This window comes from Pseudophryne corroboree, chromosome 7, assembly GCF_028390025.1.
Source record: "Pseudophryne corroboree isolate aPseCor3 chromosome 7, aPseCor3.hap2, whole genome shotgun sequence".
NCBI lineage: Eukaryota > Metazoa > Chordata > Amphibia > Anura > Myobatrachidae > Pseudophryne > Pseudophryne corroboree.
The window spans coordinates 318,823,811-318,967,989 of NC_086450.1; the positions used below are offsets into that span (position 1 = coordinate 318,823,811).

At 45.2% G+C, this 144,179-nt stretch overlaps 1 protein-coding gene and 1 long non-coding RNA gene across 3 annotated transcripts; one reads left to right on the forward strand and one right to left on the reverse strand.

Annotated features, from left to right (window-relative positions):
• Positions 1-39,754: 39,754 nt before the first annotated feature.
• SOCS1 (suppressor of cytokine signaling 1) lies at positions 39,755-43,099 on the reverse strand. Of its 2 annotated transcripts, none has more exons than XM_063934296.1 (2): positions 42,833-43,099; positions 39,755-40,744 (listed from the first exon to the last, which is right to left on the reverse strand). In XM_063934296.1, the coding sequence occupies exon 2, from the start codon at positions 40,675-40,677 to the stop codon at positions 40,042-40,044; it is 636 nt and encodes a 211-aa protein (XP_063790366.1). In that variant the 5' UTR covers positions 40,678-40,744; positions 42,833-43,099; the 3' UTR covers positions 39,755-40,041. The 2 variants fall into 2 exon arrangements, with proteins under 2 accessions (XP_063790366.1, XP_063790367.1); XM_063934297.1 differs by having other exon boundaries at positions 42,993-43,083.
• A 113-nt stretch (positions 43,100-43,212) lies between these two features.
• Positions 43,213-104,758, forward strand: LOC134945171 (uncharacterized). Its single transcript, XR_010182060.1, has 3 exons — positions 43,213-43,837; positions 43,928-43,988; positions 104,264-104,758. It is a non-coding gene; the product is annotated as an uncharacterized LOC134945171 (long non-coding RNA).
• Positions 104,759-144,179: the final 39,421 nt, after the last annotated feature.

The following is a 144,179-nucleotide window of genomic DNA, read 5'->3' on the forward strand; positions in this document are numbered from 1 at the left end:
ACATGTGATAGGGAATATAGAGTGTAAGCTCCACTGGGGCAGGGACTGATGTGAATGGCCAAATATATATCTGTAAAGCGCTGCGGAATATGTGTGCGCTATATAAGTAACTGGTAATAAATAAATAAATAATAGCGCCTGACGTCCGGTCAGCTGATGCGCTCCACGGGCAGGAAGTGGGGAGGCCTGTGGAACGCACGCCGGAGCGCTCACTTCATCGATGTGTCTTTTATGATACACACAACATTGTGGTTTTTTAACCTGACTGGATCTAGGTAGGGTGATGACTGGCATTTTATTCATTGTCTTTTATAAGCATTATGCACATTTGGGTTACGTCTATTGTTTATTGTTGTTTCTATATGGGGTGTGGGGGTGTTGCTTTGATTAATTGGTGGGTGGGTCTATATAGGGTATATAAGGGTGATCTTTTCAGTCTGTAACCATCTTGACAAAGGTCTACATACAGACCGAAACGTTGATCTGATTTCTGCACTAATGATCTGAATAAAAGTTCTTTTGCTACCTTGAAGACTGGTGAGTGCTCCTGCTTTTCTATTGGATTTATATATATATATAAAAGGTCCCACGCTTGACAATACATGTCTGAGCACAAACCAAGCATGAAGTCAAAGGAATTATCTGTAGACCTCCGAGACAGGATTGTATCGGGGCACAAATCTGGGGAAGGGTACAGAAAAATATTTGCTGCTTTGAAGGTCCCAATGAGCACAGTGGCCTCCATCATCTGTAAATGGAAGAAGTTCGGACTACCAGGACTCTTCCTAAAGCTGGCCGGCCGTCTAAACTGAGCGATCGGGGGAGAAGAGCCCTAGTCAGAGAAGTGACCAAGAACCCGATGGTCGCTCTGTCAGAGCTACAGCATTCCTCTGTGGAGAGAGGAGAACCTTCCAGAAGGACAGCCTCTCCCTGCAGCAATCCACCAATCAGGCCTGTATGGTAGAGTGGCCAGACGGAAGCCACTTCTTAGTAAAAAGCACATGGCAGCCCGCCTGGAGTTTGCAAAATGCACCTGAAGGACTCTCAGACCATGTGAAACAAAATTCTCTGGTCTGATGAGACAAAGTTTGAATGTTAGGATCTCCTGCTCTGTGCTGCCACGTCGCCATGGCAACCGGGAGGCAAGTGTTAGCGAAGTAACCTGAGCGCAGCTGATACTCCGGTCCGGGTTTTTACTGTGTAGTGGTTACAGGCTCTGTGCACGGCAGGGAATCCAGCGCTGGTTTTGTGCTCACAGTCTGTGAGGTCTGAGTGGGGCGTGGACAGCACCTGCTATATAAACCATCCTCTCAGGCTAGGCAAATGCTGCTGAATCTTTGTTTGTTAGTCAGTTCCAGAGAGTTAGCTAGTACTGTGTGACTTTGTATTTACTTGTTGCTTACTGCGAATAGGCCATTGGGATTCGGTACTTAATTCTGCCAATCCGGACCTAGCAGTAAGACTGGAGTCAGTTGTTTGACCTGCTGGGGTTCTTTTGCTATTCTGTGAACCCAGCAGGTTTGCGGCTGTACTCTCAGACCTGCTTGCTTAATCCTCCCTCACTGTGCAGGGCATCCAGGTGTCAGTTTAGTGGCAGTAAGCTGAACCTGTGCCCTGCAAGTGGGGGTTAGGATTGTGGATACTCTCCTTGTGTCTATATTTCTATCTCTGACCAAGGAGTTTATTCCCCCACTCGTTGGTAACCCTTTGGGGTTTTTTCTGTTGCTCTTAGCAACATCATTTCAGGTGCTCCACATACATGTTAAATCACTACACATCGCTTCATTGTCCGCTCTATTCCATCTGAGCATTCCTGACACTAGGGAGACACCCAATTCCTGAGCCTTTGGGCTTCTCCGTTCACTTTGTGTTTATTAGTTATTCCATCACCTCCTGTGTATGTTATGTTATACTGTCTGTGAGTTCGTTTGCTTCGCTTCCCTCTCTGTTCATACACCGGTATACTCCTGTTAGCACTGGTGTGCGTAACATATTCAGCAGCCCTACTCCTGTTGAAATTTTGTGGGAATATGGAGCATACCCCTCAAAATACTTTGCAACAGGAGGTCGATCAGGTGCAGGTCCTGACTCGACAATTTAATGAGATGTCCATTAAAATGAACACCCCGCAGGCCGCTAGCGGAGCTCCTGCAGCAGCAGCGGCAAGTTCAGGGGTTAAGGAGCCGAAAGTAAATCTCCCGGATCGTTTTTCTGGAGATCGCTCGCAGTTCTTTTGTTTCAAGGAGAGCTGTAAGCTATATTTCAGGCTTAGGCCCCAGTCTTCTGGGTCGGAGATTCAGCGGGTGGGCATGGTGATTTCCTTGCTACAAGGAGACCCACAGGTCTGGGCATATGGGTTACAGCCTGACTGTCCGTCGCTTAAAAGTGTTGATGCTTTTTTTACGGCACTGGGCATTTTGTATGATGACCCTGACAACATGGCTTCAGCCGAGGCTCAGATTACGGTTCTTAAGCAAGGGCGACGGCCAGCTGAGGTTTATAGTACGGAGTTTCGGAGGTTGGCTCATGATACCCAGTGGAATGACCCAGCCCTGAGAAACCAGTACCGAAGGGGCCTTTCTGACCAGATAAAGGACCAACTGGTACAATATCCCTCGCCTGATAGCTTAGATCAGCTCATGCAGTTATCCATCCGGGTGGATAGACGGCTGAGAGAGCGTAGGCTTGAAAGGGAGACCGCAGTTTCCTTTTTTCCCAAGGGAACCTCAGACTCTGAGGAATATTCCGAGGAGCCTATGCAGATTGGGGCTACCCGCCTCTCCTCGCGTGAGAAGACGCGGAGGAGACAACAGGGATTGTGTTTGTACTGTGGGAATAAAGGTCATGTTGTAGTATCATGGCCAGAAAAACCGGAAAACTTCAGGGCCTGAGGGTGATGGGAAATATCCTGTCAGGCCAGAAGTCAGAATTTCCTAAAAATACTTTTCTCATTCCGGTGACTTTGGAGATCCTCGGTCAAACTGTCAAGACTAAGGCCTTTGTTGACAGTGGGGCCGATGGGGTTTTCATGGACCGTCAATTCGCCCTGGAACACTCTGTTCCCTCAGTACCTTTGGCATCAGAGATTGAGATCTGTGGGTTAAACGGGGAACCATTGTCCCAGGGTAAAATTACCTCCTGCACCAGCCAAATTCCTTTGTTTATTGGAGCCACACACTCTGAAAAATTGTCTTTTTATGTGACTGTCTGTTCTTTTGCCCCATTGGTTTTGGGGTTACCCTGGTTAAGGGCCCATAACCCTCAATTTGACTGGGTCTCTGGGGAGATTCTTAGTTGGGGTAGTGATTGTTTCAGGAGTTGCTTGAGCCTTCCAGTCAGGCTCTCGCAGCTAAGTTTGCCAGGATTGCCAGGATGTTATGCAGATTGTGCGGATGTGTTCTCCAAAAAAGTTGCGGGGGTACTACCTCCCCATCGCCCCTATGACTGTGCCATTGATTTGTTGCCGGATGCTAAGCTTCCCAAGAGCAGGTTGTACTCCCTGTCACGTCCTGAGACTCAGGCTATGGCAGAGTACATTCAGGAGAACTTGGATAAGGGATTTATCAGACTCTCACAGTCCCCAGTTGGGTCGGGGTTCTTTTTCGTGGGTAAAAAGGACGGTTCGTTGCGACCCTGCATCGACTTCAGGGAATTGAACCGTATCACGATTAAAAACTCGTACCCACTGCCTCTCATTTCGGTTTTGTTTGACCAGCTTCGTACTGCCACCATTTTTTCTAAGTTTGACCTACGCGGTGCTTACAATCTAATCCGAATAAGAGAGGGGGATGAATGGAAGACTGCCTTTAATACCTACTCAGGGCATTATGAATATTTGGTGATGCCTTTTGGGCTCTCTAATGCCCCGGCAGTCTTCCAGGAATTCATGAACGATGTGTTCAGGGAATATTTGGATAGATTCTTAGTTGTTTATCTAGATGATATCCTAATCTTCTCTCATTCCCTGGAGGAACATCGGAAGCATGTACGCTTAGTCCTCCAGAAACTCAGAGACCACCAGCTTGGGGCGAAGCTGGAGAAGTGCGAGTTTGAAGTCCAGCAAATCGCATTTCTAGGGTATATTATCTCCTCAGAAGGTTTCCAAATGGAGGGTTCTAAGGTACAGGCAGTCCTGGATTGGGTGCAGCCCACTAGTTTGAAGGCGCTTCAGCGTTTTCTGGGCTTTGCAAATTTTTATAGACGGTTTATCGCTGGATTTTCGTCTATAGTGGCCCCCTTGGTGGCACTCACTAAGAAAGGGGCGGATGTTGCTCACTGGTCTTGTGAGGCCAAAGCGGCCTTTGCCCGTCTCAAAAGGGCATTTGTCTCGGCCAAGGTGCTGCGACACCCAGATCCAGAGCGTCCTTTTGTGGTAGAAGTGGATGCCTCTGAGATAGGTATTGGGGCAGTGCTCTCTCAGATGGGGGTGTCTGATAATCGCCTTCATCCCTGTGCTTACTTTTCCCGTAAATTTTCGTCTGCCGAGATGAATTATGATGTGGGTAACCGGGAATTGTTGGCTATAAAGGATGCACTCGGGGAGTGGAGACACTGGCTTGAGGGGGCTAAGTTTGTGGTCTCAATTCTCACCGACCATAAGAATCTGGCATATTTAGAGTCAGCGAAGCGGCTCAATGCCAGGCAGGCATGATGGGCTTTGTTTTTTGCTCGCTTTAATTTTTTGATAACATATCGCCCTGGGTCAAAAAACATCAAGGCTGAGGCGCTCTCGCGGAGTTTTGCTCCAGTTCAAGAGACCACCGAGGAGCCATTGCCCATTGTGTCCCCATCATGTATTAAAGTGGGCATTACCCAGGACCTCTTGTCATTAGTCCTTAGAGCACAGGAGCAGGCTCCTCCAGACCTTCCGGTAGGTCTCTTGTTTGTGCCTCCTAGGTTAAAACAGCGAGTGTTCCTGGAATTCCATGCCAAGAGGTCGGCAGGGCATCCGGGTATTGCCAGAACTCGGGAGTTGCTGTCTAGGGCGGTGTGGTGGCCCTCGGTGGCTAGGGATGTGGATCAGTGGGTTCGGGCATGTGACGTTTGTGCCCGAAATAAAACTCCTAGAGGGGTTCCTGTCGGCCCATTACATCCACTCTTTATTCCGTCTAAGCCATGGACCCACATTTCCATGGATTTTGTGGTGGACCTGCCCAAATCCTCGGGGATGACAGCCATTTGGGTTGTCGTTGACAGGTTTTCGAAGATGGCGCATTTCATTCCTCTGGTTGGGTTGCCATCGGCCAGACGCCTGTCTGAGTTATTTATGCAGCATGTTGTGCGCCTCCACGGGTTGCCACTTGATGTGGTCTCTGACCGTGGATCCCAGTTTGTGGCCAAATTCTGGAGGGCATTTTGTTCTGATCTCCAGATTTCTGTGAGCTTGTCGTCAGGCTACCATCCACAGTCTAATGGGCAGACTGAGAGGGTGAACCAGTCCTTGGAGCAGTTCCTCAGGTGTTATGTCTCCAAGTGTCATACTGACTGGGTTGCTCATCTGTCCATGGCGGAGTTTGCCTATAACAACGCGGCTCACTCTGCTACAGGGATCTCTCCCTTCCTTTGTGTGTATGGGCATCATCCTAAGGCCAATTCTTTTGACCCCCTGGATTCCACGTCTGGTGGTTCCTCTGTTGTTTCGGTCCTTAGAGGTATTTGGAGGAAAGTGAAGAAAGCCCTTGTGTCTGTGTCATTAGTGACCAAAAGGGTTTTTGATAAGCGGAGAAGACCCTGCAGCTTCAAATTAGGAGACTTCGTCTGGTTGTCCACCAAGAATTTGAAGTTGAGACAGCCATCTCATAAGTTTGGCCCCCGGTTCATCGGCCCTTATAAGATCACCAGGGTTATCAATCCGGTGGCATTTCAGTTAGATCTGCCCCGTTCATTGGGTATCAATAAAACATTTCATTGTTCCCTTTTAAAACTGGCGTTTAGTAATCCTTCTTCCAGTGGAAGACCTTCTCCTCTTCTGATACGGGGTCAGAGGGAGTTTGTGGTTGAAAGGGTTCTTGACTCCAAGATGGTTCGGGGTCGGCTGTAATTTTTGGTGCACTGGAAGGGGTATGGCCCGGAGGAGCGGTCGTGTGTGCGCAGTTGTGATCTTCATGCCCCCAGACTGATACGCTCTTTCTTCTCGCAGTTCCCCGATAAACCCGGTGGTAGGGGTTCTTTGACCCCTTGTCAGAGGGGGGGTACTGTTAGGATCTCCTGCTCTGTGCTGCCACGTCGCCATGACAACCGGGAGGCAAGTGTTAGCGAAGTAACCTGAGCGCAGCTGATACTCCGGTCCGGGTTTTTACTGTGTAGTGGTTACGGGCTCTGTGCACGGCAGGGAATCCGGCGCTGGTTTTGTGCTCACAGTCTGTGAGGTCTGAGTGGGGCGTGGACAGCACCTGCTATATAAACCATCCTCTCAGGCTAGGCAAATGCTGCTGAATCTTTGTTTGTTAGTCAGTTCCAGAGAGTTAGCTAGTACTGTGTGACTTTGTATTTACTTGTTGCATACTGCGAATAGGCCTTGGGATTCGGTACCTCATTCTGCCAATCCGGACCTAGCAGTAAGACTGGAGTCAGTTGTTTGACCTGCTGGGGTTCTTTTGCTATTCTGTGAACCCAGCAGGTTTGCGGCTGTACTCTCAGACCTGCTTGCTTAATCCTCCCTCACTGTGCAGGGCGTCCAGGTGTCAGTTTAGTGGCAGTAAGCTGAACCTGTGCCCTGCAAGTGGGGGTTAGGATTGTGGATACTCTCCATGTGTCTATATTTCTATCTCTGACCAAGGAGTTTATTCCCACACCCGTTGGTAACCCTTTGGGGTTTTTTCTGTTGCTCTTAGCAACATCATTTCAGGTGCTCCACATGTTAAATCACTACACATCGCTTCATTGTCCGCTCTATTCCATCTGAGCTTTCCTGACACTAGGGAGACACCCAATTCCTGAGCCTTTGGGCTTCTCCGTTCACTTTGTGTTTATTAGTTATTCCATCACCTCCTGTGTATGTTATGTTATACTGTCTGTGAGTTCGTTTGCTTCGCTTCCCTCTCTGTTCATACACCGGTATACTCCTGTTAGCACTGGTGTGCGTAACATTGAATTCTTTGATGTGAATGCCAGGCATCATGTTTGGAGGAAACCAGGCACCGCTCATCACCAGGCCAATACCATCCCTACAGTGAAGCATGGTGGTGACAGCATCATGCAGTGGAGATGTTTTTTGCGGCATGAACTGGGAAACTAGTCAGGATAGAGGGAAAGATGAATGCAGCAATGTACAGAGATATCATGGATGAAAACCTGCTCTAGAGCACTCTTACCCTCAGACTGGGGCAACGGTTCATCTTTCAGCAGGACAACGACCCTAAGCACACACCAAGATATCAAAGGAATGGCTTCAGGACAACTCTGTGAATGTCCTTGAGTGGCCCAGCCCAGAGCCCAGACTTGAATCCGATTGAACATCTCTGGAGAGATCTGAAAATGGCTGTGCACCGACACTTTCCATCCAAACTGATGGAACTTGAGAGATGCTGCAAAGAGCAATGGACGAAACTGCCCAAAGATAGGTGTGCCAAGCTTGTGGCATCATATTCAAAAATACTTGAGTCTGTAATTGCTGCTAAAGGTGCATCAACAAAGTATTGAACAAAGGCTGTGAATACTTATGTACATGTGATTTCTTCATTTTTTTTATTTTTAATACATTTGCAAAAAATCTCAAAAAAACTTTTTCACATTGTCATTATGGGGTATTGTGTGTAGATTTTTGAGGGAAAAAATTAATTTATTCCATTTTGGAATAAGGCTGTAACATAACATAATGTGGAAAAAGTGAAGCGCAGTTAATACTTTCCAGATGTTCTCTATGTATGAATAGATAAGTGTAAATTTTTCTACATGAAATATAATTTATTGTGAAGATTTTTTCAATGAAAAGTCTGTCAGGATAGCTAATAATAGGTGTATAGAATTGATAGAGTAACAGTATTAAACAAATTCCATTATATAAGTGGATAACAGAACAAAATGTAAGTTGCTCAAATCAATTAGGAAATACAATTCAGGTGCATGAAAGGGAGGGGGTAGTCTAAGCTAGACATTGGGGATTAACCTCTGTTGTCCCCCAGCACACTGAGCTGTACCTGTACCAAGACATGAAAGACTATATACATATAATAGAAATCCAGAGGTCTTAGTTACATACAGTTTGCAAACGTATGATAAGCCTCCAGGCCCCGACAAGGCTCCTCTGATGCTGGTGGTCCCTAACTCTAGGTCTGGGCCCGGGGTGCAGAACCCCACAAACCAGCAAAGGCCAGCTATCCCAGGGCAGCACAATGCAAGAAAGTAAAGTGTTAGTATGTGTTAATGAAAGGAAAACAAAATCTACATACAAAAATTAATATACTAGTGAAAGTGTAATTAAAAGACAAGAAGGATTAATAAATGTGTTAAGGGGGTGCTAACAGAGTAACATAGTAACATAGTATCTAAGGTTGAAAAAAGACAATTGTCCATCGAGTTCAACTTATTTGTGGTCTCCTATGCACGATTATTTTGTAGAAAATTTTGACTGAAGTTGATGACTGCCGTTACGTTTTACCCCTCTTTTTTATAATAACCATAGTGCGTGACTATGCCCCGTAACCCTGGATATCCTTATCTATTAGGAATTTATCTAACCCATTCTTAAAGGTGTTGACTGAGTCTGCCATTACAACTCCCTCAGGCAGGGAATTCCAAACACGTATCGTCCTTACCGTAAAAAAAGCCTTTACGTCGTATTGTGCGGAATCTCCTCTCCTCTAACCTGAGTGAGTGTCCACGAGTTCTCTGTGTTGATCAAACCAAAAACAGGTCCTGCGCAAGATCTGTATAATGTCCCCTTATATATTTGTAAATGTTGATCATGTCCCCTCTTAATCTCCTCTTTTCCAGTATAAACATGCCTAGTCTTGCAAGCCTTTCCTCGTATTCCAGCGTCTCCATACCCTTAATTAGTTTGGTCGCCCGCCTTTGAACCTTTTCTAGCTCCAGGATATCCTTTTTGTAGTAAGGTGCCCAGAATTGTACACAGTATTCAAGGTGTGGCCTCATAAGTGATTTATGTAACGGGAGTATAATACTCTCGTCCCTAGCATCAATTCCCCGTTTTATGCATGCTAATATCTTATTAGCCTTCTTTGCTGCAGTCCTACTTTGGGTACTACTGCTTAGTTTGCTATCTCTGAGGACAACTAAGTCCTTTTCCAGAACAGAATCCCCTAATTTTACCCCATTTAGTAGGTAGGTGTTATTCTTGTTACCACAGTGCATTACCTTACACTGCTAAACTAGAAATACATTGGGGATTAACCCCTGGTGTCCCCCAGCACATACTAACACATACTAACACTTTACTTTCTCGCATTGTGCTGCCCTGGGATAGCTGGCCTTTGCTGGTTTGTGGGGTTCTGCACCCCGGGCCCAGACCTAGAGTTAGGGACCACCAGTATCAGAGGAGCCTTATCGGGGCCTGGTGGCTTATCATACATTTGCAAACCGTATGTAACTAAGACCTCTGGATTTCTCTTATATGTATACAGTCTTTCATGTCTTGGTACAGGTACAGCTCAGTGTGCTGGAGGACACCAGGGGTTAATCCCCAATGTATTTCTAGATTATATAAGGTCCAAGGTCAAAGTGCTCGCACACATCCAACAATTTCTACTGTCACAGGGCCTAATTCAGCCTGGATCGTTATTCTGAGAAATTGCAGTTGTCTTCGAGTAGAAAGGAGCCACCCTGATAGGAAGAAAAAACGCCCCGTGCAAGTTTGCGAATGCATCGCAGATCACTATCCATTTACAGATGCATACACAAATCCTGGAACATAGAAGAATCTTTGCCATCTGAGCAAATGTGAGTACGTCTGAGGCTGCCACTAAATTGTGATTGATACGGCCTGAAAGTGGTCTGCGCTGATGTCAGAGACCCTCCTAAAACGCCTGGGTACGCCTGTATTTTTTTTGTTACACCCAGAAACGGCAGGTTTCTGCCAAGAAATGCTGGCTACCTGTCAAACAGCGGCTACATTGGGATTACGATCTGTACACAATTCCTGTTGCTATTACCCCTCGCACGTGCGCAATGCAAACGCTACACATGCACAGTCATTCGATAACCGCTCAATTTGACAATTCTCTGAATAGCGATCCATGCTGAATTAGCCCCTCAGTGCCATATAACTTGAGAGTATAGATTATGTGGTTGGAAAGACGTTAAATAGTGTTATTGAACATAAAGTAAAGTAGTATTTTTACTGGCTGATACATTTGTGAACTGATAGTGTAACACTTCTAGCTTTTACTTTTACTTTTCCTTTCTTACCTGTTCATATTCTCCTTGATGATAACAGTTAATGAATGACTTCTTGTAAGTTACTCAGTCATAGCAGAAATGTGACCACAATTCCATGCTTGGTTAATAATGCTCTGTTTAAATATTTCCACTTGCTGCTTTTATGGTCATTTTTGTCTTAAAATGCACCTGTCAGGTTTTTGAAATAGGTCCTAATGATGAAATAGGTCTGAATGATTACAAATAGCTAATAAATAACCTAACCCCAGGTAAGGGATTAACTCTCCATGTTGATATTTAAAATGCTGACACTAGAATGGCAACTATTATGTTGTTGACTTTGTTGAAATTTCAAAATGGAACATGCCGACATCTGCAGATGCATTGACATGAGTAGGCTTTGGGGGGGAAGGGTTAGACTTCAGGGGAGGGGAGGGGGGGGATAGGGATTAGCATTCTCAGTGCAGGAACTCGGCATCACCTGATACCACAGAACCCGGAGGACGGGTTCCAATGTATAGATGGACAGTGGCTGTATGTTTCTGACGGCGGCAGCGGGCCTCTGTTCATCTTCCACCTCAGTAGCCACGGTGATCGGCGTCCCGCATAGAGCCGGCGCCAGGCGCCGCCATCTTGATCCTTTTCACATGTCCACAGGAGCACCAATGGAGTAAGGCAGGAAGCTGCATCACTGGTGATCGGCCAATCATCTAAGACCCAGGAGTATAAAGATTCTTCTGAGGCACTTCCTGGTGGTCAGTGCTTTGTTGTCTGTAGACCTACTGAGACCTCTGTTGAGCATGTCTCTGGCTAGCATTCTGCCTATTGACTGCAGTGCAATTGTCATATATAGCACTCACTGACTACCACCAGCAATCCTGCAATAGCTGTACTGAATATCCCAGTGTTCCTGCAATGGGTGTAGTATTGTATGCCGATGGCTGGGCTCCCGGCGACCAGCATACCGGCGCCGGAATCCCGACCGCTGGCATACCGACAGTGTGGCGAGCGCAAATGAGCCCCTTGCGGGCTGTCTGTGGGCGCGGTGGCGCGCTACGCGCACCACGCTATTTATTCTCCCTCCAGGGCGGTCGTGGACCCCCAAGAGGGAGATAAAGTGTCGGTATGCTGGCTGTCGGGATTCCGGCGCTGGTATACTGTGCGCCGGGATCCCAACAGCCGGCAAACTGAAGACCACCCCCTGCAATAGATGGTACTGCAACATCCCAGTGTTCCTGCAATAGCTAGTACGGTAACATCCCAGTGTTCCTGCATTAGCTGGTACTGCAACATCGCAGTGTTCCTGCAATAGCTGGTACTGCTCCGCATCCCAGCAATCCTGACATAGCTGGTACTGCTCCACATTCCAGCACCATAGTAACCACAGAGCTGCTCCTCCTCTTTTTGTTCATCCATCCTGCATGAAGAAGGGTTATATTAAGCTGCATAGTTTCCAACCCAGTCTTCCACGCGCCACTCCCGTGGCAGCTTCTAGACCAAACCCACAAACTAACCCAAGCCTAACAAAAGGTTCTTTAACCACTTAACTGGAATGGTCAGATCACATGCGACCGCGCTGCCCAAGTGTGTCCCCTAGTTTCTGATGAGGAGATCCATTCTACAGATGTGCATAATATAATATTTTAATATTTTTAAAAATACTTTTCAAACTACATTAATTTAAAAAAAAAAATCTTATAGACGGTTTTGAAGGGAAAAATTGTCAGCTAAGTGGTCAATTAAATAGCCTTTTTCCCCATGCCTAAATCATGATTCAGTCGTGGAAACCCATTGATTCCACGTAATCTGTGGAATCAATGGGTCTTACCTGTGCATGAACACCCAATTTTCCATTGTTACGTGGACTTTACCTTGCAGCTCATGTAGCTGTGAGGTTCAGTCTGACATCAGGCATTCACGAACTGGGTAATACCCGCTAATTGAATTGCTCTGGTGCGGCAGTTATTCACAGGGTTTAATTGAATACCCCCTGGGTCTGTTAAATCAGCCCAATTGTGGATTTTCATAAATGCATACATTGCTGTCACACTTGCAATAATTTATAACGCTCTAATATTTAACTTTACATTGATTAGATAATTTAATTTACATTTGGTATTAAAACAATTCAGTTTCAATTACAATACAGCACGAAAACAAATAATAATACAGCGCTAATGGTCACCAATGAAATGAGTAGGTCACTGCAATCCACACATCAAATGAACACATATATTTATATATACGTGTTCATTTGATGTGTGGATTGCAGTGACCTACTCATTTCATTGGTGACCATTAGCGCTGTATTTTTATTTGTTTTTCGTGCTGTAATTTTGAGGTCTGACCAACCTCTTTTTATATAGCCGCTGTGTTGAACCACCCCACCTAGCGCCAGGAGCTGATTACCCTCGGGTAATTTTTCCTTATTTTTGCATCTCAATTACAATACAGTATGCTGTACTGTTTTCAATCTCTTGCATTGTGAATATTAGATGACTATTTGAGTACAATATAAATGTTAAGCCAACATCCCCATCATTTTAATAAAAAAATAAGAGATGTTTAAAAGTCAGGGTGAGGTGAAAGGGGAAAATGTATTATAATTTCTGATGCCCCTCACACTCCCACCCTACAGCCAAACCCTAATGTCAACATTCTGACAATGTCAACGTTTTACATAACGACATTCTGACAATGTCAACATGTTGCATGCATAGGCGTTTTGACAATGGGTGCAGTGTATGCGGTGCACATGAGTCCAGAGGCGTCACTTACCTCCTGGACACCCGGTGCGGCTGCAAGGGAAAGAGGGCGGAGCTTAGCTGGAAGGAGCGGGGCTTCGCGGCCCAGCACCCGTTTTTGACACTTGAAGATTCGGAAAAGGGGTGCGGCTTTGCGGAGGGGGCGGGGCTTCAGGTCACGACTGACACCCATTTTTTTAGTCACTGGTGGGGTTCGGGAAGTGCGGGCTGCTTGCCGGGGAGTGCTGTGCCTGCAGCGCTGGCTCCTACACAGTGACAGGAGCCGCGTGCTTCATATAATGTAACAGTGCAGCACTTGGCTCCTGCCACTGAGCAGGAGCTGGCATTTTGGTGTCACCCCTCGGCGGGTGACACCCGGGAGCGGGCCACCCCCCCCCCCCCCCTTGTGACGCCACTGCATGAGTCTACTAACTGCCAAAGAGGAATGGGCTCACAACGGAGGCTGCACGCGGGCCCTTCCTCTCTTGAAACACCCCTAGTTGCATGTCATCATAACCGTCGACAATATGGTGTCAACATTAACTACATCCCAATGAGAGATAGGTGAAGTCTTTATATTAAGCAATTTTTCATTTATAGAAAGTTTTACAATACTTTTTGTGCTATTTTAAGAATACTATTTAAAAAGAACTCATCACACATTATACAATATTGTGTATTTGAGTGAATGCAGTTTTCAAGTCCAGCCTATCTGGCACTTGCACCAGATACAAATGTGTCCTCCTGGCATGTTTTCACCTTATGGTGCGAGAAGCTTGTCGTCAATGGTAGCAAATCATACTGTTCCTAAATGTTGTGTCTCAGTGACATCGTAGCCTCAGGGAAAACCGCTTGTAGATTACTGGGGACACTGGGTTATTACTTTTATTGCAGAGGAATTGGTACACAATTTGCAAAAAGTGGCAGTTTAAGCATAACAAAACGTAATGGGTGGAATGGCCGCAGACCTCCATATCAGTAACTTTGTTACACAGAAACACACAGAAGTACAAGTAATGCCAGTCCCAGTGTGCACATGCAATGTAGTTTTGTCGCTTTAGTGGTACAAATAAGACACAAATTTTAAGAAATAAGATGCTTGCTGCTGCTAAATCACAAAGTTCATGGAGCACCATTTGGAGATATATGCTGCAATTACAGCAAAGGCTGAGTACACATCTGTAGGCTGGCTTTGTGCACTCACCCGAATATACAGGAAATTAGGAAAATGTATAGTGACGCAAATAAATTATTTTTAAATAATTTATTTTTCTTTTCTATACAGAACAGACTATTTTTTGGTATCCGGTCTATAGAGCTACAGTAAAAAGGTCTACAGTCAACAGGTCGATCACTAATGGTAGACATGCATTAGGTCGACAGGGTTAAAAGGTCGACAGGGTCAAAAGGTATACAGTTCAAAACATCAACAGGGTCAGAAGGTTGACATGACAATGGTCGACACACATATGGTCAACATACATTTTTTTATATATGGTCGACATAAGTTTTTTTAAATATATATATATTTTTTTCAACTTTTTCATACTTTATCATTCACGTGGACTACGACTGGGAAATGTAACCTGTGCTGATTGCATTGGTAGCAGAGCGAGGCACCTTGCCTGAAGCATGGCAACCAAAGCGACAGGGTCTGGCTGGCAACGTTTAGCCTGGGGGGCAAGTCCAGAGCACTGACCCATAAGTAATGGCGCCATCTTAAATGGAGTTTTTTTTGTTGAAAAAATATTTATTAAAAAAAAAAATTAGGCCTGGTGTAAATTATCCCAAAGATACTTTATTATAACTTTGTCAGTGTGGCCGTGGCTTCAGCAGAGCTGTGTAGTGCAGGGGTGGCCAACCAGTCAGTGGGCAAAGAGCCAGAAAAGATCTGTAGTCAAGGGCAAGAGCCATATCATGCGCGCAAGCAAAATGGGGTGTGGCATAGTTGTCATAAAGCCACACCCCATTTTTATGCACACACCTTTCGGTTTGACGTTTGTAGGAGTATGACCTTCTGTCATAACCCCATTTTTAGTCATGTTGTACAGTGCAACATACAAATAAATGCCCTGTACAGTGCCACATACATAAAACACCAAAAAATGAGTGCCTCCACAGTGCAAAATACATATATGCCCTCCCAGTGCCAGATACATATATGTCCCCACAGTGCCAGATACATATATGTCCCCACAGTGCCAGATACATATATTTCTCCAGAGTGCCAGATACATATATTCCTCCATAGTGCCAGATACATATATGCCCCCACAGTGCCAGATACATATATGTCCCCACAGTGCCAGATACATATATGTCCCCACATTGCCAGATACATATATTTCTCCAGAGTGCCAGATACATATATTCCTCCATAGTGCCAGATACATATATGCCCCCACAGTGCCAGATACATATATGTCCCCACAGTGCCAGATACATATATTTCTCCAGAGTGCCAGATACATATATTCCTCCATAGTGCCAGATACATATATGCCCCCACAGTGCCAGATACATATATGTCCCCACAGTGCCAGATACATATATGTCCGCACATTGCCAGATACATATATTTCTCCAGAGTGCCAGATACATATATTCCTCCATAGTGCCAGATACATATATGCCCCCACAGTGCCAGATACATATATGTCCCCATAGTGTCAGATATGCCCCCACTGCCAGATACACATCTACCCAGTGCCAGATATGCCCCCAGTGTAAGATGCACATCTCCCCAGTGCCAGATATGCCCCAAGTGTAAGATACACATGTCCCCTCAGTCCCAGATATGCCACCAGTGCCAGATACACATGTCCCCCCAGTGCCAGATATGCCCCCAGTGCCAAATATGCCCCCACTGTCAGCTACACATCTCCCCAGTGCCAGATATGTTCCCACTGCCAGCTACACATCTCCCCAGTGCCAGATATGCTCCCAGTGCCAGATACATGTCCCCCCATTGCCAGATATGCCCCTAGTGCCAGAAACACATGTCCCCCCAGTGCCAGATATGCCCCCAGTGCCAGATACATGTCCCCCCAGTGCCATATACGCCCCCAGTGACAGAAACACATGTCCCCCCAGTGCCAGATATGCCCCCAGTGCCAGATATGCCCCCATTGCCAGATACACATCCCCCCAGTGCCAGATATGCCCCCAGTGTAAGATACACATCTACCCAGTGCCAGATATGCCCCCAGTGTAAGATACACATCTCCCCAGTGCCAGATATGCCCCAAGTGTAAGATACACATGTCCTCTCAGTCCCAGATATGCCCCCAGTGCCAGATACACATGTCCCCCCAGTGCCAGATATGCCCCCAGTGCCAAATATGCCCCCACTGTCAGCTACACATCCCCCCAGTGCCAGATATGTCCCCATTGCCAGCTACACGTCTCCCAAGTGCCAGATATGCCCCCAGTGCCAGATACATGTCCCCCCATTGCCAGATATGCCCCTAGTGCCAGAAACACATGTCCCCCCAGTGCCAGATATGCCCCCAGTGCCAGATACACGTCCCCCCAGTGCCAGAAACAAATATCCCCCCAGTGCCAGATATGCCCCCAGTGCCAAATATGCCCCCACTGTCAGCTACACATCTCCCCAGTGCCAGATATGTCCCCACTGCCAGCTACACGTCTCCCCAGTGCCAGATATGCCCCCAGTGCCAGATACATGTCCCCCCATTGCCAGATGTGCCCCTAGTGCCAGAAACACATGTCCCCCCAGTGCCAGATATGCCCCCAGTGCCAGATACATGTCCCCCCAGTGCCATATACTCCCCCAGTGCCAGAAACACATGTCCACCCAGTGCCAGATATGCCCCCAGTGCCAGATACACGTCCCCCCAGTGCCAGATATGCCCCCAGTGTAAGATACACATGTCCCCACACTGCGCCCCAAGTGCTGCTCATTACCGTGCTGCTGCTCTGCTCAGTCTGCTGCTTGTGAGGGGAGGAGAGTGCAGCGTGCGCCTCTCCTGCCCCTCAGTCTCCACTCTCCAGTGGCGTTGATTCTCTGTAATTAGCCGCATGCGGAGATAGAAAGAGCCGCATGCAGCTCGAGAGCCATAGGTTGGCCACCGCTTGTGTAGTGGAAGGTGGCAGCCGGCCCGTGACCCTTCGCAGTAGCGTGGCCCGGGGGAGCACATGGCAGCCTGCCCCCCGGGCCAGCCCGCCTCTGCAAAGTGAGCCATGCGAGGTGACGTGGTACACTAATGGGGCTTGTTTGTGGTAGAAAATTGACAAAACACCCCCCCAAAATAATAATAATAATAATTGTGTTGACCTTTTGACCCTGTCGACCGTCTCTCATGTCTGCCTATTCTATGTTGTCCTTTTGACCCTGCTGGCCTTTTGACCCTGTTGACCTAATGCATGTCTACCATTAGTGGCCGACCTATTGACTGTAGACCTTTTAGTGTAGATCTTATAATCCACACCTCTAATTTTTTTAAGGTATGCAGTCAATAGATCTACAGTATCTAAAGAGATAGTCAATTGGGCGACACCATATGGTCGACATGCATTAAGGTCAACATGGTCAAAAGGTCAACATGGTCATTAGGTTGACTTATTAAAGGTCAGCAGTGCTAATAGTCAACAGGATCAAATGGTCAACATGCCAATAGTCGACACATATATGGGTTTTTTTCTCTCCACTTTTCATACTTTTCCATCCACGTGGTACTACCAGAAAGCAGGGGAGAAACTGTTCCGTTTTCTAGGGGGTTTCGAAGCCGGTGGTTGAGTCCTTGGATGCAGCTTCACTAACCCCAGCTGCATGAAAACAGCGGCAATCCTGAGTAACCTGACGGCTAATCAAGTGGCTATTGTTCAAATTACCGCAGCTAATTGATCCCCGGGGGGTAATTCAGATACCCCCAATAGCCAACACTATCAGGGATTTTGTGTCACCTGACGTTTTTCCGCTGCCACGATTGCAATAAACATATGGATCCAGGAAGTTCCCGGAACCCCGTGTTTTCATGCAAAAACGTATGCGAAATAAACTGGGTTATTGAATATTACCGCAAAAACAGGATAGCGGGCAATTGAATTCCCCAAATATCTGCTGTGTTTGAGGGAATATATTTATATATACTGTACATTAGTATTTCAGGTTCTTTGCAGGATAGATATTTTATTGAAGCCAAGCTCAAACTGTTCTACTTCCTAAGCTCAAAAGTAACACATTTTACTTTTGTTTAATGGGGATATGGTCATTAGGTCGACCACACTTAGATCGACAGTCATTAGGTCGACCACTATTGGTCGACATGCACTAGGTTGACATGGTCACTAGGTCGACATGGAAAAGGTCGACATGCGTTTTTCATATTTTATTAATTTTTTAAAACTTTTTCATACTTTATGATCCACATGGACTTCGACTGGGAATAGTAACCTGTGCTGTGCACAGTGGTAGCGGAGCGAGGCACCTTTCCCGAAGCATGGAGAGCGAAGCGAGCCATGCGAGGGGACACGGTGCACTAATTGGGGTTCCCCGTCACTTTACGACGAAAACGACACCAAAAAAAGTAAATAAACTCAGGTCGACCTTTTTCCATGTCGACCTTGTTCATGTCGACCTAATGACCATGTCGACCTAGTGACCACATCGACCTAATGCATGTCGACCAATAGTGGTTGACTTAATAACTGTCGACCTAATAACCCATACCCGTTTAATGAAACCTGTCAATCTTTTTGTTACTTTTCTATTCAATGTCAGTTTTAACATTTCAAAAAACATCATGTACGGTAATTTGTAATTCTTATTTGATATTAAGTAGACTTCAAATAAATGGAAGCTATAGACACAACATACAGTGCTCAACTTTCAGCAGCTATTCCCCTGCCCACGCTGATTACACCCTGAAAGTTCTTTCAGAATGTGGAGGCGGTGAAGATACGTGGACTTCCCCTGTCTGCGTTTTAATGGATGCTGAAAGAGAAAGTCTTGTACAAGTACAGGCCAATAATATATGAGAGATGGGGAGAAGGTGCTTAAGTTGAAAGCCTCTCATAACACTAAAGTATGTGAACACATTGTTTCCAGATATTATCTAGACACACTGTAAGTGGCTATTCAGATCAGTACAGTTCACCTTTACCTAAACTCACTTCATTTTGACAAATATCCTGTAACTAGGTGATTCATTGTGCCCCCTTAACCCTTGCATGCCCTTGTGGCGTGCAATATTTTTTATTATATGGAGTATTACCTCCAATCATAATTGTGTGAGTGGTCAAATATTTCACGGACAAAGGGCGTGCGATGGTTAAGGAGTCGTAGCGCCTTGCAATGGCATGAACAGCATATGCAGGGCCTGATGAATCACCTATTAGGTGCTGTGGTTGGGGGAGTGGCGGGTGCGGGGGAGATGCGGATGGGGTCCAGGGGAGATGCGGGTGGGGGATGGGTGGTTTGCAGGGGTGCCGCGGGTGGTGGAGGGGTTGGTGCGGTGGTGCCGCGGGTGGGGGAGGTGCGGTTGCAGGGGTGCCATGGGTGGGAAAGGGGCAATGGTGCTGCAGGTGGGGGAGGGAGTTTGGAGCCACCGCGGGTGGTGGAAGGGGGTGCTGCAGATGGGGCCCGGCGGTACTGCGACTGAGGGAGGGGCGGGTAATGCTTCTCCTCCTGGAAGCAGCTAAGCTGCTGTCCTCCCTTTGGCAGTGGCTCTCCCGGTGACTCGCACAGCAGCCAAGCAGCCAGTCACTATTGTTAGCACCGGTGTCCTAACGCGCCGCACTACAGGAAAGAGGATGCACTCAATAAACTACAGCTCCCAGCAGCCCTTAGCACTGTGATATCACCCACTCTATCCGTTACATTAGCCATCTCGGGGCTTCCAGGCTGGCAGCCCAGGTGCTGTATTGCGGAGTCAGGGCCTCTGTGGACAGAAGGTTTGGACGAAGCTCAGGAGAAACAAACATCTTGCCTGGAGGTGGAACTTGAGACACCCCCGCAGCTGCAAATACCACAGGATTTAGTACTGGTCCAGCAGTTTGTTCTGATGATTCCTCACTTGAGCTCATAGAGCGAGACAATGCATCTGCCTTAACATTTTGTGAACCAGGTCTAAACATTAACTTAAAGTCAAAACGAGAGAAGAATAGAGCCCACCTTGCTTGCCGAGGATTCAGACACTGCGCTGCCTTTAAGTAGAGAGGGTTCTTGTGATCCGTGTAGATGGTAATAGGGAATCTCGCACCCTCCAGCAGATACCTCCATTCTTCAAGGGCCAATTTGATTGCCAACAGCTCCTGGTCACCAATGGTATAGTTCATTTCAGCGGGCAAGAATCTACGAGAGAAAAACCCACAAGAGTGAGTCTTACCATCAACGCCCACCTGGGACAGGACTGCGCCCACACCAACCGTTGAGGCGTCTACTTCCAAAATGAAAGCCTTGTTGACATCTGGCTGTAGTAACACAGGAGCTGAAATAAAAGCCTGTTTAATTTTATGAAAAGCAGACAGTGCTTCGTCAGACCATTGGGAAGGATTTCCCCCTTTCCGAGTAAGGCAGGTAATTGGAGCTATTAATGTGGAAAAGCCTATACTTTCTGTAGTAATTAGCGAAGCCAATAAAACGCTGAACTGACTTGAGTGTTGTTGGAAGAGACCAGTTCTCTATAGCTTCTAATTTAGCTGGGTCCATTTGAAGGTCTGTTCCGGAAATTATGTATCCCAGAAAAGATATTGAAGAAGCTTGAAGAAACGTGCATTTAGATAATTTGCCATACAGATGATTCTGTCGAAGACGTCGAAGTACCTCTTTTACCTGTTGGCGATGAGAAACGAAATCACTGGAAAATATCAAGATGTCATCGAGGTAAACTACCACACACTTATACAGGAGATCTCTGAACACTTCGTTGACAAAGTTTTGGAACACAGCCGGGGCGTTACTTAAACCGAGGGACATCACTAGATATTCATAGTGGCCATCACGAGTATTGAAGACGGTTTTCCACTCATCACCACTTCGAATCCTGATGAGATTATAAGCCCCGCAAAGATCCAGTTTTCGTGAAGATGGAGGCACCTCTGACTCTGTCGAACAACTCTGTAATAAGAGGTAACGGGTAGCTATTTTTAATCGTGATGTCATTTAAACCCCGATAATCGATACAGGGGCGTAGTCCTCCATCTTTCTTCTTAACGAAGAAGAATCCCGCACCGGCCGGGGAAGAGGATGGACGGATAAACCCCTTCTGTAAATTCTCCTTTATATATTCACTCATTGCTTGGGTCTCTGCAACTGAAAGAGGGTATGTACGCCCTCTAGGTGGCTTGCTCCCTGGAACCAAATCGATGGGGCAATCCCATTCTCGATGGGGAGGCAAGATATCAGCAATTTTCTCACTGAAGACGTCAGTGAATTCCTGATAGGCCTCTGGAAGGCCAGACTGAGGTTTTACACTTGCAGATTTTATTGGAAATACTTGAGCTAGACATGAATGAAGACAGGAGGAACTCCATGCCGTTAACTGTAATATAGACCAGTCAAATTGTGGATTGTGCAATTGGAGCCAAGGCATACCCAGTACAATCTCATAGGTAGCTTTTGGTATGACCAGGAATTCTATGACCTCGGAATGCAGGAAGCCTACTCCCAGAACTACCGGCTTGGTTTGCTGAGTGATGGAACCTTCAGCAATACAGCTTCCATCCACGGCAGTGAGATAAACTGGACCTGACAGCTTTAACACTGGAAGATGAAGTCTATCCACAGCAGCTTGTGTGATAAAATTCCCAGCAGCACCACAATCCACTAAAGCAGACAGAGACTGGAGTCCGTTTTGAATTTCCAAAGTGACGGGCAATATAAGGTCTTGAGATGAAGGAGCTTTATTTAAGGTCCCTAACTTGACTCCTCCTTTACAAGTTAGGACCTGGCGTTTCCCGACCGAGCAGGGCAGGAACCAATCAGATGACCAGCAGCAGCACAATAGAGACACAGTCTTTCCCTTAACCTTCTGGACCGCTCCTCAGGTGTTAAACGAAACTTGATTACCTGCATGGGTTCATCAGCAGTAATAGGTAGAGACTGTACAGGAGGCATAACTCGGTGCTTGCGAAGATCACCTCGGGAGCGTTCACAGGCTCGCTCGCGTAAACGTAAATCCAACTTGACACATAGGGAAATTAGGGCTTCCAGTTGCTCTGGTAGGTCTCGGGTAGTCAACTCATCTTTTATGCGGTCGGAAAAACCATGCCAGAAGGCGGCAACCAATGCCTGGTTGTTCCACTTCACCTCTGATGCCAATGTCTGGAACTGGATAAAATGTGTTCGCTGGCGGATCTGAAGGAGGTCTGAAGAAGCAGAGGTCGTACGCTCAGGTTCGTCAAAGATGCGTCGGAATGCGGTAACAAACTCCGTATAGTTATTCAGCAATGCGTCTGCTCGCTCCCACAGCGGAGAGACCCAGTTCAGAGCAGAGCCAGACAAAAGGGAAACAATATATGCAACCTTTGCTCTGGGTGTTGGAAAGTACTGTGGCAGCAATTCAAAGTGGACTTCGCATTGATTCAGAAATCCACGACACATTTTAGGATTACCATCAAATTTACTTGGTGTAGGAAGATGAATGCGAGACATTGGAACAGAAGCAACTGGAGAGGTAGAAACTGAGGAACTAGGAACAGGAGCAGAAACTGAAGATGACACTGGAGGAGCTGAAGTTGGAAATGATTGTTGCAGAGTATCTAAACGAGAAGACATTTCTTGCAGGAATTGTATAATCTGCTGCTGTGCAGCCTCTTGACCATCCAGTCGTGACACTAAACCTTGGAGTGCCCATGACCCCACACTCTGACCACCGTCCGGGTCCATGGGCCTCGGACAAACTGTCAGGTCTCTGGTTTTGTCTGTCCCCAGCGGGGGCACTAGTGGGTCAGTGTTGGTGCGATGTACAAAGCGTGGAGGCAAGATAAAAGTCCTGCGCATATGCACTGATGTTTATTAGCACAGAGCAGATGGTATAATAATGAATAATAACTGAAAACCGGCAATGCAGAAAACAATGATTGATAACTGAATCCAAACAACTGAAAGCCTCTTGTAACAAAATATGAAATAACTTGATACTGAATGCAGATGAAATAAACAGAACTCCAGTAGTACTTGAAAGCACACAGTCTCTGTATAACACAAGATGAGATGAACTGATAACTGAATGGATTTGAAAAGCAGAACTCCGGTATATTTAGAAACACACAGTCTCTATATAGCACAAGTCCATATGGCCACACTAGGCACAAGCAGGAGACAGTCTCTAAGCAATAAGTTGGTATAACTGCTGAGATGCACAGATGATATGCTGATAACGAAGTGCACAGGTAAGGTAATGAAATGAACACCTGAGGAGAGTCTCTTACTGCTGATGAGTTTGTGGCTGGCTGTGGCTGGAGTCCAGAGTAAACAGGAGAGCTGTAGAAATGGTAACTGGAACAGTGAAGATAACCACGGGGGAACGCTGGAAACAGGAACACAGGAACCAGGAGAACTAGGCACACCGTATGTGACTCGTTGTCCGAGGCAATGTGAGTGAGCCACGGACTGGAACTTATACCCCTTGCTCTGCGGTGATTGGTCACTAAACTTTGGCTGGAAGCACAGCGCTGGATTGGATGCCTGGATCAGCTGAGTGCAGGTGTCATGGCAGCGTCCATACAGGCCGGATGCCGGCACACAGCAGAATACACACACAGGACTAGACTCAGGGGTACTCAGCGACACGGGTGATGACGCTCGCGGTCAGCGCATCCATGTAGCCGCAACTGGGGCCATGACCTCCGGAGGCCTGCACTCCAGCGCGCTGGTAAGTGAGACGCAGCCGAACGCCGATTCCTGACACCCTCCAACTGTACCTGTTTGGCAGGTACAGTACCTTTTTTTTATGGTCTGTACCGATTTTTGACTCTCTAAACTTCCATTGAAAATATAGTAAAAGGGGAGTGGCAATGCTACTTTACCTGTGGCCACGCCCCCTTTTGGGTTTCAGATTCCACGTGGGTTCTGTTTGAAAAATTGGTGAGGTTTGTCTTGTAGTCCACTGACCAATGAGGGGGAAAACATCTGACGCGTTTCGCTGCCTATAGGCAGCTTTATCAAAGTTGGTTAAACCTGTTTGTTTTAAACAGTTTCTCTGAACGACCGGTTTTTTAGTCCATATTCCAGCGAGATGGAAGTACTAAGGGACAGTTATTGTGATAATAAAATGCGGGCTAGCAATTAAATCGTATGTAAATAGGATAGTGTGGATTGTGGATATACATGAGGCATGGCTCCTACATAGGTGTGCGCAGGGGGGGTGCCTGGTCCGCACAGGCACCCCCTAATGTCTGGCACCCCGATCTCACATGCCTGATGCAGTGATCGCCGAGCAGGCTGATTACTGTCCCCTCTGTGCTGCACCCTGTCAGGAATGCATTACTGACTGGACGCCTGGGTTAATCAAGGGTGCCACTGACACCGGCTTTCAAATTCCCAGCTCCACCTCCATGTACAAAAACAGTGTGATGTGACATGATTACGTCATGTTGCTCACATCCCCACCCGTCACACCCGCCACACCCGCCACATACACACCTCTCTCCTTCTATGCTATGCCAACACCAGCCACTGATGAGGAGCAGCATGCAGCCAGCGTTCCTCTTAGTAAGACAAATTCAATACTAGCAGACGGCCGGCAGGAGCATTGACACGTCACTTATTTTTCCAGCAGCATCAGTACTAGTCTGCGACTGTCAGCGTCAGTGAGTGACTGACTTGTAAGTAAGCTGCTGCAGCTTGCAGGGGAAAAAGAGGGGCAGCAAGACCAGGCTGAGGAGGAGCAGTGTAATTGCAGTGAGTGCCATCAGGGGTGTTTGTTTGGTGCACACCACAACATCTGACAATGTATCTGCTTTATTAGGATTGGTACAAAGATGGATATTTTCTATGTGTTGACCATCAATAGATGGTACTAAACATGCCCAAAAGGCGGTGCTAGACACACCCCTCTGACAGTTCATCCACTAATAAAATGTGCTGCGCACGCCAGTGGGCTCCTATGCAGGGCCGTCTTAACGGCAGTGTAGGCCCCTGGGCACAGCAATGCATTGGGCCCCCTACCCATCCTCCAGCGGTAGGGGTGGGGTGTGCTATCAGCGGCAGCTTTGATGTCCCGCGGCCGGTAGAGGGTGTTCTATCTTCCACTCAGCATGTTGGACCTGAAGCAGTAATTTCTACTAATTGCTCCTTTACTGCACAGATGGGGTGGGAGGGAGAACACTTAACTGTAGAAGAGGGCATTGGGCTGAATGAAGGCGCCCTGGTACATGACTTCCAGGGTGGTAGCGGGTGTTTAATACGCAGGGGAGGGGTGGATAGTGGAGTGGGCTTAATATTCATCATTTTCTGGTGGGAGGGCAGCTTGCTTGATTGCAGGTATCTCAAGTTCCTGAAAATATATTTTTTTTAGCTTTGAATGGGATAAAAAACTAGAGAGTGCTACCTTTCAGAAGGTTCTAGGGACTTGGGGATCAGAGGTCAGGAGCCAGAGCAATCCTCCAATGAATATATAAAACTGTATACCAGGCGTGTGGAGCTGGAGCAGGGACCAGCTGCTGGAAGGCTGATATCTCTGGTTCTGGGCACAGTAGAGACAAGCTGCCAGTGTCTAGCAAAAGGGGAGAGTCCTAGCTTTTGGATTATACACTCAGAAAAACTCTGTGTCAGACAGAACCTGAGATATCTGGCTGGGAAAAGCAATTAACAGGCTCGGATGGGGACCACTGCTTTCACGCTGGATATCTCCGGTTCCCCAAGGCCGATTTTCAAAAATCTGGTACCCCTGGAAAGAGGGGACCCTCAGCTATCAGTCTAGGGCCCTTATACTCCTGGGGCCCTTGGGAAAGAGCCCAATGAGCCCATACGAAAAGACGGCCCTGCTCCTATGAATGCACACAATAGACTAGCGTCGGCCAAACCAGGGATCTTTGAACCTGGACATGTTGCTCTCAAGTCCCAGCTTTAGGCGCACCAGCCCCCATCACAGTTTGAGTGGTCCCCACTAAGCTGTTCCCAATCTGACCTATTCTCGGTTTGATGTGAATCAGAGAATACGACTGATTGGAAACATTCTGTGTCATGTGACATCCTCTGCACATTACAGTACATGCAGTGTGATCAGAGTCTTTCTTTTCTGTGGGCTCCAGCTGTAAAAGTAAGTGGGGGAGGTGTGAGGCACATGTGAGGAGATGATCTGTTGGGCATGTATGGTGCATATAGGGAGGTCTGATGGTAAGTTTGGGAGGTCAGGGAGCATGTGGAGTGGTTTGATAACATGTAAGGAGGTCTAATAGTATGTGTGGAGGTCTGATGGACATTTAAGGGGCATGTAGGAGGGGTCTGATGGTATGTGGGGAGATCTGATGGGCTTGTAACGTGCATGTCAGGAGGTATTGGGGCATTGTGAAGTTCTGATGAACATTAAATTAATAGTGTTTATTGCTTGATAAAATTATTACTTTTCCCCAACCAGCACTAATGGTAATAGCATTCAAAATGAATAAAGATGCCTATTTACCCCAAACCAGTCTAGTACTAATTGAATACAGGCCACACTTGTAATCATCACACATTTAATATGCCAAATTTCAGATTAAACAAAAAATTTGGAGCGCCACTGATATACTTAGAGACAAACCTCAATATTATATAAATAATACTCCATTAGCGGTATTTATCATAAAGAAAAAAGAATTATTCTAGTTATAATTAAAACACAGACATTTTAGCCCCACTTAAAAACATTAATGAAAAGTGTCCTTATACATATATATCTCAAAAATAACTTACTTAACTCAAGCTAAATAGTCCACAATCATTTCATTTTCTGATTTGCATGTATATAATTACTAAAATGCCCCAGATAATCTGATATAATGGCAGATGTTCAGTTCATAGAGGATTTCTTCCTCATAAAGTGCAGTTGCCCTTATTTGCTCAGTCTTTTATGGATACTACTCTGTAAATCCACAAACAGTTTAATTGGATCACCGCTCATTCAAGTACCGTGGTCTCCAAACGAAACACAGTCCTCAATGCCACTGATAGAACCTGGTCCCCACATCATAGTCTTTTTCCTCCTTACCCACTTCTACTGGTCCTGTGTCTTACAGCATTGGTGGAAGTGGAGGTAATGATGATCTCCGTGGTCCCGTTTTTTTTACGTGGTCAGCAGTGCAGCTTTACCGCCACAGTAGCTTTCCATTATGCCCCTTGCGTAACGCGTTTCCTCACCTCTCATATACATCAGTCCGACAACCCCTATTGAATCCCATCTAAATTCGACTTTTTCAAGTCGAATTGAGATGGGACGCAGAGAAGGAGAAGGGGTCAAGCCGCGGGGAGACCAGCGGGGGGACAGCCGGCGGGCATACAGGGAAGACCAGCGCTACAGTAGCGCTGCAGCAGGATGTCACTCAACCGCCCGACCTCACGGCAGCTTCCACCAGGCTCCAGCAGTGTGCTGGAGCCGGGTAGAAGCTACCGTGAGGTCGGGCGGATGAGTGACATCCTGCTGCAGCGCTACTGTAGCGCTGATCGTGCTGGAGCTGGGTGGAAGCTGCCGTTAGGTCGGGCGGCTGAATGACATCCTGCTGCAGCGCTACTGTAGCGCTGATCTCCCCTGTATGCCCGCCGGCTGTCCCCCCGTCTCCCTGCGGCTCTCCTCCTCTGCGTCCGCATCCCAGTCCGACATCTTTTGATGTAGTACTGAGATGGTCGAAAAGGGGGCCAAAACCGATAAGCACGTGGATCGGCAGCTATTCCGCCGATCCACGTGCTTTTCGACAAGTCTAATTCATCGACTTGCCGAAAAATTTAGGGATATATTGAATAGGTTGAATCAGGATTCGACCTTAAAAAGTTGAAAACTGCCGTCTTTTCGACAGACGGCAGTTTTCGACTTCAATTGACTATACCTATGTGCCTCTACCCAATGCTTTCAGCAGTTTGCTTACCTAAGGGTCTGCGGTACTGGCTCTCTGTCTGGGAGCTGGTCTTATACTTGAATATGAGCTATGTACTGAAGAGTAAAATGTGGACTCCTGGGTCAATGACTCTCTCACGGTCCCAAGACATTGATATTTTACATTTACTAATGATTTCATTTGATTTTACTAATTTATTTGGTGTTGAGGCCACAGGGATAGATCTGTCTAAAGTGCTATGGAGCTAACATTTCAATATCTCCCTTTTTAACTGAATAAATTTGATATAGTTTAGTGATGAAACATTGGTTATTGCTTGAAGCATATACTGTACATTTACTATATGGCATATTTGGTCATTTAGATACTATAAAACTAGTAAAGGGACCCCATCATATGCTAGATAACCTCGGGCCGCTGACCACTCTGGCCTCCCGACCCTGGTTTGCCTCTTCCCCTTCTCATCCCTGCTGCATTGTTACTCACCCCATGCCAGGTACACATTGAGTGCCATCATCTCATGCTAGTCTGTCCCATTGCTGCTATGGGAGCTCCCACTGCTCATATGGAAGATAGAACAGATCATAGCTGATTATTATATAGATCCCATATAAAATAAGAAAACACAATTCTTGATCTGGATGGGAACCAATCATATAAATTTATAATGGCCTCTTTTTTTTTTGCTTTCAGATCAAATTTGTTTCATACAGTACAGTATGTTCGGGTAGGCCTAAGACTGGAGCTCATGATAGGGGTTTTATATAAAGTGGAGCTCTAGAGAAAGTCAAGTCACCCTTATGTAGTTTCAGAGAGACAAAATGCTAGGGGCTGATTTACAGTAAGGGGTAATGCCTTCACTGAAGTGCAAAATACTTTTCTATACAACTGAGTACCCACTCTGCTCTCAGAAGCTGGGGCCTCTTCTTAGCATGTGCAAGTGCCTGTTTATGAGCATTGAATCCCCAACTGGTGGAAGAAGAATCTAGTGGCATTGACGGCTATAATCCAAATTTGCTATGGAGCAGGCAAGGCTGTGTTCTGCCCATACTTGGCTACTCTACCAGAATTTCTGGGAGATCACGAATCTCAGGGAGAATAGCATGTGCTGCTACAGTGACGTGGGTGGGGCTAGGGTCATAATGAGGTGATTGACTATTAATTGTGGCCTTGCCTTACACTGCAAAGTGCCACAAACCATTTCACAGCATTGGCCAAACTGTGATGATGCGATTCACCTTGCCATGTTCCCCGTAGTTACCCTTGGGTTTTACCACTTCAGGATCTCTGACAGCAGAGTCACTCCAAGTGGGCAAGTATGGTTCTGCCACTGAATAAATGGAAAGCTGCCCTTAGTCTGTGTACGAGGAGTTACTGATATTGGTATAGCTGCACTGCTACACTTGGTTCTGATTCTGAGTTGGAAACGCCTCTTTTCATGGATGCAGCCAGTTAGTTTAGGATACAGCACATTCGCAGAAGCTAATTTATGCATTTTTTTTTATGTATCGCCAGCCGATTATTTGTGTGAAATGGGTGTTACTGGGCCACAATCATGCAATCATACAGAACTGTTCCGTCTTGTGTAAATGTCATGGGACTGTGGTGGGAGTGTCATGGGTGTGTAGCAAACTTCTGTGCTATTCCGAGGCGTACACAAGGAAGCGGGAAGTCTGTTTTTTTCACCCAACATAGGGCAGGTGCAAGTGCCAATACTAATCGTGGTGGTTGTAGATAAGGATGGAATAACAGTGGTCAACTAGAAGCCACGTGGATACTCGCATTAGTTCTACAGAAACTCGCATTAGCATAAGGCAGTAAATATTGCTTTCATGGCAAAAACACTTTATGAGGAAAATGTGGGCAAGATTTTCTAAGCATCGTGGTGGTACATCCGCATTTTATGGGGTGCATACCGGCGTTAATAACGCCAGTTTATACCTAGAAATGTGCAAAGGACAGCTCTCCCAACAAGAGCTGTCCTTTGTGTGATGTTAGTGTATTAGAATGCTTAATATTTGTAGACACTCCCTTACTAATCTGTGTAAGCCTGAATCTTCAGTGATGGTCCTTGGGACCAGGGGGATGCTGGGAAGTCGGTGGTCCAGTGTGTAGTGTGTCTGGAGTTGGTGATGGAATAAACCGCACAGCAGTGAACTCACATGTCTCTGTGTCCTGATGAATGGATTTACAAACATATGAACAAAACATGGTGTCAAAAGAATTTTAACTTGGACTGCTAGTGCTCTCAGAGTGTGAAAGAATCCTGCAGAAGTCTGTAAGGCTGTGATAATCAGTGTCTGCAAAGCCTGCTGTGTGCTCCTCTCTTCAAACAGTGAGTAACCATGGATAAACTAGCTCCTCCAACAGGCATGCTGATGTCTGGTAACTTGTCTGAAAACTGGAAAAGATTTAAGCAAAGGTTTAATATATATCTTGCTGCATGTGGAGCTGATACAGAGGCTGACAAAATGAAGGCATCCATTTTCCTCCATGTGATAGGAGAGGATGTGCTGGACATTTATAATAGTTTTCAGTTTGATGAGGGGCAGAATATGGTGCTATCTTCTATAATGCAAAAGTTTGAAGATTACTTTGTGCCAAGGAAAAATGTGACATATGAAAGATATAAGTTTTTCACATGTGATCAGAAGTCTGGAGATGGATTTGATCAGTATGTTACAGAGCTGCAATCACTCAGTAAAACCTGTGAGTTTGGTGATTTAAAGGATTCACTGATTAGAGATCGTATTGTCTGTGGAATACCTGATAATGGACTCAGAGAGAGATTGCTAAGAGAGCAAGACCTAACACTAGAAAAGGCAGTGACTATGTGCAGATCTGCAGAAATAACTAGATTTCAAGCCAAAAAGTTACACAAGGAAGTTGATGCTGCTGTACATGTAGTGCAGGAAACAGAGCCAAGCAAACCTCCATTCTCAAGAATGAAGCAGTCTAAGCCACAGTCTAACAAGGAAATGTGTAGTAGATGTGGAAATGCTCACAATCCTAAAATGTGCCCTGCTTATGGTCAAACATTTACAGTGGAAACTGACCACAAGCCATTGGTAGCTATCATGACTAAATCATTACATGACTGTCCCATGAGAATTCAACGAATGCTTATCATACTACAGAAATATGATGTACACTTGCTGTACTGTCCCGGCAAATACATGTACATTGCTGATACACTTTCTCGTGTTGTGGACAAAAGTGAAGGTTCCAAAAGTCTGATGGATGAAGAGATAGAAGCCTATGTTAATTTGATCGTAGCTTCTCTACCAGTGTCTTTTGCAAGACAAGAACAGATTAGGAAAGAAACTGAGACAGATGACACAATGAAAGTGTTGAAAGATATCATTCTGAAAGGTTGGCCAGCAGAAAAACATGCGTGCCCGCTGTCTATCCATGATTATTGGATGTACCGCAGTGACCTTACAGTTATCGATGGTATTATTTACAAAGGCAATAGGTTTGTAATACCTGCACGACTAAGAAAAACTATGCTGTGCAAGATACATGAAGGCCACTTAGGAGAAGAAAAATGTAAGCGGAGAGCACGTGAAGTTATGTATTGGCCAAGAATGAACCAAGACATAGCACAGACTACATCTACATGTGAATTATGTCTTACGTATAAACCGAAACAACAAGTCGAGCCACTGAGTCCTCACGCAGTGCCAGAGAGACCATATCCAGAAAGTTGGCGCAGATTTGTTTGATTGTAATGGGAAAACATACGTTGTCGTGACTGATTATTACTCTAACTACCCTGAGGTGAAGACACTACATACAACTACTAGTATAGCCGTAATCAATTGCATGAAGTCAATCTTTGCAAGTCCTGGCGTTCCCATGGAAGTGTTCACTGACAATGGCCCTCAGTTTTCCAGTGCTGAATTTAGACAATTTGCTGATGAGTGAGAATTTGTCCATACTATGTCAAGTCCCCACTATCCACGCTCAAATGGGTTGGCGCAAAGTTCAGTAAAAACTGTAAAGAGTCTCATGAAAAAAGCTCAAGAAGGTAAAGAAGATTTCTACAAAAGTCTTTTAATCTACCGCAGTACACCTTTACAGAATGGACTTTCTCCTGCACAAATGCTGATGGGAAGGAGGATTAGAGCAAATCTCCCGATACATGATGAACTGCTTAATACACATAACTCAGCGTTGGTCAGACTGAGTAAGGAACGTCAACAGGCGAAACAGAAACTGTTTCATGACAGGCGAGCAAAAAGCTTATCTGATCTAAAATTGGGTGACCAAGTCCGTCTCAGAGATCACGAGAAAGGTATTTGGGGGCAGAAAGGTATTGTGCAAGCACAAGTAGCACCAAGATCTTATACTATACGTACAGAGCGTGGAACGGAAGTAAGAAGAAATCGGGTGGATTTAAGATCTCAACCTAACCATAATGAAAACAACATAACTGAAGAATATCCTTCATCTGACATGTATGATGATCCTCATAATGGTGAGCAAACCACGATTCTAGAAAGGTCCAACATGGTAGATGAAACACAGACTGTGTATGAAAGAACCAAAAGGGAAATACGCAGACCTGAGAGACTCATTGAAACGTGTTAGATGATGTTCTTAATATGATGTTGCCAATTGTTGCATTAAAGCGTACAGGGCTTATCTTTAAAGAAAAGAGGATGTGATGTTAGTGTATTAGAATGCTTAATATTTGTAGACACTCCCTTACTAATCTGTGTAAGCCTGAATCTTCAGTGATGGTCCTTGGGACCAAGGGGATGCTGGGAAGTGGGTGGTCCAGTGTGTAGTGTGTCTGGAGTTGGTGATGGAATAAAAAGCACAGCAGTGAACTCACATGTCTCTGTGTCCTGATGACTGGATTTACAAACATATGAACAAAACACTTTGCAGTTTAGGACCATGGCCATCTTAACATATGGGCTCACTGGGCAGCTGCCCAAGGGTCCACGATTCTAGGGGCCTACTAGGCCTGTTGCTTCCGGAGCTTCTTAGGAAGCAGGTAGAGAATTACACACAATCAGAGCAGCCTATCATAATTCTCTACTTGCCTCCCAGCCTGCAGCCAGACAGTGGATGGTTTTCACAATGCTGGTTGATGCATGGCTGGAGCTATTCACCAATCAAGAGTGCAACATTCTCTAAATGCCTCCAAGCCTGCATCCAGACAGTGACTAGCTTTCAGTATGCTGATTGATGGATGGCTGGAACTATGCTTACAGTCATTTACTATTTGGAAGCATGTTGAGAGTCCGCAGGGGCACACTATGAATTTTATTTATTTATTCCCGTGAATGGGTGGATAGGGGCCCCAGTGCATTTTTTTGCCCACGGCCTACAATGCTGTTAAGTCGGCCCTGTTTAGGACCTGGGAGTCACACTGTGACGCAGCTGCTGCTGGGGGTGCTGGGAAGTATCCAAAAAAATGGGTTCTATATGGTCTCCAAATTCTATTCTTTTTAAAAAATGTATCATGTACTTAGAATGTATGTCTAAAGCTGGCCACACACCTAAAGATTATCTTTCCAGCCAGACAACTAGACCATTTTTGTCCAATTTACGGTGTTTGGAATGATTGCCATTTGCTCCCATAAACTGGCAGATTTTCATTCAAACCAGATAAATACTGCAATTGGCTGGTTGGAAAGATTATCTTTAGGTGTATTCACTCTTTTCCCATACAACCTGAGTAGTGTAGATTTTTGTACATAGCAGGAAGTCGTCTACATCTAGTATAGATTTCAGTTCCAGTGTCAATATTTGTAAATGACAATGCCTATATTTTATATTGAAATATTCAGTTTAGATTTTAATAAATTCTATGGTGAAGATTCCTACTACGGAGGAGCGGTTCTTGGTGCGGGCAAACAGTGCCTGCGCCCGGGGCGCTGCGGCATGGGGGCCGCGGCCGCAGACACCCCGCAGGCACCGCCGCCTGCCCGCACCCTGCTCCCCCGGCTGCAGCAGACGCCGTGGGCTGTGTGGGCGTCCGCTGCAGCCGGCTCCAGCGACAGCCACTAGAGGTCAGTTTTGACCTCTAGTGTCTGTGTGGCGCTGCTATGGGAGAGACGTCATCACGTCTCTCCCATAGAGAGGAGCGGCGGCGGCCAGACGGAGCAGCAGCAGCGGTCGGGAAGCAGGAGCGGGGCAGTGGTAAGTATTATTTTTTTTATTTTTGTGTGTGTTTGACTGGGGGCACAGCAACAGGAGGCACAGCAGCAGAGGGCACAACTATTGGGGGCACAGCAGCAGAGGGCACAACTATTGGGGGCACAGCGACAGGGGGCACAACAGGGGGCACAGCAGCAGAGGGCACAACTATTGGGGGCACAGTAGCAGAGGGCACAACAATTGGGGGCACAGCGACAGGGGGCACAGCAGCAGAGGGCACAACAGGGGGCACAGCAGCAGAGGGCACAACTATTGGGGGCACAGCAACAGGAGGCACAACTACTGGGGCAAATCTACTGGGGGCAAAGCAACAGGGGGCACAGCAACAGAGGGCACAACTACTGGGGCAAAGCAACAGAGGGCACATCTACTGGGGCAAAGCAACAGGGGGCACAACTACTGGGGGCATAGCTACAGGGGGCACAGCTACAGGGGGCAAATCTACTGGGGGCAAATCAACTGGGGGCAAATCAACTGGGGGGCATAACTGTGGCCACGGCCCTCCCCTATGAAGCCACGCCCCTATTTTTTGACACGCGCCTCAGGCGCGCACTAATTGTTTTGCCGCGCGGGGGGGGGGGGGGGGGCGCCCCAGTGGAAACCTTCGCACTGGGCGCCACAGGGTGTAGAACCGGCCCTGCTACTACGCTTAGTATAGTTTCATTTTGCTAAGCTTTTTATTTTTTTTTAGAAATGTTGATTCATAATGTAGTGCATAGACCTGTTTGCTCACGTGCTGTAGTGGATACACAGGGTGAGTAATGTTTCCTTTCAACTGTTAAGAAATAAATATGTGAAAGGTCTATGCGTTTAAATAGAGATTAAATTATGAATGATTATTCATGGGAATACCTACAAGCTAAGGTGTGTTAGAAATGCAAACATTGTAGCTGAAGCAAGATATCCATTGTTTAATGATTCAGTTATGTGTCAGTGCATACTGTCTTACTATTGTCAGTGATACAGTACATTACATCACATTTTACTGAGTATCATGGTACATACAGTAAAGTGGTGCGGTATGTCGACAGTCATAGGGGGGTATTCAATAAGGGCCGTTTTTTCTCTATTTTATAGGGCGAATGGGGATTTGCCCTATTCAATTGCAAGGTCGTTTTTTCGCCTATACGAAAAATTCAGCAGAAGTGAAAAACATGTGAATTGGTAAACCCACTCATTTTCGCACCTGCGCCGTCAAAAATGCGGGATGTTTTAGCCGATTTTGATGTATTTTTTGCCAATGCCTTTTCACTAAAAAGAAAAGTGAAAAGGCATTGGCAAAAATGCCTTTAAAACAGGTGAAACCGACCAGCAATTGAATACGCAGGGGGGTGAATTTGATAGCTCCGAAATTGTCGGAGCTAATTTAATACCCACCATGATGTTGACATTTATTAAGTTCCCGACGTTCATGTTACTGTGATTTACAGGACAGACTTATGGCATTCGGGTAATTCTCACCTATCCCTAAATCTTTACCCCAAACCCTCCCTCTTGTTCCTAACCCAAACCACTCCCCGCAGCCTAACCCTAACCATTCTGCCCACAGCTCTAATGTTGACCCAAAAAGTATCTGACCCAAAAAGTATCAGAATCGGCGAGTCAGGAATTTCTAACATATAGGGTGAGATGTAAATGATATATCACGCCCAATTTCCTTTCTAAAATGATCTCCGTTATCGCGCATATTGCACCCATAGTAATCAGGTTTAGCTGTGAAAAGGTTGGGTGCCTCGCTACTCCAGGGGTAGCGAGCTGAAATAATGATACAACATCCCTGAGGGCAGAAATAGAATGGGTGTGTAAAGGGGTGAAAAGAATTGAATCCCACCCATTGGATTTTGTTGATCGCTGGAGAACCAGAGATCAGGGAATCGGGGGAATCACCTGATTGCTGTATGGGCCCCTTAAGCCGAACTCCACAATTTTTCATTCACAAAGAGGATATCCTTTGTGACAACACTTTATCCACGTTCTCATAAATTTTAGTGTGCTAGAACTCAGTATAGCAATATTACAAAACTAGTCCTAAAAGAATTGCAAATATATCATAATCATGCACACTTTGTTATAAAATATACATCTAGCAGGACAGATAAATTGCAATAAATGGAAAAAAATGAAACATTGCAGTATATGTAAATTACAAAGCCATAATGGGGTGGCGGACAGATTACATATGAGAGAACCCGCTACATGGCACACCTTGGACGTCTGTTAAGGGTGCAGGGTTGTGTGGTGTGGGTCCCCCTTAACCTAGGGACTGTGTGCATTGCACACCCTGGGCTCATTATAGATGTATTGCTGGTTCTGATATCTTCTCATGATTAGGCCATAAATCATGATAAACCAAGACGTATTTTAAGTAAAAATATGAAAAGTAATTTTTTGATTTTTTTTTTTTACAATGTTGGACATGTGACGTTTACACTTTTGTACAGTGCATCTTTTTGGAACCTTTCTCCTCCCTGTATAACTAGGTGACATATAGCATACTTCCTAACCATCACAGTCCTTACTGTCCCATTTCGAGGTTACAGACTCTTTGTCCCATGATCGGCACATTTGCATGTGTATGGCAGATATATACCCTGAAGGATGGAGTGGAAGAAAGTGCCTCCACTGCATATCCCGTATGATGCGGTCATGCCCTCAGCCATGATGTCCATCCCTTTTCACCGCCTCCAAAATTTGGGAGTATGCTTTTAGGTTTGACAAGAGAAGGGAGTAGTCGTACACTTTGATGTGCACTAGGCAGAGAAGCAGGTGCACTGAGGTGTCTGCGGCTCATACATGAATTCCAATTGCTTGTTATTATGCTGTAGCCTGCAGCCAAGAAAGGAGAAAAACCTACACTATCCATGTATATATTATATCCCACTGTGTACCACCCCTGTACTATGAATGTTATCATGTAGCCAACTCCATTGTATGTTTTAAATGTTCCAAATCTAGATAAACACAAGTGGGACTGCACATAAGAAAGAAAATGCTAAACTGTAGTGCCTTTAGAAATAGGAAAACAGATCTGATCTATGGAAAGCTGTTAGGCGTACATGCTTGATTATTGTAACCAAAATGGTGCTGCTTGACGATGTCATAGTACCAGTCATCGTATTACCCACGAAGGGTGCAATGTGCCGTTGTCGTGGTGTTTAAATGCCGGCTACGGCACCCAATCTCGCACCCTTCACTGGTTTCTGCCTGAACTTGCACAAAAGTGCTCAGAGCCCTATGGGGCAGTGAGCACTTTTGTGCAAATTCGGACCGCTCTAAAGTGTGGCCTCTGCCACGATGCTTCGCACCCGTGATTTCATCATGGCTAATAGGATCGATCCTCATGTATGAAGCACAGAAAAAAAAGCTCCCACAGTACCCCCTCATCAAAACTTGTCTAACAGTTCTCGCGAAATCAGGAATAAAACCTATAACTCCCTAATGACTCAGTACTTTAGTAACAAGATGGCTAAATACACTTACTTATAGAAAAGCATACATCACCAGTCACCGTTTAATAATCAGAATTAAAGGTGAAATATACAGTACATTATAATGATCTCTTGTAGTTTTTATATATTTTAACGAGGACTTCCACCTTAGAAGCCACCAGCGGTTGCAAAAAATTTCCACAGGTCACCGTTTAGGAGTTTAGAAGTCAGAGCCTCACTTAATGTATTTCAGATCTATTTGGTCCTTCTTCAGTATGCTGCTGGTGGCTCCTATGGTGGAAGCAGTGGCCGGAATTGAGGTCTGCCTGTTCCTATACCACATTACAGAGGGACGTGAGCTGGATAATCCAGCATTCCAACAGTACCACTGTTGAATATATGCTTATATGTTTTTATATATTGTGAGTGCATTTGGTTTTTAAACTATTTGTACCTTTTAAAGGGTCTCTGCACTACTGTTTTCTTGTGTTCTGTGTTCCACTTGCCCATTATGCTATAAGCACATGGAAATATAGGGGGCACATATCTCGTTTTCAAATTACTAAGGTGTGGGCATGAAGCAGTGGGTTGTAGTGGACTGGAAATAATTCTATTATGGTTCTTTATTATTTAGTAGACTGCACCTTGCATGTAATTTGAATTCAACAGAGTGCATTTGAGGACAGCACTTACATAAGGACGCTTTACAAGGGTGATTATCCATCTGCTACTATAAGTTCAGAAGGTGCGAAGGCACATTTGCATTTTATAAGTAAAACCCTAATGGTGCATACACACTTGCCGAAAAAATTATCAACGTCGCTCATTTTCCCCCTTCCCGAGCGACGTCGCTCATTTTCCTGGCAAGTGTGTATGCCGCCAGCAACGATCGATGCGCGGCCCCACGGGTCGGCAACGATTGTCGCTGTTGGCAGTTCACGTAAGCTCGATCTGGACTGTCATCCAGGAGCTGCATGCACGGTCGCCCGCTGCGCGACGTCACTGAGCAATATTAATGGTCACATCGCTCAGCGTGTACGGGCGGCCGCCGACCGCCCAGCCCGGGAGGGGAAACACTAGACGTCACTCATAGAGCGACGTTGTCTAGTGTGTATGGACCTTAAAGGTTGCTTACAAATATTTTCAGTGTTCTATCTTTTCTTACATGTAATATTTCCATTTATTTTTACCCCAGATTTTTTCTCTTTAAGCTCCATTTATTTAGGTTTTACTGTTATTATGAAAACTTTTTACATTACTGGTTTAAAGGTTTAAACCATTAATTCACTTGGGTTACAGATTAACATTTGGCCGAGTAGAGAAGTTATTATTCCATGGAAGTTGCTATAATTAAAAACAATATTAATCACAGGAAACTACAATAACCTGGAAAATTGTTATACAAATAGTTTAAACGCTGTTTCTGTTCTAACTTGCAATTGTGCATCCACATGAGATAATAACTCTCCAATGCCATATAGAACAAACAGGAGTGCAGCATTGGTCCTACAGTAAATATAAATTTGCAAATTACAAGGGAATGTTAAAAGAGAGAAACCAGAGTGTCTTTATGTTGTTTATGTTTCAGAAACCACTCCCTGAATAGGAATTTATTTTCTAATTAACATCAATTGTCACTGTTTTTAGAGAAAAGCACAGTATTCTATAGCCTGGGGTCCCACAGTGATAGATTACTGACTATCCAGGTCCCAGTTTAAAAGAGACCATTATGCACAACAAATATTTCAGCACCATATGCAGCCAAGCAGTGGATAGCATTCCCTAATGTGAATAATTAGATATCATCTTTAAAGTGCTGTAGGCGCTAAACAAAAATAACGCACTCATTTAGAAAAATAAATGAATTAATAACCTCTGTAATCGGATAATCTGTATAGGACTCCATTTAATCATTCACGGCTTTTACCATGTAAACCACATAAACATATTTTAAGCACTATTTATTCTTCCTTATTGGTTAATTTAAATCAATTAATTGTTAATACTTTACCACAATTATCTTATTTTAGACCAGAAACACTACATATGTAAAGAAATAACCAGATACAAATTACGTTGTTTTTGTAAATATTATAATAAATTTTATTACTTGGAAAATGTAATAATAAGACAAATCTGCACAGCAGAAATAATTTTTTAAAAAGGGGGTGACCCCTTTTGGTTTGTGCAAATACTTTGGTTTTGTAAACATTAAAAGGCAAATGTTCAAGTTTCATCTCAAAATACAGTTAAATTGCTACAAAAATAAACTTGACCACTGTTAAATTAGATATTTAAAAAATAATCCCAGGAAGCTGAATTTGTAACACTGTTTTGCTCCTTATTGTTAATGCCCTGTTTTACTATATCTGAAACGGGAAAGACTTTAAATAGTCCTTTAAAACCCGGTTGACAGGAATTTTATCCAAGTTTTGTCTCCCGAATGTTGCCAATATGCTTTTTCGACAGAGATCTTGTAGAGGTCTTAATCGGACCTTCCTTAATGGAGAAACCAGCATCTTTTTAGGAGACAATAAATAATGTTCCACAAGCTGGAAAATGCAGTTAAATGACTCTTTGCTGCCATCTAGGCTGAATCTCCCAGCCTGAAAGTGGATTCTGATGCTGATAGGTCCTTTGGCTGTTGTGACACTGATGGCGAAAAAGCAATTCTTCTGTCTGCTGTCCCTAATGAGGAAAGTACCAACTGGCTCCAGCCTTAGCTTATCATGGGCCACATTGACTGTCATAGGTCCCCAGTAAAAGCCACAGCTATCCAGCATGCTGCTGGTCTTAGTGATGACAGTGAAATCCGACTGAGAGCGGAAGGTACGAAAGTGTGTGTCACTAAGCAGTGTTGCAGGGATGGGACGTCCTGGGCTGTTATGAATGGCTCGGGCAGGCTGCAGCTGGGAACGATCAGAGTTTGAGGCATCCAGGTGTTGAGATCTCCGGTCTGAAATTGCATTATCTGCTTCCACTTTGCTGTGTGCTACCATCCTATAGACTTGACCAACCTATGTGGTCTTCCATAGCGTCCCTCCTTGTGGCAGTGCAGTCGTTCTTCTGAAGAAAAATAAATAAATGAATATGGTTACACTCTAGGCATCAATCTCACACATATAAAAAGCAATGGTTATCAAATGCATTCAAACATGCAGAATAAAATTCTCTAAGTGCACAAGAGCTGTTCATGTAGATAGTCGACAAGTCTAACAACAACTGAACTCACATCCAGAAATACGGGATCTGCAATAAACATCAGGAAGCGACAGACACTTTTTCAATAGGGCGATTAATGCAGCGATCTAACACACTGCATCACCAAGCTGCAACTAGCGACAGCCTCCATTCAGCCTTTGTGCTACACTGCATCTCAAACCTGCATTTCCCATCACCGACTTGTGAAAAGCAGATTTCTATTTTTACCCTGTTTGCAGTAAGTGACGAGTTCTTGGTAAAGCCAAACACTCAGCCTCTGATACACAATGCAAGTCTGTATTACCCCTCTTTCCTGTTACTCAGCCTTTATGGTCTAGGACTTGGTTGGTGCTAAATTGCTTCCTATCAAATAATATGTTTTAAAGTCATGTACAGACAGCGTGGTTCAATAAATCTTTGCTGATTGACTTGACCTTATCTCTGCCTGGGATTTTAGAATTCAGCTCTTTCTAGAAGTAGTAGTATCCACTTATTGACTGCATCAGTAAATGGTCGAGAACCAAGCAGGTATTCTCAGAAAACAATTCCCTACAGCCATTTTTTACAGCTACTCTAGCACACAGGCATTGATTTCAAAACAAGCATTTAGGTTGATTGCTCTTTCTCTGAATGGTCAATGGCAGCTCTGGTTGTGTATTGGAAGCCACTTTCTGTTGGATATAAATCCCACCTCCACTACTTAACCCTTCCAGGAGGTATGTTTTCCTGGCACTATTCACACAGCTGCACAAATCCTATGTACTTGTATGACCTTAAGAGACACATTCAAGTTATAGGGTTTTCAGAAAATGAGCCAGCTATGCATGATTATTGAAAAACTCCAGGATAATAGATCTTGGTTAGATCTGTAATGCTGAAATGTTAGAAACCTCACAATCAGGTATCAGTGTTAGCCACCACTATTAATTATGGACATGATACTATACAGAACTGTGCAGAATATAAGGATATGTCATAGCATTAGAATTACTGTATGTTCCAAACAGGCCTTCCTAATTTGTATACAGCTCTAAGGAAATGTCACATAATTCATGTTGCATCAATGTCTAATGCTAGATACACAATTGTGGTGACCTGGTGGCACCCCAGTCTAATTTAGGTACCGATTACAAACAAAGTATTTTGGCCCCTTGGTGACTGAATTGTTCATATGGTACAAGGCCTTTTTATCGGCAAACACCCAGTCTTCTTGTTTAACCAGTATAGCAATACTGTACTTTACTAGTAATAAAACTATTATGAAATATCTGGCAATGGAACTGACAGTGCAGCTCCTACTGGTAAAGCCAGTGATCGGAGATAGTAATGCAGATCAGCTCCAGCACACAAGCAGAGCTCCGACTCCTCATGTCAGCACTGCAGCGCTGGGCACAAATAATCTGCTCACATACATGGAACATGGACTCATGCTGCTACTGTACCTGGGCTACATCAGAACAGGACGCAGCCCCTTACCGGATACAGTACACCTTCATCTGTACTCTGTGCTAGCTACATCTCCACCAAAGCCACATTCCCAATATGGAAAATGTCTATTCCGACAACAGCTGAATTATGTATACACTGCTTCCCCCATGGCAGATATGTTATTCTCTGTATAATTATACATGGTGACAGCATTAGTAATACAGGTGTGAGCAGTGATAGTGTCAGTGTAGCCTCTGCTGCTCTGGAGCACAATCACGACTATGGATAGATGCACCATGTAATGCCACCAGATGTGCGTATAAGCCAGCCATCAATGGACAGCACAGCAGGCCGTGTAAAAGTGCTGTTTTTTCTATGCAGCCTCACACAACACATAACCATATAGTAAAAGATGCTACATATCTATGTATGTATCTGTCTAGCTCTATATATCCGTCTCCATAGACAGAGTGTATACATCAAGCGAGCAACCAGTGCTGCAAACAGTAGATTTTTGTCCCTCACCTGCTGTTTGTATGACTGCAGATCCTCTCCAATACCCAAATAGTCCCCAGTATACGCGGTGATGAGGATGATGATGGGGGAGGCCACCACTGTATTCCAGAGGAAGAGCTACAGGAGTATTAGTCCTTGGGAGGCCAGCAGTAATATAAACCATAATAACCTGCAATAATCCAGGCGTGCGGATAAATGCTCTGCAGTGTGAGCGCACCAGTGCTGCGGCCGGCTGTCATTGCCTCTAGCTCCCAAGCTAGGACACGTTCGCTTATGTACGGAGCCTCCCCCCTCCAGCCCCCCCTCGCCTCCTCCTCCACACGGGCCGCCGCTCTCTGCTGCTTTCTGTGAAACCACGTGAGTAGCTCGCAGCTGGGGACAGGCTGCGCTACTTTCACTTTCTATTTCTCCGCCTGCTTCTGGGAAACAGTCAGAAAAGGGACAGAGCGAATTAGCGGCAGACAGAGGGACTCCTCCTCGGGCAGCGGGAAACGATACTCCGGATGCTGCTCAGCCAGGAATGAGGAGCACAATGAGCGGGGAGGGAGCGCGTTACGTTTCTGTTCTAAGGAATAGGGAATGAGGCATTGGCCGCCAGTGCTGCTGTAGTACATACATTATATACAGTATATGTCACTGTGTGGCCGGCTGCAGGAATTCTCCGCATTGCTCTAAAGAGAATCCCAGGGGTTTGCTCAGAATCTCCTGCTCTTACAAAGAAGCCGCTGTTTCATTAACTACATCTGGAATTCCAATAAGAAAGTCAGCTCTGTACTGTGTTCTGGGTTGAGTTTGTGTGATCTGATTTTACTTCATCATATTTTACATATTTCTGTATGTGTAAACCACATTATTTTTTGAAACATTTTATTCAGGGAATCCAACTCTTTGTGACGTGCCACCGCAATGTTCGGCTATGCGATTCTTGGAAGGACAGAGGAGCTCACACGTCTGTAGTGCTGCGAACCAAACCTTAGGCAGGCACGTTGCGGCCAACGCTTAGAATTTAATCTTGTAAGTGATAAGTCATAAAAAATTAATTATAAATAACAACTAGCATATAAAGTATTGCATTATGTTCAAAAGTACAACTATTTTTTATAGGTTAATAGAACGTCCGTGAGGCTCCTGAAAATTGTGTGGCACTCCCGACCCAGATGAATACGTAAGTCTCTCAATACCAGCTGCACCCTGCAACTTGTCCGCCCACTTAGCAAGTAAAGTGGACAGTTCGTACTGCCAATGATGCAATTTGTTCTGAACTGCGTCATTGTTGCCATGCCCCTTGCTCTGTAATGCCGATAGTCTGCCTCTTTTGCAGTGCCCTGCCCAGTCATGCGTCACACCCACTGCCCCCCACACACTGTGCCGACTTAGCTACCAGGAAGACAGCAACTATTATATATATATATATATATATATATATATATATAAAAACACAACCTCCCTTGTTGCGCCAAGTGTGATAGATAGATGGTAGTGTTCTTTGTGGGCTGCCTTATTACATTGAGTTCTCGGTTAGAACCAGAATGAACACCATGTACAACAATAGTGGAGTTGGCGCCCTAAGGGGAGTGCAAATATACCTTGCTACAGGCATAAAAATAAACAGTGAGTACCAATACACAGGATTTTTCAATAAAAATTATTAAAATGACAACTGTGTCCTTAATCACAAAGAAACATTCGAAGACAACAGCCTCCTATACAATATTGGAGGTTAAGTTCCTCATGGATGTACAGATTGTTCCTTTTCGTGATATCCTCCTTCCAGTAATGTAGATAGATAACATCAAAACATAATAGAGTAACCAACGCGTTACCATCAGGTGGAATGAGGAGTGTGTCCTAGTATCACTTACTAGGACACACTCCTCATTCCACCTGATGGTTGAATGATTCAGAGTATTTCCTGGTGAATTTGTCTACAATGTCAACATCCTAAGTATCATACGCCTATTTTAAATTTAATCAGGCACAAATTCTTATCCTCTTATTCAAGCGAGGCCTGTTTAGTAAATAACGGTGTCTAGAAATATTGTTTTAAGAACGTGCTTCCAAATAGAGACACACCCCTGATGAAGTCTCTTTGTGAGACAAAGCGCGTTGGGTACTCTATTATGTTTTGATGTCATCTCCTATCTACATTACTGGAAGGAGGATATCACGAAAGGAACAATCTGTACATCCATGAGGAACTAACCTCCAATATTGTATAGGAGGCTGTTGTCTTCGAATGTTTCTTTGTGATTAAGGACACAGTTGTCATTTTAATAATTTTTATTAAAAAATCCTGTGTATTAGAACTCACTGTTTATTTTTATGCCTGTAGCAAGGTATATTTAAAGTGTCATTAAAAAATAGGGGTTAGAATTGCACTCCCCTTAGGGCGCCAATTCCACTATTGTTGTACATATATATATATATATATATATATATACATACATCAACGTAATAAACAGCACTCAGAGACAGCAAAATGTTGTAAAATAGTATAATGCAATGATCAACGTTTCGGAGAGTTGAACCCCGTCGTCAGGATCAGTGCAAGAATAGTGAACAACAGTGATACAAACATTTATCCATATAAATACACAGAGGATCAGTTGCCGCTGCTGGCATCCACCGGTCAGTGTCCCGCTCCTGGGCTCACTTCCGCCACCGTAGTTCCGGTCCCTGCACCTCCTATTACCATGGGAACATCAGCATGCGGTTCACATAACCCACGCTGTGCGTTCCAGGACCTCTCAGCGCGATCACTGCCACAGGAGGGGTGCTGTAAGGGGGGAACAAAACCCAAAGAAATACAGCAATATTAAACAATAGTACAGAGAATAACACAATGTGTCAATATATACCAACACATACATATAAAATACTCAAATACATATACACAAATTAAGCCTGCTGTAAAGGCAGAGAGACAGGTCAAAATGCAGAGTTTCTACTCAGAGGCAGTAAATCTGATAGAACCCAACACAAAGTACAGAAAGAGTATGACTAATAAATCTATTACCAGTAAAACTATTACCAGGAACCTCATCAGAAGACCTCCATTAACGAGTTCCAATTAATTTTTTCGTTCAGACCACCCGCACTGGTAGTCCCAAATCTGGTAATCCAACGTGTTTCATTGATAAATAGAGCCTTAGCTCTGTCACCTCCCCGTAGAGACAAGGGCACGTGATCAATCATAAAATAACGCAGGGACTCTAATGTATGTTTGGCTTGTTTGAAATGCTTTGCAACTGGTTGGTCTACTGCTTTACTTTCCAGAATCATTTTGATGGCTGATCTATGTGCAGCCATTCTCTCAGAAAATTTACGAATAGTCTGACATAGTATAGTCCACAAGGACATACAATAATGTATACCACAAAAGTAATAGAGCACGTTAGAACAAATCTAATATCATACTTTTTTTGACAATGTGGATGTTGAAAAGATGTACAATTGTTCATGTGACGACATGTAGCACACCCACTGCATCGAAACCCCCCCGGGGGTTTATAGTAAACATTAGGGGTTCTAGGAATACCCATCCCAGTGATGTCGGTACGAGCCATACGATCGCTGATGTTTCTACCCCGTCGAAATGCTATCATTGGTGTGGTATGTTTAAATGTCTTCAGATCAGGACCTGAACACAATGGGCCACAGTGTCTTAGATGCCCTACTTACAATGGGACTAGATGTGGTATAGTCACAAGGTAATGGGATCCTCTTTTTAAGATCATTGTTCACCAGTTCCAATAAAGATTGTCTGGACATATTCAAAACTTCCTGTTTCTGGAGTAGTAGTAGTGAGTAGTATTATAAGAACACTTGTGCAAGGATGACTCACACCGCTTGTTTTGTTTTCCTATTATAGTGAAATGTAATTGAAGAACATGCAATTATTGGTGTCTAACGCACATATTCTTAGTAAAGCTTGGTCTGTATCCTGGCACAAGCAGCATTCTCAGTTACTTGTTAGATTGCCACTGACCAGCTCCTTGCCGTTAGTGGAGTCCCAGGAACTGTACACTGAAATAGTTTTTCCCGGTTCTTCTTCGTTTCTGGAGCATTGCACTGGTAAAAAAAACTGTTTGCTTCACCAATCTAAAATGGCGAGTGAGACTGCTGTTAGCCGGAGAACCAATAGGAAGCTTTCAAATTCCAGGCTTGTGGCTTCTTTTTGGTACACCTCCATAGGTATGCAAATATCTGGTATTGACTAAGTAAACAGGTAAGCTGCTTTCTCTATCGTCCTAGTGGATGCTGGGGTTCCTGAAAGGACCATGGGGAATAGCGGCTCCGCAGGAGACAGGGCACAAAAAGTAAAGCTTTAGGATCAGGTGGTGTGCACTGGCTCCTCCCCCTATGACCCTCCTCCAAGCCTCAGTTAGATTTTTGTGCCCGGCCGAGAAGGGTGCAATCTAGGTGGCTCTCCTAAAGAGCTGCTTAGAAAAGTTTAGCTTAGGTTTTTTATTTTACAGTGAGTCCTGCTGGCAACAGGATCACTGCAACGAGGGACTTAGGGGAGAAGAAGTGAACTCACCTGCGTGCAGGATGGATTGGCTTCTTTGGCTACTGGACATTAGCTCCAGAGGGACGATCACAGGTACAGCCTGGATGGTCACCGGAGCCTCGCCGCCGGCCCCCTTGCAGATGCTGAAAAGAGAAGAAGGTCCAGAATCGGCGGCAGAAGACTCCTCAGTCTTCTTAAGGTAGCGCACAGCACTGCAGCTGTGCGCCATTGCTCTCAGCACACTTCACACGGCAGTCACTGAGGGTGCAGGGCGCTGGGAGGGGGGCGCCCTGGGAGGCAATGTAAACCTATTTTTTGGCAAAAAATACCTCACATATAGCCTCCGGGGGCTATATGGAGATATTTAACCCCTGCCAGAATCCGTTGAAGAGCGGGAGACGAGCCCGCCGAAAAAGGGGCGGGGCCTATCTCCTCAGCACACAGCGCCATTTTCCCTCACAGAAAGGCTGGAGGGAAGGCTCCCAGGCTCTCCCCTGCACTGCACTACAGAAACAGGGTTAAAACAGAGAGGGGGGGCACTAATTTGGCGTTAGAAATATATAAAAAGATGCTATAAGGGAAAACACTTATATAAGGTTGTCCCTATATAATTATAGCGTTTTTTGGTGTGTGCTGGCAAAACTCTCCCTCTGTCTCTCCAAAGGGCTAGTGGGTCCTGTCCTCTATCAGAGCATTCCCTGTGTGTGTGCTGTGTGTCGGTACGTGTGTGTCGACATGTATGAGGACGATGTTGGTGAGGAGGCGGAGCAATTGCCTGTAATGGTGATGTCACTCTCTAGGGAGTCGACACCGGAATGGATGGCTTATTTAGGGAATTACGTGATAATGTCAACACGCTGCAAGGTCGGTTGACGACATGAGACGGCCGACAAACAATTAGTACCGGTCCAGACGTCTCAAAAACACCGTCAGGGGTTTTTAAAACGCCCGTTTACCTTAGTCGGTCGACACAGACACAGACACGGACACTGAATCCAGTGTCGACGGTGAATAAACAAACGTATTCCTTATTAGGGCCACACGTTAAGGGCAATGAAGGAGGTGTTACATATTTCTGATACTACAAGTACCACAAAAGAGGGTATTATGTGGGATGTGAAAAAACTACCTGTAGTTTTTCCTGAATCAGATAAATTAAATGAAGTGTGTGATGATGCGTGGGTTCCCCCCGATAGAAAATTATTGGCGGTATACCCTTTCCCGCCAGAAGTTAGGGCACGTTGGGAAACACCCCTTAGGGTGGATAAGGCGCTCACACGCTTATCAAAACAAGTGGCGGTACCGTCTATAGATAGGGCCGTCCTCAAGGAGCCAGCTGACAGGAGGCTGGAAAATATCATATAAAAGTATATACACACATACGGGTGTTATACTGCGACCAGCGATCGCCTCAGCCTGGATGTGCAGAGCTGGGGTGGCTTGGTCGGATTCCCTGACTAAAAATATTGATACCCTTGACAGGGACAGTATTTTATTGACTATAGAGCATTTAAAGGATGCATTTCTATATATGCGAGATGCACAGAGGGATATTTGCACTCTGGCATCAAGAGTAAGTGCGATGTCCATATCTGCCAGAAGATGTTTATGGACACGACAGTGGTCAGGTGATGCAGATTCCAAACGGCACAAAGGTGTATTGCCGTATAAAGGAAGAGGAGTTATTTGGGGTCGGTCCATCGGAGCTGGTGGCCACGGCAACTGCTGGAAAATCCACCGTTTTTACCCTAAGTCACATCTCTGCAGAAAAAGACACCGTCTTTTCAGCCTCAGTCCTTTCGTCCCTATAAGAGTCATATTTGCCCAGGGATAGAGGAAAGGGAAGAAGACTGCAGCAGGCAGCCCATTCCCAGGAACAGAAGCCTTCCACCGCTTCTGCCAAGCTCTCAGCATGACGCTGGGACCGTACAGGACCCCTGGATCCTACAAGTAGTATCCCAGGGGTACAGATTGGAATGTCGAAACGTTTCCCCCTCGCAGGCTCCTGAAGTCTGCTTTACCAAGGTATCCCTCCGACAAGGAGGCAGTATGGGAAAAAAATCACAAGCTGTATTCCCAGCAGGTGATAATCAAATTACCCCTCCTACAACAAGGAAAGGGGTATTATTCCACACTATATTGTGGTACTGAAGCCAGAAGGCTAGGTGAGACCTATTCTAAATCTAAAAAAATTTGAACACTTACAAAGGTTCAAATCAAGATGGAGTCACTCAGAGCAGTGATAACGAACAGGAAGAAGGGGACTATATAGTGTCCCGGGACATCAGGGATGCTTACCTCCATGTCCCAAATTTGCCCTTCTCACTAAGGGTACCTCAGGTTCGTGGTATAGAACTGTCACTGTCAGTTTCAGACGCTGCCGTTTGGATTGTCCACGGCACCCCGGGTCTTTACCAAGGTAATGGCCGAAATGATGATTCTTCTTAGAAGAAAAGGCGTCTTAATTACCCCTTACTTGGACGATCTCCTGATAAGGGCAAAGTCCAGGGAACAGTTGGAGGTCGGAGTAGCACTATCTCGGATACTGCTACAACAGCACGGATGGATTCTAAATATTCCAAAATCGCAGCTGATCCTGACGACACGTCTGCTGTGCCTAGGGATGATTCTGGACACAGTCCAGAAAAAGGTGTTTCTCCCGGATGAGAAAGCCAGGGAGTTATCCGAGCTAGTCAAGAACCTCCTAAAACCAGGAAAAGTGTCAGTGCATCATTGCACAAGGGTCCTGGTAAAAATGGTGGCTTCCTACGAAGCAATTCCATTCGGCAGATTTCACGCAAGAACTTTTCAGTGGGATCTGCTGGACAAATGGTCCGGATCGCATCTTCAGATGCATCAGCGGATAACCCTATATCCAAGGACAAGGGTGTCTCTCCTGTGGTGGTTACAGAGTGCTCATCTTCTAGAGGGCCGCAGATTCGGCATTCAGGATTGGATGCTGGTGACCACGGAGGCCAGCCCGAGAGGCTGGGGAGCAGTCACACAAGGAAAAAATTTCCAGGGAGTGTGATCAAGTCTGGAGACTTTTCTCCACATAAATATACTGGAGCTAAGGGTAAATTTATAATGCTCTAAGCTTAGCAAGACCTCTGCTTCAAGGTCAGCCGGTATTGATCCAGTGGGAAAAACATCACGGCAGTCGCCCACGTAAACAGACAGGGCGGCACAAGAAGCAGGAGGGCAATGGCAAAAACTGCAAGGACTTTTCGCTGGGCGGAAAATCATGTGATAGCACTGTCAGCAGTGTTTCATTCCGGGAGTGGAAACTGGGAAGCAGACTTCCTCAGCAGGCACGACCTCCACCCGGGAGAGTGGAAACTTCATCGGGAAGTTTTTCCACATGATGGTGAACCGTTGGGAAATACCAAAGGTGGACATGATGGCGTCCCGTCTGAACAAAAAACGGGACAGGTATTGCGCCAGGTCAAGAGACCCTCAGGCAATAGCTGTGGACGTTCTGGTAACACCGTGGGTGTACCAGTCGGTGTATGTGTTCCCTCCTCTGCTTCTCATACCTAAGGTACTGAGAATTATAAGACGTAGAGGAGTAAGAACTATACTCATGGCTCCGGATTGGCCAAGAAGGACTTGGTACCCGGAACTTCAAGAGATGCTCACAGAGGACTTATGGCCTCTGCCGCTAAGAAGGGACTTGCTTCAGCAAGTACCATGTCTGTTCCAAGACTTACCGCAGCTGCGTTTGACGGCATGGCGGTGGAACGCCGGATCCTAAGGGAAAAAGGCATTCCGGAAGAGGTCATTCCTACCCTGGTCAAAGCCAGGAAGGAGATGACCGCACAACATTATCACCACATGTGGCGAAAATATGTTGCGTGGTGTGAGGCCAGGAAGGCCCCACGAAGAAATTTCAACTCGGTCGATTCCTGCATTTCCTGCAAACAGGAGTGTCTATGGGCCTCAAATTGGGGCCCATTAAGGTTCAAATTTCGGCCCTGTCGATTTTCTTCCAGAAAGAATTGGCTTCAGTTCCTGAAGTCCAGAAGTTTGTCAAGGGAGTATTGCATATACAACCCCCTTTTGTGCCTCCAGTGGCACTGTGGGATCTCAACGTAGTTCTGGGATTCCTCAAATCACATTGGTTTAAAACCAGTCAAATCTGTGGATTTGAAGCATCTCACATGAAAAGTGACCATGCTCTTGGCCCTGGCCTGGGCCAGGCGAGTGTCAAATTGGTGGGGTTTTTCTCAAAAAAGCCCATATCTGTTTGTCCATTCGGACAGGGCAGAGCTGCGGACTCGTCCCCAGTTCTCTCCCTAAGGTGGTGTCAGTGTTTCACCTGAACCAGCTTATTGTGGTGCCTTGCGCCTACTAGGGACTTGGAGGACTCCAAGTTGCTGGATGTTGTCAGGGCCCTGAAAGTATAGGTTCCAGGACGGCTGGAGTCAGGAAAACTGACTTGCTGTTATCCTGTATGCACCCAACAAACTGGGTGCTCTTGCTTCTAAGCAGACTATTGCTAGTTGGATGTGTAATACAATTCAGCTTGCACATTCTGTGGCAGGCCTGCCACAGCCAAAATATGTAAATGCCCATTCCACAAGGAAGGTGGGCTCATCTTGGGCGGCTGCCCGAGGGGTCTCGGCTTTACAACTTTGCCGAGCGGCTATTTAGTCAGGGGCAAACACGTTTGTAAAATCCTACAAATTTGATACCCTGGCTAAGGAGGACCTGGAGTTCTCTCATTCGGTGCTGCAGAGTCATCCGCACTCTCCCGCCCGTTTGGGAGCTTTGGTATAATCCCCATGGTCCTTTCAGGAACCCCAGCATCCACTAGGACGATAGAGAAAATAAGAATTTACTTACCGATAATTCTATTTCTCGGAGTCCGTAGTGGATGCTGGGCGCCCATCCCAAGTGCGGATTATCTGCATTACTTGTACATAGTTACAAAAATCGGGTTATTATTGTTGTGAGCCATCTTTTCAGAGGCTCCGCTGTTATCATACTGTTAACTGGGTTCAGATCACAGGTTGTACAGTGTGATTGGTGTGGCTGGTATGAGTCTTACCCGGGATTCAAAATCCTTCCTTATTGTGTACGCTCGTCCGGGCACAGTGTCCTAACTGAGGCTTGGAGGAGGGTCATAGGGGGAGGAGCCAGTGCACACCACCTGATCCTAAAGCTTTACTTTTTGTGCCCTGTCTCCTGCGGAGCCGCTATTCCCCATGGTCCTTTCAGGAACCCCAGCATCCACTACGGACTCCGAGAAATAGAATTATCGGTAAGTAAATTCTTATTTTAATATCCCTAATAATGTACAGATCATACTGACGATTATCCTAGAGAAAATTTAAGGTACTTAACATTATTATAGTGCAAGAAATAACAGCATTCAGCAGTTATTTTCGTTTAATAAAAGAAACACCGCTACATTCTGTGCAAGGGAGGATTACAGGTGGACCTAATTTGCCTTTAAGACCCAATTTACTATGTAAAACTTGGAGAAAAGTGAGTCATTCCATGCCAGTTCACCCAGGCCATGACACCCACTGACTCAGATTTTCATGAAACGTTGTACACTTGATACTACCACATAGCTACAGATCCACGTAAAAATTTTCTCTGGGTCTAATAGTTAGATATGTAGGGGGTCAGTTTTGAAAAATTGCTCGTAAATGCCACTCCTGATGCTCCATTTTTATTTGAGATGATTGCAGAAAAAAAATCCTATGTCAGACCGTAATCACTTTGAAATTTTGACCCTTTGTCAACCCAAATATGGAGATTCCATTAAAAAAATGTTTTATCAATGTTGCCTGACTCTGAGGGGTATATTTACTAAGCTCCCGATTTTGACCGAGATGCCGTTTTTTCTTCAAAGTGTCATCTCGGTTAATCTCGGTCATTTACTAAACACTAATCACGGCAGTGATGAGGGCATTCGTAATTTTTTGCAAGTTCAGGTAAAAAATTACGAATGAATACACCATCGGTCAAAACGCGGCTGTTTAAGTATGAATCTCGGTCATTTACTAAGAAGTGCAAAGCAAAAAAAGAACAAACACTGCCGTGAAAAATTACAACTCGTAAAAAAGTGCTAAAAAAAAACAGAACTTTTTTTTTTATTCGTGTTTGGATAGGCATGCACGGATCCATGAGATCCGTGCATGTATATCAGTGGGAAGGGGTGGGAAAGTGCTTATTTTTTAAAAAAAAATTGCGTGGGGTCCCCCCTCCTAAGCATAACCAGCCTCGGGCTCTTTGAGCCGATCCTGGTTGCAGAAATACGGTGAAAAAAATGACAGGGGTTCCCCCATATTTAAGCAACCAGCATCGGGCTCTGCGCCTGGTCCTGGTCCCAAAAATACGGGGGACAAAAAGAGTAGGGATCCCCCGTATTTTTAAAACCAGCACCGGGCTCCACTAGCTGGACAGATAATGCCACAGCCGGGGGTCACTTTTATACAGCGCCCTGCGGCCGTGGCATCAAAAATCCAACTAGTCACCCCTGGCCGGGGTACCCTGGGGGAGTGGGAACCCCTTCAATCAAGGGGTCCCCCCCCCCCAGCCACCCAAGGGCCAGGGGTGAAGCCCGAGGCTGTCCCCCCCCATCCAATGGGCTGCGGATGGGAGGGCTGATAGCCTTTGTTGTAAAATAAAAGATATTGTTTTTAGTAGCAGTACTACAAGTCCCAGCAAGCCTCCCCCGCATGCTGGTACTTGGAGAACCACAAGTACCAGCATGCGGCGGAAAAACGGGCCCGCTGGTACCTGTAGTACTACCACTAAAAAAATACCCAAAAAAACACAAGACACACACACCGTGAAAGTATAATTTTATTACATACATACACACATACATACATACATACTTACCTTATGTTCCCACGCAGGTCGGTCCTCTTCTCCAGTAGAATCCAAGGGGTACCTGTTGAATAAATTCTACTCACGAGATCCAGGGGTCCAGGCTCCTCGGCAAATCCAGGGATAATCCACGTACTTGAATAAAACAAAAAAACGGTTGCCCGACCACGAACTGAAAGGTGACCCATGTTTGCACATGGGTCACCTTCCCACGAATGCCAGAAACCCACTTTGCCTTCTGGCTAAGTGGGTTTCTTCAGCCAATCAGGGAGTGCCACGTTGTAGCACTCTCCTGATCAGCTGTGTGCTCCTGTCCTCACTGACAGGCAGCACACGGCAGTGTTACAATGTAGCGCCTATGCGCTACATTGTAACCAATGATGGGAACTTTCTGCCCTGCGGTTGACCTAAAGTGACGTCACCGCTGAGCAGAAAGTTCCCATCATTGGTTACAATGTAGCGCATAGGCGCTACATTGTAACACTGCCGCGTGCTGCCTGTCAGTGAGGACAGCAGCACACAGCCGATCAGGAGAGTGCTACAACGTGGCACTCCCTGATTGGCTGAAGAAACCCACTTAGCCAGAAGGCAAAGTGGGTTTCTGGCATTCGTGGGAAGGTGACCCATGTGCAAACATGGGTCACCTTTCAGTTCGTGGTCGGGCAACCGTTTTTTTGTTTTATTCAAGTACGTGGATTATCCCTGGATTTGCCGAGGAGCCTGGACCCCTGGATCTCGTGAGTAGAATTTATTCAACAGGTAGCCCTTGGATTCTACTGGAGAAGAGGACCGACCTGCGTGAGAACATAAGGTAAGTATGTATGTATGTGTGTATGTATGTAATAAAATTATACTTTCACGGTGTGTGTGTCTTGTGTTTTTTTGGGTATTTTTTTAGTGGTAGTACTACAGGTACCAGCGGGCCCGTTTTTCCGCCGCATGCTGGTACTTGTGGTTCTCCAAGTACCAGCATGCGGGGGAGGCTTGCTGGGACTTGTAGTACTGCTACTAAAAACAATATCTTTTATTTTACAACAAAGGCTATCAGCCCTCCCATCCGCAGCCCATTGGATGGGGGGGGACAGCCTCGGGCTTCACCCCTGGCCCTTGGGTGGCTGGGGGGGGGGGACCCCTTGATTGAAGGGGTTCCCACTCCCCCAGGGTACCCCGGCCAGGGGTGACTAGTTGGATTTTTGATGCCACGGCCGCAGGGCACTATATAAAAGTGACCCCCGGCTGTGGCATTATCTGTCCAGCTAGTGGAGCCCGGTGCTGGTTTTAAAAATACGGGGGACCCCTACTCTTTTTGTCCCCCGTATTTTTGGGACCAGGACCAGGCGCAGAGCCCGATGCTGGTTGCTTAAATATGGGGGAACCCCTGTCATTTTTTCCCCCATATTTCTGCAACCAGGATCGGCTCAAAGAGCCCGAGGCTGGTTATGCTTAGGAGGGGGGACCCCACGCATTTTTTTGGGGGATTTTACATTGTTTAATTAAAAATAAAAAAATAAAAGAACCCCAGCACGGATCACACAGATCCGGCCGAGATTGATTGTAAAAAAAAAAAGGCAGTTTTTTGCTAATCACTGCCGTAAAATTAGGTAAAAAAAAACGAATGACATCGACATCGGAAGAAAAGAAAAACACGAATACGACAGCTTAGTAAATCCATCGTAATAAATTCAAAAAGTTGCAGTTTTACACTGTCGATGTCATTCGTGATTGAACTTTGACCTATTTTCGGGAATTACGAATGTTAGTAAATGTACCCCTGAGACTTCTTATACATTCCTTTAAGTCATACTTAGTTTCAAAGCATTATCAACCTAAGGCAGATGAGTTATCATGTCCCTTTTTTGTTTAAATTGAACCATAAAGTATACTTTTAAAAGCTATGAAAGTTAAATAATGGGATTTTGATTGCCCGTGTGAGTATTTTAATGTTTAATTATAATCCTCTCTTTAAACATTAAAAAGTTAAAATTAGGTATAATTTTGCCCACCAACACCAAGTGAGTATTTTAATTTGTGTGTATATATATATATATATATCTGTACAATGGCCCCGGCACTCACGTAATCCACCGTAGGATATGTCTCGCTCCTGTGCCCTCCCCCTCCGGGGGTCTCCCTCTGGTACAGACAGCAGTGCCGCCTCTTTTTTCCACTGCTATATATATATATATATATATATATATATATACACACACACTGGGGTATATTTACTAAGCTCCCGATTTTGACCGAGATGGTGTTTTTTCTTCGAAGTGTCATCTCGGGAATTTACTAAACTCAAATCACGGCAGTGATGAGGGCATTCGTATTTTTGTTGAAGTCAAAGAAAAAAATTACGAATTAATACACCATCGGTCAAATACGCCTGTTATTTGGTAGAACTCGGTAATTTACTAAAATTTGTATTTCACAAACACTGGCGGCAATAGCCAAACACTGCCGTGAATAAATACAAATCGTAAAAAAAAGCCGTTTTCAAATAGATCTGCTTTTTTTTACCGTGTTCTGATAGGCATGCACAGATCCGTGAGATCCGTGCATGTTTATCAGTGGGAAGGGGTGGGAAAGTGTTAAATGTAAGAAAAAAAAATGCGTGGGGTCCCCCCTCCTAAGCAAAACCAGCCTCGGGCTCTTTGAGCCGGTCCTGGTTGTCAAAATATGGGGGGAAAAATACAGGGGTTCCCCCATATTTCATCAACCAGCACCGGGCTCTGCGCCTGGTCCTGGTGCAAAAAATACGGGGGACAAAAAGCGTAGGGGTCCCCCGTATTTTTTGAACCAGCACCGGGCTCCACTAGCCAGGTACATAATGCCAGAGCCGGGGGACACTTTTATTGTGGTCCTGGCGGCCCTGGCATTACATCCCCAACTAGTCACCCCTGGCCGGGGTACCCTGGAGGAGTGGGAACCCCTTAAATCAAGGGGTCCCCCCTCCAGCCACCCAAGGGCCAGGGGTGAAGCCCGAGGCTGTCCCCCCCATCCAAGGGCGGCGGATGGGGGGCTGATAGCCAAGTGTAAAAAAATCAGAATATTGTTTTTAGTAGCAGTACTACAAGTCCCAGCAAGCCTCCCCCGCAAGCTGGTACTTGGAGAACCACAAGTACCAGCATGCGGTGGAAAACCGGGCCCGCTGGTACCTGTAGTACTACTACTAAAAAAATACCCAACAAAAAAGAGGACACACACACCGTGACAGTAAAAGTTTATTACATACATGCACACCTACATACATACATACTTCACACAAGGCTCGGTCCTCTTCTCCATGTAGAATCCTCGGGGTACCTGTTGAAAAAATTATACTCACATAAGCCAGTGTATCTTCTGTTCTTTGTATAATCCACGTACTTGGCAAAAAAACAAGCTGGAAACCCGACCACGCACTGAAAGGGGTCCCATGTTTACACATGGGACCCCTTTCCCCCCGACTGCCAGGACCCCCCCCTGACTCCTGTCAAAGAGGGTCCTTTCAGCCAATCAGGGAGCGCCACGTCGTGGCACTCTCCTGATTGGCTGTGTGCTCTTGTAGTGTGATTGAGGCTGCACACTGAAAATACAATGTAGCGCATAGGCGCTCCATTGTATCCAATGGTGGGAACTTTGCGGTCAGCGGTTGACCGAAAGTAACCTCACCCGACACCTGATTGGATGGATATGTGGAAGGTCTTAAACGACAATGTAAGCTCCTTACATAAAAGGTTTGATGACGCTGCAGCCTTGGGACAGCCGGGGTCTCAGCCCGCGCCTGCCCAGGCGACTCAGAAACCGTCAGGGGCTCATAAACGCCCTCTATCTCAGATGGTTGACACAGATGTCGACACGGAGTCCGACTCAAGTGTCGACGATGATGAGGCACATTTACAGTCTAAAATGACCATGGCCATCCGATACATGATTATTGCAATGAAAGATGTATTACACATTTCTGAGATTAACCCTGTTAATACCGAGAGGGTTTATATGTTTGGGGAGAAAAAGCAGCCAGTGACTTTTCCCCCATCTGATGAATTAAATGAACTGTGTGAAGAAGCGTGGAGTTCCCCTGATAAGAAACTAGTGATTTCTAAGAGGTTACTGATGGCGTACCCTTTCCCGCCAACGGACATGTTACGTTGGGAAACATCCCCTAGGGTGGACAAGGCGCTGACACGCTTATCTAAAAAGGTGGCCCTGCCGTCTCAGGATACGGCCGCCCTAAAGGAGCCTGCGGATAGAAAGCAGGAAGCTATCCTGAAGTCAGTGTATACACACTCTGGTACTCTACTGAGACCTGCTATTGCTTCAGCCTGGATGTGTAGTGCTGTAGCAACATGGACAGATACTCTGTCAGACGACATAGATTCCCTCGACAGGGATACTGTTTTGCTAACCCTGGGCCATATAAAAGACGTCGTCTTATATATGCGGGATGCTCAGAGGGACATTTGCCTGCTGGGCTCTAGAATTAATGCTATGTCCATTTCTGCCAGGAGGGTCTTATGGACTCGGCAATGGACAGGAGATGCTGATTCTAAAAAACACATGGAGGTATTGCCTTATAAGGGTGAGGAATTGTTTGGGGACGGTCTATCGGACCTCGTGTCCACAGCGACAGCTGGAAAGTCGACTTTCTTGCCTCAGGTTTCCTCACAGCCTAAGAAAGCACCGTATTATCAAATGCAGTCCTTTCGTTCTCAGAAAGGCAAGAGGGTCAGGGGCGCATCCTTTCTTGCCAGAGGCAGGGGTAGAGGTAAGAAGCTGCACCATGCAGCCAGTTCCCAGGAACAAAAGTCCTCCCCTGCTTCCACTAAGTCCACCGCATGACGTTGGGGCTCCACAGGCGGAGCCAGGTGCGGTGGGGGCGCGTCTCAGAAACTTCAGCAACCAGTGGGTTCGCTCACAGGTGGATCTCTGGGCTGTACAAATTGTATCTCAGGGATACAAGCTGGAATTCGAATCGACTCCCCCCCGCCGTTACCTCAAATCAGCCTTGCCAGCGTCCCCCATGGAAAGGGAGGTAGTACTGGCGGCAATTCACAAGCTGTACCTCCAGCAAGTGATTATCAGGGTCCCCCTCCTTCAACAGGGAAGGGGTTGCTATTCCACAATGTTTGTGGTACCGAAACCGGACGGTTCGGTGAGACCCATTCTGAATTTAAAATCCTTGAACACTTATATAAAGAAATTCAAGTTCAAAATGGAATCGCTCATAGCGGTTATTGCAAGCCTGGAAGAGGGGGATTTTATGGTGTCGCTGGACATCAAGGATGCTTACGTGCATGTCCCCATTTACCCACTTCACCAGGAGTACCTCAGGTTTGTGGTACAGGACTGTCATTACCAGTTCCAGACGTTGCCGTTTGGCCTGTCCACGGCACCGAGGATATTTACCAAGGTAATGGCCGTAATGATGATACTCCTTCGGAAGAAGGGAGTTATAGTTATCCCGTACTTGGACGATCTCCTCATAAAGGCGAGGTCCAGAGAGCAGTTGTTGATCAGCGTAGCACTCTCTCAGGAAGTGTTGCAACAGCACGGCTGGATTCTGAATGTTCCAAAGTCGCAGCTGATTCCTACGACGCGTCTACTTTTCCTGGGCATGATTCTGGACACAGAACAGAAGAAGGTGTTTCTCCCGGTGGAGAAGGCCCAGGAATTAGCATCTCTGGTCAGGGACCTCCTGAAACCAAAACAGGTATCGGTGCATCACTGCACGCGAGTCCTGGGAAAGATGGTGGCTTCATACGAAGCCATTCCCTTCGGCAGGTTCCATGCAAGGATCTTTCAGGGAGATCTGTTGGACAAGTGGTCCGGATCGCATCTTCAGATGCATCGGCTGATCACCCTGTCCCCAAGGGCCAGGGTGTCTCTGCTGTGGTGGCTGCAGAGTGCTCACCTTCTTGAGGGCCGCAGGTTCGGCATACAGGACTGGGTCCTGGTGACCACGGATGCAAGCCTCCGAGGATAGGGGGCAGTCACTCAGGGAAGAAACTTCCAAGGGCTGTGGTCAAGTCTGGAGACTTCTCTACACATAAATATACTGGAACTAAGGGCCATTTACAACGCCCTGAGTCAAGCAGAGCCCCTGCTTTGAAACCGGCCAGTGCTGATTCAGTCAGACAACATCACGGCGGTCGCCCATGTAAACCGCCAGGGCGGCACAAGAAGCAGGATGGCAATGGTGGAAGCCACAAAGATTCTTCGGTGGGCGGAGAATCACGTGCAAGCACTGTCAGCAGTGTTCATTCCGGGAGTGGACAACTGGGAAGCAGACTTCCTCAGCAGACACGACCTCCACCCGGGAGAGTGGGGACTTCATCAAGAAGTCTTCACACAGATTGCAAAGCGATGGGAACTGCCACAGGTGGACATGATGGCGTCCCGGCTCAACAAAAAGCTAAAAAGATATTGCGCCAGGTCAAGGGACCCTCAGGCGATAGCTGTGGACGCCCTAGTGACACCGTGGGTGTACCAGTCGGTATATGTGTTTCCTCCTCTTCCTCTCATACCCAAGGTACTGAGAATAGTAAGAAAGAGAGGAATAAGAACAATACTCATTGTTCCGGATTGGCCAAGAAGGACTTGGTACCCGAAACTGCAAGAAATGCGCACAGAGGACCCATGGCCTCTGCCTCTCAGACAGGACCTGCTGCAACAAGGGCCCTGTCTGTTCCAAGACTTACCGCGGCTGCATTTGACGGCATGGCGGTTGAACGCCGGATCCTAGCGGAAAAAGGCATTCCGGATGAAGTTATTCTTACGCTGATAAAGGCTAGGAAGGACGTGACAGCAAAGCATTATCACCGTATATGGCGAAAATATGTTGCTTGGTGTGAGGCCAGGACGGCCCCTACAGAGGAATTCCAGCTGGGTCGATTCCTGCACTTCCTACAGTCAGGGGTGACTATGGGCCTAAAATTGGGGTCCATAAAGGTCCAGATTTCGGCCCTATCCATTTTCTTTCAAAAAGAACTGGCTTCACTGCCTGAGGTTCAGACGTTTGTTAAGGGAGTGCTGCATATTCAGCCCCCTTTTGTGCCACCAGTGGCACCCTGGGATCTTAACGTTGTGTTGGATTTCCTGAAATCCCACTGGTTTGAGCCACTTGAGACCGTGGAACTAAAGTATCTCACGTGGAAAGTGGTCATGCTGTTGGCCTTAGCATCGGCTAGGCGTGTGTCGGAATTTGGCGGCTTTGTCATGTAAAAGCCCATATCTGATCTTCCATATGGACAGGGCAGAATTGAGGACTCGTCCCCAATTTCTCCCAAAGGTGGTATCATCGTTTCATTTGAACCAACCTATTGTGGTGCCTGCGGCTACTCGGGACTTGGAGGACTCCAAGTTGCTGGACGTAGTCAGGGCTTTGAAAATATATGTTTCCAGAACGGCTGGAGTCAGGAAGACTGACTCGCTGTTTATCCTGCATGCACCCACCAAGCTGGGTGCTCCTGTTACAAAGCAAACTATTGCTCGCTGGATCTGTAGCATGATTCAGCTGGCTCATTCTGCGGCTGGATTGCCGCATCCAAAATCAGTAAAAGCCCATTCCACAAGGAAGGTGGGCTCTTCTTGGGCGGCTGCCCGAGGGGTCTCGGCTTTACAGCTTTGCCGAGCGGCTACTTGGTCGGGTTCAAACACCTTTGCAAAGTTCTACAAGTTTGATACCCTGGCTGAGGAGGACCTTGTGTTTGCTCATTCGGTGCTGCAGAGTCATCCGCACTCTCCCGCCCGTTTGGGAGCTTTGGTATAATCCCCATGGTCCTTACGGAGTTCCCAGCATCCACTAGGACGTCAGAGAAAATAAGAATTTACTCACCAGTAATTCTATTTCTCGTAGTCCGTAGTGGATGCTGGGCGCCCATCCCAAGTGCGGACTTTCTGCAATACGTGTATATAGTTATTGCTTAAATAAGGGTTATTGTTATGAGCCATCCGTTGAGTGAGGCTCAGTTGTTGTTCATACTGTTAACTGGGTAAGGTTATCACAAGTTGTACGGTGTGATTGGTGTGGCTGGTATGAGTCTTACCCTGGATTCCAAAAATCCTTTCCTTGTAATGTCAGCTCTTCCGGGCACAGTTTCCCTAACTGAGGTCTGGAGGAGGGGCATAGAGGGAGGAGCCAGTACACACCAGATAGTACCTAATCTTTTCTTTAGAGTGCCCAGTCTCCTGCGGAGCCCGTCTATTCCCATGGTCCTTACGGAGTTCCCAGCATCCACTACGGACTACGAGAAATAGAATTACCGGTGAGTAAATTCTTATTTTCTGTACATTTTGATTTAGGCTAATATAAAAGGCCTATTTCATAAAGTAGTTCAAGTTTTAAAGACATCAATTTACTAATCTTACTTTTAAAAAAGATATGCCTGATGTCTAACTGAAGCTGAGAGTGTGCTGTTGTTGTACATAATCAACTTCCGTCTCAGGGAAGTAATACATCCTTCCAGTACCCTTCGTGATAGGAGGGCAGACAGAGGAAATTATATTGCACACAGGAACTTTACAGATGTCTTCTTTCTTCTGTAGAGGTCAGTGAAATGATCAAGCAGGTCCATAGAGGTGCATGACTTAACTTCAACATCACATTCCTCCTCATCTTTTGAAAGTAACTATCCAAAAAACCAATGAATATCGCAAACACATACGTTGGGGTCAATTTACTAAGATGGGAGTTCTACTTAAGATGGGATGTTGCCCATAGCAACCAATCAGATTCTACTTCTCATTTATCTAGCACCTTCTGGAAAATAATACCTGAAATTAGAGATGTGCGGCTGGCACTTTTCGTGTTTTGTGTTTTGGTTTTGGTTCTAATTCCATTTTTGTGTTTTGATTTTGGCTTGGTTTTGCCAAAACCACCCTTTCGTGTTTTGGTTTTGGATCTGGATGATTTTTGGAAAAAACATAAAAACAGCTAAAATCACAGAATTTGGGGGTAATTTTGCTCCTACGGTATTATTAACCTCAATAACAATCATTTCCACTAATTTCCAGTCTATTCTGAACACCTCACAATATGTTTTTAGGCCTAAAAGTTGCACTGAGGTGGCTGTATGACTAAGCTAAGCGACACAAGTGTGCGGCACAAACACCTGGCTCATCTAGGAGTGGCACTGCAGTTGCAGACAAGATGGCACTATTCAAAAACTAGTCCCCAAACAGCACATGATGCAAAGAAGAAAAAGAGGTGCAATTAGGTAGCTGGATGGCCAAGCTAAGCGACACATGTGTGCGACACAAACACCTGGCCCATCTAGGAGTGGCACTGCAGTGGCAGACAGGATGGCAGATTTAAAAAATAAACCCCAAACAGCACATGATGCAAAGAAGAAAAAGAGGTGCAATGAGGTAGCTGGACGGCCAAGCTGAGCGACACAAACACCTGGCCCATCTAGGAGTGGCACTGCAGTTACAGACAGTATGGTACAAAAAGAAAATTGTCCCCAAACAGCACATGATGCAAAGAAAAAAAAGAGGTTGGAATTGTTCTTATTTTGTATAAACAGGACATGCACACTTTAACAAACCAATCATTTCAGTGACAGGGTCTGCTACACGACTGTGGCTGAAATTACTGGTTTGTTTGAGCCCCCACCATAAAAGAAGCAATCAATCTCTCCTTGCACAAACTGGCTCTACAGAGGCAAGATGTCCACCTCATCATCATCCTCTGATTCCTCACCCCTTTCACCGTTTACATCCTCCTCACTGAGTATTAATTCGTCCCCACTGGAATCCACCATCACAGGTTCCTGTGTACTTCCTGGAGGCAATTGCTGGTAAACGTCTTCCCGGAAGACTTTATAATTAATTTTGATGAACATCATCTTCTCCACATTTTGTGGAATTAACCTCCTACACCGATCGCTGACAAGGTTACCGGCTGCACTAAACACTCTTTCGGAGTACACACTGGAGGGGGAACCTGGGATCGAGCACGGTGGCCAAAATGTAGTGCTCTGATTTCAACAGATTGACCACCCTAGAATACTGGCAAAGCGAATTAATGGCTCCATCCACAAGTCCCACATACTTTGCGGAATCACTCCGTCTTAGCTCCTCCTTCAATTTATCCCGCTGCATCTGCAAAAGCCTGATGTGGGGAATGACCTGACTCAAGCTGGCAGTGCCTGAACTAACTTCACGTGTGGCAAGTTCGAAGGGTTGGAGAACCTTGCACAAGACGGAAATCATTCTCCACTGCGCTTGAGTCAGGTGCATTACCCCTCCTTTGCCTATATCGTAGGTGGATGTATAGGCTTGAATGGCCTTTTGCTGCTCCTCCATCCTCTGAAGCATATAGAGTGTTGAATTCCACCTCGTTACCACCTCTTGCTTCAGTTGATGGCGGGGCAGGTTCAGGAGTGTTTGCTGGCGCTCCAGTCTTCGGCATGCAGTGGCAGAATGCCGAAAGTGTCCTGAAATTTTTCGGGCCACCGATAGCATCTCCTGCACACCCCTCTCATTTTTTTAAAAATTCGGCACCGCCAAATTAATTGTATGTGCAAAACATGGGACGTGATGGAATTTGCCCAGTTGTAATGCACGCACAATATTGGTTGCGTTGTCCGATATCACAAATCCCCAGGAGAGTCCAATTGGGGTAAGCCATTCTGCGTTGATGTTCCTCAGTTTCTGTAAGAGGTTGTCAGCTGTGTGCCTCTTATGGAAAGCGGTGATACATAGCGTAGCCTGCCTAGGAATGAGTTGGCGTTTGCAAGATGCTGCTACTGGTGCAGCTGCGGGAGGCCATACATCTACCCAGTGGGCTGTTACAGTCATATAGTCCTTAGACTACCCTGTTCCACTTGTCCACATGTCCGTGGTTAAGTGGACACTGGATACAACCGCATTTTTTAGGACACTGGTGACTCTTTTTCTGACGTCTGTGTACATTTTCGGAATCGCCTGCCTAGAGAAGTGGAACCTAGATCGGATTTGATACCGGGGACACAGTACCTCAAACAAACCTTTAAGTGACTCTGAACTAATGGTGGATACCGGACGCACCTCTAACACCAACATAGCTGTCAAGGCCTCAGTTATCTGCTTTGCAAAAGGATGACTGCTGTCATATTTTATCTTCCTCACAAAGGATTGTTGGATAGTCAATTGCTTACTGGAAGTAGTACAAGTGGTCTTCCGACTTCCCCTCTGGGATGACGATCGACTCCCAGCAGCAACAACAGCAGCGGCAACAACAGCAGGCGTACCACTCAAGGATCCTACGGAGGAATCCCGGTTAGGAGAGGACTCCTCAGTCTTAACAGTGACATGGCCTGCAGGACTACGGACGTTCCTGACTGAGGAGGAAGTTGACGTTGAGGGAGTTGGTGGTGTGTCTTGCAGGAGCTTGGGTACAGGAGGAAGAAGGGATTTAGGTGTCAGTGGACTGCTTACGCTCTTACTCAAAGTTTCTGAACTTGACAGTGACTTCTGATGAATGCGCAGCAGGTGACGTATAAAGGAGGATGTTCCTAGGTGGTTAACATCCTTACCCCTACTTATTACAGATTGACAGAGGCAACAGATGGCTTGACACCTGTTTTCCGGATTTGAGGAGAAATAATTCCACACTGAAGAGGTGGCTTTTTTGGTAGTTTGCCCAGGCATCACAATGGGCTTCTTCGTTCCGAGGACAACAGGTGTCTCCCCCGGTGCCTGACTTAAACAAACCACATCACAATCAAAATCCTCATCGTCAACTTCCTCCTCAGCGCCAGCAACACCCATATCCTCATCCTGGTGTACTTCAACAGTGACATCTTCAATTTGAATATCAGGAACTGGACTGTGGGTGCTCCTTCCAGCACTTGCAGGGGGCGTGCAAATGGTAAATGGAGCCACCTCTTCCCGTCCAGTGTAGGTCAGGCATCGCAACCGCCAACACAATTGGTCTCTCCTTGGGGATTTGTGATACCATCTCAGAGCACACAGTTCTTTTCTGTTCTCTTTCCAGCTTAACTCTTTTAATTTTTCTAGCGGGAGGATGAGGGCTTCCATAGTCATGTGAAACTGAACCACTAGCCATAAACATAGGCCAGGGCCTCAGCCGTTCCTTGCCACTACGTGTCGTAAATGCCATATTGGCAAGTTTACGTTTCTCCTCAGATGATTTAAATTTCTTTTTATGGTTCATTTTACTGAACTTTGGCTTTTTGGATTTTACACGCCCTCTACTATCACATTGGGCATCGGCCTTGGCAGACGACGTTGATGGTATTTCATCGTCTATGTCATGGCTAGTGGCAGCAGCTTCAGCACTAGGAGGAAGTGGTTCTTCTTGATCTTTCCCTATTTTCTCCTCAAAGTTTTTGTTCTTTATTATTTTTTGGGAGTTATAAGAGACAATATGCGTCACAGGATGACTGGAATTACTGATGACACAGGACACTACCAATGGTCTGATGCAGCCTAACAGGTTTTTATAGTTATACTGCGGCAGTGGATATATAGCAGCAGCGTATATCGCCACTGGAATTACTGATGACACAGGACACTACCACTGCTCTGATGCAGCCCAACAGGTTGTTATAAATAATTGTTATACTGCAGCAGTGGATATATAGCAGCAGTGTATATCATCACTGGAATTACTGATGACACAGGACACTTACTACCACTGGTCTGATGCAGCCCAACAGCTTTTTAATAATAATATAATTGTAATTTTTTTATACTACAGCAGTGAATATATATATAGCAGCAGTGTATATCGTCACTGGAATTACTGATGACACAGGACACACACTACCACTGGTCTGATGCAGCCCACCAGCTTTTTAATAATAATATAATTGAAATTTGTTATACTGCAGCAGTGGATATATATAGCAGCAGCGTATATCGTCACTGGAATTACTGATGACACAGGACACACACTACCACTGGTCTGATGCAGCCCAACAGCTTTTTAATAATAATATAATTGTAATTTGTCATACTGCAGCAGTGGATATATATAGCAGCAGCGTATTTCTCATACGTCCTAGAGTATGCTGGGGATGCTTCAAGAACCATGGGGTATAGACAGGATCCGCAGGAAACATGGGCACACTATAAGACTTTGAATGGGTGTGAACTGGCTCCTCCCGCTATGCCCCTCCCCCAGACTCCAGTTAGATTCTGTGCCCAATGAGACTGGATGCACACTGAGGAGCTCTCCTGAGTTTCTCAGAAAAATACTTTAGTTTTGTTATTTTCAAGGAGACCTGCTGGCTACAGGCTCCCTGCATCGTGGGACTGAGAGGAGAGAAGCAGACCTACTTCTGCTTAGTTTAAGGGCTCTGCTTCTCGGCTACTGGACACCATTAGCTCCAGAGGGTTCGATCACTACGGTACGCCTAGCTGCTTGTTCCCAGAGCCACGCCGTCACCCCCTCACAAAAGCCAGAAGATAGAAGCCGGGTAAGTATGAGAAGGCAGAAGACTTCAGTGATGGCAAAAGAGGTACCGCGCTGCGCGCCATGCTCCCACGCTTATCACGGCACTGCAGGGTGCAGGGCACGGGGGGGGGGGGGCGCCCTGGGCAGCATGAGACCTCAGATCAGACTGGCATGTATAGTAACAGTGCTCCGGGCACTAGTTCAGGGACCCCCGCCTGTATAATCAGTATTTTGAGCGGGACTGAAGGGGGCGTGGCTTAGCCGCACAGCTCTGACCAGCGCCATCTTCTCTCTCCTCAGAAGCTGCAGAGATACTGACCCTGTCCTCTGCACTGCTGTACAAGTAACAGGGTGAAAAATGGGGGGGGGGGGGCACAGGCAATTTGGTGCTGATTGATTATATTAAAAGCGCTAACAGGGCTGGGCAGTCACCTTACTGGCCTCAGTACCGGGATAGGTGCTGAGTGTGACCTACTGGCCTCAGTACCGGGATAGGTGCTGAGTGTGAGCTGGCAGATCTCTCTCTGTGTCCCTCTTGCAGGCTTTATTGTAGGTCTGTCTCCTATAGCCCCAGTGTGCCTGAGGCTGTCGGTACGTGTGTGTCGACATGTCTGTGGCGGAATGCTCTTCCCAGGAGGAGGCTGGAGTGGGGACAGAAAATACTGTGAGAGTGACTGTGTCAGCACCGCCGACGGATGATTTGGTGAATATGTTGAGTGTTTTAAATGAAAATGTGACAAAATTGACTAAGAGATTTGATAAATCTAAGTTTAAGAACCAAACATGGAGAAAATCCATGGAAGATGCTTTGTCACAGACCCAGACCCCTTCGGGGTCGCAGAAACGTGCATTTGCCGAGATAGTAGATACAGACACCGACACGGACTCTGATTCCAGTGTCGACTATAGTGATGCCCGATTACATCCAAAACTGGCCAAGAGTATTCGGTACATGATTGTGGTGATAAAGGACGTACTACATATTACTGAGGACCCTGCTGTCCCTGATACAAGGGTCTGTATGTTTAAAGGAAAGAAACCTGAGGTAACGTTTCCTCCCTCTCATGAACTGAACGCACTTTTTGAAAAGGCTTGGGAAAATCCTGACAAAAAGATACAGGTTCCCAAAAGAATTCCAGTGGCATATCCGTTCCCCTCTGGGGACAGGGAAAGGTGGGAGTCAATCCCCACGGTAGACAAAGCTTTATCGCGTCTATCCAAAAAGGTGGCGCTTCCGTCCCCTGACACGGCAGCCTAAAGGATCCTGCGGATCGTAAGCAGGAAAATACACTAAAATCCATTTATGTCACTACAGGGTCGCTACTCAGGCCTGCCGTTGCCGCGGCATGGGTGAGTAGCGCTATTGAAAAGTGGGCAGATAACTTGTCATCTGAGGTAGATTCCCTAGACAGGGATAGTGTACTTTTGACTCTGGGTCACATCAGGGACGCTGCAGCATATTTAAAAGAAGCTGTAAGGGATATTGGCCTTTTGGGTTCAAGGGCCAATGCCATGGCGGTCTCTGCAAGGAGAGCGTTGTGGTTACATCAATGGAATGCTGATGTTGACTCTAAGATGGAGGCTCTACCGTTTAACGGTAGGGTTTTGTTTGGCGACGGCCTCACTGACCTGGTGTCTGCGGCTACCGCGGGTAAGTCTTCCTTTTTACCTTATGTCCCTGCGCAGCAGAAGAAATCGCTTCACTATCAGATGCAGTCCTTTCGGCCCAATAGATTCAAAAAAGGACGTGGGTCCTCCTTCCTTGCTGCAAGGGGGAGAGGTTGGGGAAAAAGGTCACAGGCTGTGGCAAGTTCCCAGGAGCAGAAGTCCTCTCCGGCTTCTACCAAATCCACCACATGACGCTGGGGCTCCTCTGCGGGAGTCCACACCAGTGGGGGCACGTCTCAAGCTCTTCAGCCACGTCTGGGTACACTCGGACCAGGATCCCTGGATAGTAGACATTGTAACTCAGGGGTACAAGTTAGAGTTTCAAGACGTGCCCCCTCACCGATTTTTCAAATTGGCCTTGCCAGCTTCTCTTCCAGAAAGAGATAGTAAGCGCTGCGATACTAAAGTTGTGTCAAAATCAAGTGATTGTCACGGTACCCCGTCTCAACAGGAAGGTTTTTATTCGAGCCTGTTTCGAGCCTGTTTGTGGTCCCGAAGCCGGATGGCTCAGTCAGACCGATTCTAAACCTAAAATCCCTCAATTTCTTTCTGAAAAGATTCAAGTTCAAGATGGAGTCTCTACGAGCAGTGATCTCCAGTCTGGAGGAGGGGGATTTTATGGTGTCGGTCGACATAAAAGATGCCTACTTACATGTCCCCATATATCCTCCACATCAGGCTTACCTGAGATTTGCTGTGCAGGATTGTCATTACCAATTTCAGACGTTGCTGTTTGGTCTGTCCATGGCTCCGTGGATTTTCACCAAAGTAATGGCGGAAATGATGGTTCTCCTGCGCAAGCAGGATACCACAATTATCCCATACTTGGATGATCTCCTCATAAAGGCGAGGTCCAAGGAGCAATTGTTGAAGAATGTTGCCATTTCACTGACGATTCTGCAACAACACGGTTGGCTCCTAAATTTGCCAAAATCACAGTTGGATCCGACGACACGGCTGTCGTTCCTGGGTATGATTCTGGATACGGAATTGCAGAGAGTTTTTCTTCCAGTGGAAAAAGCTCTGAAAATACAGAACATGGTAAAACAGATTCTGAAACCGGTAAAGGTGTCAGTTCTTCACTGCACTCGGTTGCTGGGGAAGATGGTGGCGGCCTACGCGGCCATTCTGTATGGCAGGTTCCATGCCAGGGTGTTTCAGTGGAACCTGCTGGACAAGTGGTCCGGGTCTCACCTGGACATGCACCGGAAAATAATTCTATCTCCCAGGACCAGAATTTCCCTTCTGTGGTGGCTGCACAGTTCTCACCTTCTGGAGGGATGCAGGTTCGGGATTCAGGATTGGATCCTGGTGACCACAGATGCAAGTCTCCGAGGCTGGGGAGCAGTCACACAGGGAAGAAATTTTCAGGGAAAGTGGTCAGGCCAGGAAGCTTGTCTACACATAAACATTCTGGAATTAAGAGCCATCTACAACGGCATACTGCAAGCAGAACATCTTTTTCGGGGTCTGCCGGTCTTGATTCAGTCAGACAATGTGACAGCAGTGACGTACATAAACCGCCAAGGCGGTACAAAGAGCAGAGCGGCGATGGCTGAGGCCACGAAGATTCTTCGCTGGGCGGAAAGTCATGCCAGCGCTCTGTCGGCGGTCTTCATTCCAGGAGTGGACAACTGGGAAGCAGACTTCCTCAGCAGACACGATCTCTATCCAGGAGAGTGGGGTCTTCATCAAGAGGTCTTTGCAGAAGTGACAAGTCGTTGGGGAGTTCCTCAAGTGGACATGATGGCGTCCCGCCTCAACAAGAAACTTCAGAGATATTGTTCCAGGTCGAGGGACCCTCAAGCGATAGCGGTGGACGCCCTAGTGACACCGTGGGTGTTTCAGTCGGTCTATGTGTTCCCTCCACTTCCACTCATTCCAAAGGTGATAAAAATGATAAGAAGAACAAGGGTTCAGGCGATCCTCATTGTTCCAGATTGGCCAAAAAGGCCCTGGTATCCAGATCTTCAGGAGTTGCTCATAGAAGATCCCTGGCCTCTTCCTCTTCGGGAGGACCTGTTACAACAGGGTCCGTGCGTGTATCAGGACTTACCGCTGCTGCGTTTGACGTTGTGGCAGTTGAACGCCAAATCCTAGCCCGAAAGGGTATTCCCAGTGAAGTCATTCCTATACTTCTTCAGGTTAGAAAAGAAGTAACGGCAAAGTATTACCACCGTATTTGGAGAAAATATGTGTCTTGGTGTGAATCCAAGAAGGCTCCTACGGAAGAATTTCACCTGGGACGTTTGCTCCACTTCCTACAAGCAGGTGTGGATGCGGGCCTAAAGTTAGGCTCTATTAAAGTACAGATTTCGGCCTTGTCGATCTTTTTTCAATAAGAATTGGCCTCCCTTCCAGAAGTTCAGACCTTCATAAAAGGCGTGCTGCACATCCAACCTCCCTTTGTTCCCCCAGTGGCACCATGGGACCTTAATGTGGTGTTGCAATTCTTGCAATCACATTGGTTTGAATCTTTGCGCAAGGTTGAGTTAAAATTCCTTACTTGGAAAGTGGTCATGTTGTTGGCCTTGGCGTCTGCAAGGCAAGTGTCTGTGTTGGCGGCTTTGTCTCACAAAAAGCCTTTTTTGATTTTTCATGCTGATAGAGCGGAGTTGAGAACTAACTCATCAGCAATTTCTGCCAAAAGTGGTTTCATCATTTCATGTTAACCAGCCAATTGTGGTGCCAGTGGCTACTGACGCCTTGGCGGAGTCAAAGTCTCTCGATGTGGTCAGAGCTTTGAAGATCTATGTCGCCAGAACGGCGCAGATTAGGAAAACAGAGGCTCTGTTTGTCCTGTGGGCTCCCAACAAGATTGGGGCTCCTGCTTTTAAGCTGACTATTGCGCGCTGGATTTGTAATACAATTCAGCAGGCTCATTCTACGGCAGAAAGAAAAAATGGTACAAAGAAAAAAATGAGAATATGACGGAAGACATCCCCAAGAGAAAATGGAATATGACCAAGGAGGAAAGAAAGGCATTGGTGAAATTAAGTAAAAATAACACCATAACGATTAAACCAGCTGACAAGGGAGGAGGAGTCGTGATCATGAACAGATCAGCATATGAAGAAGAAGCGCTATCACAATTAGGAGACAGTACCACCTACCAGAAATTGAAAACCAATCCTGCTACAAGGTACATGGAGAAACTGACGATACTTATGAAAAAAGGGATGGACATGGGGATTTTGAATAAAAAAGAATTTGAATATTTAAATCAAAAAAATCCAATTACCCCAAATTTTTACCATCTACCAAAGATCCATAAGGATCAGAAGAAACCACCAGGAAGACCTATTATTGCGGGTATTGGATCCCTGACTGCTAATTTGTCAGGATATGTGGACACATTTCTCCAACCGGCAGTGGTAAAACAACGGAGTTACATCAAAGATACCACACATGTGATAAACATGATCAACAACATAGAATACGAAGAGGACCTCCTATTAGCAACCTGTGACATCAAATCATTGTACACCTGCATACACCACGAGATAGGATGTGAATATGTGGAGAAACGACTATCTGAAGATGCAAGCCTCAAGAAAGAACAAATACAGTTCTTAGTGGAATCCATGATGTTCATTCTGCAACATAATTATTTTCAATTTAAAGAAGAGTTTTTTGTCCAAACTAAGGGGACCGCTATGGGCAGTAAATTTGCGGCATCTTACGCTAATCTCTTTTTGGCAGAATGGGAAAATAAGAGAATATGGAATAACCTACCCCAACTGAACAACTTGAAACTTTGGGCAAGATTTATAGATGACATCATCATTGTATGGAAAGGCAAGAGAGAAGACTTAGAGACGTTCCTTAAACAACTGAATAATAATACAGAAAATCTAGAGTTTACATTTACCATCAGTGAGGAATCCATTAATTTTTTAGATCTAACTATTTTCAAAAAATATAACAGATTGGAAACAAAGACATTCATCAAACCGACAGACTGTAATAGTTATCTCAATGCAACCAGCAACCATCATAAAAAATGGATTAGGAACATTCCTGGAGGACAATTCAGGAGAATTAGAAGAAATTGTTCCAGAAAAACTGATTTTGAACTACAAGCGAACAATATGATGGACAACTTTATAGAGAAGAAATATAGTCCAGGATATTTGATGGATGAAAGAAAAAGAATCGGAGAAGTAGACAGAAAAGATCTGCTGAAATATAAGAGTAAGAAAATAGAAGACCGGAAAGAAATCCTTTTCATATCAGACTATTCCGCCCAGAGTAAACTACTCGAAAAAAGTATTAAACAGCATTGGCACGTACTCAAAACAGATGAGGACCTGAAGGAAATATTGCCAGAACACCCACGGATAATTTATAGAAGGGCCCCCACCATCAAGACAGCATTGGTCAAAAGTCATCAGAGCTTGACCGTAGGAGGCCAGAAAAAGAATATTAACGGCTTTTCACGATGCGGAGTCTGTACAGCCTGTAGAAAGACAAGATGCAACTCTACAAAAATAATTAAAGAGGTAGAGTCCTTCACAAATAAAAAAACGATCACTATAAAAGGAAGAATAAGTTGTCATACCACAGGAGTGATCTATATGCTATGGTGCCCATGTGGCCTACAATATGTGGGTAGAACAAAAAGAAAACTCCATGTACGGGTACAGGAACATTTATGTAACATAAAGAATGGAAAAGATAACCATAGCATACCCGTACATTTTAAAGAAAAACATAATTCAAACCCAAGTCTTCTACAATTTGTTGGATTAAAGCAAATTACAAAACCATGGAGAGGAGGAAATACTGAAGACCTCTTGTCCAGAGAAGAAACAAAGATGATCTATGAATTAGGTACCCTGGTTCCAAGGGGCCTCAATATAGATATAGAATTAACATCATTTTTGAAATAAAGAATATACCTTGTTATTATATGAGATATCTGATATAAGCTTTATTTTAGCATTACTCATCCAATATAAGGAAGAATAGAGGATAGAAGACCCGCATATAACACCATAACACGGAATTCCCAGACTTTAATAAAACACTTTTTAACAGACTTTAAATCTCCTAACATAAACTTTCAAATTTTTTGTTTTGTTTTATGTTGTTGTATGTTGTTTTGTTGCCCCTCCCTATGTCCATCAATGTCTCTATGAGGGGTCCTCATGTCTATGTGATCAAATCCAAACGGCAGTAACCAATAGCAACCAATGTGGAGATCACAATAAGGATTAAAAATCACTATGGATTTAGTTCTTTTCACTAAACCGCCATTGATTATGAGTATTCCAACACAGAGATAATGAAAAGAATCACTGTATATGATCATTTCTTGTGTATGGGCAAAAAATACACCTTAATCAAGGAAAAGAACTCAGTGCGGCCATCTTAAGTAAGGGCGGAAGAGAACGGCGCTCAGCAGCAGCTATAAAGACGGAGGGGATCCGTGAAATCGATTATCCAGCCAACCTGACAAAGCCTATACCAAGGCGAAACACGTCAATTGCGGAACAATCGATCCCTGCACGGAGTCCGGAGACAGAGAGACACGGAGCAGCGGGTGTCTGCCGGCAGACCACGAGAACCTCATCACTCCACCAACGGATTAAGGTACTAACAGGACTTATTCATGCAAGGAATTTAGTACCTTCCAGGAGCCCTTGATTGTTTTTAAAGATCCAAGTGAATCCTATCACGCTACAACCACAGACTGCCCATAGGTGAAACTCAGACTGTACCCTATAGAGACTTTACAAGCATATGCACCTAATGGGGTAAAACGCTAAAAAGTGTACCCACAGGTGAAAATACTGCAGCCCCCACTTGTGTTCACATCTGTGTTGCATGTCTGTTTTTGTATACCGGTATTAGGTTTGTAATATATTTATTTATACATGTCTATTTACTTTAACAAAGTTTCATTTTTAATTGGTTCATTATCAGTTTTATCTGACATCAACTTGGTATTAGGCTTGGTAAACTGCATTTTATAGCCTTATAGGTCCGTTTTACACTTCATAAATTTAATTGTATCTTAATTAATTAATTGATCAATTATCTGAACAATTCATTTTTACATACGATTTTTAAAATAACCTTATATACTATTTTTTGAATTCTATTGATTGTGAATATTATTTAACAGCTAATATATATATATATATATATATATATAGGGACTACTCTGCTGCTGAAACTCCTCTAATGGACAGATAAGCGATTGAACTTTTAAACTCCTGTACGCATGTATTCTGGCTATTTTATATGTATCGGGACAGTCTGCTGCTGAGTCCTTTTTAGATGGACAGATAAGCCTCAATATACTTTTTTATCTTGTACGTTTTTAGTGTAGCCATTTGTATGTCTTTTATATTAAATTGTCATTTTGTTTACCTTTAAAAATGTCTGGGCTATCAAATTGATATAATTGGGAATAAGCACGTTCCCTAATTCATTGCCCTTTACTGCTAAATGACATTTATTTGTGAAAACAGTACACACTATGCTTTGCTATGTTTTTTTCTTTACATGTGAATCTCAAATGATCAACAATCGTTGGAAATTCTTGTAAAACCAGATAAGTGCTCTTGGTTTTAATTACACCCACCTGATTTTGTTTCCCCTTTTAAAACTCGTTATTGCACTCCCAAGCGCTTATTTTCTCCACTACTTATCTTTGTTTTTAAGTGTACACCTTACATTTCTCTAACGTCCTAGTGGATGCTGGGAACTCCGTAAGGACCATGGGGAATAGCGGGCTCCGAAGGAGGCTGGGCACTCTAGAAAGATTTAGGACTACCTGGTGTGCACTGGCTCCTCCCACTATGACCCTCCTCCAAGCCTCAGTTAGATTTCGTGCGCGGCCGAGGTTGGATGCACACTAGGGGCTCTCCTGAGCCCTTAGAAAGAAAGTATAGTTTTAGGTTTTTTATTTTCAGTGAGACCTGCTGGCAACAGGCTCACTGCAGCGAGGGACTAAGGGGAGAAGAAGCGAACTCGCCTGCTTGCAGCCGGATTGGGCTTCTTAGGCTACTGGACACCATTAGCTCCAGAGGGATCGACCGCAGGCCCAGTCCTTGGTGTTCGGTCCCGGAGCCGCGCCGCCGTCCCCCTTACAGAGCCAGAAGCAAGAAGAGGTCCGGAAAAACGGCGGCAGAAGACATCAGTCTTCACCAAGGTAGCGCACAGCACTGCAGCTGTGCGCCATTGCTCCTCATGCACACTTCACACTCCGGTCACTGAGGGTGCAGGGCGCTTGGGGGAGGGCGCCCTGAGCTGCAATAAAAACACCTTGGCTGGCAAAAATACCACAATATATAGCCCTAGAGGCTATATATGTGGTAAATTTCCCTGCCAGAATCCAGAAAAAAAGCGGGAGAATAGGCTGCGGAAAAGGGGCGGAGCTATCTCCCTCAGACACACTGGCGCCATTTCTCCTTCACAGATCCGCTGGAAGGAAGCTCCCTGGCTCTCCCCTGCAGTCTACACGTCAGAACAGGGTAAAAACAGAGAGGGGGGGCACTAAATTTGGGCGCAATACATATATAATATAAAAAGCAGCTATAGGGGACATAACTCAGTTAGTCCATGCATTATATAGCGCTCTGGTGTGTGCTGGCATACTCTCACTCTGTCCCCCCAAAGGGCTTTTGTGGGTCCTGTCCTCATTCGGAGCATTCCTTGTGTGGGTGCGGTGTGTCGGTACGGCTGTGTCGAAATGTTTGATGAGGATAATGATGTGGAGGCGGAGCAGATGCCTTTAGAAGGGATGTCACCCCCTGCGGGGCAGACACCTGAGTGGATGGGCTTATGGAAAGTAATGAGTGCACGTATAGACTCCTTATATAAGAAAATCGACGACATGCCAAATGTGGGACAGCCGACTTCTCAGCTCGTGCCTGCCCAGGCGTCGCATGGGTCGTCAGGGGCTCTAAAACGCCCGCTACCTCAAGCAGACCCAGATGTCGACACTGATACTGACACCAGTGTCGACGACGATGAGTCAAACCTGATGCCCACTAAGGCCATTCACAATGAAAGAGGTGTTAAACATTTCTGATATAACTACTGGTACCACTAAAAAGGGTATTATGTTTGGAGAGAAAAAACTACCCGTAGTTTTCCCCCCATCAGATGAATTAAATGAAGTGTGTGAAGAAGCGTGGGCTTTCCCTGATAAAAAATTGGTAATTCCTAAGAAGGTACTAATGGCGTTCCCTTTCCCGCCAGAGGATAGGTCACGTTGGGAAACACCCCCTAGAGTGGATAAAGCGCTCACACGTTTGTCTAAAAAGGTGGCACTACCGTCTCCGGATACGGCCGCCCTCAAGGAACCTGCTGATAGAAAGCAGGAGGCGATCCTGAAGTCTGTATATACACACACAGGCATTATACTTAGGCCAGCTATTGCGTCAGCTTGGATGTGCAGTGCTGCCGCTGCTTGGTCAGATAACCTGTCAGAAAATATTGACACATTAGACAGAGACACGATCCTGTTAACCATAGACCATATAAAAGACTCAGTCTTATATATGAGAGATGCACAGAGGGAAATCTGCCGACTGGCATCTAAAGTAAGTGCATTGTCCATTTCTGCTAGGAGAGGCTTATGGACTCGCCAGTGGACAGGAGATGCAGATTCTAAAAAGCACATGGAAGTGTTGCCATATAAGGGTGAGGAATTATTTGGGGATGGTCTCTCGGACCTAGTTTCCACAGCAACGTCTGGGAAGTCAGCATTTTTACCCCATGTCCCCTCACAGCCTAAGATGGCGCCGTTTTATCAGGTTCAGTCCTTTCGGACCCAGAAAAACAGGCGTGGAAAAGGCGGGTCTTTTCTGTCCAGAGGCAGAGGTAGGGGAAAAAGGCTGCAACAAACAGCAGGTTCCCAGGAGCAAAAGTCCTCCCCCGCTTCCTCTTCCAAGTCCGCCGCATGACGGTGGGGCTCCACAGGCGGAGCCAGGTACGGTGGGGGGTCGCTTCAAAAATTTCAGCGATCAGTGGGTTCGCTCACAGGTGGATCCCTGGATCCTGCAAATAGTATCTCAGGGGTACAAGCTGGAATTCGAGGCGTCCCCACCCCACCGGTTCCTAAAATCTGCCTTGCCAATTGCTCCCTCAGACAGGAAGGCGGTGCTAACGGCAATTCACAAGCTGTATTCTCAGCAGGTGATAATCAAGGTACCCCTACTTCAACAAGGCCGGGGTTATTATTCCACACTATTTGTGGTACCGAAACCGGACGGTTCGGTGAGACCCATTCTAAATTTAAAATCCTTGAACACATACATAAAGAAATTCAAGTTCAAGATGGAATCGCTCAGGGCGGTTATTGCAAGCCTGGACGAGGGGGATTACATGGTATCCCTGGACATCAAGGATGCTTACTTGCATGTCCCCATTTACCATCCTCACCAGGAGTACCTCAGATTTGTGGTACAGGATTGCCATTACCAATTCCAGACACTGCCGTTTGGACTGTCCACGGCACCGAGGGTATTTACCAAGGTTATGGCGGAAATGATGATACTCCTTCGAAGAAAGGGAGTTTTAATTATCCCGTACTTGGGCGATCTCCTAATAAAAGCGAGGTCCAAGGAACAGTTGTTGGTGGGAGTAGCACTATCCCAGGAAGTGCTGCACCAGCACGGCTGGATTCTGAATATCCCAAAGTCACAGCTGGTTCCGACGACACGGCTACTGTTCCTGGGTATGATTCTGGATACAGTCCAGAGAAAAGTGTTTCTCCCGGAGCAGAAAGCCAGGGAGTTGTCATCTCTAGTCAGAGACCTCCTGAAACCAAAACAGGTATCAGTGCATCACTGCACGCGGGTCCTGGGAAAGATAGTGGCTTCTTACGAAGCAATTCCCTTCGGCAGGTTCCATGCCAGAATCTTTCAGTGGGACCTGTTGGACCAGTGGTCCGGATCGCATCTTCAGATGCATCGCTTAATAACCCTGTCTCCAAGAACCAGGGTGTCTCTACTGTGGTGGCTGCAGAGTGCTCATCTTCTAGAGGGCCGCAGGTTCGGCATACAGGACTGGGTCCTGGTGACCACGGATGCCAGCCTTCGAGGCTGGGGGGCAGTCACACAGGGAAGAAACTTCCAAGGACTATGGTCGAGTCAGGAGACTTCCCTTCACATAAATATTCTGGAACTAAGGGCCATCTACAATGCCCTAAGTCAAGCAAAATCCCTGCTCCTACACCAGCCGGTGCTGATCCAGTCAGACAACATCACGGCAGTCGCCCATGTAAATCGACAGGGCGGCACAAGAAGCAGGATGGCGATGGCAGAAGCCACAAAAATTCTCCGATGGGCGGAGAATCATGTACTAGCACTGTCAGCAGTGTTCATTCCGGGAGTGGACAACTGGGAAGCAGACTTCCTCAGCAGACACGACCTCCACCCGGGGGAGTGGGGACTTCACCCAGAAGTCTTCCAGATGCTGGTAAACCGTTGGGAAAAACCACAGGTGGACATGATGGCGTCCCATCTCAACAAAAAGTAAAAAAAATATTGCGCCAGGTCAAGGGACCCTCAGGCGATAGCTGTGGACGCTCTAGTAACACCGTGGGTGTACCAGTCGGTTTATGTGTTCCCTCCTCTGCCTCTCATTCCAAAGGTATTGAGAATAATAAGAAAGCGAGGAGTAAACACAATTCTCGTGGTTCCGGATTGGCCAAGACGAGCGTGGTACCCGGAACTTCAAGAGATGCTCTCAGAGGACCCGTGGCCTCTACCGCTCAGACAGGACCTGCTACAGCAGGGGCCCTGTCTGTTCCAAGACTTACCGCGGCTGCGTTTGACGGCATGGCGGTTGAACACCGGATCCTAAAGGAAAAGGGTATTCCGGAAGAAGTCATTCCTACGCTTATTAAGGCCAGGAAAGATGTTACGGCAACGCATTATCACCGCATATGGCGAAAATATGTTGCATGGTGCGAGGCCAATAAGGCCCCAACAGAGGAATTTCAACTAGGTCGATTTCTGCATTTCCTGCAAGCAGGAGTGGATATGGGCCTAAAACTAGGCTCCATTAAAGTACAGATCTCGGCTCTGTCGTTTTTTCTTTCAAAAAGAACTAGCTTCAGTACCTGAAGTTCAGACTTTTGTAAAAGGAGTGCTGCATATTCAGCCCCCGTTTGTGCCTCCAGTGGCACCTTGGGATCTCAACATGATGTTGAGTTTCTTAAAATCACATTGGTTTGAGCCACTAAAAACCGTGGATCTGAAATATCTCACGTGGAAAGTGGTCATGTTATTAGCCTTGGCTTCAGCCAGGCGAGTGTCAGAATTGGCGGCTTTATCATGTAAAAGCCCTTATCTGATTTTCCATATGGATAGGGCAGAGTTGAAGACTCGTCCCCAATTTCTCCCTAAGGTGGTGTCAGCGTTTCACCTGAACCAGCCTATTGTGGTGCCGGCGGCTACTAGTGAATTGGAGGACTCCAAGTTGCTAGACGTTGTCAGGGCCCTGAAAATATATGTTTCCAGGACGGCTGGAGTCAGAAAATCTGACTCGCTGTTTATCCTGTATGCACCCAACAAGTTGGGTGCTCCTGCTTCTAAGCAGTCTATTGCTCGCTGGATTTGTAGTACAATTCAGCTTGCACATTCTGTGGCAGGCATGCCACAGCCAAAATCTGTAAAGGCCCATTCCACAAGGAAGGTGGGCTCATCTTGGGCGGCTGCCCGAGGGGTCTCGGCTTTACAACTTTGCCGAGCAGCTACTTGGTCAGGGGCAAATACGTTTGCAAAATTCTACAAATTTGATACCCTGGCTGAGGAGGACCTGGAGTTCTCTCATTCGGTGCTACAGAGTCATCCGCACTCTCCCGCCCGTTTGGGAGCTTTGGTATAATCCCCATGGTCCTTACGGAGTTCCCAGCATCCACTAGGACGTTAGAGAAAATAAGAATTTACTCACCGGTAATTCTATTTCTCGTAGTCCGTAGTGGATGCTGGGCGCCCATCCCAAGTGCGGATTGTCTGCAATACTTGTAAATAGTTATTGTTAACAAAAGGGTTATTGTTGAGCCATCTGTTGAGAGGCTCAGTTGTTTTCATACTGTCAAACTGGATATTGTATCACGAGTTGTACGGTGTGATTGGTGTGGCTGGTAAGAGTCTTACCCGGGATTCTAAATCCTTCCTTATTATGTCTGCTCGTCCGGGCACGGTGTCCTAACTGAGGCTTGGAGGAGGGTCATAGTGGGAGGAGCCAGTGCACACCAGGTAGTCCTAAATCTTTCTAGAGTGCCCAGCCTCCTTCGGAGCCCGCTATTCCCCATGGTCCTTACGGAGTTCCCAGCATCCACTACGGACTACGAGAAATAGAATTACCGGTGAGTAAATTCTTATTTTATTCTGTATTATGAGCAGCTACTCTTAAAAGAGCTAAGGAGTGTCACTCACAACAATTTAACACTGCACATCTGTACTGAAGCGCCTAGGTCTCTGCTATTCTATATATATATATATATATATATATATATATATATATATATATATATATATATATAAACTCTCAGGAAGGGGGAAGGGGGAGCGCTGAACATTTTTTCTTTGTACCATATATAACTCTAGGGGGTGCTTATAGTACACTCACCATTTGTTCTACAGCTGCTGCCCAAACCCTACAGCCGTATCTAGGAGTGGCGCAGTACCTCACATAACCCCTCTTCATTCTACGGCAGGATTGCCGTTACCGAAGTCGGTGAAAGCCCATTCTACCAGAAAGGTGGGCTCATCGGGTCTCAGCGTTACAACTTTGCCGAGCTGCTACTTGGTCGGGTTCAAACACCTTTGCAAAGTTTTACAAGTTTGATACCCTGGCTGAGGAGGACCTCTTGTTTGGTCAATCAGTGCTGCAGAGTCATCCGCACTCTCCTGCCCGTTCTAGAGCTTTGGTATAAACCCCATGGTTCTTGAAGCATCCCCAGCATCCTCTAGGACGTATGAGAAAATAGGATTTTAATACCTACCGGTAAATCCTTTTCTCTTAGTCCGTAGAGGATGCTGGGTGCCCGTCCCAGTGCGGGCTGTATCTGCAGTTTGGTTATAGTTACGCTCATGTTGCATTGAGTTCAGTCAGTCTGTGACTGTTGTTGGTCTTGCCGTTGCATGCGTTGTTGTTGAATGCCATGTTGTACGGCGTTTTTGAGGTGTGAGCTGGTCTGTATCTCACCTTAGTTTAAAATGTTTAAATAAATCCTTTTCCTCGAAATGTCCATCTCCCTGGGCACAATTCCTATAACTGGAGTCTGGGGGAGGGGCATAGAGGGAGGAGCCAGTTCACACCCATTCAAAGTCTTATATTGTGCCCATGTCTCCTGCAGATCCTGTCTATACCCCATGGTTCTTGAAGCATCCCCAGCATCCTCTACGGACTAAGAGAAAAGGATTTACCAGTGGGTATTAAAATCCTATTATCGTCACTGGAATTACTGATGACACAGGACACACACTACCACTGATCTGATGCAGCCCAACAGCTTTTTAATAATAATATAATTGTAATTTGTTATACTGCAGCAGTGGATATATATAGCAGCAGCGTATATCGTCACTGGAATTACTGATGACACAGGACACTGGATAAATGGTAGCAGAGAACACCAACACTGTGAATGGCTGGACTGATACAGCACAATACACTGACTAACCTGGACTGGTCTGCACAACACAGCACCACTTTACAGCTACACTGGATATATGGCAGCAGAGAACACCAACACTGTGACTGCCTGGACTGATGCAGCACAATACACTGAGTGACTACACTGGACTGCTCTGCACAACACAGCACCACTTTACAGCTACAGTGGCTATATGGACTGGACTGAGCAGCACAACACTTGTCACCCCACTTTCCCGCCCGAATAAACAGAGACTGAGCACACTGAATAGTACATGTACTCTCACTCACCGAGACTGGAGTGAAAATGGGCGCGACGCGCGGCTCCTTATATGGAATCCAAATCCCGCGAGAATCTGACAGCGGGATGATGACGTTTTGCCGAGTTCGGGTTTCCGAGTCAAGATGGAAAATCCGAGCCTGGCTCGGATCCGGACTCGGAAGCCAAAGTTGGGGGGGTTCGGTTCTCTGAGAACCGAACCCGCTCATCTCTACCTGAAATCTGATTGGTTGCTATGGGCAAAATCCCATCTTAAATAGAACTCCCATCTTAGTAAATTTACCCCTATGTGTGAATTTTTACTGATTTATTACATATTGACTGGTGCTGGATTGTTCGTAGTCATTACGGAGGTGTCCCAGGTGTGCTGAACCAAATCCTGACATATTTACCTTAAAATAGGGATTTTTCCCAACTTTGCACCTGCTCAGAGCAGGTGAAGTGACATTCATGATAAAATGAACACAGATAAATTATTGTGGCTAATTGAATAGGGTTTTTCCCCCCCCGATTCACGGTAATGGGTTATTGCGGCTAATTGAATACCCCCTCTAGGTGTAATAAGAAATCTGCACATACTGTATATATAGAAATATACAAATTAAAATACTCCCCTGGCAGACAAAATTATACTGAATGGTAATTTTTCATTTTTAAAGAATTATAGTGAAACATTAAAATAATCATACAGACAATCCCATGTCTTTCATAGTCTTTTAAATTAGGGTCCAATTTAAACAAAAAAGGGACATGATAACTCATCTGCCTTAGGTTTATAATGCTTATTGAACACACTTTTTTTGCACAAAAATAATAATTAAGTATGAAGTAAGTAATGTATAATTACTCTCAGAGTCAGGCAAGATTCCTAAAACATTGTTTTCTGGACTCTCCATATTTTGGTTGACAAAGGGTCAACATTTCAAAGTGATATGTGGATTAGGGACTGAGAAAAATTTTTTTTTCCCCACATACATCTCGCTTAAAAATGGAGCATCAGGAGTGGCATTTCCGAGCAATTTTTTTAAACTTTGACCCCACATATCTCAAAAATTATGAGGCCTACAAAAGACAAAAACCAAATGGGTTTGTACTGTAGATACTGTACGTGGTAGTATCAAGTATACAAAGTTTCAGGAAAATCTGAGTCGGTTGGTGTCATAATTTAATTTTCTGGGTGATTTGACATGGAATGACCCATGTTTCTATATTTACATTTCAACAATGGTACAGACTCCATTTTGCATTTCAGAGTTTTACTGCACATTTAATTTAATTTAAAAATTCTAAAGTTGCGCTTGCATTTGTGCAACATTAGCTTTTTCTATGTTCTGAGGCAGGTTATTGCTAGGCAGATTAGTCTGATTAGCCTGTGGCTTTGTCATCTTCAAGCTAAAGTGATGTCATTGCTCTAGGATTAGAGTCTGTGTTTCTTCCAACTCTTCTGCTAGTTCCTAAGAAGCAAAAGCTCTAACAAATACCCTCTTGCGCGATAAAAAATATGGTATGGCTGAAAGTCCAATAAATCAAACTTAGTTTTCCATAAGTTTTATATATAATTTATTACATAGAAGAAATATACTCCATGAATAAAAAACTAGACCAGTCTAAAATAACTCACAATAAATGATTAATTATAATATTATAAATATTAATTATAAATTATAATATTATAAATACTATAAACATCCTAAGGAGGTGGATCCTAAGCATACTCTGTGCACAGATAAACGGAACAATATGAACAAAATATAGCTCAGTCCGTATATTCAGATTAGTTTAAAAAATCAATAGCAGCTGTGTTTAGAACCCATAAAGCAAATGTAGCTCCCTGAAAGTTATTTAGTATCAAAGTTCCTTAATAGATTGCCGTTCAGCACAAGACACAATGTTACATGAACCTGCTCCACATAGGAGCCTTACTTGTGGCTTCTGCCAGCGGTATCAACATGGGGAGAGTCCCAATAACAAACGAGGTGGTCTCGGGCTGCGGGATCCGGCACCAGCGTCGGCGCCTGCTGATGGAAGTGTTACCCGACCACAAGGCTCTGTGAGTCCGCACCTCTTATGTGCCACTTGCAAGCACCAAAGTCACTATGTCTCTCCTCCCGGTTTTGGTCCAGCTGGTAACAATAGCAGATGGCGGCAATGCAATATGGGTTCGATGATAATACAGGGGTCCAATACTTCTAGTTCCTAAGAAGCAGTAAAACTCTTTCATCCATGGAACTGTAAAATATATTTAGTCAGAAACAGCTCAATTCTTAAACATTCTGCAGCTTTACCATTGGGACATGTGATACATGTGGACATGTAATAATTTCCTGTTCAGGAAATTATATATACAGTACTTTTATAAGGAGTAATTTGTAATCACAAAAATAGCAAATAGCTTACTGTATTTGCCAATGTTAAAAAAGGCAAATCCATTTAATTTAAGGAAGACTCATAGAGGTCGTTTCAACTCTTCACGATGGCTGACAGTGTCTCCTGGAATGGTTGTGCGAAAGCCATTAACATCACATTAATGTGTGTAGTATGATGACAAGATCTCATTACTTCTTATATGAATAGATTTGACTTATTTGCATATTTAACTACAGATCAGCTGGTAGAGGACATGTCAAGTTTTAAATTAGCAAAACATGCCAAAAATCAATTGTTTAATCCAGTGTCTCTAATTTTTAATAAAAAAACAGCATTGCCTAATTGCAATTTTAGATGTTCTTTATCAGTGTAATATTAACTGCGGTTCTCACACAGGAGCAGCAGATCTCATGGCATGTGCAGCTTTAAATTTTTATGCAGCGACTGTGCAAAAATATGCTAATGTCGCAGCTGTTGGGAGTGGTATAGAGAACCCATAACCAGCATTTCTGATCTGCCGCTTGCGTACACAGATGTAACCATCGGACGCACATTAGGTGAACACTGACCATATTAGTGACATTATATTTGCACAGCATGTAAATAAGACGCTGGAGCCATTGCAACTGGGTATGAGATGGCAGTCATAAACTGACACGCTCCAGTAAAAGTCGCGACACATCTGCGTTTTGTCACCATTCTCCCATTACCTCCCACAAACCATCTCTTAGTGTCAATCATTTAACAAATACATGCACACTGTGGCCACTGTCACATGACCATCGCGGCACATGTGCAGTGCAGCTTACACTTATACACGTATACACAGTGCCAAGACATCTCTCCACTGCATACATGTCTCCTATGGGGATGCAAATGCCATCACTACTGCCATCCCATACTCAGTGGATCTGCAAATATATGCTAATACCACAGCCAATGTATTTTGGGGGCAGTGGCAAGCGGTGAGGTCAGTGGCCAGTGAGGCGCTGCATCCACAATGTCCGCTGAGTCCTGCCGATGACCCCTACCCCTGCTGAGCTGATGTCAGCTACCGAGCTGATGCCTGCTACTGCCACTGCCCCTGATGCTCGCTACCACCACCACTAATCGATGCCACCACTGCTAATGGCCTACAAAGTCGCCGCCATCAACTGCCCCCGCTGCCATTTCACAAATCAGTCTGATGCCACCAATGCCCGCAGCTTACTGCTCATCAAACACTAATACTAAGAAGATATTCTGTGTCATAAGTATCTTATTAGTATTATTTTAATCATTAATGACAGGGGAGGCACTGCCTCCCCTGACTGCACGTCCCTGTTTGGGGGTTATTCAGAGATGGACACAGATCTTGCTTTATGCAGCCAGATCTGCGCCTATCTCCTCACATGCTGGGGGCCGCCCAGCACAGGGCAAGGCCGTCCAGCATGTGTGTGGTGCCACATCACAATGCGCAGACACTTCAATTTAAGGTCAGTCCCTGCCGCGCAGGCTGGCTGGCGGGCTGCCCCCTTTTTTTCTATCTGAGTGGCAGCGTGCGACGTCATGCAGCCACCCCAAAAACACTTGCATCACGCACCCGTCCGGAAGCCACACTCCCGCAACACCAAAATGTGTCCATCTCTGAATCGGCCCCTTTGTAAAGAGACGCCCACTGCCATTTGTGTACCAAGAAGCAACATTGGATGCACCATCATACCTTTCAGCAACCCTATGGTTGCTCAGAATGTCTGTTGCAACAATGCCACTGGAGTCTTTACAACTGTGTACAACAATGCTGAGACATGTCCCCAAAATGGTCGCAACACACTGGCATTTGACTCAACACCCACTGTTACCTCCCAAAAACGCTGACTGTCGATCACTTTGCAAATAAATTGTCACTGCATTCAACATCGCTAATCAATCGCCAAGCATGTGCAATGTGACAGTGATGCTTGCACAGCCCAAAAACCATTGCTGAGATCCGTATTGTGGCCACCTCTGAATCAGGCCCTTCTTGCACCAGGCACAAGAGCTCCAGCTGCAGAGAAGTGCTGGCGGAGAAGGATATACCTTTTCAGCATTCTCTGAAGAAATCTGTGTGTTTTGCGCTTCAGATATTTACTTAATGATACAGATAGGTGCAGGACTTTTGTTCTTGATATGGAAAGGAGTGGGCATCATCATCACCATCGCTTCTTACTAGAGATGAGCGGGTTCGGTTCTCAGAGAACCGAACCCTACCGGACTTTGCCTTCCGAGTTTCGGTTCCGAGCCAGGCTCGGGTTTTCCCGCCTGACTCGGTAACCCGAACGCAGCAAAATGTCATCATCCCACTGTCGGATTCTCGCGGGATTTGGATTCTATATAAGGAGCCGTGCATCGCGGCCATTTTCACTTCAGTCTCGGAGAGTGTATTGAGAGGACGTGTTCTCAGTGTCTGTGTGGGGGCAGGAAAGTGGGGTGGCGAGTCTTGTGCTGTGTTGTGCTGTCCAGTGTAATCAGTGTATTGTGCTGCATCAGTCCAGCCAGTCACAGTGTTGGTGTCCTCTGCTGCCATATATCCAGTGTAGCTGTATAAAGTGGTGCTGTGTTGTGCTGTCCAGTCCAGTGTAGTCAGTGTATTGTGCTGCATCAGTCCAGCCAGTCACAGTGTTGGTGTCCTCTGCTGCCATATATCCAGTGTAGCTGTATAAAGTGGTGTGTTGTGCTGCATCAGACCAGTGGTAGTGTCCTGTCCATCAGTCATTCCAGTGACGATATACGCTGCTGCTATATATCCACTGCTACAGTATTATAATAATTATAACAACAACAACCACAAGTCCCTTACAGTGTTGTTGTGTTGTGCTGCATCAGACCAGTGGTAGTGTCCTGGCCATCAGTCATTCCAGTGACGAGGCAGTCACAGTGGTATACGCTGCTGCTTACGACAGTGTGAAGAGCACCCGTAGGGCGGGATGAATCACCTAGTATTATTATAATAGCTCCAAATAAAAGGGTTATTATACAAATTAATTTTACAGGCTTTGCCGTGTGTGTGTGTGTGTGTGTGTGTGTGTGTGTGTGTGTGTGTGTGTGGTTTAGGGGTACGCTATCCTGTGCCACCAATATAGTGTGCGTGTATTACATCTGGGCATATTAAAGCACGTCCCATGTTGTTTGTGCCGCACACTTGTGTCGCTTAGCTTAGTCATACAGCTACCTTATTGCACCTCTTTTTCTTCTTTGCATGATGTGCTGTTTGGGGCCTAGTTTTTTTAAGTGCCATCTTGTCTGCAACTGCATTGCCACTCCTAGATGGGCCAGGTGTTTGTGCCGCACACTTGTGTCACTTGGCTTAGTCATACAGCTACCTCATTGCACGTCTGTTACTTCTTTGCATGATGTGCTGTTTGGGGCCTAGTTTTTTTAAGTGCCATCCTGTCTGCAACTGCAGTGCCACTCCTAGATGGGACAGGTGTTTGTGTTGCACACTTGTGTCGCTTAGCATGGCCATCCAGCTACCTCATTGCACCTCTTTTTCTTCTTTGCATCATGAGCTGTTTGGGGACTAGTTTTTGAATAGTGCCATCTTGTCTGCAACTGCAGTGCCACTCCTAGATGGGCCAGGTGTTTGTGTTGCACACTTGTGTCGCTTAGCTTAGTCATCCAGCCACCTTGGTGCAACTTTTAGGCCTAAAAACAATATTGTGAGGTGTTCAGAATAGACTGGAAATTAGTGGAAATGAATGTTATTGAGGTTAACAATACCGTAGGAGCAAAATTACCCCCAAATTCTGTGATTTTAGCTGTTTTTAAGTTTTTTTAAAAAAATCATCCAGATCTAAAACCAAAACACGAAAGGGTGGGTTTAGCAAAACCAAGCCAAAAAACGAAAGTGGAATTAGAACCAAAACACAAAAAGTGCCCACCGCACATCTCTACTTCTTACTGATTACTATTGATACATTGTCACTTAAAGCTGAATCTGCTGGCACCCACACATTAGGGCTGTTGTAGAGCTTGAAGTAAACCAAATATACATTACTCATAAGAAGCATGCACAGAGAAATGTGCATACTGCAGACCACATCTGCTTGCACACCTGGATTACTACTGGTCACAGCAGCAGAGCAGACTTGCTCCTGCCACATACTAGGAGTAAAAGTTACACCTCCAAACAGGTGTATTTTTGCTTAGGTCCAGGTCTCCACTAGATGCATTTGAGTGACCACAGCCTCATTGAGCTTTGCCTACATGAGAACTTCCCCATTACATACCAGTTCTGTCTCTGTAAGTGTAGATGCAATGGAAATGAGTATGCCACCGGCAGCAGCTTGCACCCATCACTGTGCAGTGCAAATTCACGCAAGATGTGCACTGCACATGGCATACGTTCAACTTTGCACTAGCCCCACTGGTACTGAAGCATCTGTGGCTGCTTTTCTGTTTGGCAACGGCAGCCTACTTCCAAATTTATGCTAATGCAAGAATCTGTTCATGTGTGCAGAACACCCATGCATCTCCACTGCTTTGTTTCATCTGCCACAATCATAATTAATAACTGAACCTCCACTCCTCTATGCTAAGTGCAAAAGATCCATCTGAAACAGGCATCCCATCACCGTCCTCACTTTACTGATGTTAGCTAATATGCCCATGACACTCACATGCAGTGCCATAACTAGGTATTTTAGCGCTGTGGGCAAGAAACGGCATTGGCGCCCCCCACGCAAGATAGGAGCAGTGCGCGCCACAGGCGCACAAAAAATATATACGGGCGTGGCTTCATGGGGAAGGGGCGTGGCCACAAAATAATGCCAATTCATACTACGGTGCATAGTAGTCTCCATTATTGAAATTACGCTGCCCAGTAGCGCCACTACACCAGGTAGAGCCCCTTTTTACACATTACGGCAGACGGCGTGCCTTTTTACACATTACGGCAGACAGCATCCCCCTTTTTACACATTACGGCAGACAGCGTCCCCTTTTTTACACATTACGGCAGACAGCGTCCCCCTTTTTACACATTACGGCAGACAGCGTCCCCTTTTTACACATTACGGCAGACAGCGTCCCCCTTGTTACACATTACAGCAGACAGCGTCCCCCATTTTACACATTACAGCAGACAGTCCCCCTTATTACACATTACGGCAGACAGCGTCCCCCTTATTACACATTACAGCGGACAGCGTCCCCTTTTTGTACACATTATGGCAGACAGCGTCCCCCTTTTTAAACATTATGGCAGCCAGTCCCCCTTTTTACACATTGCGGCAGACAGACACGAGATAGAGAGAGAGAGAGAGAGAGAGAGAAAGAGAAATATACTTACCATTTCTCCCGTTGGCAGTCAGGCTCCTCGTGCTGGCAGAGATCCCGGGCAGCCGCAGGGGAGGAGGAGGGAGGGGGACTTGAGCCGCAGCAGCGCTATTTCATTGGTAGCGGCGCCGCTGCAGCTCTCCCCTCTCCTTCCGCATTGGCTGCCCACTGCTGAGAATGCTGGGATGAGGGAACCGCATCCCAGCATTCACAGCACCGCCAGGCACCCAATACAGAAGGAGAGGGGAGTGCTGCAGCAGCGCCACTACCAATGACATAGCACTGCTGCGGCTCAAGTTCCCCTCCCTTCACCTTCTCTGCCTCCGGCGCTGCTCTCCCTCCAGCGCGGCGCACGGAACCCAGCAGAGGCGGCATGTAATGAGTCAATTTGACTCATTACATGCCGCTGGCCGTGCATCCTCAGTGTAACTGCGCTGTGTGCCAGGCACACCTGGCACATAGGTAGTCACGGCACTGCTCACATGGCCCTCCCACTAGATGGAATGATTCTATGCATTCGCTGTTAAATTTATGATCCATCTGTCAGCATAGGTGTACGTATGCCCAGTCCTGTAGATTATTGTACACACTGTTCTGTTGTCAGACACATTCCAGACTCTTCAGCTGAAGGGGTCTTCAAGGAGGTTTTCGGAGCTTGGACAGCATTAATTGCAGCAAATCACTATGAAATGAGTGGAGAGAGATCTTTTCTAGTTCAGAAGCCCACTCAGTATTTCTTTTTTTGCGCCCCTCTGACCGCCGGAGCCCGGCGGCAAATGTCTCTATTGTCCCTGGGAGTAACACCACTAAGCATAGATTTAAGGCTTTTGGAAAATGTTCAACATTGTGCCATAAAGTAAAGAGCAAAATAGAGATGGAAAGTACAGGGAAAGGTAGGACAGTGATTTATAAATCAAAATAAATGTATGGAACAGTATACACTGATTACCGTACATGGTGAGCAAGTTAGGGTCAAATAGAGCATGTTTTAGTCAGATAAACCACGTAATTGAGCACGTCACAGCCATTCCCCTCTAACCTCCTGTCCATACTGACATTGTTATACCACAGAAAACTTGCAGTGCTGTTCAGGAGCACCGCATGGTACCACATGCCAAACAAAATGTGCTTCATACAGACTGTGCCCAGGGGTTAAAGTGAGGCGGAACGAGGTGGAACTGAGTTCCACCACCTGTAATGGGAGGGGGAACTAGTTCCACCACCTCCATTGCCCTGCAAAGTAATTCCAATAGAGAAACCTGCCTCATCGCCTACATCAATAGATGAAGCAGGCGGTGCTAGTGTTACTGATGAGCTGCAGCCACCTCCCCCTTCCTCATGTCATGGTGGCTCCATGGTCCTCCTCCGTTTACAGCCCACCCCTCCTGGTACTCACATACGCTGTGTCTGTTGGACAGCATTCACCCCCTTTCTGAGGTCCCAGTGGTTTCCTTTTCCGGCACGGTGTATAAGATGTCATGCTGTCACCGCTGCTGAAGTGAAGAGGAGCCATGAAGAGAAGTAGGCTCTGTGCATCTTGTAGACAAAATGAGAGGTGGATGGAGGGACGAGAGGTGGGGAAGCTGCTTAAGGAATACAGGGCATGGAGCTCCTGGAGGGACACAGGCATTGAGCTGCTGGAGTGACAGAGGCAGAGATGTGTATAAGGGGCACTACTGTGGTCATTGGGGGAGATTCAAATGTTTGAAAAGTCAGTTGGGAGTCTGTTTTTTTCTATTTAATGGAAAGGAAAAAACAGACACCCAACCGACTTTTCAAACATTTGAGTTCCACCCATTATATGTATAAGCGGCACTATGTGGTCATTATGTGTAAGGGGCACTACTATTGAGGGCATTATGTGTAAGGGGCACTACTACTATGGGCAGCGGCGTCACAAGGCGGGTGCGGGGGGTGCGGCCCGCTCCCGGGTGTGACACCTGGAGGGGGGGTGACACCAAATGTCAGCTCCTCCGCAGTGACAGGAGCCAGGTGCTGCAGTGAGAAAGTCTCCTACAGCACCCGGCTCCTGTCATGTCATAGAAGAGGAGCCGACAGCACATGGAAACTGTCTCTGGGGAAAGCTTAACATCTCCGGAGATGCTGGGCACGCCCCCGGAGTGACAATTCCGGGATCCCCGTGAAGCCACACCCCCTAAGTGTAAGACCACACCCCCTTTTTGCCACGATCACGGCAGGAGATCAGGGGTGCGCACTGGGTGTCACCACACCCGGTGGCGCCTCTGACTGTGGGTATTGTATATAAGGGGCACTACTGTGTGGCATAATGTGCATAAAGGATACCACTGTGAAGTGCAATGTAAATAAAGGGCACTACTGTGTGACGTATCCTGAATAAGGGACATTACTATGTGGTGTAATATAAACCAGGGGCACTACATGCGGTCTAATGTGAATAATACTGTATTACGAATTCGAACTGGGGGTACTATTATTTGATCACGCTGCTTCCTTGTAAGATCAATGTCCCTTTATAAAGTATGGGAAGTAGGGCACTAATTTATAGTGGGCGGGGAGGTGCCGAAAACACTAGCACTGGCCCTGGCTCCACTTAATGTGAGGGGGGGGGAGTTGAAGGTGGAAGGGAAAATTAGTTCCATCACCTCTCCAGGACCACTTTAAGCCCTGACTGTGCCGATAACTGAGTTTAAAAAAAGAATAGCGATACTTCTGCTTTAATAAATTAGAGTACCAAAAGTTTCAAAATGTAAAAAGATTTCCTAAGAAATGAGAAGTTGCAGTTAATCGCTAATCTACTTTAAGTACAGAGTCAAGGGCAATAAATAAATTGTATTTGCACAACCTCTTCATAACATTAATAGCACCAGGTATGGATAATTGTGTCATTATAATCTATGTAGTAGAAACTTTTGATTAGTACAGAGCTTACAATTGGCAGTGGTGTACCAGCTATTATCATAAAGTTTTGTGTGTGACTACAAACTATGGTCCTAATTCAGACCTGATTATTGAATGACTGTGCATGCCTATGCACTGTAATGCGCATGCATGAGGCCAAATAGCGACAGAATGGCGTGAAAAATTTTGATCGCTAGGCATACGCAAGGTAATTTGTGGGTGCTACTACCCGTTTTCTGGGAGTGTCAGGAAAAACGCAACCCCAAAACCCAAGCGTTTTCAGGGCGGGTGTGCGACGTCAGCTCCGGCCCCTATCAGCCTGTTTCTTTCTCACTGTAGAAGTAAGTCCTGGGCTACGCACAGACAGCACAGAATGGAAAAAAAATTAGATGGCGAGTGAGCTGCGAACGGATTTGCAGATGTCCGCTGTCTGGCGAGGTTTTCGCATGGCGTACACATGCATTTGCACACTTTCACACAGAGCCGACCCTAACCAATATGATGCCCTAGGCAAGATTTTGGCTGCTGCCCCCTAACACTACCGCTAGTTCCACCGCTGACCCTGCACCCCTTTCCCAGCACCATCACCCCTCACCCATAGCAGTCCTTATTTTGGTGTGCCAACCCCCTATAATTTAATAGGAACAGTGCTCAGATTCGGCGCACAGCACAAACAGGGGTGTGTTTTTGTTGGCAAGGGGCATGTCCACACAATAGTACACCCAATTCAAGTTACGCCACACAATAGTGCAACTTTATTCACATTATATCATGCGATAGTGTTCCTAATTCACGTTACATCACACAGTTGGGAGGGGCTGGGAAAGACCCGGCGGTCTTGGTGCACGTTGGCACCAATGACAAAGTTAGCGGAAGGTGTGATGTCCTTAAGAAAGACTATAGGGACTTTGGAAAGAAACTGAAGGCAAGGACATCTAAGGTAATATTCTCGGAATTATTACCCGTGCCACGCGCTAGTCCAGGGAGGCAGAGGGAGATTAGGGAGGTAAATGTGTGGCTTAGGGATTGGTGCAGGAAAGAGGGGTTTGTGTTCCTGGAACACTGGGCGGACTTCTCAGTCAGGCGCCATCTCTTTTGTCGTGACGGATTGCACCTGAATGAGGAGGGGGCAGCGGTGCTGGGGGGAAGGATGGTTAGAAGGTTGGAGGAGATTTTAAACTAGGAGCATGGGGGGGGGGTTTAGCTAGAAACTACGGGTCATGCAGTGAGAATAGTGGGGATGGCGGTAGTAAACGAAATGGGGGAGAAGTTGGGGGGAGGGTAAGAGTAGGCGGTAAGGTTACTAACATGGGTACTAAAAGGGATTTTACCAAAGCACTAACCAATGACGATTACAGGTCATCATTGCTACATAAGGTGAAAGATGCCCCTAACGCAAGGGAAAATACTTATCTTAGTTGTATGTATGTAAACGCCAGAAGCATTACTGGTAAAAAGGGTGAACTAGAAATACTTGCAGCAAGCAAACAGTATGATATTATAGGCATTACTGAAACTTGGTGGGATGAATCTCATGATTGGACAGTCAATCTGGAGGGCTATACACTGTTTAGGAGAGACAGACTAAATAAAAAGGGTGGAGGGGTGTGTCTTTACGTAAAGCCGTTTTTAAAACCTGATATACGGGAAGATATTCAGGAGGGGACTGTAGACACTGTCGAGACATTATGGGTAGAAATTGCATGCGGGGAAAAAGGAATAAAAAAGTTAGTATTGCGTGTATGCTATAGGCCGCCTGGTATCAACGCATCTGATGAGGAATTGTTACTAAAGCAAATTGAAAGAGCAGCAGGAGTAGGAGACATAGTAGTGATGGGAGATTTTAACTATCCAGAGATAAACTGAAAAACGATTCATGTGATACTGCTAGGGGAAATATGTTTTTAAACACACTTAATGATAACCACTTAGTCCAACTAATTGAGGAACCAACTAGGTACAATGCAATCTTAGACGTGGTATTAACAAACAATGGGGATTTGGTATCAGGTATTATAGTAGGGGAACCCATAGGAAACAGCGACCACAATATGGTCACATTCAATATCAGTTTCCATAAACAGCCCTATACTGGCTCAACTAGGACTCTAAACTTTAGCAAAGCAAATTTTGAAAAGATGAGGGTATTTTTCAGGGATATTGAATGGGAAGGTTTGTTTTTAGGAAAAAATACTACGGAGAAATGGGAGGTACTAAAATTCCTGCTAGCTAAAAATAAACTCAAATTTATTCCTATGAGTAGCAAAAAAAGGAATAAAAATCATAAACCGATGTGGCTTAACAAAAAGATTAAGGAACTTATGGGCAAGAAAAGGCGAGCATTTAAAAAATACAAATCTGACGGGGAAGCAGAGTCATTTCAGCACTATAAGGAATGTAACAAAATTTGCAAAAAGGAAATAAGAGCGGCTAAAGTAGAAACTGAAAAACTAGTAGCAAAGGAAAGCAAAGTGAATCCCAAAAAATTCTTTAAATACATTAATAGCAAGAGATTAAAGAAGGAGAGTATAGGCCCTTTAAAAGACAAGTTGGGAGTCTTAAGCAAAAATGATAATGACATAGCGGACACACTAAATGAGTTTTTTTCAACAGTATTCACTAGAGAGGACCCATTTCAGGGACTGACACAATCTCAATAATGAGAATATCCCACTGATAGGTACTTATTTAAGCGAGGAAGTAGTCTGTGACCGATTAAAACATTTAAAGATTAATAAATCACCAGGGCCCGATGGTATTCATCCAAGGGTTCTAATGGAGCTTCACTCTGAACTGGCAAAACCGCTATCTTTGATCTTTAAGGATTCAGTTATATCAGGTCTGGTTCCCAAAGACTGGCGTATAGCGGAAGTAGTGCCTATATTCAAAAAGGGAAGTAAAGCTGAACCAGGTAATTATAGACCAGTTAGTCTTACATCTATAGTGGGGAAAGTATTGGAAGGTATTCTAAGAGATAGTATTCAGAAGTTCCTTAAAGTCAATAAGGTCATTAAAAGGAATCAACATGGGTTTATGAAGGACAGATCCTGTCAAACCAACTTACTTGGCTTTTATGAAACAGTAAGCGCAAACCTAGATCAGGGTAAAGACGTGGATGTAATCTTTTTAGACTTTGCCAAAGCGTTCGATACTGTACCACACATGAGACTTATCTACAAGCTACAAGAATCAGGGCTAGGAAGCACAATATGCACTTGGGTCAAAAACTGGTTAGATAATAGGGAGCAGCGCGTTGTGGTTAATGGATCTTTTTCAACTTGGACTGAAGTGCTAAGTGGTGTGCCGCAAGGCTCAGTATTAGGACCGCTATTGTTCAATATTTTCATTAACGACCTAACAGAAGGTCTAGAGAGCATGGTGTCAATTTTTGCAGATGATACCAAATTGTGTAAGGCTATAAATACAGAGGAGGATGCCGAGTCTCTTCAGAACGACTTAGTTAAATTAGAAGCATGGGCAGCCAAATGGAGAATGCGCTTCAACACAGACAAGTGTAAGGTAATGCACTGTGGTAACAAGAACAAAAATTACACCTACCTACTAAATGGGGTAAAATTAGGGGATTCTGTACTGGAAAAGGACTTGGGTGTCCTCATAGATAGCAAGCTAAGCAGTAGTACCCAAAGTAGGACTGCAGCAAAGAAGGCTAATAAGATATTAGCATGCATAAAATGGGGTATTGATGCTAGGGACGAGAGTATTATACTCCCGTTATATAAATCACTAGTGAGGCCACACCTTGAATACTGTGTACAATTCTGGGCACCGTACTACAAAAAGGATATCCTGGAGCTTGAAAAGGTACAGAGGAGGGCGACCAAACTAATTAAGGGCATGGAGACAATGGAATACAAGGAAAGGCTTGAAAGACTAGGCATGTTTACATTGGAAAAGCGGAGACTAAGAGGGGATATGATCAACATCTACAAATATATAAGGGGACAATACACAGAGCTTGCACGGGACCTGTTTTTGGTTAGATCAACACAGAGGACTCGTGGACACTCGCTCAGGTTAGAGGAGAGGAGATTCCGCACAATACGGCGTAAAGACTTTTTCACGGTAAGGACAATACGTGTTTGGAATTCCCTGCCCGAGGGAGTTGTAATGGCGGAATCTGTCAACACCTTTAAGAATGGGTTAGATAAATTCCTAATGGATAAGGATATCAAAGGGTATGGTGCATAGTCATGCATTATAGTTACTATAAATAGGGATAAAATGCAACGGCTGACAGCAGCATCAGTCAGAAATTTTAGTCAAATCATCATGCATAGGAGACCACAAATAGGTTGAAGTCGATGGACAATTGTCTTTTTTCAACCTCAGATACTATGTTACTATGTTACTATGTTACAGTAGTACCACTTTACCTTATAAACGTTACTCCTCACAGTAGTGCTCCTTATTCACATTACACTGAATTGCTCCTTATTCACATTACACCATACCATATTGCTCTTTATTCACATTAGACCACACAGTAGTGCCCTTTCTATATGTTACACCAAACAGTAGAGCACCTTATATACATAATGCCACCCATTAGTAATGCATTTATACACATAATACCACACAGTAATGCCCCTTACACATATGACACACTTTATTAATGTCCTTATAAGCATAATGCGCCTTACACCTTATGCCAACTTTTATTAATATCCTTATACACATAATGTCCCTTACACATATGCCGCACATTATTAATGCCCTTATACACATAATGACACACATAATGTCACTTACACATATGTTGCACATTATTAATGCCCTTATACACATAATGACACACATAATGCCCCTTACAGATATGCCAAACACTGTTGCACAACCAACTCACCCGCACACAGCCGCTAACACTGTGACCTCTGTCTCTGCTTGGATACAGATGTGTCCTCATAAATCTTGCCTCAATGCGCCATGCAGCAGGAGATGCCTGGCGTGAGTCAGCTGGCAGCTTTGGGTGCCTATTATTTATGAAGATGCGTCTTATTTGCATTGCTATGTGGCTAGAATCCACAAGCAGCTTCTGCTGATTAAAATGATATGCAGCATGCCTATATACCGTGTGCGAATGTGGCTGTATCTGCATACAAAATGCTACACACAGAATATAGGAATGCCACATATCATTTTAATCAGCAAAGCTGCTTGTGCATCCTAACCACATAGAAATGCAAATAAGACGCATTTTCATATGAAATACGCTAGGCATTTGCCTAGTTTGCCTATGCATAGGGCCGACTGCTTGCACGGGGAGGGTTTTCACACTCTATGGGCGGCGGCTATCTGACCTCTGCAAAAACGCAGAGGAGCGATCAGGTCTAAATTAGTCCCTATATTGGCAACCCTATATAAACTAACATTGAAAATAGAGATGAGCAACATTTTATTATTTATCACAGCACTGTTCTTCTCGAAATTCAGTGACATTTCATATATAACAATTCTGTGGAATGGTGAAGCAAAAGTGGAACTTCAGCATTGTAACACCAGAACCTGTCTTGCTGTAAAACTTGATTTTGCAAATTCACTCAGCGTCACTTGAAAATACTGTACAATTACTTCAGTTGTTGTTATTATTTTTTAAATAATTTTACTAGTGGAGCAATAGGAATAATGGAAAAACAATAGCAAGTAATAATACAGTGACAGAATCGGGAATCACACATACAGATATAGCCATTCATCTTTGCTGCGATGTGGTATCAGTAGCGGATCTTGCCACGGGCAAGCAGGACTTTTGCCCGGGGCGCCGCCTTCCGGAGGGCGCCGCACCATGGCAAGATCCGCTGCTGCTGTGGTGCCCCCCCGCTGCCGCGGCCCGCTGTCCGTTGTGAAGGGAAACTAGACGTTACGCGTCTAGTTTCCCTTCGTGGGCTGCCCGCTGTGAAGGGAAACTAGACGCTACGCGTCTAATTTCCCTTCCTGGAGAGGACCTTCACTGTAATGATGTGCGGTGCGCGTTGACGTCATCGCGCACCGCACAGCAAAGGTCCTCTCCACGAAGGGGAACTAGACGCTTAGCGTCTAGTTTACCTTCGTGGAGAGGACCTTTGCTGTGCGGTGCGCGATGACGTCATCGCGCACCGCACATCCTACAACACTACAGGGGGCGTAACAGACCACGCCCCCTTATGAAGCCACGCCCCCTAATGCCGCCCGGGGCGCAAGAAGCCCCGAAACCGGCCCTGTGTGGTATGCTGCAACACGGCTTGCTGTATGGCAGGCCGGTCTGTGACCAATCACAGCCGGCAATCGCTCTATTAATCCCATTAGGAATTAATGGAGCGATAGCCGGCTGTGAATAGTCGCAGCCCGGCATGCCATACAGCAAGCCGTGTTGCAGCATACCGCATCGCAGCAAAGATGAGCATGTCTACAGTACATCTGTACTCATATGATAAATGAAAAGCAATCTCATGACTAACAGTCCCAGTTTATGAATGAACTATAATAGGGCAAAAATAAAGCGTAACAGCGGAGTTAAAGAGAGACCAGGCATGGCAGACCCAGTGAGGATAAAAATACAAATATATATTTTAACCACTTAACTGACAATTTTTTCCCCAAAAACTGCTCTCAAATTGTCAGGTTTTTTTTTTTTTTTATGAGTGAATTAGGTGAAGAACATTAATGTAACCTTATCCCAAATTATTTTAGTAAAAAAAAAAAGTAAAAAATACATTTATTTTTAGTTTAAAAAATAATAGTTCTCAAACATCGGAACATCAATTGGGGAGATCGGTAACATTGGAACATCGGTAACATCATGACCATTGCAACATTACTTTTTACACTCCAGACAGCTGCCAGGTACACGGGGGTTCCCTGTCCCTCTGGTCCCTCGTCTGGTACCTTCTGGTCCCTCTGAGAGCAGCAGCGGAGGGAAGTTTCCCTGGTATCCGTTCACATGGTCGACCATGTTATGGTTGACAGTCATTAGGTCGACCACTATTTGTCGACATTGACATGGTCGACGTGGACACATGGTCGACACATGAAAATGGTCGACACATGAAAGGTCGACACATGAAAAGGTCGACGTGAGTTTTTTAACTTTTTTTTCTTTTGGGGAACTTTTCCATACTTTACGATCCACGTGGACTACGATTGGAACGGTAATCTGTGCCGAGCGAAGCGATAGCGGAGCGAAGGCACCATGCCCGAAGCATGGCGAGCGAACGCGGTGCACTAATTGGTGTTCCCAGTCACTTTACGCAAAAAACGACACAAAAAAAGTAAAAAAACTCACGTCGACCTTTTCATGTGTCGACCTTTCATGTGTCGACCATTTTCATGTGTCGACCATGTGTCCATGTCGACCATGTCAATGTCGACCAATAGTGGTCGACCTAATGACTGTCGACCATAACATGGTCGACCATTCATACCGGAACCAGTTTCCCTTCCCTGTCGCTGCAAACACTATCTTTGTGACTGGTCGCATCCTGTGCGACCAGGTCAGATAAAACACTTACTGGTATGGTCGTATCTGATGTGACCATGCCAGGCAAGTGGTTAAAGGAACATTATGCCATAACAATTGGCGCACCCTCCAATAGTTGTCAAGTCTCGTACCATTGCAGGTCAACCCCAAATGGTCGATATGTAAAAAGTCATCAGGGTCATTAGGTCAACATGTAAAAGGTAGGCAGTTGAAAAGGTGGACAGATACAAAAGGTCGACACATGAAAAGTCGACATGGAAATGTTTGACACAAAAAGAGCAGATACAACTTTTTTTTATGTTATTTTCGCAGTCAAACCACAGGGAACCCCAGTTAGTGTACTGCGTCCCCTTGCATGGCTCGCTTAGTACTATTCCCAATCGTAGTCCACATGTATGGAAAGTGTGAAAAAGTTGCAGAAAACCCGTAAAAGGTTGTGTCAACCATTGTCATGTTGATCATTTCAATCTGTCAACCTTTTGTACCTGTTGATCAAAAGCACTGTAGATCTTGTACATGTTGACCTCTTGACCATGTTGGCCTAATGCTTGTCGACCATTAGTGGTCAACCTATTGATTGTTGACCTTTTTGCTGTTTATTATAGGCCGGATGTATACCCCATTGTGTGGAGTGAAAACAGTCATGCAACTGTTGCTTAATATCGTTAGACAAAGAGTCAATATACCCTTCCCATAACTCCAATTCATGCAGAATACATAAAATAAAGTCATACTGTGGGGGTCGCTTTGAATCCACATGTGCAGAATGCATTTTCTTGCAACTGTGGACACTGGCCCTCATTCCGAGTTGTTCGCTCGGTAATTTTCTTCGCATCGGAGCGATTTTCCATGCGCAATGTTCGCACTGCGACTGCGCCAAGTAAATTTGCTAAGAAGTTTGGTATTTTACTCACGACATTACAAGGTTTTTTCTTCGTTCTGGTGATCGTAATGTGATTGACAGGAAGTGGGTGTTTCTGGGCGGAAACTGGCCGTTTTATGGGAGTGTGTGAAAAAACGCTACCGTTTCTGGGAAAAACGCGGGAGTGGCTGGAGAAACGGGGGAGTGCCTGGGCGAACGCTGGGTGTGTTTGTGACGTCAAACCAGGAACGAAACTGACTGAACTGATCGCAGTGGCAGAGTAATAGGCCCTACACACTGGCCGATTTTTTGAAAGATATGAACGATCTCGTTCATAAATGAACGAGAACTCGTTCATATCTTTCAGTGTGGAGACTCCTGCGATGAACGATGCGCGTCCCCGCGCTCGTTCATCGCTGGTCTCCCGTCGGCTGTGCATGCAGGCCAATATGGACGATCTCGTCCATATTTGCCTGCACTTCAATGCAGCCGCGTGACGGGGGGAGTGAAGAAACTTCACTCCCCCCGTCACTGCCCCCCGCCGCCGGGTCGCTCGTCGGCCGTATCCGCCGTCGGGCAGCTCGGCGGCGGGTCGGCCAGTGAGTAGGGCCCCTGAGTGTCGAGCTACTCAGAAACTGCTTAGAAATTTCTAATCGCAATTTTGAGAATCTTTCGTTCGCAATTTTGCTAAGCTAAGATTCACTCCCAGTAGGCGGCGGCTTAGCGTGTGCAATGCTGCTAAAAGCAGCTTGCGAGCGAACAACTCGGAATGAGGGCCATAATAGGTAGCAATTTCTTGCTGCCGTGCAGTAATTTGCTGGAAAGAGGAGAGATACCCAGAATTGCCCACTCAGCCGATTATGGTAACTGTCAATATTAATAACTAATATTAACTATTAGTATTACTATTGGTATTCTTTTTATTGTAGCAGCGAGAAGGAAAGGGGAAGGGAGGGTCAGGTTGGGTTCTTGGCTGCAATGAGCTTGGAGTACATTAAAAAAAAAGTGCAGACTAGATGGGCCAAGTGGTTCTTATCTGCTGTCAAATTCTATGTTTCTATGAGCTCTCCTTTTTCATTATTCTATTAAGTGATCCTAACCCCAGATAGCTGCTATACACCTCTATTGATTTTAAACTGCAGTGGTGCTTGGTCCCCCCTGTGTAGTTTACTAGTGATCTAACACAGTTTCCCAGTTTAACAACACCAGACTCTGCTGCTGCAATCGCATGTGTTCCATAAGATCTTCCTGCTATAGCTCCTTATTTATAAGGCTGTCGATCTTGGGGCTAGCATTTGATGGAGTCTCCTCACCTCCTTAACACTGCATGTCGATGGATTGTGTGGCACTATTACTATTCATCAGGTTTTTGTGAGAGGCCTATATTCCTGAAATTTTATTGACCTTATATGACACCCTCTGTGTAGCTACTTTGGCACAGAGGGTGTCACCGCTATTTGGGCCTTGACTGACTTTAGGGTCCACCTCCACTGCAGCCAGCTCATGCCATTGGGCCAAATTCTGCTAAAAAGAGACAAATCGTTTGCATTAGGTTGATTCAGCAGTGCGCCATGTCCATCCCAGCCCATTTTGTAGATGGAAGAAAGTGCCTCTGCCTGCCCCATTGGATTGGGGTTTTGTGCATTGTCACTTCCTATACAGAAAGATTGGAGAGTTAGAGGGGGGGAATGTAAGAGGATGTAAGAATCAGAAAGTGAGAGATTTTGGGAGATTTTTCCTGTTTCAGTGACAATCATTTACATGGCAAAATCAACCTGGTTTTGCCATGTCCTAACTGCCGGGATCCCGACAGCCGGCAAACTGACTACCTCCCAACTATAAGTGTTATTTTGGTGAAACCACCTGTTGGAGACATTGGGGTATATTCAAATGCAGTCAAAAGCTGCCGGTCTGTCAGAAAGAGGGCAGTTTTCGACTTTTTAGGTCAGAATGGGTTCCGACCTATTCAATACACCCCAAAATTGTCCGACAAGTCGGAAATCACGTGGATCGGCGGAGTAGGCGCCGATCCGCGTGCTTCTGTCAGAAACTGATTTTAATTTTATATTTATTACTATAAACTCTCACACCAGCTTTACTGTCTGAGTTTTCCCTTTCTTTCCTTGGGGGCTACTATATTTTAATATCATTAATAAACGTTACATTTTAAATACAAACAAAATTGTCTTCTATTCCTTTAAGGAGTGTGCCAACAAAAGGATTTTTCTTTCTTTTTCTCTCTGTATACTAGTTACCAACGAGCAGGAAACCTCTGACAAAGAACAGGAAACCTCTGACAATGAACATGAAATCCTTGGCAATGACCAGGATACCCCTGGCAATGAGTAGGAGACCCCTGGCAATGAGCATGAAACCCCTGGTAACGAGCATGAAACCCCTGGCAACGAGCATGACATGAGACCGCTGGCAATGAGCATGGATCCCAAAGCATGAAACCCCTGATAATGAGCATGAAGCCCCTGACAATGAGCATGAGACCCCTCCTACCAGACTAGGAAAATGTACCCGAGGAGATGGACATACTTTGAGAGAAGGATACAGAAAAGGAAAGTGGTGAGATTTTGAACCAGCACAACCGCAACAAGAGGAAAACCATGCTAACCAAAACTTGTAAACAGTAACAGCAACAGCTGAACCAATCAACAGTACTTAGCCAAGAAACAGTGCAGGAAAAACGAAGTACCGGGCGGGCGTTCAGTATCCCCTATGGACTACGAGAAAAGGATTTACCGGTAGGTAATTAAAATCCTATTTTCTCTTACGTCCTAGAGGATACTGGGAATCCATTTAGTGCCATGGGGAAGTACCAAAGCTCCCAAACTGGGTGGGAGACTGCTGAGGTTCCTGCATAACTGATTGACCAAACTGAAGGTCCTCAGAGGCCAAAGTATCAAACTTGTAAAACTATGCAAACATGTTCCAACCTGACCAAGTAGCTACTCGGCAAAGAGCTGTAAAGCTGAGACACCCTGGGCAGCTGCCCCCAAAAAAAACCACTGACCTAGTAGAGTGGGCCTGTACAGATTTTCAGATTTTGGAACTGGCAAGCCTGCCGTGGAATTAGCATGCTGGATAGTGAGCCTGATCCAGCGTGCAATTGACTGCTTTGAAGCAGGACACTCAATTTTATTGGGATCATTGAGAACGAACAGCGAGTCCGATTTCCTGTGATAAGCTGTCCTCTTTACATACACCTTCAAAGCCCTCACAACTCCCAAGGAGTTTAAGTAGCAGAGTTGTAACCGTAATAACCAAAACCACAATAGGTTGGTTTATGTGAAATGTAGACACCACCTTAGGAAGATATTGCTGACGAGCCCTGAGTTCAGCTATGTCCTCATGCAAAATTAGGTAGGGGCTGTCACTGACCTGGGTTGGAGGTGTTGTGAACTCCGGGGTTCTCCCGATGGTAGGGGAGAGGAACCACAGTTGGGTCGGAAAAAAGGGATGGCTTAATATAGGTCTTCCTCATACAGGACTCTGACAGTAAAGCTTGGTGAAAATATTAAAGAACTTTATTGCAGGAAGAGAGCAACACAATGTCACATGGCAGAGAAGGAACGTATGGGGAAATGTCCAGGCCTATAGGAGAACTTGTAAGTAATGCTAAGGATTCCAGGAAAAAAAGTACTTGTGAGTGTTGGTACAAGATAATAATGACTGAAGAACTTGTAAGTGATGTTTTTAAAGATACCGGTGATTTGAAGAACTGGTGAGCGGTGGTTAAAAACTGTGACGATTTGAAACACTTGTGAGCGGTGGTTAAAGACACTGATGATTTGTAGAACTTGAGAGCGGTGGTTAAAGACACTGATGATTTGTAGAACTTGAGAAAGGTGGTTGAAGACACTGATGATTTGTAGAGCTTGTGAACGGTGGTTAAAGACACTGATGATTTGTAGAGCTTGTGAGCGGTGATTAAAGACACTGATGATTTGTAGAACTTGAGAATGGTGGTTAAAGACACTGGCAACTTGCAAAACTTGGGAGCGGTGGTTAAAGACACTGATGATTTGTAGAACTTGAGAGCAGTGATTAGCCCGCAGCACACGCTGACTCCAAGAAGCACTGGTGACTGGATTGCAGAGAAACACACCAGCCGCAGTATACGCTGAACTGTGCAGCAACTGGCACCTGGAAGTACCGGAGACACTGGGGTACGACTGCAGAGAGATACGTCGGGAACAAGAGCACTGGCATCCACGTCAGGGGAAAAGACGATACTCAGGCGCCGAGGCTCTGCCCGGCGTCTGACTTTAAATCTCGCGCCTCCGCTGGATTGGCGGAACAGTCCGATGACGTCACCTGCTCCCCGCCCACGTGATGCCGGGTGTCATGGCGGCGCCCCTGCCCCGAGGAACCGCCGGGAGCCGCGCCAGCCAGACGACGGAGCCCGTGGACCACCGAAGGCGGAGGCCGCAACACAGACCAACAGGCACGCAGGGGTAAGCGCGGTGAACGCCGCCTATGGAGTGTGACAGTACCCCCTCCTCCAGGAGTGGCCCCCGGACACTTTCCAGGTTTTGTTGGATGTCTGGAATGGAAAATCTGCACCAGTCGGGGAGCCATAACTTCAGTAGCCTTGACCCAGCTCCTCTCCTCGGGGCCAAAACCTTTCCACTCCACTAAATACTGTAGATTTTTGTGAAGATAACGAGAGTCAAGAATAGCTTTGATTTCAAAGTCCGTTCCAGCTTCAGACTCTGCAGAGGTTGGCCTCGGGGACTTTAAATGGAACCGGTTTAAAATAAGGGGGCGAAGGAGAGAAACATGAAAGGAGTTTGGTATCCGGAGGTGGGAAGGCAATCCCAATTTGCAGACAACCGGATTCAGGACTTGTAACACGGGGTAAGGACCAATAAACTTTGGGGAGAACTTCATAGTGGGCACCCTTAACCGGAGGTTGCGGGTGGAGAGCCATACACTGTCACCAACCTTGTGTTGGGGAGCTGCTGTCGCTTCCTATCCGCAAAGAACTTATAGCGGCCGGAGACTCTCTTGAGATTAGCATGAACTCGACTCCAAATTTGACTGAAGTGCCGAAGAGTAGAGGCTGCAGCAGGAACATCCTCCGGAGGACAAATGGGTAATTCAGGAACTTGAGGATGGAACCCATAATTAATGAAAAATGGGGACTCACCAGTCGAAGAGTGGTACAGATGATTATGGGCAAACTCGGCCCATGGCAACAGTTCCACCCAATCATCTTGCGAGGGAGAGAGATAAACACAGTGAAAAGTCTCTAAATCTTGATTGACGCGTTCAGTTTGTCCGTTGGTCTGTGAATGGTAAGCGGATGAAAACTTGAGTTTTATTTGTAAGGCCGTACAGAGAGCTCTCCAGAATCTTGCAGTGAATTGTACCCCCCTGTCAGAGCCGATTTCCTGAGGTAAACCGTGCAGGCGGAAATGTTCTCGGATAAATAACAAAGCCAACTTGGGCGCTGATGGTAACCCGGTCAAAGGTACAAAATGTGCCATCTTAGAGAAACGGTCGATAATTACCCAGATAGTATTGTGACCCTTGGAGAGGGGCAATTCAGTGACAAAGTCCATAGAGATATGGGTCCAAGGCCTCTGAGGAATGGACAGTGGATGCAACAACCCCGCAGGAGGCAAACGAGGAATTTTGTGCTGAGCACACTGAGGACATGAGTTGACATAATCTTGAATATCCTTCTTCATAGTGTCCCACCAGTAAGACCTTCGTAGAAACTCCCACATCTTTTGAACTCCAGGATGACCGGAAAACTTGGAGATATGAGCCCACTGTAACAACCTTGGTCGAAATTTAGCTGGCTGACATTCTCCCAGGAGGAGGACCCAGAGCGGTGGGAGCCACCGACATAGAAACTGGACTGAGAATCAAACCCTTCTCAACGGAATTCTCCTCATCCGAAGCTGTTAAGGAACGGGATAAAGCATCAGCCTTGGTGTTAAAAGTCCCAGCCCGGTACTTAATGACAAACGAAAACCGAGTAAAGAAGAGCGCCCATCTAGCTTGACGGGGATTCAAGCACTGGGCCGTCTTGAGGTACAGCAAATTCTTATGATCAGTGAAAATTGTAATAAGGTGTTTAGCACCTTCCAAAAGATATCTCCATTCCTCCAAGGCAGATTTTATTGCCAAAAGTTCTTTGTCTCCAATGGTGTAATTCTGTTCCGCAGGAGAGAATTTGCGAGAATGGAAACCACATGGATGTAACTTCCCATCTGGAGCGTACTGCGAAAGCACGGCACCTATGCCTACCGTGGAAGCATCAACCTCCAAAAAGAATGGTTTTGAAAAATCTGGTTGCTGAAGTACTGGAGCGGACATAAAGGCTGCCTTTAACTGAGCGAACGCTGCTATAGCTTCGGAGGACCAATGACTTGGGTCAGAACCCTTCTTGGTTAGGACAGTAATAGGTGCCACGATGGTAGAGAATCCCTTTATGAATTTCCGGTAGTAATTTGCAAAGCCCAGAAATCGTTGTACCACTTTCAAAGAAAGAGGCTGAGTCCAGTCCCGGATGGCAGAGAGTTTCTCTGGATCCATACGAAGCTCCGTGCCCGAAATGATGTAACCCAGAAATGGAATAGAAGAAACCTCAAAGGTACATTTGGAAATCTTGCCATAAAGATGATTCTCTCGTAATCGAAGAAGTACCTCTTTGACCTGTATTCTGTGCTCTGTGAGATTTTTTAGAAAATATCAGAATGTCATCCAAATATACCATGACACTTAGGTATAGCATATCCCGAAAGACTTCGTTAATGAATCCCTGGAAGACGGCAGGAGCGTTGCTGAGGCCAAACGGCATTACCAGGTACTCGTAATGCCCGTCCCTGGTATTGAAGGCCGTCTTCCATTCGTCTCCCTGTCGGATACGTATCAAATTATAAGCTCCCCTTAAATCAAGTTTGGTGAAAACTCGGGCTCCGCGAACTCTATCAAAGAGCTCCATAATGAGCGGCAAAGGATACTTATTCTTAATGGTGACATCATTTAGACCACGATAGTCAATACATGGTCTTAGCCCTCCGTCCTTCTTCTTCACAAAAAAGAAACCCGCCCCCGCCGGGGAGGTAGAGGGGCGGATGAATCCTTTCTGCAGATTAGACTTGATATAGTCCGACATAGCTTGGGTCTCGGGTAATGATAAGGGATAAGTGCGACCCCGAGGTGGCATTTTCCCCGGAATGAGCTCAATGGGACAGTCCCAGGGTCTATGCGGTGGTAGCAGATCGGCCGCTTGCTCCGAGAACACGTCAGAAAACTCCCGATAGGCCTCCGGAATGAGCCCTTCATCTGACTTGGAAGATACACGGAGTGGATAGACAAGGGTGAGACAATTTGAATGACAAAAAGGACTCCAAGTTGTTATTTGTGTCGAACTCCAGTCGACTTGAGGGTTGTGAAGTTTAAGCCAAGGAAGGCCAAGAACCAGATCGTGGGGCATCTCCCGAATCACTAGGAACTCCAGATGTTCTTGATGCAGAGCTCCCACTTGCAGTTTGATTGGTACTGTACAACTTGAAATCAGACCGTTAGAAATTTGGGTACCATTGATAGCAGTCAACGTAATAGGTCGTTCGACCGACCGTAGCTGAAAACCCAGATTCTGAGCATAGGAAAGGGAAATAAAATTTCCTGCAGCCCCTGAGTCCAGCAGAGCCTTAACGGGTTTGGCTATTGACTCAGAGAACAGAGACACGGAGAGTAAACAGTCCACTGACGGAGAAGGTTTAGAAGAAACCCCTAGCTCGACTCCTCCGGAACAAGCTAGGACTGCCCGTTTCCCGGACGAGACTTGCAAAACTTGAGAAAATGACCCGCGGCTCCACAGTAGAGGCAGAGTCTACCCTCACGACGACGCTGACGTTCTTCTGGGGACAACCGAGATCGATTAATCTGCATGGGTTCATCAGGACTTGGAATAACCGTTTTCTTAGACGGAAAAGATCGGACCCTTGATCGATCTGACCGACTACGTTCGCCACCTCGTTCCTGCATGCGAAGATCCACCTTTACACAGAGCGAGATCAACTGTTCTAAAGAATCCGGCAAATCTCTAGTGACCAACTCGTCCTTTAGACGATCGGAGAGCCCGTTCCAAAAGGCAGCCCGAAGGGCATCATTGTTCCAACACAGTTCTGAGGCTATGGTCTGAAAATTAATCACATACTGTCCCACTGAATGAGAGCCTTGTTGGACACGAAGCAAGTCTGCAGAGGCAGCGGTAGTCCTGCCTGGCTCATCAAAGATCCTCCGGAATGACGCAATGAAATTGGTGCAACTAGAAACCAATGGATCAGATCGCTCCCATAACGGAGACACCCAATCCAACGCTGAACCCTCGAGCAAAGAAATAATGTATGCCACCTTGGACCGATCAGTAGGGAAGTTATGTGAAAGAAGTTCAAAGTGTACCTCGCACTGATTGAGAAAACCACGGCAATTCTTAGGATTCCCATTATAGCGAGAAGGAGTAGGGAGCTGAAGGCGTGACCTGGATCCAGAGGAGGATGGAACATTACTAGAAACAACCACTGGAGCAGGCACTGGAGCTGGGGCCGGTACTACTGAAGCCAGAGAAGTCTGAATTTGATCCAGCCGGCCAGACAATTCCTGGAGATAATGCATCACCTGGCCCTGTGCTGCTTCCTGACTTTGTATTCGAGAAATCAAGTCCTGGATGGTACTTGCCTCTGGGCTCCGATCCCCCGGTTCCATGGCGCCTGAGTATACTGTCACTGACCTAGGTTGGAGGTGTTGTGAACTCGGGGGTTCTCCCGATGGTAGGGGAGAGGAACCACAGTTGGGTCGGAACAGGGATGGCTTAATATAGGTCTTCCTCATACAGGACTCTGACAGTAAAGCTTGGTGAAAATATTAAAGAACTTTATTGCAGGAAGAGAGCAACACAGTGTCACATGGCAGAGAAGGAACGTATGGGGAAATGTCCAGGCCTATAGGAGAACTTGTAAGCAATGCTAAGGATTCCAGGAAAAAAAGTACTTGTGAGTGTTGGTACAAGATAATAATGACTGAAGAACTTGTAAGTGATGTTTTTAAAGATACCGGTGATTTGAAGAACTGGTGAGCGGTGGTTAAAAACTCTGACGATTTGAAACACTTGTGAGCGGTGGTTAAAGACACTGATGATTTGTAGAACTTGAGAACGGTGGTTAAAGACACTGATGATTTGTAGAACTTGAGAACGGTGGTTGAAGACACTGATGATTTGTAGAGCTTGTGAACGGTGGTTAAAGACACTGATGATTTGTATGACTTAAGAGCGGTGATTAAAGACACTGATGATTTGTAGAGCTTGAGAGCGGTGGTTAAAGACACTGGCAACTTGCAAAACTCGGGAGCGGTGGTTAAAGACACTGGTGATTTGTATGACTTGAGAGCGGTGATTAAAGACACTGATGATTTGTAGAACTTGAGAGCGGTGATTAGCCCGCAGCACACGCTGACTCCAAGAAGCACTGGTGACTGGATTGCAGAGAAACACACCAGCCGCAGTATACGCTGAACTGTGCAGCAACTGGCACCTGGAAGTGCCGGAGACACTGGGGTACGACTGCAGAGAGATACGTGGGGAACAAGAGCACTGGCATCCACGTCAGGGGAAAAGACGATACTCAGGCGCCGAAGCTCTGCCCGGCGTCTGACTTTGAATCTCGCGCCTCCGCTGGATTGGCGGAACAGTCCGATGACGTCACCTGCTCCGCGCCCACGTGATGCCGGGTGTCATGGCGGCGCCCCTGCCCCGGGGAACCGCCGGGAGCCGCGCCAGCCAGACGCCGGAGCCCGTGGACCACCGAAGGCGGAGGCCGCAACACAGACCAGCAGGCACGCAGGGGTAAGCGCGGTGAACGCCGCCTATGGCGTGTGACAGGGGCTCTTGTAAGACATCGCCCCCATCTCCGACACACGTCTTGCTGAAGCCAAGGCCAACAGTGTGACGGTTATCCGGTTCAAACCAGGCCGATTGGAGGAACTGCAGCACCAAATTGAGATCCCAAGGTGCCGTGGGAGGCACAAAGGGAGGTTGGATGTGCAGAACACATTTCAAGAACATCTGGACCTCAGGAAGAGAAGCCAATTATATCTGAAAGAAAATAGACAAGGCCGAAGTCTGGACTTTTATGGAGCCTAGACGTAGGCCCAGATCCACTCCCGACTGCAGATAAAGCAGGAAACGTCCCAGATGGAATTCTTCCACAGAATATTGTCTGCTCTCACACGAAGAGACATATTTCTTCCAGATACAGTGGTAATGTTTAGACGTTACCCTTTTCCTGGCTTGGATCATAGTTGGGATGACCTTGTCAGGAATCCCTCTCCTGGCTAGAATCAGCCGATCAACTTCCATGCCGTTAAGTCTTGATAGACGAATGGGCCCTGTTGCAGAAGATCCTCGCGAAGAGGTAGAGGCCATGGATTTTCGAGCAGCATCTTGAGAAGATCCGCATAACAGGCCCTTCTTGGCCAGTCCGGAGCAATGAGGATTGCTTGAACCTTTTCCCTTTTTATTCTTTTTATAATTCTTGGGATCAGAGGAAATGAAGGAAACATGTACACCAGCTGGTAGACCCACGGAGTTGTCAAGGCATCTATCGCCACTGCTTGTGGGTCTCTCGACCTGGAACAATACCTCTTGAGCTTCTTGTTGAATTGAGAGGCCATAATGTCAATTTGTGGATATCCCCACCGACGTGTCTATCCCCGGAAACACCTCCGGCTAAAGGCCCCAATTCCCTGGGTGCAGGTCGTGTCTACTGTGGATGTCTGCTTCCAAGTTGTCTACTCCCGGAATTAAGACCACCAACAATACCACGGCATGTTTTTCCGCCCAGAGGAGAATTCTTGACACCTCTGACATTTCGGCTCTGCTTTTCGTTCCGCCCTGTCGGTTTATGTACGTCACTGCCGTCACATTCTCTGACTGCACCTGAATGGCCTGATTCTGAAGAAGAGATGAGGCCTTCAGAAGGGCGTTGTATATAGCCCTGAGTTCCAGGATGTTTATTGGAAGGACGAGTTCCTGACTTGACCATATTCCCTGAACCTTCACCCCCTGGGTAACTGCTCCCCAACCTCTGAGACTAGCGTCTGTGGTTAGCAGAATCCAATTCTGAATTTTGAATCTCCGACACTTGACTAGGTGAGAAGTCTGTAGCCACCACAGATAGGAGATCCTGGCTTTTGGCGACAGACGGATCCTCTGGTGCATGTGAAGATGCGACCCTAACCATTTGTCCAACAAATCTAGCTGGAAGAGCCTCGCATGAAACCTTTCGTACTGAAGCGCCTCGTAAGAGGCCACCATTTCCCCCAGAAGGCGAATGCACAGATGCACTGAGATCCGGGTTGGCTTCAGGACAGCCCGAACCATCGGCTGGATTACCATTGCCTTTTTCAAGGGAAGGAACACTTTCTGAGACTCTGTGTCCAGTATCATTCCCAGGAAAGGAAGCCTCTGTGTTGGTGCTAGGTGAGATTTTGGTAGGTTCAGAATCCACACATGATCCAGGAGTAGTCTGGTTGAGAGACCAATGCTGTCCAACAACTGCTCCCTGGACGGTGCCTTTATCAGAAGATCGTTCAGGTACGGAATTATGTTCACTCCCTTTTGCGGAGTAGAAACACCATCTCTGCCATCACTTTGGTGAACACCCTCTGTGTCGTGGAGAGAACAAATGCCAGGGCCTGGAACTGGTAGTGACAGTCCTGCAGTGCAAACCGTAGATAAGCCTGATCAGGCGGCCAGATCGGAATGTGAAAGTACGCATCCTTGATATCCAGAGACACTAAGAATTCCCCCTCCTCCAGACCTGAGATCACGCTCTCAGAGACGCCATCTTGAATTTGAACACTCGTAAGTACGGGTCCAACGACTCGAGGTTCAGAATCGGTCTTACCAAACCGTCCGGTTTCGGTACTACAAACAAGCTGGAATAGTACCCCTTGTTTTGCAGATTAGGTGGAACTGGAACAATCACCTGGGCCTGTACAAGTTTTTGAAACTGGTAAGCCTGATTTGAAGAATCTGTGAGGTGGGCACTCCTGGAACTCCTGTCTGTAGCCCTGGGTTATAAGATCTATGACCCAGGGATCCTGGCACAATCTTGTCCAGATGTGACTGAAGAAATTTAGCCTGGCTCCCACCTGCCAGTCTTCCAGGTATTGCGGTCCACCGTCATGTTGAAGGATTTGAGAAAGCAGAGCCTGAGCCCTGTTCCTGTGAATCGACAGTAGCTGCTTTGCGTGGTTTACCTCTGGCACCTCTGGTGGCGGTAGAAGAACCTCTGGGTTTGCCCCTATACTTGGCTGTCCGAAAGGACTGTAAATTGGGTCCTGAGTAGGCCTTCCTAGCTGGGGCAGCTGCAGAAGGAAGGTATGTGGACTTACCCGCAGTAGCTTTGGAGATCCATTTATCTAATTCATCTTCAAATAAGGCCTCACCTGTGAATGGTAGGCCTTCCACGCCTTTCCTGGAGTCCGCATCCGCAGTCCACTGGCATAGCCATAGACCCCTGCGTGAAGACACTGCCATAGCTGTAGTACATGCATTAAGCAAGCCTATGTCTTTTATGTCTTCCACCATAAAGTTTGCAGAGTCCTGTATATGTTGCAGGAGCAAAACAATCTACCCTTGAGGTAAGGTATCTAACTCCCAAATTAGGTTACCTGACCATTTAGCAATGGCTTGCGTAAACCCTCCCACATGATATAGTGGGTCTCTGGGCCACCCCCGGCTGCTGTATACAAAGATTTGAGCGTAGTCTCAATTTTGCGATCAGCCTCGTCTTTTAGGGAGGCTGCACCCGGGACAGGCCATACAGTTTTCCGTGAGAGCCTGGAAACCGATGCATCCACTATCGGTGGTTTCTCCCATTTTTTCCTATACTCAGGAGGAAAAGGAAAAGATGATAACAACAGTTTAGGAATTTTAAAATTCTTATCTGGATTAACCCACGATTCTTCAAACAGAGGGGCAGATGTATTAACCTGGAGAAGGCATGAGGAAGTGATAAACCAGTGATATGTGCAAGGTGATAAAGGCACCAGCCAATCAGCTCCAATATGTAAATTAACAGTTAGGATTTGATTGGCAGGTGCCTTTATCACCTTGCACATATCACTGGTTTATCACTTCCTTATGCCTTCTCCAGGTTAATACATCTGCCCCAGAGTATTTAGTTCCTTTGACACAGGAAAAGTGGCTGAGGATTTCTTCTTTATATTAAAATAAGACTCCTCACTCTCCTCTGTCACCTTATCAGGGATATTCAGAACTTCTCTGATAGCTTCTATGAGAGCCTCTATTCCCTGCGACAGAATACCTTCCCCCACCTCTGAGTCCACCTCACCCTCCTCCATTTTTGACCACTTATCAATAGAGTCAGACTGCAGGATATGGGCCAAAGGACGTTTTTGCGGACAAATTGCAAGGGACTGAGACGCTGGTTTGGGTACTGAGTCCTTTTTCATAAATTCAGCCATAGACTGTCTTAAGTATTGCGTCTCTTTCTCATTCCGAGATAACTTAGTAAAAATGGAGAAAATCATTCCCTTAATGGAGTCCAGCCATACTGGTTCAGCCCCACTAGCCTGGGAAGGGATACTGTACTGAGCACACACTAGTGAACCCCCTGTAGAAGAGGAACACTGTGCCTTACATGAAACATACTCTTTGCCTGACATACTGTAACAGTGACAGAGCAAACACACAGGAAAAGGTTAAATGCACAATTAACCCACAAAGAGCCCTTCCAGGGAGACAGAGAGAGTATGGAACCACACACTGCATCCTAATCACAAATGTCAAACTTAGCTGGGTCACAGACTAGATTAGGGACTTAGTACACTAATAATCACTCCCCCTCTGCTATGACCCCCTTGTACCGCTGAGGTAATCTGGAGTCTCTCCAGAGGAGCTGCGTGTCTCTCTCAGTCAGCGTCTGTGTCAGCTGCAGTAGGGAAAACGGTGCCTGTGAGCTGTTGGATCCGCTCATAGTGAAGCCCAGCCCCTTCAATGGCGCGCGGTCTTCCCGCACTTTTTTATACTGGCTGTATGTGTCTATATGCATAACATGAAGACAGACTCCTTTTATGGCTTTGTTGCCAGTCTAGGTACTGTGTCCGCTGTTCAGCGTCTGTGTCCGTACACAGTTGGGAGACGCAATCCGCCCCGTTTACAAGCCGTGTGTCTCTGTACCCTCATGCCGCCATATTGTCCGGCGACACGCTAACCGGCTTAGTACTCACCACCCTTCATTCTTCTGGCTCTGTTAGGGGTGACGGCGTGCTGTTGGAATTTACGCTCGCAGTGGTGGGGCTTGCGAATAGTTCCCTCACGTGCTAGCGTCCTGTCAGCGGGGAACGGGACCATTAACCCTCAAGTCCCATGAAGCAGGCAGGCTAGTGCCATCCAGTCCTGCCTGAAAATAACAAACTTAGAAAGTAAATGCTGAAAACTCTTCAGGAGCTTCCAGAGACGCGACTGGCTCCTCCGGACACATTTTCTAAACTGAATCAGGTAGGAGGGGCATAGAGGGAACAACTCGGAATGAGGGCCATTGTTCCTTCCTTGACTTTTTTTTTTTAACTATCGAAAACCTTTAAAATAAGAATATAGGGGGTAATTCCAAGTCGATCGCAGCAGGAAAATTTTTAGCAGTTGGGCAAAACCATGTGCACTGCAGGGGAGGCAGATATAACATGTGCAGAAAGAGTTAGATTTGGGTGGGTTATATTGTTTTTGTGCAGGGTAAATACTGGCTGCTTTATTTTTACACTGCAATTTAGATTGCAGATTGAACTCACCACACCCAAATCTAACTCTTTCTGCGCATGTTGGCCCTCATTCCGAGTTGATCGGTCGCAAGGCGAATTTAGCAGAGTTACACACGCTAAGCCGCCGCCTACTGGGAGTGAATCTTAGCTTCTTAAAATTGCGACCGATGTATTCGCAATATTGCGATTACTAACTACTTAGCAGTTTCAGAGTAGCTCCAGACTTACTCTGCCTGTGCGATCAGTTCAGTGCTTGTCGTTCCTGGTTGACGTCACAAACACACCCAGCGTTCGCCCAGGCACTCCCACCGTTTCTCTGGCCACTCCTGCGTTTTTTCCGGAAACGGTAGCGTTTTCAGCCACACGCCCCTGAAACGCCGTGTTTCCGCCCAGTAACACCCATTTCCTGTCAATCACATTACGTTCGCCGGAGCGATGAAAAAGCCGTGAGTAAAATTACTTTCTACATAGCAAAGTTACTTGGCGCAGTCGCAGTGCGAACATTGCGCATGCGTACTAAGCGGATTTTCATTGCGATGCGATGAAAAATACCGAGCGAACAACTCGGAATGAGGGCCGTTATATCTGCTCCCCCTGCAGTGCACATGTTTTTGCCCAACTGCTAAAAAATTTCCTGCTGCGATCAACTTGGAATTACCCCCATATTACACAAACTTGCTTTAAAAGAACCTGATTGACTATTTTCAGTAGTTTAGGTGTCACACTTGCTAGGCTGCATTTTGTTTAATCACTACAAACCACAAGCCAGCTACTTCACCTCAACAGGCAAACCCTCCATATGAAGGCTGTATGATTTGTCAGGTTTTAAAAATGAATTGCTATCATTTGGAATAAAATGCTACTACTCATATCTCAAGGAATATTCGTTTAAAAAAATACAGTCATTGTTATTCGTTTCCAAGTCACTTCCATGCTGCCACAAAAGCAAACATAATTCTGCGTGACTGCTTCAATAATGATTGTAGTAAGATGCCTACTACAGACTCAGTGAGTATCCGTATGACTGATGCAATGGGTTTTTGAACTAAAGTGTCACGATCCGGGTATCTGGACGCCATTTCTTACCCATCAGATGCCTCCTAAGGCTGGCTCAGCGCTCCAGGACCGGATCCCATCTGTTATCCTAATGTTCACATTCCTGCATCCTCTCCTGTCTCTCTGAGACGCTGTCACAGTAACGCCTTATTACATCTGGCATGGCGTCTCCCGCGGCCTCCGCCGCCGTCCCTGAGCTTCTGCATGCAGAGTGTCAGAGTGGCGATTACGTCAGCCGCGGCCTCCGCTGTGTCCACGTGGTTGGATGTTCACTTGTCAGCCTGGCGTCTCCTGTCTCCAGTGGCCGGCGCCGCCATTACTGTTTTCATTACCACATGGATTACAAACCAAACTTCCCTCCAAGTGTCTGCATGGGCGCAGCCATCTTGGATTCTGTCAGCTGATCATTTCCTCCAATCTGTTGTCAGTATTATTAATCTGCATAATTGCCTAGCCAATCCCTTCCTTGCTGCAGGTATAAATACACTGTGCCTGAGCAAGGAAGGCGTCAGTGCTTTGGTTGTCAAACCTAGTTCCTGTTTGTCTCTCTCCTGTGATTGTCTTCCAGGTTCCAGCTCCTGTCTCAAGACTTCCACCATAGAGACCCGCACCAGCATTCCACCTGCGGTGTAGCCTGACTCTCCAATCCATTGTGGATTCATCTGTTTCCAGCTGCAACATTACCTGCTTCCAGCCCAGCTTCCAGCAGAGTACAGCTTCTCTTAAAGGGCCGGTGTCCTTTCTACACTTTACCACTCTCCACCGGTATTATTATTTCTCCGCTCTCAAGTTCTACATTTCAGTTCATATTTCATCGCTCCCAAGTTCATTTATTATTTAACTGGTTCCAGCCAGTATCCACTCCGTGCTAACAACAGTCTGGTTCCAGCCAGTATCCACAGCAGCCGTTTTATCTTCAGCAACCCAGCTTTTCCTGGAACACCAGCTGGTACAATCCTGGGTTATCTCCATTGCTACAGTCGGGCCTGGTAAGGACTTTCCATCTAGAAGATTATAAGAACTATCTCACACTACCAGTGCCCTGTGGCTCCTGCCATCCTGTAGTACCCAGGAACTGTATTTATTCTTTGCTGACTTTTACGTTTTCTTTTACTGCTGCTGTGTTGCGGAGTTGTCATAATAAACATCATTGACTTTTATCCAAGTTGTCGTGGTCACGCCTTCGGGCAGTTATTATTCATGTTACTTACATGTCCAGGGGTCTGATACAACCTCCCAGGTTCCGGTACATCTCAGCCCCTACAACTGAGGCTGCCTCCCGTCAGCTCAGGCCCTCAGTTGTGACAGTAAGCACTGACCTAATGAATCCAGCCGGAGACCAGGATCAAGCGGCCAGGCCGATGCAAGAACTGGCAGCCCGACTAGAACATCAGGAGGCTGCACAGGGCCACATCATCCGCTGTCTCCAGGATTTCTCTACTCAGCTGGATGAGATTCAGACAACTCTCCGTGGATCAGGCGCGTCTGGTGCGTCAACCACAGTGTCTCCAGCTATAACCCCACCCACCTTACCCATTTCTGCTCCACGTCTTCATCTTCCAACGCCAGCAAAATTTGACGGATCTCCAAGATTCTGCAGGGGATTTCTCAACCAGTGTGAGATTCAGTTTGAGCTACAACCTGGCAATTTTCCCAGTGACCGTACAAAAATTGCCTACATTATTTCTCTTCTCAGTGGCTCAGCCCTTGATTGGGCATCACCGTTATGGGAGAGGTCCGACACCCTGCTATCTTCCTACACTGCCTTCGTGTCAACATTCAGGCGCATCTTCGACGAGCCAGGCCGGGTAACCTCAGCTTCATCCGAGATTCTCCGTTTACGCCAGGGGTCACGTACTGTAGGACAATATCTGATACAGTTCCAGATCCTGGCATCCGAACTTGCATGGAACGACGAGGCCCTGTATGCTGCATTCTGGCATGGCTTATCTGAGCGTATTAAAGATGAGTTAGCTACCAGAGACTTACCTTCTAAGTTAGATGAGCTAATCTCACTCTGCACGAAAGTTGATTTACGTTTCAGAGAGAGAGCAACTGAGCGTGGAAGATCATCTGCTCCAAAATCTTCTGCTCCTCCTCCTCGTCAACTGTCACCATCTAAAGATGAGCCCATGCAACTTGGCCGTTCCCGTTTAACTCCTGCTGAGCGCCGAAGACGTCTCTCCGAGTCTCTCTGTCTCTATTGTGCAGCTCCGTCTCACACCATTAATGCCTGTCCCAAACGTCCGGGAAACTCCAAATCCTAGCTCGCCAAGGAGAGGGCCGGCTAGGAGTAATGATCTCCTCTCCATCTCCTCAAGATTGTAATCTCCCAGTCTCGCTTCAAGTTGCTCAACGTTATCGGAACGTCATTGCCCTCCTTGATTCCGGAGCAGCTGGGAACTTTATTACCGAAGCCTATGTTAAACGGTGGTCCCTACCCACCGAGAGACTTCCTTCGTCCATTTCTTTAACTGCCGTGGATGGCAGCAAAATTTTTGATGCAGTTATTTCTTTAAGGACTCTACCAGTTCGTCTGAGAGTGGGAGTTCTTCATTCCGAACTTATTTCTTTTTTAGTGATTCCAAGAGCCACACATCCTGTGGTCCTGGGCCTTCCATGGCTCCGTCTTCACAATCCTACAATTGATTGGACGACTACGCAAATCCTGGCATGGGGTTCCTCCTGTGCTGAGACATGTTTGTTTAAAGTATTGCCTGTCTGTTCTTCCTCCCCCAGGTCGTCTGATGTTCCACCTCCTCCATATCAAGATTTCACGGATGTGTTCAGTAAAGCTTCTGCTGATATCCTTCCTCCTCATAGAGAATGGGACTGCCCGATTGATCTCGTTCCAGGGAAGGTTCCACCTCGAGGCCGAACTTATCCGTTGTCTCTGCCTGAGACGCATTCTATGGAGGAATACATTAAAGAGAACCTAGCAAAGGGGTTCATTCGACCTTCTTCTTCCCCAGCCGGCGCAGGCTTCTTTTTTGTAAAAAAGAAAGATGGTGGTCTGCGGCCGTGCATCGACTACAGAGGTTTGAACGACATTACCATCAAGAACCGTTATCCTTTACCCCTTATTACTGAGCTCTTTGACAGAGTTAGCGGAGCTACCATCTTTACAAAGCTGGACTTGAGAGGTGCATACAATCTCATCCGGATCCGTGAGGGTGACGAGTGGAAGACCGCCTTTAACACCCGTGACGGACATTATGAGTACCTCGTCATGCCCTTCGGATTGAGTAATGCTCCAGCTGTCTTCCAGCATTTTGTCAATGAGATCTTCAGAGACATTCTATACCGTCATGTCGTGGTCTATCTAGACGATATCCTCATTTTTGCCAACGATTTAGAGGAACATCGTTTTTGGGTTAAAGAGGTTCTGTCCCGTCTCCGTGTCAATCATCTCTATTGCAAATTAGAGAAATGCGTCTTTGAAGTCAAGTCCATTCCGTTTCTAGGGTACATTGTGTCCGGTTCCGGACTAGAGATGGATCCTGAGAAACTACAAGCAATCCAAAATTGGCCGATACCCTTAACCCTCAAAGGGGTCCAGAGGTTCTTGGGGTTCGCCAACTATTACCGAAAGTTTATACGAGACTTTTCCACCATTGTGGCGCCTATTACTGCTTTCACTAAGAAGGGTGCTAACCCGTCCAAGTGGTCTGAAGAAGCCATGCAAGCATTTCATCTTTTAAAACAAAGGTTCATCTCTGCGCCTGTTCTGAAACAGCCTGACATCGACTCTCCTTTCATCTTAGAGGTGGATGCCTCCTCCGTTGGAGTAGGAGCGGTGTTATCTCAGAGGGCTAAAGATGGCCATTTACACCCTTGCAGTTTCTTCTCCCGGAAGTTCTCCCCAGCTGAGCGCAACTATGCCATTGGCGACCAGGAGTTGCTAGCCATCAAGCTCGCTCTAGAAGAGTGGAGGTATCTGTTGGAGGGAGCTTCTCATTCAATCACCATACTTACAGACCACAAGAACCTTTTATATCTGAAAGGCGCACAATGTCTCAACCCTCGTCAGGCCAGATGGGCACTTTTCTTTTCCAGGTTCGACTTTAAACTCCAGTTCTGTCCGGGCTCTCAGAATCGCAAGGCCGATGCCCTTTCCCGCTCATGGGAGCAAGAAAATGAGTCAGAGTCTTCAGACAAGCATCCTATTATAAATCCGTTGGCATTCTCCACGGTAGGGATGGACTCTACGCCCCCATCAGGGAAAAGTTTTGTGAAACCGATGCTAAGGAAGAAGCTCATGCATTGGGCCCATGCTTCCCGTTTTGCCGGACATACAGGTATCCAAAAAACCCTGGAGTTTATCTCTAGGTCCTATTGGTGGCCAACTCTGAAAAAGGACGTCTTGGAGTTTATTGCATCTTGCCCAAAGTGTGCTCAACATAAGGTATCCCGCCAGTCGCCTGCGGGGCAACTGGTTCCACTATCTGTTCCCCGTCGACCTTGGACCCATTTGTCGATGGATTTTATTACAGATTTACCCATGTGCAACAAGTTCAATACCATCTGGGTGGTAGTTGACCGGTTCACCAAGATGGCACACTTCATTCCTCTCACCGGTCTTCCGTCAGCTTCCAAGTTGGCTCAAGTATTCATACAAGAGATCTTCCGACTCCACGGTCTTCCTGAAGAAATTATCTCAGATCGAGGAGTTCAATTCACAGCCAAATTCTGGCGAAGTTTATGTCAAGTCCTTCAAGTCAAGCTAAAGTTTTCCACGGCTTACCATCCTCAGACCAATGGTCAAACCGAGAGGGTGAATCAGGACTTGGAGGCCTTCCTCCGCATCTATGTGTCCTCCTCTCAAGATGACTGGGTTCAATTACTTCCCTGGGCCGAGTTCTGTCATAACAACCAGTATCATTCTTCATCTGCTTCAACACCATTCTTCACTAACTTTGGATTCCACCCTAAAGTCCCTGAGTTCCAACCGCTTCCAGCAACTTCTGTTCCCGCAGTGGATATCACCTTGCATCAGTTTGCCAATATCTGGAAGAGCGTACGATCAGCTCTGCTCAAGGCATCGTTCAGGTACAAGAAGTTTGCGGATAAGAAGCGTCGAGCAGTTCCTGCTCTCAAGGTGGGTGATCGGGTATGGTTATCCACGAAGAATTTGAGGTTAAGAGTTCCCAGTATGAAGTTTGCACCTCGCTATATCGGTCCTTTCAAGATTGAACAAGTCATCAATCCTGTTGCTTACAGACTTCAGTTGCCTCCCTTCTTAAAAATACCCAGGACATTCCATGTTTCCCTGTTGAAACCGCTGATCTTGAATCGGTTTCATTCCTCACTTCCTCCAACTCCGAAAGTCCAAACTCAACGAGGCGTTGAGTATGAAGTGGCCAAGATCCTGGACTCACGTCACCGTTACGGTCAACTACAGTATCTTATTGACTGGAAGGGTTACGGCCCTGAGGAACGTTCATGGACCAATGCTTCTGATGTCCATGCTCCTGCCTTGGTCCGGAGATTCCATTCCAAGTTTCCTCAAAAGCCAAAGAAGTGTCCTGGGGCCACTCCTAAAGGGGGGGGTGCTGTCACGATCCGGGTATCTGGACGCCATTTCTTACCCATCAGATGCCTCCTAAGGCTGGCTCAGCGCTCCAGGACCGGATCCCATCTGTTATCCTAATGTTCACATTCCTGCATCCTCTCCTGTCTCTCTGAGACGCTGTCACAGTAACGCCTTATTACATCTGGCATGGCGTCTCCCGCGGCCTCCGCCGCCGTCCCTGAGCTTCTGCATGCAGAGTGTCAGAGTGGCGATTACGTCAGCCGCGGCCTCCGCTGTGTCCACGTGGTTGGATGTTCACTTGTCAGCCTGGCGTCTCCTGTCTCCAGTGGCCGGCGCCGCCATTACTGTTTTCATTACCACATGGATTACAAACCAAACTTCCCTCCAAGTGTCTGCATGGGCGCAGCCATCTTGGATTCTGTCAGCTGATCATTTCCTCCAATCTGTTGTCAGTATTATTAATCTGCATAATTGCCTAGCCAATCCCTTCCTTGCTGCAGGTATAAATACACTGTGCCTGAGCAAGGAAGGCGTCAGTGCTTTGGTTGTCAAACCTAGTTCCTGTTTGTCTCTCTCCCGTGATTGTCTTCCAGGTTCCAGCTCCTGTCTCAAGACTTCCACCATAGAGACCCGCACCAGCATTCCACCTGCGGTGTAGCCTGACTCTCCAATCCATTGTGGATTCATCTGTTTCCAGCTGCAACATTACCTGCTTCCAGCCCAGCTTCCAGCAGAGTACAGCTTCTCTTAAAGGGCCGGTGTCCTTTCTACACTTTACCACTCTCCACCGGTATTATTATTTCTCCGCTCTCAAGTTCTACATTTCAGTTCGTATTTCATCGCTCCCAAGTTCATTTATTATTTAACTGGTTCCAGCCAGTATCCACTCCGTGCTAACAACAGTCTGGTTCCAGCCAGTATCCACAGCAGCCGTTTTATCTTCAGCAACCCAGCTTTTCCTGGAACACCAGCTGGTACAATCCTGGGTTATCTCCATTGCTACAGTCGGGCCTGGTAAGGACTTTCCATCTAGAAGATTATAAGAACTATCTCACACTACCAGTGCCCTGTGGCTCCTGCCATCCTGTAGTACCCAGGAACTGTATTTATTCTTTGCTGACTTTTACGTTTTCTTTTACTGCTGCTGTGTTGCGGAGTTGTCATAATAAACATCATTGACTTTTATCCAAGTTGTCGTGGTCACGCCTTCGGGCAGTTATTATTCATGTTACTTACATGTCCAGGGGTCTGATACAACCTCCCAGGTTCCGGTACATCTCAGCCCCTACAACTGAGGCTGCCTCCCGTCAGCTCAGGCCCTCAGTTGTGACATAAAGTCTTTTATTCTAATGCTACTCAATGGCACGCAGTACTGGCACCGTCATTATGGTATGATATTTTATTCAGAAAACAAATTTCAGAAGCAGGAAGACATCAGAGAAGTTAAGACCAGGGGCTAGATGTAATAGGGTGTGAGTTCTAAAAAAGTGTGAGTTTAGCTCTAAACACGCATTTTTTTCTAACTCGCACATGTAATAGGGAGTGAGAACATGAGAGGCGCCATCCACCCATACCTGCATGCCTGTGCAGCTGTCAGCTTCAGCGCTGCCCGCTCTGTTGTATTAGCAGCGGTGCGTCCGGCACTGTTACTATAATGTTACCCAGCAGCAGAGCCGGCGCTAGCCACTCAGCGTTGTCCGCGATGCAGGGAGGTGTGGCCTGGAAAGGCGCTCTCCCCGCTCCGCTGCTTGCTGCGTCTGTCATGCTGCTGACAGATTGTGGCTAGCCACAGCAGTAGAGGAGGGAGCACTTCACCGCGATTGCCCGGCTGGGGTCTTCTTCTGGTATAGGAGTAAGTGCTGTTTGGGGGGATGTGGTCTGGCAGCAGCTGCTGGAGACAGTTTCCATTATGGCCCTTTGAGCCACTAGCTCCCTATAGAGATTGTATAGGGCCTGTGTTTGGGCATTGATGGTCTGGGTAATCTCCATAATCCTTAAACTATGGACACTGGCCATCTTGGTCGGGGTCCCCAGGGCAACTGTGAACATCCAATTTAGTTTCCTCAGTTGGTGGGTTGTGGTGTTTAACTGGGTTTGGGTGGCCACAAATGCCATCAGGACCTGGCGAAAAGAGTCCACGGATTGGGCCATTTCCTGAAGGTTTGGGGTGGTTTCATGTGGTGGCTGTGGCAGGGCGTGCTGCTGGCTGCGTGTGGTGTTGGCTGGTGGCTCCACAGTTGTGAGGATGATGGTCTCATCCTCCTCCTCACCAGAATAGGCCACCAGGCCAACAGATTTTGGCGGGACCACAGGCACTGGTGGTGTGGCAAGCGGTGGAGACAGACGTACACAAGGAGGACTTGAAAAGAGGAAAATAATTGTAAGTAAACAAAACTGTTGCTAGTATGTAGGCGACCTATCAATGCATGTTTTTAGATATCCATTCTCGAGCACTGGTGCATTCAGTAGGCACTCCATTAAATTGATGAAAACACCACAATACAAACATGGTTTTTAAAGGAATTTTGGATGGCAACTATTTTTATAAATTCTACTTTACATATCAGTGTGTTTTAAGTATGACACTAAAAAATAATCACTGATATGGTTATGACATAATTACATTAGGTAATGGTTGCAGGCCTTAATTTCACAATGGTAATGGAATTAATGTTACATTACATTATAGTTATATTACAGAGGCCTGCTGACCCATGGGGATGGGTGTAATGTTGTGGGTTTTTTTTCGGTTTTTAACTCACCAACCTCCTCCTCATCAGTTTGAGAACGCTGCCTTTTAGCAGATGTCTTCCTTCTGGTGTAGCAGCTGAGGAGACAAAAGTAAAAAAACATTGGTGTTAAATGAAACATAGAAACATAGACTTTGACGGCAGATAAGAACCACTTGGCCCAGTGGCGTCATGAGGGGGGTGCGGTGGGTGCGGGCCGCACCCGGGTGTCACCCTTCAATGGGGTGACACCAAATAGAGCCGCGCACCCGCATCCCATTAAATTGAGCCGCGCACCCGCATCCCATTAAATTAAGGAGACAGAGCGGCGGATCTAGCAGCGGTGCATTGCACCGAAGCCCGCCGCTGTCAAGGGGCCCACAGCCGCCGGCATTACATTGAGTCACACAGACTCACTGTATTGCCGCCGTCAGCGCTGCGCCCGCCACCAGTCAGTGTCCCAGCCAGGGGGAGAGGGGAGGAGGGGCCACCCTCCCCTCTCCGCAGCAGCTGCCTCTCTCCTTGCTGGTGCGCGCTGAATGCTGCCTGGGAGGAGGGACAGGAGCTCTCGAGACAGACTGGAGCAGAAGAGCAGCCTGGGAAGAACCTTATATAATTTACAGTGGGAGCCAGCCATTCCAGTCGCCATGAAAAGTATGATGAGGGGTAAAGGGGGGGAGGGGCGCCATGATATATGTGTGTGTGTGTGTGTGTGTGTGTGTGTGTGTGTGTGCGCAGATCTATATATATATATGTGTGTATGCATTGTGTATGTACATGTGTGTATGTATAGAGAGATATATATGTGTGTCGTTAGCAGCTGGTTCGGCACTCTGGTATTAGTAGTCCGTGTGCTCTTGCCTCAAATAAGGCAACTTTCTTGTGTAACCAAACATTTTCTATTACTCCTATCCAATCTGCCGCGGACCAGCAGCCAGTCATTGGCTGCCGGTCCGCGGCAGATTGGAAATAGTAGCGCTGGGTCATAGGAGCCAGTGCCGCACCACCAAAGGCCGCCGACCACAGCCTCCTCCATTGCACCGCTGCTGCCCTCTGCCTCCTCCGCTGCGCAGCCGCCACCCTCAGCCACCCTCAGTCCTTCTCTGCCCATAACCTCCTCCGCCCCGTGCCGACCACAGCCTCATCATGCCCCGCAGACCACATCATCCTCCGCTCCGGCTGCTAAATAGGTAATCTTACCCTGCTGCCCTTCTCTCTCCCTAATCCCTACTGTATGCCCTTGCTGTCCCTCTCTCTGTCACTCTCCCTGTCCCTATGTCTTTGCTGTCACTCTCCCTGTCCCTATGTCCCTGCTGTCACTTTCCCTGTCCCTCTGTCACTCTCCCTGTCCCTGCTGTCACTCTCCCCGAATTTTGTCTCATTCCGTGTGGCATAATGGGAATTTTCGGCTCATATTGTGTGGTTTAATGTGAATTCCGGCTCATTCTGTGTGCTAAAATGTGAATTTTGGCTCATACTGTATTCTATAATGTGAATTTCGGCTCATACCGTGTGCTATAATGTGAATTTTGGCTCATACTGTGTGCTATAATGTTAATTTCGGCTACCGTGTGCTATAATGGGAGTTTCGGCTCATTCCGTGTGCTGTGAATTTCGGCTCATACCGTGTGCTATAATGTGAATTTCGGCTCATACCGTGTGCTATAATGTGAATTTCGGTTCATACCGTGTGCTATAATGTGAATTTTGGCTCATACGGTATGCTATAATGTGAATTTCGGCTCATACCGTATGCTATAATGTGAATTTCGGCTCATACCGTGTGCTATAATGTGAATTTCGGCTCATACCGTGTGCTATAATGTGAATTTCGGCTCCTTCTGTGTGCTATAATGTGAATTTCGGCTCATACCATGTGCTATAATGTTAATTTCGGCTCATTCCGTGTGCTATAATGTGAATTTTGGCTCATACTTTGTGGTATAATGTGAAAGGGGCACCAGTATAAGGGGTCCTACTATTGTGGTGCATAATGTGTATAAGGGGTATGTAGTGTGGTAAACTACACTAGAGGACATGCCCCCTTTTGAGTGGCTATGCCCCCTTTCCCGAAGAGATATATATGTATATATATATATCTATATATATATATATATATATATATATATACACATGAAACTTGTGTGGCCGACACTCCTTGTTTAAATTCTTTTTAAGAAGGGCACTAGCATTCATACTGTTTTAAAGTGCTTGGAGTGCCAGATTATATATAGACACACAAACACAAAACACACACACACACACACACACACACACACACACACACACACACACACACACACACACACACACACACACGTGGTGTGATACTGAAGGAGGTCCATGGGGGTGACACCATAAGTTGCCATACCGGGTGACACCAACCCTAGTGACGCCTCTGACTTGGCCCATCTAGTCTGCCCTTTATTTTATCCTTTAGGCAATCTCAACCCTTTTTGAACCTTAATTCTTTGTAAGGATATTCATATGCCTATCCCAAACATGTTTAAATTGCTTTACAGTCTTAGCCTCTACCACCTCTGATGGGAGGCTATTCCACTTATCCACTACCCTTTCTGTGAAGTAATTTTTCCTTAAATTTCCCCTGAACCTCCCCCCCCTCCAGTCTCAGTGTATGTCCTTGAGTTCTAATACTTCTCTTCCTTTGAAGAATGTTTCCCTCCTGAACTTTGTTAAGACCCTTGATATATTTGAAAATTTCTATCATGTCCCCCCTTTCCCTTCTCTCCTCCAAACTATACATGTTAAGATTTTTTAGCCTTTCCGGGTAAGTTTTGTGATGTAGGCCATGCACCATTTGAGTTGCCCTTCTTTGTACACTCTCTAATGTATTTATATCCTTCTGGAGATATGGTCTCCAGAACTGGACACAGTGGGGGTCATTCCAAGTTGTTTGCTCGGTAAATTTTTTCACATCGCAGCGATTTTCCGCTTAGTGCGCATGCGCAATGTCCGCACTGCGACTGCGCCAAGTAAATTTGCTATGCAGTTAGGAATTTTACTCACGGTTTTTTCCTCGTTCTGGTGATCGTAATGTGATTGACAGGAAGTGGGTGTTTCTGGGCGGAAACTGTCCGTTTTATGGGAGTGTGTGAAAAAACGCTACCGTTTCTGGGAAAAACGCGGGAGTGGCTGGAGAAAGGAGGAGTGTCTGGGTGAACGCTGGGTGTGTTTGTGACGTCAAACCAGGAACGACAAGCACTGAACTGATCGCAGATGCCGAGTAAGTCTCGAGTTACTCAGAAACTGCACAGAGATGTATTTTCGCAATAATGCGAATCTTTCGTTCGCAATTTTAAGAAGCTAAGATTCACTCCCAGTAGGCGGCGGCTTAGCGTGTGCAATGCTGCTAAAAGCAGCTTGCGAGCGAACAACTCGGAATGACCCCCAGTTTTCCAGATGAGGCCGTACCAATGACCTATACAGTGGCATTATCACTTCTTTTTTCCTGCTACTGATTCCTCTCCCTATGCAACCAAGCATCTGACTTGCCTTCCTCATCGCTTTGTTGCATTGCTTTCCTGCCTTCAAGTCACTTGTAATAGTGACTCCTAAATCCCTTTCCTCCGCAGTAGTTTCCATAATAGTACCCTTGATACTATATTTAGCCGTTGGGTTTTTGAGACCCAAGTGCATGATTTTGCATTTTTTAGCATTAAACTGTAGTTGTCACGTTCTTGACCATTTCTCAAGCCTACCTAGGTTATCAATCATTTGTTTTACCCCTCCCGGTGTGTCTACCCTGTTGCATATCTTTGTATCATCTGCAAAAAGGCATACCTTCCCTTCAATACCATTTGCAATGTCACCAACAAAGATATAAAAGAGAACTGGACCAAGTACAGATCCCTGGGGTACTCCACTGGTAACATTTCCCTCCATAGATTGCACTCCATTAACTACAACTGTCTGTTTCCTTGAGTTCTAATACTTCTCTTCCTTTGAAGAATGTTTCCCTCCTGAACTTTGTTAAGACCCTTGATATATTTGAAAGTTTCTATCATGTCCCCCCTTTCCCTTCTCTCCTCCAAACTATACATGTTAAGATTTTTTAGCCTTTCTGGGTAAGTTTTGTGATGTAGGCCATGCACCATTTTAGTTGCCCTTCTTTGTACACTCTCTAATGTATTTATATCCTTCTGGAGATATGGGCCAATATTTACTAAGAATTCGAGTTTGTCCGATTTGTGTTTTTTTTTCTAAGTCCCAATCCGGGAATTCACTAAGCACCAATCTCGGCAGTGTTTGGACTATTCGTAATGGTTTGATTGGCAAAGTTCCGAAATACGAATGAATAGACCATCGGTCAAACGCGGCTGTTATTTCATACAACACGGGAATTCACTATTCATTCGCATTTGGGTGTTAGTTTCTGAGTGCTCAATTGCGGACGTATTTTTTTGCGAATCGGTAAAAAAAGCGGCAAAAAAATAGACCTGCTTTTTCCAGTCGTGTTTACATGTGTTGCAACTCAAAAATCACTCACACCTGAATTAGGATGCCTATAAAAGGATGTTAGTCCCATTTCAATCCACCTACAGTCAGAAATGGCAGCAGGACTGTGGGCCAGTGATCTTTTGTGTGCTGTGGGATTCCTCAGACTCAGACATCAGCCTGTAAGTACCCAGGGCCAAGAAACTGAACATGGTCAGCAGGTTGTACAGGTTCCGCGGAGGCTGCGCTGGCCTCGTTTTTTTAGGGGGCGTTTAAACTTGAACGCATTGTCCGATGATAAGGTCATACAGATGTTCCGTCTAAATCGTAGCAACATTTTCCGTCTGTATGACCTTGTCAAACTGGGCCTAGACCCTGAGACAGCACGCTCTCGCTCTGTCTCAGGCCTGCACAAACTCCTGGCTGTGTTGCACTTTATGGCTACTGGCAGCTTTCAGGCTTTGTCTGGGGATGTCATAGGAATCTCACAGCCCTCATTTTCCAGAATCTTAACACAGGAGATGTATACCTAACTACCTCTTCTGTTTTTTGTTTGTTTTAATTTCTCGGTGGCCAGTTCTGACCTAAAATCTTATGTTTATTGTTCTTTAAAATATACACACAGGTGTTGGCTGTTTTGCAGCCCCACATCGAGGCCTCAATCTGCTTCCCTACCCAGGAGTCTCAGTGGCATGCCGTCAGGGTAGATTTCTATGAGCTGGCTGGCATGCCCAATGTGCTTGGAGCCATAGATTGCACACACATTCAGCTGAGACCACCTAGGGGCAGGCAGCACATATATACTAATCGCCATTTCGAACACTCCACAAATGTGCAGGTGGTTTGTGATGCAAATCTCAAAATAATGAGTGTTGTTGCTGGTTACCCTGGGGGCTGCCATGACTCCTTCATCCTCAGTCAGTCATCCCTCTTTGATAAGTTTGAGGACGGACAAATGGCAGATGGATGGCTGCTGGGTATGTAATTTGATATGTTTAGGTCTGCGTATACTTTGTCCAAATACAGGTGCAGATGTATTAACCTGTAGAAGGCATAAGGAAGTGAGAAACCAGTGATATGTGCAAGGTGATAAAGGCACCAGCCAATCAGCTCCAATATGTAAATAAACATTTAGGATCAGATTGTCTGCTGCCTTTCTTACCTTGCACATATCACTGGTTTATCACTTCCTTATGCCTTGTACAGGTTAATACATCTGCCCCACAGTGTGTTACTTATGTGTTGCTGTATCTTAACATGAATCACGTTACTATATCTGTCTTTTAGGTGATGGAGGATATGGCTGTTTCTCTTGTCTTCTAACTCCATTGTCCCGACCTGATACCCCTGCTGAACACAATTACAATCATGCACATAAGTCCACGTGGAATGTGATAGAAAGATGTTTTGGTGTGCTGAAATCTAGGTTTCGGTGTCTGGATAAGTCTGGTGGCCTTTTGTTGTATAGTCCCTCCAAGGTGACTCAAATTGTGTTCTGCTGCTGCTTTCTTCATAACATGTGTTTGCAACAACATCTGCCACATGTTGAGGAGGAGGAGGAAGAAAGCAGCCAGCAAGCAGAGGAATTAGAGACATCTGGTGATACTTGGAGTACAGATATAGGGAGGCAGGTTAGGCAAGAGCTCATCACTCGCTATTTCTAAGGTAAGTTTGGTTTGCTTATTTCATTTGTTGTGTAATCATAAATAGATGTTTTGCCATTTTTATTGGCAAAACCATTACTCAGAATGTGTCTGTCTCCTTGACACATACAAACATACCCTCGCTTTATGCAAAACAAATGTCGCATGTGTATTGTGTGTATTTTAAAACTCAAAACAACAGATTATGAGTGGCATGCATTAAGTCTGGATAAGTGATCGTAAACTTGCAGTGCTAATTTATTACAAGCACACATAATCCATTTAGTATTTTACTTTATCATTGTGTGTAACGTCCTAATGCACAGGTTCACAAACTCGGCCCTCAGGACCACACACAGTGCATGTTTTTCACGTAACCCAGTAGAAGCACAGGTGTATGAATTACTCACAGACATATGTTAAAAGGTTCACAGGTGGAGCTAATTATGTCACTTGTGATTCTGTGAGTAGACCTGCAAAACATGCACTGTGCAGGGTCCTGAGGGCTGAGTTTGAGAACCTGTGTTCCCAAAAAACACTCCTCAACATATAATATGTTAGCCTTGAGGAATACATGTGTCCCTATGTGTGATGCTCCATCATATTTAAGGGACACAAACTTACTGTAATCAGAAATAATTTATTTCCTAATATTTGCTGCAGTAAACTTGCTGATGTGTAAGTAAATACACAGTTTGACACATATATACATTATTATACACATTCTTTGTTTTTTGGTTAAAAAGTTCTTATTTGTTGGTTTCTGCATCATGTGTAATAACATTCTTACTAATTTTTAACACACACAAACATGTCCCAACAATACTGACATTCATTTTGTCAATGTTTTTTTTTTTAAATTCAATGCCAACATATTAAAAGCTTTTTACGCAACTCAATTGTGTTCTTCTTGTAATGTTGTATAGAGAAGAAAGGTAAAATAGTTATCAATAACATTGTAATTTGGATTGTCTGCAGGAAAAGAGAATGATTGGAATCTAGAAAGAGTAATGATTAGAAAAAAATCAAGTGGTCTGTTTACTTCCTGCTAAAGACATTTTGCCTGGCTGCCAATTATTGTGTTTGCAGGATATGAGAATGATTGGAATCTAGAAAGAGTAATGATTAGAAAAAAATCAAGTGGTCTGTTTACTTCCTGCTAACATGTATGTGCGGCTCCATCAACATTTCCCTCCTCCAATACCAAAAAAAATGGTAAAGAATAAATATCACCAAAGAACTCCTGAAGAGAGAGTCTAGACAAATCTTTCTACTCAACAGTCTCACGCCATCAGGACTTAATGAGGAAATACAGTATTCAGCATTTCTGTAAATTCTAAGAGAGGGGGACCTCATGAATCCACCTATAAGGGTATAACAAATAGACCCATACTTATTACATTGTTAATATGATACACTTATCTGTAAAAAGGGTTTCCATATAAATAATGGTTTCCGTACATATACTTACCTGAAGTCTATATACTTACCTGTATCCTATACACACTTACCTGGAGCCTATACGAGGACTAGCAAATTGCTATATATCAGAAATAACTGTCTAATATTGATCTAATGATGGTGGTAGTGACATCAGCCATAAATATGAGAAATATAACATATAGAGGCGCTAAAAATGGTCGCCATATAATTAATATGTATATACCTGCAGCCTATAAAATTAAATAGGGAGAGAATATTAGATCTGTTAATAGAAGGATTCTAAATGGTAAAGATGTAATGGCTTGGAAGCATTATAGGTCTCTAAAAAACTGAGTCATTGAAAATATAATTAAACATTAAATTCCCATTCAATGGAGGAAAGGCTGGTGTTCCTCCTTCACCTTCTCGCCCTTCCTTTCCCCCTTTTTTATCCCCTCCCTCCCATTTCTATTTTTATTCAGCTAATAAATATGTTCCCATGATCCAGGATATAGGAGAACACGAAAAGAATAGGGCATGAAGTGGAATAATATATATAATAAATTCTCTACATATAAATCAAAAGAGGGGGACCTCATGATTCCATCTATAAGGGTATAATAACTAGACTTACCTTAAGTCTATATACTTACCTGGAGCCCATATACACTTACTTGGAGCCTATATGAGGAGAAGAAAATTGCCATAAATCAAAAATAACAGTTTAATATTGATTTAATGATGGTGGCAGTGACATCAGCCATAAATATGAGAAATATATCATATGGAGGCGTTAAAAATGGTCTCCATATAACTAATATGTACATACCTGCAGTTTATAAAATTAAATAGGAAGATAATATTAGATCTGCTGATAGAAGGATTCCAAATGATAATGGCTTGGAAGTATCATAGGTCTCTAAAAAACCGGAGTCATTGAAAATAAAATTAAACATCAAATTCCCACTTAATGGAAGAAAGGCTTGTGCTTCCCCTTTGCCTTCTCCCCTTTTCGCTTTTTAATCCCTCCCCCCTGTTTCTACTTCTTTTCAGCTAACAAATTTGCTCCCATATCTAGGATATAGGAAAACACGAAAATAATAGGGCATAAAATAGAACAATATATATAATAAATTCTCTACATATAATCCATAACAATAATGTAAAAAAAAGTCTTGCAAGGAATGTTATTTTTAAATGTACATAAATATCATATAGGTACAAGGGTCACCATGTGGATGCACTCCAACGGTATACATCATATGTGCTATTGTTATATTTACACACACCCCCCCCCCCCCCCATTTTTATTTTTATTTTTAATTATTTTTTTAGGAAGAACATTGATTAATTAGATACATTCACTTTATATCACTATATAGTGATAATACTTATATGGTCACATATTGAATTGCAGCAATATAATTTTATTGCTTTTTTCACCATCACTTAATATTCAATAAATATACACTTCACATGTACAAATTAATTGTGTAGGATCACTTATTTAATTCAGTCACGTCATTTATTAATATTTATTATCACTTATTTATTTATATAGAGAATGAAAACACGACACAGTTTGTTTTTGCACTATTTTTTATTTTATTTGAATTAATTATTTTTGCACATTGTCACTTTAATTTATATTATATAAAATTTTTATAGTTCATTCAATTATTCACAATACATTAGTCACTTTATTATTCAATAATAACTATTTCATAAATAAGTATGAGTGAAGAGTGCTTATTTACTTCACATCATATTAATCATTTTCTACCATCAATATTAACACAACTATAAATATTTACAATACGATATATAACCAGAGGTACTAATAATGGATGGCCCATTGGATTTTCTTATAAAAAAGCTAATCATTTAATGGAATATATATAGGGCATATCATTGCCATAAAATTGCTAAAGGATCACTATGAATAATCAAGTAATCTGAATTCTCAGTATGAGAATGTATAATATTCATCTTAACATTTTAAACTGAATTCATAATACTAATGGGACTACAAATCTTTCCCAGCAATAAGGGGATTGTTTATATATTATGTATTAATCAGATTACAGGGCGTTTCATCTGCCCAGTAACAAGAAAAATGTATAACACAAGGTGGGGAGAGGATCAGTGCCGCAGGTAGCTGTAATTAGCGGCTATTGTAGAGCCGCTCAGTGAGCGGTAATGAATTAGAAGAGGAGACGCGCTGCAGCTGCTGGCAAATAGCGGACGCTATTAAGATACTTAATAGAACCAACGGACAGGGATTTGAATTCCCTGTCTGAGAAAGGGATTGGCCCTGTTTATCCTGCTCTCCTGGGATTGGCTGCAAGAGGTGGGGAGAGGATTAGCGCCGCAGGTAGCTGTAATTAGCGGCTATTGTAGAGCCGCTCAGTGGGCGGTAATGAATTAACAGAGAAGACGCGCTGCAGCTGCCGGCAAATAGCGGCTGCTATCAAGATACGTAATAGAACCAACGGACAGTGATTTGAATTCCCTGTCTGAGAAAGGGATTGGCCCGGTTTATCCTGCTCTCCTGGGATTGGCTACAAGAAGCCATAAGTATGCTTCCTGAGGCGGGCGCTCAACACTATAGCCCTGACGAAGCTTAGTAAAAGTGAAATGCGCATTGGCATCGCTGTGCGCTGTCTGTATAAAGATTAATTATGTAATAAAATCCTGTGTATGTCTAAGACAATTAGAAAGGGTTACCATTAAGGATTATAAACACATGCTGGCAGTATAGATATAAGACAGGAGGATTTCTCCAAGTATTAGCCATCTGGTTAATATTATGTTCAAGAGAGATATTATGGCTCTCTTCAGTAAGGACAGTAATTTGAGGTGTGAATAGATCAAGCTCATTGGTAAAAAGTTTAACACCATATATTCTAGTGCTGATTGTGTATGTGTGCCTGTGCTGCTTAGGGCAATATCAGCCTGATATTCAGGCAGCAACAGGTGCTTGAACTATTATGTCGATGCATGAAAGATTCGAACGAACTACATACATATATTTGTGTAAAATACAGCATGCTCGATTTAATGTGAGCACACATCACTGGGAAGATAATAAATAGTTTTTGTATGAGGATTTGATCATTAACCCGTGACATTGTATATGTCTGGTTAAGCTGTGTAATTAACAGAGCATTGTTTGTGGTAGTATTAACACATATATTTAAATCCTATGTCTCCCTTATATACAAATTCAATAAAAAGATGCTAAGGCAGGCTCATTTTTAAGCCAGTATTGCATAAATTCACAGCCTCATCAAGTGCATTGCTGAAATAGCAGTACATCAATTAAGGGGTACTAGCTAGTGAACATTCATTCTAATAGGGGTAACCTATAATACCTAGTGTCTAAAAATAACCTGTCTGCATGTGATCATACATCGGTACTATTCAGGGCAATAAGAGCCTTATATTAATTAATAATCAGACAGTTAAACTGTCATCCGAATATATGCAGTGTTGGTTCTAACATTCTCATCACACCACTATCTAGCAACAAGTGTTGCATTGTGATCTACTGAATCAATAATATACTAGGAATGTCACAACACTGCAACATTTGTAACCCTTTGTAAACATCACTGGCAGAAATAGTCAGTGGTTATTTTAAAGATTACCCAACAATTCTTTGAATCACAGGTACTCATCAATTCATAAAATAAAGACAGCGTACTAGCAAGTTTTTTTTAACAAATATCATTATTCACACAAATTTATTTTTTTCTTACACGTTATTCTGTCCCTATCTGATTTTATATTTCACTTTACATGACCCCTTTATAATAAGGGGGCATATAATACATCACATGTGGTAATAATAAAGGTATCTATATCACATGTGGGTATTGAGATCTTTCTCTTATTTTATATCATATTAATAAAGTATCAAAATTTGTTGTATTAAAAAGAATTAAACTTCTTGTGTAAGGGAATGAGTGCTGCTACCTAAAGTTGATTTACTTTTTCTTCTTCAAATCTATGGAATCTAGAAAGAGTAATGATTAGAAAAAAAATCAAGTGGTCTGTTTACTTCCTGCTTACATGTATGTGCGGCTCCATCAACATTTCCCTCCTCCAATACAAAAAAAAATGGTAAAGAATAAATGTGAGTACAAATTTTATGTTGTTGTTTGTACCACTTATAATTAATGATGTTGTATAAATTGTCAAGGAGCTAAGTGTTATATTTTTTTTTTTGCCAAACATACACTTACTAACTATTTCGAGTTACTTATCACAAATGTCTAACTTGTATTTTTTTCACGTTTTTTTTGGTGGCTTCTTGTCCTGCCCTTTGCCTTTAGCACTGTCATGTTGTCGTGCTCTGGTGGAGCGTCTTGGTGGTGATGAGACTGGCGTGATATTTGGAGTAGTCGTACCAGAACTGCTGCTTGTTTGCTGTTGGTGCATGCATCTGAGTGTTTCATTCAGGTTAGTGAGGGTGGCATTGAGTTCACGTGTAGCAGCATTTTGATTGTCTACAATTCGGAATAAACTTTCATTAATCTTTTGATTGTTTTGAAAAATGTTCATATAACTTTGCTGTTGTCTGTGCTGTTCTTCCATTAGTCTGTGCTGTTCTTCCATTAGTCTGTGCTGTTCTTCAATTATGCGCTGTAAGTTGCCCATGACCTGTGTAATATCTGTACGCATGAGTTCCATGGTATTGCCAATTCTGGTTGTTTGTTCGTTTTGTCTACTCAGATTTCTTGATATTCTTCTGAGGTGACATGGTAGGCTTGCAAACATTTGTGTCTGCCTACGCAGGCAGTCTTCATTAGTGGCCTGCTGTCTAGCCCAAATGGTCCAAAACACCTGATCAGGGCCTTGTGTTACTGGTGTTGTTGGGCTGTGTTGTGGTGGTAGTGGTGTGCTTTGCTGTGGTGGTGTACTCACAGGTGCTGGGGGGCTCATTCCTTGCCTTAATGGCTGCATTTCTAAGATGTTTGTCTCCTCCATGTCACTGTGTTGCTGTTGTTGCGGAGGGATGCTGTTCCCAGGACTAGAAGCTGAAATGTTAAACAAATCTCCGTTAGCTATCCATATGTTTGAGAAATGTAAACAAATCACTACACATGGAACACATGTCATTCACTGTTGCTTTCAAATATTCTGCCTAGCAACATCATCACTCATAACTTAAATACATACATATGCCTGTTTGTGGCAAATGTGTCTGGTTACTTAATTGTGAAAGCAAACACTTTAGTTTTATTGTAGCTCACACATACTCCACCATAAAAACACATTGGAATCCATAATGTGTTACCTTATAGCTTTGATCAAACAAACATAGTAATGTTTTTATATGTATTTTGCAATGTTACCTCAAACACACATGTGAAATTTGGAAAAACAACCTTACTTTTTCTAAAAAAAAACATGCTTTTTTGTTGCAGCATCTTACACACAATGTCATACTGTATGGCTCAAGTGGACATACATATCTTTACTGGATGTGGACAAGGCCATTTAGCTTGGATTCCATTTCAGGTTTTACTTACTGCGGTAAGTATCTAAGTTTTTGATGTGTTTTGACTTAATGCGGTTAAGAAAAATTTGGATTACGTTCTGAAATTTTTAACATTTATTTCAGTTTGATACTCACAATCAAGATGAGGGGAGTGTGGATGATGTATTGGAGGTGTGTCCAAAATTTGGAGTGGGGGGACAGAACATACGGACGATAATCTTCGTGGCGGGGTAGCCTGCTGAGGTTGGGCCGGGACATACGACCTTGCTTTCTTTTCGGCCCCCCGTTTTTTGTAGTGATGTCTTACAGAAGTCCCACTTCTGCTGCTCCATACTTCTTTTGATGGACCTATTAATGAAAGTGCAATTTTGTTATGGCCATTCCTTTACAAACATACCCTATACTGCAATGGACACTTTACCTGCTTCCGCAGCGTCATCATCATCAGATGTGATAGGAGTTACTGGCCGACGAGTAGTACTGCTTTTTTCAAACACTGTATAAAAAAAATAAAAAAAAATATTCATGCTATTGTTGATACATCCACCAATTAGCTTATAAACATTTATTCTTTAAGAAATGCTTGCTTTATTTTTTTTTTTAAAACATAAGGACCGGAAACAAAAAAAACAATACATAAAACAATAAACATTGTCCAATAGACATATGCACTATGGAAAACATGTGCAGGACACTGACATAGGCCACAAGTAAAAAAAAAAAAAAAATTACCAACCAAAAACACACACATCTTCATTTTGTATTGAAAGGAAAAATATTATAGATGCACTATATAAATTGCTCTGTGATGTGGCACTCCAAACACACATTACCACTATATGAGCCAAACCAAAATGTATAAATATTTTAAAAATTACACTGCAGTGTGGTGTCACGGTACAAATACAAACTATAAATTATCAAAGAAATAGTGGTATTTTGTTAAAATATATTACATTATCTAATAATGACATTACACATGTAAGTGGTTTCCAAACCACTTTCCACTACTCCAGCCTCTAACATGACAACCACTGTTTTTTAAACATTGTACATGGATCACATTAATATAAAACATAGTCACAATTATTTAAAAAAAAAAGGCCCAAAAGGAAAACATTATTGCAGGACAATTCAGAGACACACCAAGTCCAAACTACACATGCAAAATATCTTTCATAAAAACACATGACATACAATAAAGTAAGATGTTACATTGGCTTTTGTATAAAACATTAACCAAAACAATGTATTTGCTGACACACACTTGAAGATGGGAGTAATATGCAACGTCACATGATACACATTTAAAAATAAATAAAGGTCATAGAATGTAAATGCAAATACACATGCTCACCATTCTTACTGGGCCTATCGGAATCCCGGACATGGGTTGCAGAGACTACTTCAGGAGGTATTACACTCCGCATGTGCTCCTCTTAATCCAAATATCTTGCAATATAGGGCTGCCCACCACCGGTTTTTCGAGCCGACTTCGCCTCCTTGGCCATTTTGGACTTGACACGTCGCTTTATGTCATAGTACCGTTTGCGGCACGTGTCCTCCGTCCGCTTGACCACCCCCTCACTATTGACAGCAGCAACAACTTTCGCCCACAACACCGTCTTCCTCCGTGTTGGCACCTTGGCGGACTCAGGGCCAAATAGCTGCCTCTGATACTTCATCAGCTCACGCACCAATGCCACATTTTCAGCAAAACTAAACTTTACATTCCGCCCAGTCTTAGTAGTGGTGCGTGGCTGCGGAGCACTCTGACTGTCACTATCACTTGAGGCTGCTGCAGCAACCTCACCCATCTCCTCCACCTCACTAACCTCACTAACACTCACCTCCTCCACCTCACTAACCTCACTAACACTCACCTCCTCCACCTGACCGACCTCCTCCCCCTCACTCACACCCTCCACCTCACCCACCTCTGAGTCACACATAATTGTGTGTCTAAACAGTTAACACAGAAAAAAAAATACAAACACACTCCTCTACTACCACTACACAACTCACACACACACACACACACACGGGACTATAAAGAAAAATAACTTGGACCAAAAATGAAACAAAACCACAAAATACAAGACTATAAGAATGACAAGACGACTTTCAAACACAATACCACACTCAGAAATCGCTACCAACACTACTCAACAAACCACAAATTCACCTACCTCCACAGCACAACCTCCCTCCTCCTCACCACTAACTAAACCCACGAGGTGCGGACGGTTTGGGTCGTATTTATATGGTTGCGCACAGACACTCCTACCATCTGAAATACAACCAATCACGAACGGGGATGAAAAAAGAAACTGAAAGTGAAAATGCTGCCGCTGGAAAAAAAAACCCTGCCGCGTTTAACTTAGGAAAAAATCCAGCAAATACAACAAAAACACGTACGCAAACGACAATGACGGCCGTAAATGTGCCCAAAAAAAACGACTGGCATCGACATCGGATAACACGAAAACCATAAAGTTGACTGCTTCGTAACTTTGCGTATATGGATTCAAAAAGTTGCATGAAAATGCACCCGATACAAAACGAGTTTAAACACTACACAAACCGAATCAAACACGAATATTAGTAAATATTGCCCATGGTCTCCAGAACTGGACACAGTATTCCAGATGGGGCCGTACCAATGACCTATACAGTGGCATTATCACTTCTTTTTTCCTGCTACTGATTCCTCTCCCTATGCAACCAAGCATCTGACTTGCCTTCCTCATCGCTTTGTTGCATTGCTTTCCTGCCTTCAAGTCACTTGTAATAGTGACTCCTAAATCCCTTTCCTCCGCAGTAGTTTCCATAATAGTACCCTTGATACTATATTTAGCCGTTGGGTTTTTGAGACCCAAGTGCATGATTTTACATTTTTTAGCATTAAACTGTAGTTGTCACATTCTTGACCATTTCTCAAGCCTACCTAGGTCATCAATCATTTGTTTTACCCTTCCCGGTGTGTCTACCCTGTTGCATATCTTTGTATCATCTGCAAAAAGGCATACCTTCCCTTCAATACCATTTGCAATGTCACCAACAAAGATATTAAAGAGAACTGGACCAAGTACAGATCCCTGGGGTACTCCACTGGTAACATTTCCCTCCATAGATTACACTCCATTAACTACAACTGTCTGTTTCCTATCCTGATTCCTATCCAGTTTCTTATCCATTTAACGGTTTTATAATCCACCCCCACGCTTTCAAGTTTATTTAGCAGTCTGCGATGTGGGACAGTGTCAAATGCCTTACTAAAGTCTAGATATGCTACATCTACAGCTACCCCTTGATCTATTATTTTCATCACAGAGTCAAAAACGTCAATAAGATTTGTTTGGCATGATCTCCCACCAGTAAATCCATGCTGTTTTGTATCCTGTAAGTTGTTTGATTTAAGATATTCCACAACTCTTTATTTTAATAGTTTTTCCATTACTTTCCCTACTACTGATGTAAGGCTTACTGGTCTGTAGTTACTTGCTTCTTCCTTGCTTCCACTTTTGTGCAGTGGAACTACATTTGTTCTTTTCCAGTCCTCTGGAATGGCACCAGTACTTAGAGACTGGTTAAATAATTCTGTTAAAGGTGTAACCAGCACATCTATTAGCTCTTTGAGTATCCTTGGATGTATCCCATCTGGTCCCATTTATTTATCCACTTTTAGTTTTGAAAGTTCTGCTAGGACTTTCTCCTCTGAAAATGTACTTTCATCTACCATATTTTTTATAAATGTCCTTGCAACTTAACTGAGGCCCCATCCCTTCTTCTGTAGTAAATACTGAGCAAAAATAATTATTTAGGTGATCTGCTATTGCCTTGTCCCCTCCACCAAATGCTCACTCTCTGTCTTAAGTCTTATTATTCCTCCATTTGATTTTCTCCTTTCACTTATATACTTAAAAAAAAGTTTTGCTCCCTTTATCTACTGACTGGGCCATTTTCTCCTCAGCTTCTGCCTTTGCATGTCTTATCACTTTCTTAGCATCCTTCTGTCTGTCCAGATACACCTCTTTGTCGTTATTATTTTGAGTCTGTTTGTATTTCCTAAAAGCCATCTTTTTTGCTTTCACACTAGTTGATACTTCTTTTGTGAACCACACTGGTTTCCTTTTCCTGGTGCTTTTCCTAACCTTTTTGACACAAAGGTCTGTTGCACTTAGTATTTTCAGTATTTCCCACCTCTCCTGCACTCCTTCCAAGTTCCTCCAGTCCGCCAGTGAATCACTTAAACATCTCCCCATTTTTGCAAAGTCAACATTCCTAAAATCCAACACCTTTGTTTTTGTGTGACAGGAGTTGGATCCTGTCTTTATACTAAACCATACTGCTTGATGATCACTGGATCCCAGGTGCTCACCCACATGTGTGTATATAATACATGTACCTATTGCTGAATATGCATCATAAAGGATAATAAACACCGTCCATTATGTGCTAACGGCCTTGCTGGCACATATGTGAACATTTAATAAATAAAAAAAATAATGGATCTTTTTAATTGTATTACTTTTTGTTTTGTTTTTTTTGGAATCCATATTTATTTCTAAATCGGTTAATATAATCAATATTAAAATCTATTTACAGACCGTAGGGGTTATTCAGGTGAACTGTCAGCAAACCAAAAAAGTTGGCAATTAGGTAAAACTATGTTGCACTGCAGACGGAGCAGATGTAACCTGTGCAAAGAGATTTAGATTTGGGTGGGTTATATTGTTTCTGTGCATGCTTAATACGGGCTTCTTAATTTCTACACTGCAATTTAGATTTCAATTTGAACACACCCCACCCAAATTTCTCTGCAACTGTTACATCAGCCCCACCTGCAGTGCAGCATGGTTTTGCTCAATTGCTAACTTTTTTAGTTGCTAACAAACTTGAAAAAGGCCCAATGCTGTTTAAATGACAACAAAAAATATATTATATATCTATATCTGACATTAATATGGACCTGAAGAGGTTTTAAAAAAAGAAATTTTTTTAGGTTG

Bases quoted from the DNA above. Each gene is read 5' to 3' on its own strand.
- SOCS1 (XM_063934296.1), bottom strand. From the start codon at position 40,677: ATGGTAGCACACAGCAAAGTGGAAGCAGATAATGCAATTTCAGACCGG.